The sequence below is a fragment of the Mercenaria mercenaria genome, chromosome 14, assembly GCF_021730395.1.
Source record: "Mercenaria mercenaria strain notata chromosome 14, MADL_Memer_1, whole genome shotgun sequence".
In the NCBI taxonomy this organism is placed as follows: domain Eukaryota; kingdom Metazoa; phylum Mollusca; class Bivalvia; order Venerida; family Veneridae; genus Mercenaria; species Mercenaria mercenaria.
Window position 1 is genome coordinate 5,124,238 of NC_069374.1, and position 102,170 is coordinate 5,226,407.

A 102,170-nucleotide genomic window follows, 5' to 3' on the forward strand; every position below is an offset into this window, starting at 1 on the left:
AAAAGTTTCGTAAGTTTCAAAGCTGTCGGTTTTTGCAAAATTTTATTCTTTTATTATTGGAATTATCAAGGGAAATTTTTGTTTGCGAAAATTCCCAGGTTTTTATAGTCAACCCCCCGGTTTTTCTCCGCACTTTGAACGTCGGGTTATGTTTCATGTGCAATTTTTAAGAGATGAATGATAAAGAAATGTGTAGAAATAGTTTAACTACTTATTTTGATATCAAATTAACAGCAAAACACCGTCAAAATATTTGTCCGGCAACTGGTTTACCTGATGGGGAAAATAACTTCTTTTAGTGACCCCATTTGAGGCCCCATGAAACCCATATTTTATGTCACAACGCGATGCTGATTACAACATCGGATGCGGAAGGTGCTGAAGTTTGAGCAGTGTGGGCTTCATTTATGTCAAATATTTTTTTAGGGAATAATGGAGATGAAATATGAAAATGTGTCCGAAAAATGTTTCCCAACCAGTAAGCTATAAATAGGCCAAGTTTCATTTCAATATCTACTCAAACTAAAGTTATTGAACAGAAACCAAATCTTGAAGCTGCCCAACCATCCATTCACCCAATGACATCAACAATTTAACAACCAGGTTTTCGACTTTGAAAATCCTGGTTACAAACTCACGTTCTAATGTTCATAATATGACCAAACTTCAATTTTAAAGAAAGATCATTTTAAGCCAAATGCCTTTAACAACAAATTCTATACTATCAAAGAAAAGTATATGAAAAGTAATTTTAAGCTTTATTGACTACCAAAGAATAAGCATGTGAAGATATAATACCCATACCTGGTATTCTAATGAACCCTTAAACAGAAAAAAAATGATACATGTTATGTTGTTCACAAGAATGTATAACACCTGTACCTTTACCAAGAATTTTAACATGAGGGTCATAGCAACCCTAAGTCGCTCATCTGAAATTGATTATTTGACTTTGAATGAATACATGACACTGGGGTGAACTAAAAACAAATTAAACAAGAGGGCCATGATGGCCCTATATCGCTCACCTGTTATCATTGCACTTGAGGACAAGAAGGTCCTCAGAAAAAATATCTAAGTCCAAAGGACAGGAACAACAAAGTAAGAAATTTAACCAAACAGAAAAACAAAATTCTTACAAGGTATAGATATGTCAAAATACACCTAAAAATTGGAAGTACCATCCATGTTGTACCACAGAAAAGTGGTCTCGGGTTTTCCCCTACAGCCAAAAATAAAAAAGTTACTAAAAATAAGCTATTTATAGTAACGTAAAAGGGAAGTAATAAAAAAGAAAATTATTGTAAGTGAACAAAAGAAGGATCTGCCAAATAAATCTGTTGACATAAATGAAATTTCAGATCAGTATCTTCATTAGTTATGGAGATATACCCATTTTAATTTGAAATAAAGGGAGGTAATTTGACATAAAATCAGTCCATAGTTATCTACCCTGATTGGCTCAGTCCAACTAATGACAATAATGAAATTTCAAATAAGTCCTATAAGTACTTACTGATATAAATCCATTTTGACTACAATCAGGGGAGGTAATCAGATATAAAATAACTCTGGAAACTACGACTGGACCTGATTTGTCATGGAATCCAAGATTTATTGTTGTTGAAGATATTTTGGAAGTTTGTATCAAATAAAACCATAAATGAAGATCTCTATATGGCTGCAAAAGCCAAAATAGCCAATTTTGGACCTTTAAGGGGCCATAACTCTGGAACCCATGATGGAATCTGGCCAGTTTAAGAAAGAAACCAAGATCTTGTGGTGATACAAGTTGTGTGCAAGTTTGGTTAAAATCAAATCATAAATAAAGTCGCTATTGTGCAGACAAGGTCAAAATAGCTAATTTTGGTCCTTTCAGGGGCCATAATTCTGGAACCCATTAGGGGATCTGGCCGGTTCAACAAAGGAACTGAGATCTTATGGCAACACAAGTTTTGTGCAAGTTTGATTAAATTTAAATCATAAATGAAGCTGCTATTGTGCAGAAAAGGTCAAAATAGCTAATTCTGGCCCTTTCAGGGGCCATAACTCTGGAACCCATAATGGAATCTAGCCAGTTCAAGAAAGGAACCAAGATCTTATAGCGATACAAGTTGTGTGCAAGTTTGGTTAAAATAAAATCATAAATGAAGCTGCTATTGTGCAGACAAGGTCAAAATAGCTAATTCTGGCCCTTTCAGGGGCCATAACTCTGGAACCCATAATAAGATCTGGCCAGTTCAAGAAAGGAACCAAGATCTTATGGTGATACAAGTTGTGTGCCAGTTTGGTAAAAATCAAATCATAAATAAAGCTGCTATTGTGCAGACAAGGTCAAAATAGCTGATTTTGGCCCTTTCAGGGGCCATAACTCTGGAACCCATTATGGGATCTGGCCAGTTCAAGAAAGGAACCGAGATCTTATGGTGATACAAGTTGTGTGCAAGTTTGGTTAAAATAAAATCATAAATGAAACCACTATCGTGCAGACAAGAAATTGTTGACGGACGGACTGACGACAGACGACGGACGAAGGGTGATCACAAAAGCTCACCTTGTCACTATGTGACAGGCGAGCTAAAAAAAAAAAAAGACATTGTCACAGAATGTGTGAATCACATTTTTGTTAAAATTTCACAAAATTTCCCATCATTATACTTCTGGTATTTCGTCTAATAGAATTTCCCTTCATGGCTTTACAGGTATTTTGTCAAAGTTTCACAAAATTTCACTTAATAATATTTCCAGTACTTTCAGGATGTTTATACAATGTTTATTCCAATGAATTCAGGCAGACACAGGAAGTTTTACTGTTTTGATTTCCACGTGTAGCTCTTCTGTCCTCTCTTACTATATGCTTTACTTCTTGATCCCTGTAATGTAACACATATATTATACAAAAATAGGAGAATAAAGTACATGTTACATAAAAATATGTTTACAGTAACACCTGCATACACTTATGTGAACAAAACTAAAATTAAAACTCTATTATCTCCGACTCACTTATCTAAAAAATTACGGCTGTCTTGAAGACATTTTCAAGTCCTGTCCTGAAAACACCTGCACAAAATATCATTTTAAATTGAATTTTGGGTATCTCGAAATAAAACGGACAATGTTTGTGGATGCCGTCCGCCTGCCAAGGGCGTTCCCATGTGTCCCATCTTTCAGACAGATGTATAAAAATATTTGTACAAACGAGCTGTCTCCATAGGATGACACATGCCCCCTATGGCACTTTGAATGAATAGTTATGGCCGATGTTAGAGTTTAGGACCTTTGACCTACGGACCTGGGTCTTGCGCGTGACCCGTCGTCTTACTGTGGTACACATTCATGCCCAATAGTTTTAAAACCCATGCATGAAAGACAAAGATATGGACCGGACACGCCCATCAATGCACTATCATGAAGTATGACCTTTAACGTCTAAGTGTGACCTTGACCTTTGAGCTACGGACCTGGGTCTTGCGCGCGACACATCGTCTTACTGTGGTACACATTCATGCCAAGTTATTTGAAAATCCATCCATGGATGACAAAGATATGGACCGGACACGAATGCACTATCATGAAAATGACCTTTAACGTCTAAGTGTGACCTTGACCTTTGAGCTACTGACCTGGGTCTTGCGCGCGACACGTCGTCTTACTGTGGTACACATTCATGCCAAGTTATTTGAAAATCCATCCATGGATGACAAAGATATGGACCGGACACAAATGCACTATCATGAAAAATGACCTTTAACGTCTAAGTGTGACCTTGACCTTTGAGCTACGGACTGGGTCTTGCGCACAACATGTCGTCTTACTGTGGAACACATTCATGCCAAGTTATTTGAAAATCCATCCATCGATGACAAAGATATGGACCGGACACGAAAATTGCGGACAGACTGACAGACCGACAGACTGACAGACGGTTCAAAAACTATATGCCTCCCTTTGGGGGCATAAAAATACCAGTAGGTGCAACAAAGATATGTATATGAAATGTAAACGATGTCAATTTCCTGCAAGTTAATACAATAAGGTGCTTGCTATAGGTCAAGGAAGTTTTGAATACAACTTCTTTGGCACTTTCGAGACTTGAATCCATATATGTAAACCAACATTTCTTATGTTATATACTGCTGCCACATGTACTAGTACACACTTGCTCTCCACTTGAATCAGGAGGAAGCAGAATTAAAGCTAAATCTTGTGACTGCACAAGTGTTATTCCACTTAAAGAACTTCAGGTTATCACATAAAGATAGCAAGATGGGTAGAGAGAGTAGACAAAATCTGACCTTATTTTTGCCTTTCCTCATCTGTAACTGTGGGTCATAGAAATCTGAATCCTTCGATGTATTACCTGAAAATGGAGTAAATATATAATAAACAATCCAAGTTTCATGGAAATATCTCAAGTATATAACTTCTATATGCCTTGTTACTTCCCAGTTTCTGATACAGTCTGAAAAAGTATCCCGCAACAAAATTTCAAAATCTAAATGTTTGCTTCAGTTTAACAGAACTGATTTTGATAGCAAAACTGAATGTTCTTAGTGAACACGATATATTTGCCATGGATTAATAGGTATTCTAACATGACCAGCAAATAACCTACATACATGTAGAGCATAATCCATCTGGGGTTATTCTGCAAACCACTCACGTGCAATGACGTCATCCGATCCAGGTGTGTAGCACGGTCGTAAAAAGTAGTTACCATTTTTTCTAACACTTTTGATATTAATATGTCATGTTAGAATCAAAATAATAAGTTCCCAAGTGTGATTTATCGTAGAATAACCTGAGTTTTTCGTTCTTATGCAAAACAATATATTATTCAGGCCTATGGCCTTCGTGATACATTCTTACGCATAAGAACTCAAAACTCGGGTTATTCTACGATAAACCACGTTTGAGAACTTATTATTTCTTATATAACAGTCAGTTTCATTTAACCTTTACCACATGACAAGATGATAGTAAACAATCACTGTATAAATAACATACAGTCAGTGCTCTATATACAGCATACCTTATAAACGACCTATAAATAGAAACATTTGTGTATTTTATAAAGAAAGAAATGCTACACAAATCCAATGTTTAACAGTTAAGATAAAACATACCTTGCAGTAATTTTTTAGCACCTTCAGAATAATCATATGGTTTAAATTCCTCACTTCTCTCTTTATCATCTTTCATTTCTTCATCAGCTATTTCAACAGTTTCTTCACTTTGCTTTGTACCAACGTTAGTATCAATTTCTTTTTTATCACTATTTTTATTTTCAGCTACGACAGTTTCACTCTGACTTTGTTTTTTCTTATCCTTCTTCATTTTCTTTTTCAATTTCCTCTGTTCAATTCTTTCTCTAATTTTTTCAGTCAAGTTTAATGGTTGTTCATCACCAGGATTTTGTCCAAGTGCAGTATCGTTGGACCGCTCTAACATTCGGAGATGAGTTAAATGTTTTTGTACGCTGTCAATGATATCTATATCTTGTGTCTTCTCCTTCTTTTTCTTTTTTGATGGAACCTAAAACAGAACCTCACTATACTGACAAGGATATAGAACCTAAAACAGAACCTCACTATACTGACAAGGATATAGAACCTAAAACAGAACCTCACTGTACTAACAAGTATATAGAACCTAAAACAGAACCTCACTATACTGACAAGGATATAGAATGTATATTATAATTATTAAGTAATTCAGTTTTCAGTACTTGTATAACTTGTTTGAGATATATGCTAAAGTTTTCGACTCCAACCTCCCCCCGCCATCCAAAATACAAGAAGAACAAAGAAATGTTAACCCATGTGTTGATCCACACTTGTATCATGAGAGCCTTTGAAGTAATGACATTTTCTTAACAAGAGCACCGCCTTGTGGGTGCAGACACTCATCTGATTTTCTTGTCTCTGTATAACAGAAATATTGTCCTACCCATGTGTTTTTATATTTTCAATGTCCAGAAGGGGCCATAATTCTTGCAAAAAGCAGGATGGAGTTATGTTTCTTGCTGTACAGAGTCAGCTTTTGATGGTGTACAAGTGTTGCAAGTTAACCAAGAAATCTGATTTTCTAAGTTCAAAAGGAGTGGGTCGTAATTCTTGCAAAAAGCAATGTAAAAAATTATGGTACTTGCTGTGCAGAGTCAGCTATTGATGGTGAAGAAGTGTTGCAAGTTTTAATCCAATAGCTTTGATTTTTGAGGAGACAAGATAACCTAAACATAAAACTTAACCAGGCAATGCCAATGCCAACACCGGCGCCAACACAATCAAGTAATGACATTTATTTATCACTCATCATTTTTTTAATCAAAAAATCAGATGAACTAACAAGAGTGGCAGACTCACAAAATACGCCTGTCATCAAACTTGGCCTAAATCAAGGAACATAATCCAAGAGTGCCTGGGGCGAGTTAGCTGGTTATCGAACTTGGCCTGAGATACTATGCCCTTAAACATTGTCAGCAAGTTTGGTGAAGATCGGATGAAAACTGTTCGACTTAGAGAGCGGACAAGGCTAAATTCGCAAATTTTGAGTAATTCAAGGGCTATAATCCAAAAGTGCTTGGGGTGATTTGGCTGGTTATCGAACTTGGCTGAGATATTATGCCCGAAAAAAACGTTAGCTGATGGAAACTGTTCGACTTAGAGAACGGACAAGGCTAAATTTGCATTTTTTCCTAGTAATTCAAGGACCATAATCCAAGTGTGCAGGGGTGATTTTGCTGGTTATCAAACTTGGCCGATATATTATGCCTACAAACATTGTCACCAAGTTTGGTGAAGATCGGATGAAAACTATTTGAGTTAGAGGGCGGACAAGGCTAAATTTGCAGATTTCGAGTAATTCAAGGGACATAACTCAAGAGTGCATGGTGCGATTTTGCTGGTTATCAAACTTGGCCTAGATATTATGCCCACAAACATTGTCATCAAGCCTGGTGATGATTGGATGAAAACTGTTCTACTTAGAGAGCTTTTGGACGCCGCTGCCACAGGTGTTCACATAATACGCCCCGCTCTTTCAAAGACAAGCGTATAGAAATGATGGAAAACCCTCATTAATCATATAAATTCATATATTCTATGGTGTAAAAAGGTTAATTCAGAAGTCCACATGAAATCACTTTTACAGGTAAAATAAATGGGAATATTTCTTGTTACTTAAGACTGATACAACTAAGAAATCAATACAAATCAGTTTCCCATGAATAAAGTTATAAATAATTTCATTGTAAAAATTCAAAATAAGCAGTCAGCAAATTCACCTGAAATCTCAGCGGAATTTCAAGATCTTGTGGCAATGCTTTTTTATCATCTTCAGTTTTCTCAGGAACTTCATCAGCATTGTCGGTAAACCTAATATGTTGATTCACAGATCCACTGTTTCCTTGTAAATCTGTACGTGATCTCTTGCTTGGTGGGGCTGAAAAATTACATCAGTTTAGGACTGAATGGACACATGACACAATACAAACCGTCATTCCTAGGCATACCAGAAGGACCCAACTCACAACCCCTGGTTCTAAGTCCAGCACCTTACCATTGGACCAGAAGGATCTTACAACCTCTGCTCCTCATAATTTTTATTGCATCACAACTATCTGTTAAAGATTTGGTAAACATGTGATATTACAAAGAAACTTTCCATACATATTTATAATTCTTGCAAGTGTAAAAATGCTCTGCTGAAGTTCAGCAGTACTGTAAACTGATTTCATTCGGTGGGCATAAAATATTGTGCTTTTCTTTGCATGAATTAGCAGTTCCATGAAATCTACAAAAAAAATTAGTCCCTAAATAAGAACATATTACTTGCACAAAGCACAGATTCATTATAAAGAAGAGCTGCTTGTAAAGCGCATATGCCCCTCCCCGCTTGCTCCCCTAAAATGTCCCATTTTCAGTCCCAAATCACTATGACCTTGACCTACTAACTCACAAAACAATCGGGGGTCATATACTTCACAATCTTGTTAGAGATTCACTAGACAATGATACATACCAAATATCAAAGGCCTTGGCCTTGAACTTTCAGAAAAAGAAAATGTTTAGATTTTCCTCCTATATAAGTCTATGTTAAACTATGGACCCCCAGGGCAGGGCCTCTTTTTACCCCAGGGGCATAATTTGAAAAACTTTGATAGAGTAACACTAGGCAATGCTACATACCAAATATATAAAGCCTCTGCCTTGCAGTTACAGGTAAGAAGACTTTTAAAAAGTTCTAACCTATATAAGTCTATGTAAAACTTGGGACCCCCCAAGCAGGGCCTCTTTTCACTCCAGGGTAATAATTTGAACAATCTTGGTAGAGGACCACAAGGCAATGTTACATACCAAATATCAAAGGTCTAGATCTTGTGGTTTCAGGCAAGAAGATTTTTACTACATAAGTCTATGTAAAACTTAGGACCCCCGGGGCAGGGCCTCTTTTTACTCCATGGGCATAATTTGAACAATCTTCATATAGGACCATTAGATGATGTCACATGCCAAATATCAAGGATCTACACCTTGCGGTTTTGGACAAGAAGATTTTTAAAGTTCTTCCTTTCCAATGAGTTCTCAATGGAATTAAATTCTTTGAATAATTTTGAAAGGGGACCACCCAAGGATCATTCCTGTGAAGTTTGGTGTAATTCTGCCAAGTGGTTTTCAAGATTTTTTTTTTTTGGAAAATGTTGACAGACGCACAACTGTTGACGGACAACACACGTCGGACATTGAGCGGTCACAAAAGATCACCTTGAGCCTTTTTGCTCAGGTGAGCTGAAAACAATAGGGGTCATATACTTCATAATCCAATCATTCTACCAAGTTTGAGTATTTTGTATTAAGACCTTCTCAATTTAATTGGAGGAAACCGCCTGCTCTACTGGCAGATGGACCGACCAACGTGACCGACAGGTGCAAAGCAATGTATATGCTTTCTTAAAAGGGGGGGGGGGGGCATAACAAAATTACAGGAAATTAAATCTCTGTATAAAATTTTTCAACACTAAATATATAATGTGGCAGTAGTTACCTGCTACAGACGGACTGTTTGCACTGTCACCTTCACTTGGCTTCCTCTTTACTGATGATGGTAACAGTTTCCATGGTGGACTCATCTATAGAAGGTAAATATAGTTAACTATAGGATACATGTTTGATGATTCTATTGTGTAAATAATACATACACTTTGATCCTAAATATACAGCATGGTTTTGATTCCAGCTCTAATACACCACACAGTTGTTTTGTAGTTTTATATGTACTCTTCAGCAAATAAGATCTTTGATGAGGCACTGGGTCTAAACTTCTTTATTCATTGTGTTTCATTCTTGTTTCAATGAAGTTACATTGATTTACATTCAAACAGAAAAATAATGAAATGTGTTTTGTTTTTCTTCATATACTATTTTAAATGTTACCAAGGTAATCTTGACCAAAATGAGAACAACTGAACCGTTTTAATTCGTAACATACACATATTATAGCTTTGCTGTAAAATATCTCATTATGATACATGTTAGACGTATGGAAATAAATATTCTCACAATCTTTCTAATAGTATATAATGTTCACTGAAGGAAATGTAATTATTTTGGAAAGGTGTCTGCTTCAGATACTTAAAAAGTCCCTAACTTAATAAAGGGCCGACTTGGCTATAAATTAGTTTCCAGAGTCTTGTGGTTTTTCCTGACATTAATGCCCATTTTATCAAAATATTTATCGCATTTCAATGATCAGCCATTACCAGGTACACACTAAGGCAATAATGCTGGACATGGTTGCTCAATGACCATCTGGGTTCCTCTCAGAGAATATGTTCATGCTCCAGTGTTTAATTGCACTTGTGATAGAGAAAAAATATTCATTCAAATGTTATGTGCAATGATATATATTATATAGCAGTAATTTGATAATTTACAGTTCAATCACTGTGAATCATTTGTAGTACAATCACTGGGTCTGGGAACTAAAACCCACATTACTTAGTACTTGAGTTTCTGTTTTTCTGAAATATATCTTTCATCGTTTTCATCATTGGGGTTAGTTTTTTATGAAATACGAACTAAGATCTATTGTATTTCAAAGTAATTAAATGTGATATTAGTAATTTATTTACATAAATATGAGACAATTATGGATTTACAGTCAATTTGTCCCCTAGTCAACTCGTCCCCTATTTGGTCATTTCGTCCCATCGGTGATTTCAAGTTGGTCATTTCGACACCCTTTTGAGGTGACAGTTCATTACTATGTATGTGCATGAATGTGATGAAAGAAATTTATTTAAATAAATATAAGACAAGTAGGGACAGTGTTGGTCAACGGATCACGGGGTCAACAGTTCAATCCCCGGGCAGGGCGTATGGTTTCCGTGACGATTTGATAAAAGGCATTGTGTCTGAAGTCATTCGTCCTCCACCTCTGATAATTCATGTCGAGAAGTTGGCAGTTACTTGCGGAGAGCAGGTTTGTACCGGTACAGAATCCAGGATCACTTGTTAGGTTAACTGCCCGCCGTTACATGATTGAAATACTGTTGAAAAATGGCATTAGACCCAAAACAAACAAATAACAAACACAACTAGAAAATGCTTTTGTAAAAAAGCGCATATCTCCCCCAATGCAAAGTCCTATAGGCAAGAAGTCAATAGGGGTCAGGAGCGAAAGTCAAAGAGACACTGATGGTTGGCTGCAATAGGGATTATCTACTTGGCATGTCCAGTCATCCCGCTAAATTTCAACACTCTTGGCCTAGTGGTTCTCAAGTCACTGTTCAGGCTTCTGTGACCTTGACCTTTGATCAAGTGACCTCAAAATAAATACGGGTCATCTACTCTGCATGTCCAATCATCCTATTAAGTTTCAACATTGTAGGTCAAGTGGTTCTCAAGTTATTTCCAAAAAATGATTTTACATGAACAGGCCACTGTGACCTTGACCTTTAATAGACTGACCCCAAAATCAACAGGGGTCATCTACTCTGCATGTTCAATCATCCTATGAAGTTTCAACACTCTGGGTCAAGTGGTTCTCAAGTTATTGATCGGAACTGGTTATCAATGTTCAGGCCCCTGTGACCTTGACCTTTAACAGAGTGACCCCAAAAACAATAGGGGTCATTTACTCTGCATGAACAATCATCCTATGAAGTTTCAACATTCTGGGTTGAGAGGTTTTCAAGTTATTGATTGGAAATGGTTTTCCATGTTCAGGCCCCTGTGGCCTTGACCTTTAACAGAGTGACCCTAAAATCGTTAGGGGTCATCTACTCTGCATGACCAATCATCCTATGAAGTTTCATCATTCTGGGTCAAGTGGTTCTCAAGTTACTGACCAGAAATGGTTTTCAATGTTCAGGCCCCTGTGACCTTGACCTTTCACAGAGTGACCCCAAAATCGTTAGGGGTCATCTACTCTGCATGACCAATCATCCTATTAAGTTTCAACATTTTTGGTCAAGTGGTTCTCAAGTTAATGACCGGAAATGGTTTTCAATGGTCAGGCCCCTGTGACCTTGACCTTCAATGGAGTGACCCCAAAATCGATAGGGGTCTTCTACTTTGCATGTACAATCATCCTATGAAGTTTCAACATTCTGGGTCATGTGGTTCTCTAGTTATTGATTGGAAATGGTTTTCCATGTTCAGGCCCCTGTGACCTTGACCTTTGATGGAGTGACCCCAAAATCAATAGGGGTCATCTACTCTTTATGACCAATCATCCTATGAAGTTTCAACAGTCTGGGTCAAGTGGTTCTCTAGCTATCGATCGGAAATGATTTTCAATGTTCAGGCCCCTGTGACCTTGACCTTTGACAGAGTGACCCCCAAAATCAATAGGGGTCATCTACTCTTCATGACCAATCATCCTATGAAGTTTCAACATTCTGGGTCAAGTGGTTCTCTAGTTATTGATCGGAAATGGTTTTCAATGTTCAGGCCCCCGTGACCTTGACCTTTGACGGAGTGACCCCAAAATCAATAGAGGTCATTTACTCTTCATGGCCAATCATCCTATGAAGTTTCAACATTCTGGGTCAAGTGGTTCTCTAGTTATTGATCGGAAATGGTTTTCAATGTTCAGGCCCCTGTGACCTTGACCTTTGACAGAGTGACCCCAAAAACAATAGGGGTCGTCTACTCTAGCAGCCCTACAACCCTATGAAGTTTGAAGGTTCTAGGTCAAATGGTTCTCCAGTTATTGCTCGGAAATGAAGTGTGACGTACGGATGGACGGACAGACGACGGACGGACAGGGCAAAAACAATATGTCTCCTGGGGGAGACATAATTATGAATGTGATAATAGTCAGGGCTTTCCCCTATAAATCTACGCCCCCCCCCCCCCCCCCCCCCCCCCCCCGGGGTAAAAAGAGGTACTTCCAAACTGTCTTTATTCCAGATTCCAAAATGAGTGTTACCTTTTTTTCTTGCTCTTTTAAAATAGTTTTGATAAAGTTTATGTATATTTTGGTTACCAAAGGAACAGTTATGCTGTTTAACAATTACTGAAATGCTTTATGCCATCTATTAATATTTGACACAAAAATATTTTTTATAGATTTTGAAATTTGAAAATATTCCCACAAGAGCATTATCTTAATTCCACTGGTTTTGGTGGTATTTCCAAAATGATGAAGAAAAGGCCAGATAGTAATTTATTTACATAAATATAAATATCTGCGCATATGATAAGAATAATATACAATAAATTTACATTATATGTAACAATAAATGTATTTACAATAAATTACATATCAAATATTCCCAATGATATGGATTTACTTCATGGAAAGATGATATCAATATGCATGTATAATGCATAATAATATACTCTAAAAATATAATAAGCCTAATCAATTTGGGCAAGTGGCTGGATAACGACATGGAAATAGTAATAAACCTACACTATTGTAGTTTATTTTGTGTTATAAGTAGTTGCATTACTTCATGTTTCTTTAGTGTGACACAAATACTGTAATGTCATAATAATGTTAGTGCTGAATAGTTTAATTTGTGTATTTTTATCTTTTTTTGTGAATATTTTTATAGATTCAGAGTTCAACTTTTGTTTCCTCTCAGAAATATTTATACAGCATACATGCTTGGTGTTAAATTTTAACATGTAACAACACACACCTGATTCTGAAACTGACCGAATTAATTGCTCTCTTGCAATTCATGCTGGGCGTAATGGCCATTAAATTTCCATGTTATAGCTGTAAGCAGATAACTGTTAAAAGTTGCCTGGAGAACCAAGTCGGCCCTTTAAGCACTGCAATTATTAAAAGTAAGGTTAAAATACTGAGAAAGTACTATTGTTGGCTGTTTGAATGTGACTGATTTTTAATAATTTTACTGGAAAAACATGTTCTAATAATAACATTCAAAAACCTCCTTGGCTTTTTGCCAAGATGAAGACCTTCATTGAAATAGTTAGGTATAACACCAAGGCAGCTTACCATCACATTTTGCACTTTATCACCCAGTGGTTTTGCTGGTCTCAAAATGGTGGACCCTTTCTTTATATCATCTGGTAAATACTGAATGGAAAGAAAACAATTTCAACAATCATTTATGCATATATATATGTGGACAGAACAACTTGCAACAATTACATATAGTCAACAACATGTAGTTGTAACAGGCATGTTTAACAGGAAATGCAGGTCAAACTAGAAGATGCTTTTGTAAAAAAGCACACGTTTCCCCCAATACATAGTCATATAGGCAAGAAGTCAATAGGGGACAGGAGCGAAAGTCAAAGAGACACTGATGGTTGGCTGCAATAGGGATCATCTACTTGGCATGTCCAGTCATCCCACTAAGTTTCAACATTCTAGGCCTAGTGGTTCTCAAGTTACTGTTCATGCTCCTGTGACCTTGACCTTTGACCAAGTGACCCCAAAATCAATAGAAGTCATCTACTCTGCATATCCAATCATCCTATTAAGTTTCAACATTCTGGGTCAAGTGGTTCTCAAGTTATTGATTGGAAAGAGTTTTCTATGTTCAGCCCACTGTGACCTTGACCTTTGATGGAGTGACCCCAAAAACAATAAGGGCCATGCATCTACTCTGTAAGTCCTTTCACCCTATGAAGTTTGAAGGTTCTAGATCAAAGTGTTCTCAAGTTATTGACCAGAAATGGATTACCATTTTATGTCTGCTGTCACCTTGACCTTTAATAGACTGATCCAAAATCAAAAGGGGTCATCTACTCTGTATGTCCAATCATCCTATGAAGTTTCAACATTTTGGGTCAAGTGGTTCTCAAGTTACTGTCTGGGAATGATTTTACATGACCAGGCCCCTGTGACCTTAACCTTTAACAGAGTGACCCAAAAATCAAAGTGGGTCACCTACTCTGCATGAACAATCATCCTATGAAGTTTCAACATTCTAGTTCAAGTGGTTCTCAAGTTATTGATTGGAAATGGTTTTCAATGTTCAGGCAACTGTGACCTTGATCTTTAACAGAGTGACCCCAAAATCAAAAGGGGTCAACTAGTGTGCATGTCCAATCATCCTATGAAGTTTCAACATTCTGGGTCAAGTGGTTCTCAAGTTACTGACCAGGAACGGTTTTCCATGTTCAGGCCCCTGTGACCTTGACCTTTCACAGAGTGACCCCAAAATCAATAATGGTCATCTACTCTGCATGACCAATCATCCTATGAAGTTTCAACATTCTGGGTCAAGTGGTTCTCAAGTTACTGACCAGAAACGGTTATCCGTGTTCAGGCCCTTGTGACCTTTACCTTAAATAGAGTGACCCAAAAATCAAAAGGGGCCATCTACTTTGCATGACCAATCATCCTCAATCATCCTATGAAGTTTCAACGTTCTGGGTCAAGCGGTTCTCAAGTAATTGATCAGGAATGGTTTTCAATGTTCAGCCCTCTGTGACCTTGACCTTTGACGGAGTGACCCCAAAACAATATGGGTTGTCTACTCCTGCAACCCTACCACCCTATGAAGTTTGAAGGTTCTAGGTCAAATGGTTCTCCAGTTATTGATCGGAAATGAAGTGTGAAGTACGGACAGACAGATGGACGGACAGGGCAAAAACAATATGTCTCCCCAAGAGCGGGGGAGGCATAACATGATCATTAGTTCAGCTTGTAGTGTTGTAGAAGTAATTGAACAGGTCCTTTTTCATTTTCCAGAAATTCTTTGACACTTACTATGTATGTAAACAGGTCCAATCTAAGATATGTATGTCACACTACAAGGTCCATTTGTTTTGGTTTGTCACAAAGACATAAAGTTATATTGCAAATGGCAGGTGAAGGTGCTCTTCTGGGCATTATTTCAGACACAGACATGAGCCTGTGTAGAACTACAAGCATACCTCAAGCCAGACATAACTGTCTTCCTCTCATAAAAGAAATCTTTGTCAAAAACTGGGTTTGAACCAACAGCAGTGAATGCCAAGTGACCCAGATACCGGTGAGGTTAACCACTTACCTTCTGAGGCCCCTATTGTGTTCATAGATATGACACCGTGATTTTCAAATTAACAATAAAAGAATACTGTAAGTGTACTTATATTAGCACAGCTAAATTTTAGCGCAAACGTCTTAAATTGAGAAGTTTCGACTTATTAGCGCGTACTTGTATTAGCGCAGTATCACCAGCGCTAAAATAGCCAATTGGTGGCTGAATGGTATTCGTAATGAAATCGACCAGGCAAATAAACATAAACATGCATAGCTCTACAGTATGACATAAAATCTACATTCGTTTAGATCAGTGTTAATCTGTATACATGTACTGTAAATTTGTACATGTATACAGTGCAGAATGGTGATAATTGTTTGTTTTCAAATTTACACTTGGTTTTCAAAGCAGTATAATGTTATGGTGACACTCGTAATTAGCGTGACCGGACACACTGGCGATCTACCTCGAAGGTGTTATATAACATGTTTACGGACAATGGCGAAGATAAAAAAATGCAACTTAATTTACAAAAATACATGACTTCTGTACTAATGTTCAAACAGGTTTAATTATTCTATTCAAAACTTTCTGCAGAATAATAGTTAGGAATGCAGTTATTGTCATATTTACACAACAAAAATATATTTCTCTGTGTTTTGTTGCATTGTAATTATGGTATTTTCAATACTATAAATATCAGTTTCTTAAAGAAAAGCCTTTCATTTCAGTCTAACATTAGCACTAGACATGAATTAGCACATGTCTGATCCCTCTAATTACGCGAAAATTAGTACACCGCTAATATTAACACTTACAGTAAATCTTAAGCAATTTACCATTAAATCCTTCCGCCTCAATTACAAAGTTTCTATAAAACAATTTTGACTTGGTAATAGTATGACTGTATTAACCAACTTTTCATTGTTAAGAAAATGTCTTAGAACAAAGCTTTTGATGACTGAAAAACAAAATCTAAGAGTTACCTGAGCATAAGGGCTGATTAAGTTTGCTTTTATTTCTGAAACTGTTTTCTGGACAGCTGACAATGTTGTTTCATTCTTTGGCTGAAATAGCAAGAAAAAAGTTGCATGTTTAAAAAGAACTGCCTCCATGTGTGCACTAACCTTTGGCCTGCTGGTGAGAAGTGATTCTGCCTTTGCGACCAGTGTAGACCAAGATCAGCCTGCACATCCGTGCAGTCTGACCACGGTTTGCACTGTTTGCCATTCAGTCAGTATCTTTTGGAAAGCACCACTTTTAACAGTTAATGGTAATATCCAAATTGAAAGATGGACAATTTCATTATAGAAATTTAGCAGGGTAAGGGTTAAAATGCTAGGGGAAAAAAAGTACTAGATCTAGAGTTGGAAGTATCATAATACTGCACGTTTTGTTTCTGCACTCAAACTGTTGCTGGATCTATATAAAACTTCAAGAATATCATAGTATAAAAACCACACAACTTCAAAAATAAATTTTCAAAATCATCATCGCTTAAATTACAACACAGAGATTTTCCTACGAAAATTACACAATAATTTTTGCCCATAAAAATAAAAAGATTCAATTTTGAAAAAAAAAAAACAAAAAAAAAAAAACAACAGAACTGTGACCATTGAACACAGATCCCCACACATAATGTGCTATCTTTTGAATAGCAAAGTTATTAGTAAAGACCATCTTCACATGAAGTATGATCAACTAAAAGTTTAAAGCAAATTGTTCTCCATGACGATTTGATAAAAGACATTGTGTCTGAAATCATCCGTCCTCCACCTCTGATAATTCATGTGGGGAAGTTGGCAGTTACTTGCAGAGAATAGGTTTGTACTGGCACAGAATCCAGGAACACTGGTTAGGTTAACTGTCCACCATTACATGACTGAAATACTGTTGAAAAATGGCGTTAAACCCAAAACAAACAAACAGATAAGGTTTTGCATCTGAGCAACCTTGAATCCATTCCTTCAAAAAGTGTATGAGGAGTTGAACACACAAGATTTTTCCTCTATATTCTATACAGCAAATCTAAGGAAGTTCTTACTTCCACCCTGAGGAACCTGTAGATTGGTGTGTATCTTCTATCTAGATCTTAAAGCACAAATATTGAACATATCCACAAAAAAACATGATTTAGTGGATCAAACAGTTGGTATTTTTCAAAATTTTCTTATGAGATTTATATACTGACTAAAAGATATAGAATTTACAATTCCAACTGTCTGTAATCTATAAAAAAATTGCAGGAAACTCGTGCAATTACACTTTTTTCACTTCTTTTTTTTCTAAATTACTGACAAAGTCTTTTATTTATATCTGGAAATGTGTTCCATTCAATAGTATACTAATAAGAACCAAAATGTCCATTGTATCTTTCTTCCCTTTAGTCATCATTCTCTAGAAATTCAGTTTTCATTCCAGTTCACCATAAAAGTTTAAACAAGAACTCATAGAACATGAAATACCCCCCCTTGATGCATTCAGTAATTGCACAAGGAACAGACATTATTTGGTCACTGTGCACAAAAGTTCTACTGTTATTAGTCAAAGTGACCTTGACCTTTGTCCTATTGACCTCAAAATCAATAGGGGTCATCTGCTGGTCATGATAAACCTCCCTATTAAGTTTCGTGACCCTAGGCCCAAGCATTCTCAAGTTATCGTCCGGACACATCTTAACTGTTCCAGGTCGCTGTGCCCTTGACCTTTGACCTACTGATCTCAAAACCAATAGGGGTCATCTGCTGGTCATGACCAACCTCCCTATTAACTTTCGTGATCCTAGGCCCAAGCGTTCTTGAGTTATCATCCGGAAACCGTTAAACTATTCCAGGTCACTGTGACCTTAACCTTTGACCTACTGATCTCAAAATAAATAGGGGTCATCTGCTGGTCATGACCAACCTCCCTATCAACTTTCATGATCCTAGGCCCTAGCGTTCTTGAGTTATCATCCAGAAACTGTTTAACTGTTCTGGGTCACTTGACCTTGACCTTTGACCTACTACCCTCAAAATCTATAGGGGTCATCTGCTGGTCATGACCAACCAACTTTCTTGATCCTAGGCCGAAGTGTTCTTGAGTTATCATCTGGAAACCATTTAACTGTTCTGAGTCACTGTGACCTTGACCTTTAACCTACTGACCTCAAAATCAATAGGGATCATCTGCTGGTTAATACCAACCACCCTATCAACTTTCATGACCCTAAGCCTAAAGGCTCTTGAGTTATCATCCAGAAATGGATTGATTATACCGACCGACCGACAGACATCTGCAAAACAATATACCCCTCCTTCTTTAAAGGGGGGCACAATGAAAAGCTTACCTTTGTATTAAATACAGATAACAAAGGTTGTGACTTCACTACAATCATACTGTCTGGTGTACTTGAGAACAGACTGGACTTTGTCGCAACAAGTGTGGAGTCTGAAAATATAAAATAAGCTAACACTGTTGGGAGACTAGTTACAACAGCACTAACTAAATGCTAAAGTCTTACACCAACTTTCCAACTACAACGACTGAGAAAGTTTCAAGGGGTCCATAAAAGGTATCAAAAACAATCGGCAAATTGGAAGGACAACTAAATTTAACAAGTTTTCATATAAAAAATTTGGTAAATAGTTTGTTCATTAACTTTAAACTGCCCAACAACAGTGATCATATCTTTTTCTTTATATGTGCACATGTTCAAAGCAAAAACATGCAATTTACATTGTGACATTTTAGTACACAAGGATACAGGTACCAGGAGATTTAAGTTACCTACCAGTATAGAATTAGTTTACATGAATGAATTTAATGTGTACAAATGCACAAGCATATAGTTGTTAAGGAGATTTAAGTAAACAAGATGCAGTTACCAAGGAGATATATGTTCACAAGATATTAGTACACAAGATGCTGCTGCCAAGAAGTATTACATGGAAGTACACAAGATGCAGCTGTCAAGGAGATTTAAGTACACAAGATGCAGCTGCCTAGGAGATTTAAGTACACAAGATGCAGTGCCTAGGAGATTTAAGTTCACAAGATGGAGCTGCCTAGGAGATTTAAGTACCGGTACACAAGATACAGCTTCCTATGAGATTCAAGTACACAAGATGCAGCTGCCTAGGAGATTTGATTTAAGTATATAAGATGCTGTTAGCAAGGAGATATATGTACAAAAGATACAGTTACCCATAAGATATATGTACACAACAAACAGTTGCCAAGGAGATATTAGTACACAAGATGCAGCTGTCAAGGAAATTTAAGTACACAAGATGCAGTTACCAAGGTGAGTTAAGTACAAAGGACCCAGTTTCCCAGGAGACGGACACAAATATTTAGTAACAATGGTTTAAGTTAATTAACAAATTAGCGATAACTTGAAAGATTGAAGTATACAAGCATGATGTTACTTAGGAGATTTAAACACACAAACATGCATTAGCTTAACAAAGATTTAGCACACAAACATCTAATCACCTTGGAAATTTAAGAATACAAAGATGCAGTTTCCATGTAAAGATTAAGATAAAAACGTGCAATTAACAAGGAGTATTCAGTTATCTAAGATATTTTAGAACAGCTGCATTTTTAAAAAGTAAAATTCATGTGTATGACCAAAGAGGTCAGTTTTTGAGGTTTTAAGTTTGTAGGTGAAGATCATATAAAGGTCAAGGTAATCTATACATTAGTAAGTTTGCAGCTCTTGCCAAAAGGTGTGTTGAGTGCCAGTATGAACTATACTGGGTCATTTATGTGGGTTGTAGGACCAAAAATGTTGTTTATTAAGTTTCTAAATTTGAAGGTGAAGGTTATGAGGGTCAAGGTCATATATTATATTGCGGTCAGTTTTTGTTGGCTATAAGGAATGTTGAGTGTGAGAATGAACTAAATCAGGTTATCAATGTGGGCTGTAGGCAAAATAGTAAAATCTTGTATGGATGGACAATCTTACAGTACAGTAGTTATGTGGCTATTCATTTGTTCCTTCTGTTGGTTTTTAGACACGTCAAAGAATTTTTGCTGCATAAAAGAACCAGAATGAGTAGAATTACAAAACTATCCAACTATCCTACTGTATGTGCGGACAAACAGACAAGATAGTTCAATTGCTATATGCCCAGGTGCAAAACAAAAACATGAAGTTACCTAAGAGATATACAGTCAAACTCGCTTTATACGAACTCATCCGGACCTAAGAAATATGTTCGTATCAAAAGAAATTCGTATTAATGAATGTATGACCAGATAATTTGTCCGAGCAATTTGAGCAGTATCACCGGTATCATCGGTGAATAGATTCCAATATTATGATACATGAAAATAGTTAATAGTTTTTCAGATAACATTGAAATTACTCAAGAAAAGTCATACTTAAACATATAAAACTGTATTAATTTAAATTTTAATGTGCGGTCGAGATCAAGAGTGCCAAATTATATCCACCACCAACATTGAAGCTTGTACTATATAATAAGCATTCTAAGAGGTACAAAAGTTTGTATATTTTGTAAGACACAGCCTACCTGTATCGACACTAAGCGTTCTAAGAGGTATAAAAGTTTATATATTTTGTAAGACACAGCCTACCTGTATCGACACTAGAACGTCAATAATGTGTTTAAAATTATTTACACCTCTTTAAATCTTGACCTGTTAATTGATTAAATTATTTTATATGACATGATACACAAAAGACCGAGTGTTTGTCTGTGAATAAGTGTGAACTACTTCACTGTCTAATTACCACGCGACACATGCTTGACCATATTATTATTTTCAACACATTTTATAACGGCCCCGACTTCTAAAATTAATTCATATCAAAAGATGGAAAGCATAATATTTAAGCTTACTGGGACTTCCAAAATGTGTTCGTTTCTTCCGATTATTCGTATTAAGCGAGTTCGCTATTACCGAAATAATTTTACAAAGAAAATAGAAGGACTTGGCCGGGGAATTCGGACTTTATTTGTTTAATCCGAAAATTCGTATCAAGCGAGTTCGTATTAAGTGGACTCGACTGTACATGTATGCGCATAAACAGCTTAGATATTAAAAACCACAAAGTTACCTAGGAGATACATCAACACTTACATGCAGTTACCTAGACAATTTTAGAACACAAATATATATGCAGTTACCAAATAGAACACAAACATGCAGTTACCTAAGAAACTTAAGAACACAAAGTTACCTTCACAAACATGCAATTACCTAAGAGATTTAAGAACACAAAGTTACCTTGGACATTTAAAACACAAACATGCAGTTACCTGAGAGATTTAAGAACACATACGTACAGTTACCTAACATATCCAAGTACTGAACACAAATATGCAGTTACAAAGGAGATTTAAGAACACAAAGCTATCTACTAGATTTAAGAATACAAAATTATCTAGAAGATCTGAGAACACAAACCACAGTTACCTAGGAGATTTAAGAACACAAAGTTATCTAGAAGATTTAAGAATACAAATATGTAATTACCTAGGAAACAGGTTTGTGTATCTGTTTCCATGACTTGGTCTTGATGTGACAGGTCATGAGGACAGTGTAACAAGCTGTCAACGTTATATTTGGGGTGCTGATGATGTGTTGGTCTTCTTTCATGTTTGACCAACTCAACCTGAAATACAAGTATACATGTTTTTGTTTGATATGATAGAGCTATTGTGACATCAGTCATGGAGCCTAACTAGACTTTCTGGTTTCTCTACCAGTACTGACTTGTTCTCCACTGGTAATTGACAACTTCATCTCAGACATGAGAGGTTGAGAATGAATGAGATCAGACATACTGCCTTACACTTTAAAACTGTCACCAAGAAAAAAGGACCTAACTGTTAATTCAAAATTTTGTTATACTCTGCTCACTGCATTTTTGAGAGATATTGATGAGAAAGTACCTGCACTAATTTCATGTATTTTCATTGTGTAACCTTTCCTTTTTTCACTGCATAAGAACATATGTTTCTGAATATTCACAAGTCTTCTGGAAATGTTTATCATGTTCTACAACAGTAATCTTGGTAATTTCCTTATTTCAATCTTCAATAAAAATTCACCATGATCCAAGTTTTCTGGTATGAATAATATCAAACTTGTCTTGCTACTGCCACCAGTGAAATATTCATTTTCTTAGAAAGTTAATATTTGTCGAAATTCCCACCTTGTGTAATGGTGCTTCGCGAGCCTTCTTGATAATGGCATGTATTTCATTGAGGTACTGTCTCACTAGAGGTGGTATAGGGTTACAGCATGCCAACACACCTTGTTTCTCCCTTGGAAGAATGTCACATATCTGTAGCATCATGTGATTTGGTAACACATACCTGGAGTAAACATAAAAACGTCACATATCTTCAACATCATGTGATTTGGTAGAATATACCTGGAATAATCTTAAATGCAAGTACTTTTTACTCCTTTTATTTACCTATTTTAATGATCCACAGAATGGTAACCTATGCTAGCTTGGGTATTTCTCACATCATTTTTATTTTGTTAGCCTGATTTGCATTTTTTTATAATATCAAAGCCAGACTTTTTTTCTTTAACATGACACTGGATTATATTCATGGCAGTTTTGAATTCATGAGACACACTTGTCACAAATATATTAGCTGAAATAACTATAGATTGCTTTTCATGAGAAACAAATGTCTCTGACAAAGACTTGGTAAAATGCCACAAATTAAGGGCAATAAGAAATGTGAAAGTCACTGAACCATAACATTCCAATAATATACACAACTAGTATTGATCACTCCTGTGCAGTTTGGTGGAATTCAAACCAGTGGTATAGGAAAAGTAGCATAGAAATTTAGCCAATCGGTATAGGGCAAGTAGAGTAAACACTATAAATTATGATAAATCAAGGGTCATAACTCTGCTGATAATCAATGAACTGGAACATACCAATGATATGCATAACTAGTCTAAGTACTGACAACTCCTGTAAGGTTCAGAGGAAAACTGACAACTGTATAAGAGAAGTAGATATAACATCACATAATTTAACAAATAAAGGGCTATTACTGCTGTAAATCAACGAAACAGAATATTCCCAAAACATGCACAACTAAGCAACCCAAGGATAAACAAGGTTTGGTGGAAATCTGCCCAATTTGAAAAGAGAAGCAGCCAAAACATAATGAAATTTGAAAAACCAAGGGCCATAACTCCACTGACAATCAACAAACAGGGGCATGCCTAAAATATGCACGACTAGTCTTGGCAATAATCACTTCTGTGAGGTTTGGTGTAAAATCAGCCTGGTGGTGTTGGAGGATTTGTGTAGACAAACTTTGTAACATACCGACAGATTGAACACACTTAATCAACATGTTTCCCTAACCACAGGTTGGAGACATAAGTAAAAACTGAGTGTAACACATACAATCATTGTCATCTAAAATTGTTCCTTCAGAAATTTAACAAAATGTTTGTGGTGCAAGATTATTTACCTTTAACGGGAGACCATTAAATAACAAACTGTATATTTATAATTATTCTTTACAGAAATGCATTTTACCCATAGCTTTCATCTTCTAGCCGGGCTGTTTCATCCCTCCAGGCAAACATTTCACTGAGAGCCAACAATTGCTGCGAGTTAAACACTTTCTTATTCTTAACGTACAGATCCTTATAGCCTTCTGAGGTACACTGCGGCTTGCGGTATACCTAATAAATCATAATATAATCATCGCATGTCATTCACATACAGTTCCATATAGCCTTTGCAGGTACACTAAAGCTTGTGGTATGCCATTAATTATCATACCAAAATATAATATTATCCTGGAGATAAATGTTTGCACTGAATCCGGAAATGTTATCTAAAATTCATTTTAAATTAATGCCTGTTCATTACTACACATGTAGTAGAGATAAAAGACTAATATCCAGGATTAATCTGAAATGTGAAAAATAAGACAAAGTTTCACTGTTTTTAATAAGCTGGTGAAAGGAGACAGTGTTACCTTAAGGCAAACTTGCGTACTCCTATGTAGTACAGACATCAGAAGGTTCTTCGACTCGTTCCCTCTCTCAAGTAACTCATTCTTCATTTTATCATAGATGTGTAACAAATAATGTGTGTCCTCTCTAGCATACTTTTTGAGCTCATCTGGTAAAGGCCTGAAATCAAGAAATAACAAGAGCTGTCCGTAAGACAGCCAAGCTCGACTATTCGAAATATTGTCCCAGAAGCAGGAAAATATTACCCAAAAAGGTTAAATATCAGAAGAGTTTTAAGTTCAAAAGGGGGAATAATTTGACCAAAATGCATATCAGTTATGGGACTTGCTGCTATCAACTAGTTTTATAACCCCGAAGGCACATGTGAAGTTTCAATTCAATATCTGCATTAGTTTTGGAGATAGAAACTTGCATGTAAAACTTTAACCAGAATTTTCAAAGTCTAAATGGGGGCATAATTTGCCCAAAATACATGCCAGAGTTATGGGACTTGATCCAGTGAGGTTAGTAATTGATCTAGTAAAAGAAAAAATAAGTTTCAAATCTATATGCCTTTTAGTAATAGCTGTATGTACTTGCACGCAAAGCTTTAACCAGAATTTGCTAAGTCCAAAAGGGGACATAAGTTGGCCAAAATGAAGGTCAGAGTTATGGGACTTGCTGCTATCAACTAGTTTTATAACCCCGAAGACACATGTGAAGTTTCAAATCAATATCTGCATTAGTTTTGGAGATAGTAACTTGCATGTAAAACTTTAACCAAAATTTTCTAAGTCTAAAAGGGGGCATAATTTGCTCAAAAAACATGTCAGAGTTATGGGACTTGACCCAATGAGGTTGGTAATTGATCTAGAAAAAGAAAAAATAAGTTTCAAATTTATATGCCTTTTAGAAATAGCTGTATGTACTTGCACGCAAAACTTTAACCAGAATTTTCTAAGTCCAAAAGGGGGCATAATTTGGCAAAAATGAAGGTCAGAGTTATGGGACTTGCTGCTATCAACTAGATTTATAACCCCGAAGACACATGTGAAGTTTCAAATCAATATCTGCATTAGTTTTGGAGATAGTAACTTGCACGTAAAACTTTAACCAAAATTTTCTAAGTCTAAAAGGGGCATAATTTGCTAAAAATACATGTCAGAGTTATGGGTCTTGACCCAGTGAGGTTGGTAATTGATCTAGAAAAAGAAAAAATAAGTTTCAAATCTATATGCCTTTTAGAAATAGCTGTATGTACTTGCACGCAAAACTTTAACCAGAATTTTCTAAGTCCAAAAGGGGGCATAATTTGGCCAAAATGAAAGTCAGAGTTATGGGACTTGCTGCTATCAACTAGTTTTATAACCCCGAAGACACATGTGAAGTTTCAAATCAATATCTGCATTAGTTTTGGAGATAGTAACTTGCATGTAAAACTTTAACCAAAATTTTCTAAGTCCAAAAGGGGGCATAATTTGCTCAAAATACATGTCAGAGTTATGGGACTTGACCCAGAGAGGTTGGTAATTGACCTAGAAAAAGAAAAAATAAGTTTCAAAGCTATATGCCTTTAATTGATGGCTGTATGTACTTGCATGCAAAAACTTAACCAAGGTGTGACGCCGACGCCGACGCCGACGCCGACGCCAGGGTGAGTAGAATAGCTAGACTATTCTTCGAATAGTCGAGCTAAAAACAAATACTGCTTTCTCTATTAAAATCTGGTAGCCTCTGTTTCTCATACAAAATATTACTTGCAAACGTAAATGTATATGAAAGAAAATACATTTTTTTAATACCGTATAATTATAACTATTGCAAAAATCATGTTCACAAAATTAATGTAAACCATGTTGCAAGAGTTTTTCACTTAGGCTGCTGGCTAGTCATAAATTGTATACTGACCACTTACCTAAATAATCACAGCTTCTCTATGTGTGAAAAATGAACTGAACTTGAAAATAAAGATACAGTATGAAAAGATATTTCTCTTGTCAGGGACTTCTCAATTCTGGGAGTTTAAGTACAGTTTCTATGTGGAGTTAGTACAGTTTCTATGTGGAGTTAGTACAGTTCTATAAAACCATTTCAGACTGAACATTTCTACAGCTGAAAGCTTTTTTAGAAAGCAGAAATGTATTTTAGAAGAGCTATTTCTATACAATACATATTTTCCTAAGATAATGCAGGTAACTGGGTGTGTAGTAGTATGCTGTAATGTTGACCTTCGACCTAATTACCCCAAAACACTATGGACAAACTACTGACCACAGGCAATCACATGCTATAAAAGTTTATTATCATTGTCCAAAGTGGATGTCTTTAAGGACTATATCCTAGTTTTTTTTTCTGGTCTTGAGGTCACTGTGATCTTGACCCACAGCTTTGTGAACCATAGGGGTCATCTTACATAACTATGCAATGAAGTCTGATGACCCTTGACCCAGGCATTCTTCAGTTATTGATAAGAAATTCTTTAAAGTCACTGTGACCTTGACCTTCAACATAATGGCATCTTAAACAATACAAGTCATTTTCTGAAAACAGGCAGTCACATGCCAAAGCATTTTCAAATTATTGATTGGAAACAATTTCAAATCTCAAGGTTGCTATGACCTTGACATTTGACCTACTGACACCTTACACTTTAGGGATCATCTGAAGATTGGACATTTGTAGTCTAAAGCCTTCTCAAGCTGTAGAACTGAACCCGAGTTGTCCACCAACTGGCATGAGCCAAACAGCATACCACATCTGCTCCGAAGAGTGATGGTGGTGGGGCTGAGAGAATGCACACTGTAAGTCTGTTCCTCTTTTCTATTAATGTAATGGACTGAAATTATCTGAGTAAAAATGCGTCTGAATTCACATCAGAACTACATGTAGATCTGCTTTTGAGAAAAGCTCATGTCGCCTACAATTGCCTAATTATCTGTATAAGTCTGTCTTTATATACCTTATACTCACAGAAAATATACCTTTGATAGTGTTGGGGTAAGCTGCCTATTGGAAAAGTGTTGGAGTAAGCGGCCCATCGGTAATTCAAGGACGATAATTCATAAGTGCCTAAGCCGATTTGGCTAGTTATCAAATTTGGCAGAGGACTTATTGGCAAACACATTTTATTCAAGTTTGGTGAAGATCAGATGAGAAATGTTTGACTAAGAGTGCGAACAAGATTTGTGACAGACGGACAGACACACAGACAGAAGAAAATAATTATGTCTCCCACCACACAGTGGTGTGGGAGAAATAATGAGCCAACATAACAATACAAAGCTGAACCTTTTTCTAAACAGTGTTGAACATATTAAATATATAATGCATGTACCTTATCCTCCAGTCAGCCAGCTGATACTGTTTATCTGCTGTAACATTACAGTAATGATGTAGAAGATGGGCCAGAGAAAATCGTCCTAAATTCATAACTCTTGCAGCTTGACCTGTATCAAACATGTTCACAATGTAAACACCTAGATCTCTCTGCAACCATTCAACATCCATGTCAGCTCCATGAAATACCTGTAGTAATAAACAGTATTGAACAGTTCACAATGGTAGCTCCTAGATCTATATATAATATATAAGCTCCATGCAACATCTACAGCAATAAATTGAATCAAACATGTTCGCATCTCTATGTCACTTCATGGAAACATACATGTCTAGTAATGAACAGTGTAGAACATATTCATTACATAAACATCTAGATCTCTCTATAACCACTACATGTATAACACACCTGCAGTAAGGATCAGTGAACACTTCATTGAGACACTAAAGTTATCCCTCCAGTCCAGGGTGTCCATGAGATAATTACAATTGTATAATATGCTACCTTGACTTCGTAAGCTAGGATCAGTGAACACTCATTTAGACACTGGAAGTCACTTCTCTAGTCTAACTTTTAAAGGTATATACGAGATAAATAGACGATTTTGCAGAAAAGCACGGCTCCCCAAAAGCATAGTACATTTGTAATATAGGCAAGAAGGCAATAGGAGAGTTAATAGCAAAAGTCAGAGACACTGATGGTTGGCTTTATATTGACTGATCATCTACTCTGCATGTCCAATCATCCTATGAAGTTTAAACATTCTGTGTCAAGTGGCTCTCAAGTTATTGATTGGAAACTGTTTTTCATATTCTGGCCTGTGCTTGATGTTTGATTGAGTGACCCCAAAAACAATAAGGGTCATCTATACCATACGTCCATCACCCTATGAAATTTGAAGGTTCCAGGTCAAATGGTTCTCCAGTTCTTGATCAGAAATGAAGTGAGACAGACAGACAGGACAGGGCAAAAACGATATGCCTCCTCCAGTGGGGGATCCCATAATTACACATCCACTAATATGTTACCTTGACTATGCGAGGATCAGTGAACACTTCATTGAGACACTGTAAATCACCCCTCAGGTCCAGGGTGTCAATGAGATAATCATGTACACGTGTAGATATCTGCATCAAACATGTTATTCCCTGGAATGTTCTGTAACTGTGATGCTGAAATATACACAAACATAATGTATGCCCGATGAAACACTGCTTTTAATCAAAGTTGTACAATCATAAGCAAATCAAACTTGACAAATTGTAAGTGAAAAATTATGAGCTGCACCATGCAAAAACCAACTTAGTGCATTTGTGACCAGCATGGTCCCTTAATACAACACAAACACAACTGAAAACGTGGTCTTTAAATGCAAGTGGTTTATTAAATAGACTTTGTTTCTCGAACATGTTCACTGTTCAGCCTGTATTAATTACCTCCAGATCTACAGCTATCTCTGTTTGTTTCTTCAGTTCTTCTATCAGATCAGGAAGCTGCTCCACTTTACTGATGTATGTACATGGCGTCTCCTCAAGCCCCTGTGGCTCTGTAATAGTAGCTACTTTCAACTGTTCAGCTGTGTATGTTAGCTGGTCTAATTCAAACTGATATGGATGAGGATACCTTTTCAAAGAATTAAAACAAACTGGTTAAACATACTGTATATTCCCTTTTTAACACCCCACCCCCTGCCAGCTCCTTACTTTCAGAAATAATTTTAGTGAATTTAAGTCATAAAGTAATACCAGAACTATGGTATACAACTGTCAAAATAACTTTACCATAATTAAGATTTATTTCTTTATTTATTAAAAAAAAAAAAAAATTCTTACCCCCATAACCCCACCCCCTTACAAAGTGTAAGGCCCCTGGGGGCATTTTTAAGTGAATATGGCAGTATTCATTGGTAGTTTTTATTGCATTATCAACATCTGGACAATTTTGCAGCGGAAGATTTCCATTTTCAGCGTGGTAGTGAGCATTAAAGCATAAATTGGACTCCTGACCTGTAAGTCATAGGTGTGATACACATGGCTTTTGATTACCGGTATACAGAGCATTATGACTGCCTGTGTAAGAAAGGGTTTTCCCAAACTAAAAGGACAACATGGAATGGAAAACCAAGCTCTGTCGTGGTTTTTTATCCCTGCTGTCCAGAGGATTGGGAAAATACCTGCCTTATACAGGCAGACAGGTCTGATCACGTTTCTTGCCTACAGTAAATATTACTGCAACATTTTCAAAGGTACTGTAAATTAAAAATTGTTCATACACTACTATATTATATTATGACATCAGATGTCAGTATGCACACATGTAACAGATTTCCCACTCGGATAACCTGTCCTACACCAGGTAGGCAAGAAAAGTCTTGATAGGATTACCTGCTTGTTTCTCCCAATGAAGTAGGACTTGAAAATCAATATAAAAAATCTTCCTGGTGTTCTTCCCAACTTGGATAAAATAATTTAGTTTATCATAAGTCTGATGTCACAGGAGTGTAATAAAGCCATTAAATTACAATGATAATACACTAGTGTAATAAAGCTTTGACTTGACGTCATTTACAGTACTGGAGACGTTGGTCAAACTGACTTGTTTATATAGTAAAAGAAAGTTTTGTTGACGTTTTGACAGGAAAGGCTAACATGGGATAAAAAGAATTTGTGACTTTCCACACTGAATTTATTAAACTTGTTGAATAGAATTTATAAAATGGACGGCAGAGCCTCGCATTTTATAATTTCATTCAACTTGTTTAATAAATTCAACATGAAAAGACACTCATGTAATATCCTCTATATAAAACATACTACTGGTGTTGAAGTACCTACTTGAAATCCGGTTTCTCAGCCATCTCAGGTGTAACCCCTTCAGATAACCTTAAACTCTCTGAAACATACAAAATGTTACGTAACTATAGTTAACTTTTAAACTGAAACTTAAAATGAGCCGTGCCATGAGAAAACCAACATAGTGGGTTTGCGACCAGCATGGATCCAGACCAGCCTGCGCATCCGCGCAGTCTGGTCAGGCTCCATGCTGTTCGCTTTTAAAGCCTATTGAAATTGGAGAAACTGTTAGCGAACAGCATGGATCCTGACCAGACTGCGCGGATGCGCAGGCTGGTCTGGATCCTTGCTGGTCGCAAACCCACTATGTTGGTTTTCCCATGGCATGGCTCAAATAGTCATTTTACAGCATGTGAAATGAACATGTGCCTCTTTCAGTAAGCTGAGCTACATCTGAACGAAAAATTTTAATCAATAAAAAAACTGGCAAATATTAATAATGCACTGATTTATCTAGTGAATCAAATGAAGTATTATAGGATATGGGTTATAGTTCCTGCACTGGAATCTCAGAGAGTAGCAACATCTGACTATACTAATAGTAAGCATGCATAGCTAAGTAATAATGAATGGAAAATACTTGACAAAGTTCAGAGTTTTCAGTCCTTCATATTTTCTGAGTTCTTCAATAGCACTGTGTCCTTCAAATTTTAGTTATTTTTAATTCTGTGTTGATATATCATTGTCCGTAATGACATTTATATAATGTTTGACAATAACAGCACATCATGGCCCCTTCGAATTTTAAAGCTGGTTGTATATCTATATGTCTGAACCAGTGATTACAATACTTAATATTGTTTGAGCAGTGCACACTTTCTGCAGCAAACATGACTGGCCATAATAAATTGTGTCTGAACAGTGCCCTCTATCCATAAAAAATATGTCTGGCAATACTAAATTGTGTTTCTTCAACAAAGGTTGTAATTTTGGTGAGGTTTCTTTATCAATATTTTTTCCTAATGTAAAATGTGTGATCTTGACCTCTGATCAAGGGGTCTAAAGTTTGAATGAGGCATGTCTTCTTATGGTAAATGTTTGAATATCATGAATACATAAAAAAGTTCTGAAGGGGAATTGTTATATTTTCCTTTAAGTAAGGTAATATTTTCCCTTGGAATTTAAAGAAAATATTCTGTAATATGCCAAGTGAATAATTTAAAAGAAGTCTGCGTTTATATATTTTCAACCAGAAGACCCACATGTTGCTTCAAATTTGTAACTCACACAGCAGTTATAGATTGATAATAAAGTCACACTAACTGTGTTTACTTATCAGATGCCAAATTCATAAGCACATACCTAAGCATTAGTTTTTGCAAACTGGTACTGTGCAATTTGTCATGAAAATCAAATGATAAGAATTTTCATCTTTATTTGGTTTATTGTCTTATTACGAAGAATGACCATGCTGCGTTCTTTTTAATATCAAATAGGCTAAAGATAAATATAAAACATAAATTGAATGGAATGATGGATTCATAGCAAACCTATTATCCCTTAATGTGGTGGTCAACCAGTAGTATTTAATAATTAGGCTGTGAACAGATTGAATGTTTTACCTTCCAAAGATTTGAGAGCATTTGGCTTGTGTTTGATGATAGGAATGAAAGGTAAAGCCCTGTTGTCTACTTTGTCCTTGAACTTCATCTGGGGTCTCTGGATATTTCTTGCTGATAAAAGTTTAAAACTGGGAGTAGATGATGCCCCAGGACTCTGAAAATATACAGTTATAGTCAATACCCTAATATTTGTGTATCTATTCATACAGCCTGAGCCTATCAGTCAATTTTTACAAATTTTCATGTTTAAAGAAGTTAATCAAAACCATGGCTATTACATTTTTTATCACATCATTTCAAACTCCTTAACAGTTTGAGAATCCTAATGACTGGGTATAGACAATGGCTAATTTTGGAATTCTTCTACACTGTCTTAACCTTTACCCTGGAAAATTCTAAAATGAACTGGTCCATTATTCAATTTGGACAGTACAATTTATTATTCAAAGGGGTGTTCACTGAAAATTTACTGACTGGATCGTGGACAGTGCAGACCATGATCAGCCTGCATGGAAGTGCAGGCTGGCCTTAGTCTGCACTGGTCGCAAAGGCAGAATAATTATCATTTTATACACCCTTAATATGTTTTCTTATGTAACTTAACAAGCTGTGCAATTCCTTACTGTGTCAGGTACTATTTCGGACATCGTAGAATTACCTAAATTTCGCAAGTTGGCTGGATGACTTGTTCACAAGTTTTGTGACGCTCTAAATTACAGCAAAAGGGCCAGAAGATTTGAAGATTTTAACAGAGTTTATCTTTTTTTACTTTAAAATTGTTACTCTCTTGACCCGTGAAATTTTTCTACTTTACATTGTTTATCAGGTAAAAATGTTAAAGGTACTTTAATATCCCTATTCCAAGCACATAACATTGAATTCATAACCTACTGACATTATCACACCTGATGTTCTCCTCTGCATACCTTTTTATTCCAGCTAGCAGATGTCTGTTGTTTTGGTGTTGCAGTGGCAATGACTAATGAACTGTCATCTTTCTTAATGCCCGAGGCCTCATCCAACCAGGTGCCCTGTGACAAATATTAACAGTCTTCAAAGTGTGAAATAAAGCATCACTTATAGCATAATCTGACCTTACTTTTATTCTATACATGTTTTTTAAGAGCATCAACTAAAATATCATCTACATATATTAACCCTTAAATGTGTTCAACTTGCTCGCCTATTTAGCTCAATAGGGTGAGCACAGGTCTACTGATAGCAGGGTCGTGAGTTAGACCCCCTAGCGGGACTCATGTTCTCTGTGACAATTTGATAGAAGACATTGTGTCTGAAATCATTCGTCCTCCATCTCTGATTCATGTGGGGAAGATGGCAGTTACTTGCAGAGAACAGGTTTATACTGACACAGAATCCAGGAACACCGGTAGGTTAACATAACTGAAATACTGCTGAAAAACGGCGTTAAACCCAAAACAAGGAGCTGCGTTCAATAAACGATTGATGCCCCCAGTGGCATCCTTGTCGATACAAAGCAGCCTAAGTCCAAAACGAGGTCAAGTTCAAGGTCAAGGTCAAACTGAGGTCAGGTGATGTCTGAAGATGAGGAATGGTCACAGGATACATCTGCATTAGTATCAAGTCATTCTAGTCAGGGGTATTGATGATAGACGAAACGTGTCCAATTTGGTTAATCTCGTACGGACGGACGGACGAACGGACGGACAGGACAATCACTATATGCCTCCCGCATCAGTAGATGCCGGGGGCATAAAAATAAACTTGCCTGAACTACTTTTATGAGCTTACTTAAAATTTGTTTCCTGCTACACTTTCCTTTGTATCCAAGACAATCATCAGAAGTGATCATTCAAGAACTAGTCAAAATTCAGTCACTGTCAGTTTTACTGTTTATTCATAACAATGCTTAAAAATTTGTGGTTACCACACTTATCAGTTTGACTTGCCTTGCCCATGTTTACTTTCACTGGCAAGTGGGCATATCTAATTTTAATACTATAATACCATATACCGGCAATGTCAAGCTACATGTATTATAGAAACATTTCCAACTCTTCCTTTAGCATAAACTGGCAACCAAACATGGTATGTAAAATTACCTTTTAAAATTATTTAAAAACACTTTGTGCTACAGAGGAATAAACAAAATTTCAAATCTGACTGACCACACGTTCAAGTATCTGGTCATTGGCGTCCATCAGCAGGTCCATTTTGTCCTCTATATCCGCCGCCCCACTAGCAGACCCCAGGCTGACCTTTACATTCTGATGCTTTAAAATATTCTGTATCCTGAAAGCAAAGAATTAGTAGACTAATTTTTTATTGTTTCTGTAATTATATATGTGTGATTAGCTTTTAAATTTTCTATGTTACATTTTACATTTAAACTGTCATTTGTTGTTATAATTTTATATTTAATTATTAGGACATGGATGATGTATAAATCATACACATTCTGTGATCAATCAGTGCTTCAAGGTCCCCTTTTCCACCATTTGACTGCATTTTTTCTTTAAATAGTATTTATTTTTTTTAAAGTTTTTAATTTTTTGATTGTTTCTGTAATTATATATGTGTGATTAGCTTTTAAATTAATGTTATTTTACTATTTATACAATTATAAGTAGATCTATTGTTAATTCTCGCTTATACTTCACATGTATACTTCAAAATTTGTCATGTAGATATGTTGGGTTTATTTTTTCTCTACTTCATATTGAAGAAATATGTTTTCAATATGATCCGTATCTATATGTACATTAATACAACTATATTTGCGCTTTTTGTCATGCTGACGTTCTCGTACAAACGGACGTGATGTTGTTTGTATTGTACGTTATTATTTCTGACGAATACATAAAGGTTGAAACTAGTAAAGAGTAAAGAATGTGTTGTCTCTGTAATTTTAAATCCTTTAGACTAAGTCATTAAAATACTGCCCGACATATTGTTCTTTATAATTAAGCAACTTTCTGCTATCTTCTCACACGTATTTATTTAAGTGTTCTTTTCTGTTGTAAGAACTCATCAGTAAGTCTGACAACATTAATGTGACAACAGATTTCATGCAGTTTTTCAACAGTATTTAAGTGGCAAAATGGAGGTAGGTATTAAAACTGAGATGTTTCATAGTTACTATGGATGTAACAGGAACATCTCTGTATGTAACAGATGAGTGACCCATCTTATTAACTGTTTGGTTAAGTGTTATGGTAGAACATTAATTCTGTCCTTGATAAGGCAGAAAGTCAAGGATTTACTAATCAAATGATCTTTAGTCTGAAACTATCCATACAGCTGAAACTGAACATACTGCAGGTTTGGTAATAGTAGGACAAAAAGTTAGATAAAGGTAAAAAAATTTCCCAAATGTTAGAAAGTAACTTGAGTAAGAGTGGGACTGCAAACTGAGTGAACTTAACAAAATCAGTCTGCTTACCAGAGACCGACCATTTCATTAAGTGCATTTACTACAAACAACCAAAGCTTCTGTTTACAAAGGTTAAACACACAGAACTTTAATTAGTAGTATTTTTATCTTAACTTGATTTTGGGAAATGTTTGCATTAACTTAAATCCTTTCATGTTTTTTTGATATTGCTTTAAAAGTTGAGGAGTCATAACTTCAAATAACCAACTTCTGCAGCCAAATTTTGAAAAATCTAACTGAATACTTTGGCTTACGTGGTTTTATTTTCACTTGTGCAATATGTTCCACACTTACTGTACTATTATAAATCTGGGGTACGCTAATAAGGCCTACAAATAACTGTCTCAAAAATATATCAAAATATGCCTCTTAATCACTGCTCCCATTTGTCAAGTATTTGCAACAACTCACATGTGCAGTATTCTTTTGCCTTCTATGTTCATCACATCCTGGAATCCCTGGTAACTAGAATAGAAATCAAAGTCATCCCCCTCTGCCGGCATCTCGTTTGAACACTTGGTTGCCTGTAGGACGGACTTCAGTGTTTGCTGAAAATGTTAAGCAAAAAACTTTATGTTATACAAGGGAACAAAACAAAAATATATCAAATGAAGGTTATGAATGTGAAATGTCTGTTTATATCGATACGAAACAAACAAGAGCTGTCCATAAGACAGCCAAGCTCGACTATTCGAAATATTGTCACAGAAGCTGGAAATTATTACCCAAAATGTTAAATATCAAAAGAGTTTTAAGTTCAAAAGGGGACATATCAGAGTTATGGGACTTGATGCTATCAACTAGTTTTATAACCCCGAAGAAACATGTTAAGTTTCAATTCAATATCTGCATTAGTTTTGGGGATAGTAACTTGCATGTAAAACTTTAACCAGAATTTTCTAAGTCCAAAAGGGGGCATAATTTGCTCAAAATACATGTTAAGAGTTATGGAACTTGACCCAGTGAGGTAGGTAATTGATCTAGAAAAAGAATAAATAAGTTCCAAATCTATATGCCTTTTAGTAATAGCTGTATGTACTTGCACGCAAAACTTTAACCAGAATTTTCTAAGTCCAAAAGGGGGCATAATTTGGCCAAAATACATGCCAGAGTTATGGGACTTGACCCAGTGAGGTAGGTAATTGATCTAGAAAAAGAAAAAATAAGTTTCAAATCTATATGCCTTTAGTAATAGCTGTATGTACTTGCACGCAAAACTTTAACCAGAATTTTCTAAGTCCAAAAGGGGGCATAATTTGGCCAAAATACATGCCAGAGTTATGGGACTTGACCCAGTGAGGTAGGTAATTGATCTAGAAAAAGAAAAAATAAGTTTCAAATCTATATGCCTTTTAGTAATAGCTGTATGTACTTGCACGCAAAACTTTAACCAGAATTTTCTAAGTCCAAAAGGGGGCATAATTTGGCCAAAATGAAGGTCAGAGTTATGGGACTTGGTGCTATCAACTAGTTTTATAACCCCGAAGACACATGTGAAGTTTCAATTCAATATCTGCATTAGTTTTGGAGATAGTAACTTGCATGTAAAACTTTAACCAGAATTTTCTAAGTCCAAAAGGGGGCATAATTTGCTCAAAATACATGTTAGAGTTATGGAACTTGACCCAGTGAGGTTGGTAATTGACCTAGAAAAAGAATAAATAAGTTTCAAAGCTATATGCCTTTAAATGATAGCTGTATGTACTTGCATGCAAAAACTTAACCAAGGTGTGACGCCGACGCCGACGCCGACGCCAGGGTGAGTAGAATAGCTAGACTATTCTTCGAATAGTCGAGCTAAAAATGTTACCAATTTTTGGGTGTGCCAGTTTGGTGCCAATCCCAATGTCAAACAGAGTGGTTCTCCCCCACCATAATTTCAAATATCTAATAAATTCATTATAATATACAAGAGCTGTTAGTGGACAGCGCGCTCGACTATTCTCAGTGCTTGATAGTATAAGCTATGAGTAAAACTTTAACATTACAATAAGCATATTCTAAGTCGAAAAGGGGCCATAATTCAGTCAAAATGCTTAATAGAATTGCCTCCTCCTTTTTACAGACTGGGGTCATGATGTGAAGCAAGTATGCAAAATATGAAAGCAATATCTCAATGGACTTTGAAAATCTTTGCGTTGGTACACAAAATTTAACATTATTCTAAGTCGAAAAGGGGCCATAATTCAGTCAAAATGCTTGATAGAGTTGCCTCCTCCTTTTTACAGACTGGGGTTATGATGGTAAACAAGTATCCAAAATATGAAAGCAATACCTCAATGGACTTCGAAAATATTTGGGCGGGTACGCAAACTTTAACATTTGTGTGACGCTCACGCTCACACTAACGCTCACGCCAACGCCGGGGCAAGTAGGATAGCTCCCCTATTCTTCGAATAGTCGAGCCAACAACTGTCTATAATTACAGACAGTATTTCCTAACCACACTGACAGATGTACATGAAGGAATGGAAGGAAGGTTATTATCAAATTATTTATAAATTATTAAAATTTATGTTATTTATTTATTTTGTTGGGTTTAACGTCGCACCGACACAATTATAGGTCATATGGCGACTTTCCAGCTTTTGATGGTGGAGGAAGACCCCAGGTGCCCCTCCGTGCATTATTTCATCACGAGCGAGCACCTGGGTAGAACCACAGACCTTCCGTAAGTCAGCTGGATGGCTTCCTCACATGCAGAATTCAACGCCCCGAGTGAGGCTCGAACCCACATCGATGAGGGGTAAGTGATCTGAAGTCAGCGACCTTAACCACTCGACCACGGAGGCCCCCATAAATTATTAAAAATATCTACATTTTGGAGAAAGCTACCTTAAAAGATGTGAATGTCAACAAGTCATACATGTAAGCTTATTTACGGGACATTTTCCTTGCTTCACTCCATCCTATTTTAAAAAACTGTCATTATATGATGTATGTAAGTTTGTTGAAAGAGTAAGTGAAATCAAATTTTTTTTGGAATTAATACAAGTATAAATTGCATTATAAAATCAGGAATTTTCAACATATTTATATTTCATTAGCATATGAATTTTATTTTTAGCAAATATAATTCGTATATAAAATACTTTATTAAATATTTATGAATACCAATGTGCAAGTATGATCAAATTGCTCATTGAAAACTAAGTGGCTCAGTAAGTGCTGTGTTGTCTTTAGCAGCCACCAGGTTCCATCTTGAAGTCCTACTTTAACAAACATGACGGTAGTGTAAGTGTATCAAAACTCATACATGCCATAATTTTTCAGGACATTTCCGGGATTCTGAGTTAAAATTTCCGGGATTTTTGCTCTTTGCCCGGGACATACACCGTGACATTAGTATTCGTCTGTTTCATGCATAAATATCATAAAATTACATGAGTTTCCGGAAATAAACATTGTTCCCTCGCTTAGGAATAATTTGCTGCAAATGTCGTCTAGCTTTCTAAGGGAGGTAAATAGGGTAATTCACGTCTATAGTTCGGCACGTGAATTGGTTGCGTTCCCAAGGTGAACTGAATTAGGAGAATTGCTACATACGAAGAATTAACCTGGTCATCGTGATTTAGAATCCAGCTTATTTGGCATCATTTTAAAGCTTAAACGTTTATCTAATCATTAATAAAATGGAATCCTCAAAGGAATAAAATAAATCTTGTAGATAAAATCGATATAAAATATTTCGGGTTGGGTCAATTTTCATGGATCGGTTGGCAAAGGCATTCAATAGTCAAAAGTTTAATTTAGAATATGTGTGACAATCAATCTACATTTTAAAAGATTACAACCTTTTAAAATAATTATCGTTTAATTGACCGTTTTCAGCCATTTCTTCCAATCATGGCTACATGTAGCTTCACCGCCTACGTGCTAAAAACAACGAGATTTTCGGCTATTGTTCCTAATATTAAATTATCATAAAACTGTTACTGACTGCATAATTTTGTCAATTCATAATCAGGATCTTCAAAATAGCTGACTGTAAATTAATCTGGGTCATCAAAAGATCGCAGGGCGCGTTCAATATGAGTGTTGATCGGAGCTGGCTTAATCAAGATGCGTCCCGCTCGAGGGCATAAAACTGATTATCGGATAATTAGGAATAAACAATGTGACACCGGGGACTGTTTATTGTGTTTTATTAATGTAAAATTCAACTATTTATAGACTAAAAAAACTAGTTTTTGGGTGGGTAATTTTGTCTTTTTGTATTTTTAATTTTCCGGGACATTTCAACACTGTCCGGGACACCGGGACGAGTATGTGATTTCCGGGACAATCCCGGACAATCCGGGACGTATGACATGTATGCAAAACTTAAGAGCAACCCCACAAAGGCCCCTTTATTTCTCTTTCTACCTTTTTAAACATTTTATAATAATTATCAAAACAAGAGCTGTGCATAAGACAGCCAATGCTCGCTATTCAAACTGTTGTCCCAGAAGCTAAATATTAAAATATCTATAGAGTTTTAAGTTCAAAAGGGGACATAATTTTGCAAAAATACATGTCAGACTTATGAGACTTGATGCTATGACCAAGTTTTATAAACCTGAAAAAACGTGTGAAGTTTCAATTCAAAATTTGCATTAGTTCTTGAGATAGTAACTTGCATGCAAAACTTTATCCAGGATTTTCTAAGTAAAAAAAGGGGGCATAATTTGGCCAAAATGCACTTCAGAGTTATAGGACTTGATGTTTTCACATAGTTTTATCAATCAGAAGGCACATGTGATGTTTCAATTTAATATCTGCAGTAGTTTTGGAGATAGTAACTTGCATGTAAAACTTTAACCAGGATTTTTTAAGTCTAAAAGGGGGCATAATCTGCTCAAAATACATGTCAGAAGTATGGAACTTGACCCAGTTAGGTTGGTAATTGACCTAGAAAAAGAAAAACATAAGTTGCAAAGCTATATGCCTTTAAATGATAGCTGTACGTACTTGCATGCAAAACTTTAACCATGGCGTGATGCCGACGCCGACACCAGGGCGAGTAGAATAGCTAGACTATTCTTTGAACTAAAAAAAGCATAGCCTTTTTTGCTGTGCTTCTTTCATTTAGCAAATTGCTTTTCTGAGACTTAGACATAACAGTATACTGCTAACCTATCTATATTATCCGAATTTAAAATTATATCCGAATATATCTCACTACGTATATTAGAAATATGAGTTACTTCAACAAAATATTTTCATGTTTGCAAGAAGAACAGTAAATTAATTAAATGCACATTCATTTAACCTGTACAAACTGGTTGACATCGTCACAGTTTGGAAGAAACTGTGGTTTTTCCTCAGATCCGCATGCTTCCGTGTCAGACATGGTTCTTGTAATAAAAGCACATTGTGAGAGTGACACTGAATTGAGTTTGGCAACGAAAATGAAAACAATGTTTTCTATGTTACATTTTACATTTAAACTGTCATTTGTTGTTATAATTTTATATTTTATTATTAGGACATGGATGATGTATAAATCATACACATTCTGTGATAAATCAGTGGAAGCCATAACACTCAAATATGTGGGTAAGTGAAAGTGAAAGTAGCAGAGCTCTACTGTATCTCTAGAGGTAAAACGCCACTAATTCAAATCCTTTTCTTGTTTCTTGAGAGAACTGTGCATTCGTCAGCATAATGCAGAGTTTCCATCGCTCCGTCGCATTTTAAAAAAATCTTTGACTAGCATTACGTCTTTATGTCACCCTTGGTGGTAGGCGGAAATCTAATATTATCTATCAAAATAAGATATCATTGAACTGCTGAATCTTTTTCAGGTATCAGGTGAACATTCAGGTCAAACACAAAGTAGTTTCCAGCCCAAAAATGAAATGAACACAACACTACTGGCCCTGTATGTATTCATTCTTGCATGCCAGCTTCTGAACTTTAAATAGCATGTTTAGTAGAGATGTGTGTAAGGACCAGGCCAGTCCAAGAATAACCAATTTCCACATCTCTGTACCTGATCAGTGCAAGTTTACAGTGTGGAACAGTTAAAGCTACACAGGAGAAATGTAGTGCAAATACATATATAGTAGCCTTGACATTAGTCATCATCACTAATCTTCCTGCACTGTCTACTCCTGACCCAGGTCTCAGATATTGAAACTAATCCTGGACCCCCAGCCAAGCATGCTCCCAAATATCCTTGTGGAACATGTAATAAAGAGGTCAACATGGGCACAGAAGGGGGTCTTATGTGACTCAAGACCTGGTATCATACAGGCTGCCAAGGTATCTAGATGACTCAACCTATGAATGCCTTTCTGATTCCCGCTTTATTTGGCACTGCACCAGGTGTGGCAATACTAATTACTCATTGTCACTTTCAGCTACCTTAAATTCCCTAATTGAAAGCACTATCTGTTCACCCCTAGAATCTCTAACTAGAGTTGACGCCCCAGATATGAACATGAAATAATCATATACCTGACCAGATAAGGTTCACACCCAGTCCCAATTGCCACATCTACCCCAAATACAAAGCAAAAGGTCAAGTTTCCCAGACCTCCTAAACTTAAGCTTACAGAATGACTTACAAAAACAAAATCCCAGATCTACATCAGGTTTTTTATTTCACAGGTTAAACTGGACAGTAACTAGATGCACTAAAGTTTGTCATGATCTCCCATGGGTTACACCTGCCATCATTAGGCAAATTATTTTTTGTTGACCATAGATGCGATAGAAGAACTAGAAACCATAACTATTTGAAACCATATTCACAGACATACTATCATGCAAACTCCTTTTTTTCCCAGAAGTATACATTTGTGGAGCAGTCTCCCTGTGTCTTTGCAAGCTAGGCACAGCTTAGAAATATTTGCTGGGCAGCTGTCACAATTTTTTCAGTTCTAATTCAACTTCCTGCTTTTACTTTTAACCTGGCCTGTAAAATAGGTGTTTTACTCTATCTTTGTGATGCACATAATTTCTGTATTTTTACTATTTATAACAGCTATCCCTGACAACGCGCCTAGTCGTAATTGTTAACGATTGCGAAACAGTACAAAATAGACATAGACATGTAAAAACTGAAGGTCATATTTACGTATCTCTATAGAATATCACTTTTTCCTTTTTTCCTAACTCTGATTTTTCAAGAAAGTATTGTCTAACTAAAAACATAGTTCCTAGTGAAATGCCAGTCAGTGGTGGTCTGCTACCCTAAAAATGGCACATGTATATTTATGTTTGTCCTCACAATAAACCCATACTTTCAGTTTTGATCTGCAAAACTTGCCATCATTGGAGTATAAACATGTATTCTAGGAGTGAAAAAGTGTGAGTAAACTAGTTCTGCACAAACTTGCAAAAAAAATGGGAAAATAATAGGATCTATTGACTTCTTTTGACTGCAACACAAAAGCACTTTTTTCAATCGAATAACTGACTTTGTTATTAGAAAACCAATATAAGGGCTTTCTAGAAGTCTTATACTCAATATGAAAATGAAATAGCTAGGTATTTACTTAGAGGATACTGTTATTTGTTAAAGTGTTATGAAAATAAAACAAGTCAGAGATGATTTCAAAAGTCAAAATATATGATACACATTTACAAAAGCATTGTAGTTTGACTCTTGTACATGTTTCTTTGTTTAAATATACATGTGTATTGGCAAGTGGTAGGAAAGAAAGGCATCTATAATCATCAGTCCTGGGAAAATCACATCTGATAAAAACATCCATCTCAGTAAAAATCTATGAATGTCTGAGAAAGACATGCATTTTTTTTTATTTTCTTCTTGCAGTTTGCAAGTATGCCAATGCTGAATTCATGCCCTCGCCTCCTTTCATGTAAATTCAAATTAATTAATATTCTAAGTTTTGTCTAAGTCAGACACATTCAGTATATTGATTCTCATAGTTTATATAAACATAAAAATTACCACATTTTCTAATTAGTAGCACCCCAAGACCTTGTTTCAATTTTGAATATTTAATACCAGATAAATAGGAGTAAATTTATTTATTGCAGGTAAAGACATAAATATAGCATATGACAATATTAACAAGGAATTTCAAACAAAATACCAAGGTCATGTACTACCGGAAGAGGATCAACAATGGATCTTTATGAATGCTGGGGGCTGGATGGGCAGTATCAAAATTCTGCATGCTTCATTGACAGAGTATGTGCTCTTCTTCGGCACGGGTATTAATACGTCGGGAAATTCAGGTAAAAAACAACACTGTCAATTAATCTACCTTACTGCTTATAAAACCTAAAAAACATATAAGCTTTTGTCACTGGGTGACAGAAATGTGCAGTCAGTCCTGGGCAAGAACCAAGGATCCCTCCCTTACAAGGCAAATGCTGTACTGACTCAGCTAACCAGCTGCCTAACATATATTCTGCCCAAGCGTCATAATTAGTCTGTACCATGACATACACCTCCACAAATTGAAAATGTGTCCTCCTCTAATTCTGGGGGTACATAATATTGCAAGCATCATAAGACTGACCTGTCAAAATAAGCAAGCATGGTAGAGTCCAATGTTGGGCACCAAATGTTACAGGGTGAGAAAAGTGTACAGCCAGTCCAGGCCTTTGACCCAGAACCCCTCGCTTTCAGGGCATGTGCTCTACTGAATGAGCTGATCGGCTTCCTGACATATATTCTCCCCAAACATGACCAAGTTTTTACCATGACACTTTTATAATTGAAGCTGGAAAAGCCAAATTCATATGAGCCGCACCATGAGAAAACCAACATAGTGCGTTTGCGACCAGCATGGATCCAGACCATACTATTCGCTAACATTTTCTCTAATTGCAATAGGCAGATGCGCAGGCTGGTCTGGATCCATGCTGGTCGCAAATGTACTATGTTGGTTTTCTCATGGCGCGACTGATATGTAACTATTCTAATGTATATAGGATGCTTATGCAAGATTACGGCAGACTTCTATTTCAAGCAAATTACTGCACTCATAAATGCAAAACTATTTCAACCACCTACGGAGTTTTCACCTAGTATGATACGGATCCATTTACATAGTATTACTTTCACTGATAAGTCCATCATGCCAATGCGAACATTGAATTAATTTTGCCAATGAGTCTTAGAACTAGACCAGACAGGATGAGTTTTCAAACTTGTTCCTGAACATCTTCTCTATATATTTATTTTACATCTTGAGTTGACAAAGTAATGACCATTAATTTGTAAACACTTGTATAAAGCAGCCACTTGCCTTAAGCTGCCAGTTAGCTTACTTCCCTAGTAGACAGTTTGTTTTAATTTCAACTGTGTCATTTCATTGCCTAATACAGGGTTGACTGTGTAATCTGGCTTTATTATGAAAAGCCAGTACAAACACTTTATTTGCTTCAAATTCATAGAACAGGAAATTAGTACTTTTAGTTTGATTAACATTTTAGACAACAAGAACATTTTTAAATATTGTACAACGAAGACACAAAAACAGTATTAAAAGAATGCATTATCAGCTATGTTGATCTAAAGCTAAATCTTGAACAATCTTAGTACAAGAGTACAAGATAAATTTACTACATATCTGATAATCTGAGTTATTCCAGTATATGCCAAACATCCCTTAAAAGAATGACCTTGTTGTCAATATTTTGAAATGTATGCATTTAGTATTATGTTACCGTATTAATACAACTACTTGTATTATTTTATTTATGTAAATTACAGGTCGATACTGGGCTAATATATCAGACACTATACTGACAGGGTCATTCCGACAGTGGCAGGAGGGGGATCTACATTCCACTGTGTATAAACCAGGTAACTTAAGTCTCTATACTGACAGGGTCATTCAGACAGTGGCAGGAGGGTGATCTACATTCCACTGTGTACAAACCAGGTAACTCAAGTCTCTATAAGGACACGGTCATTCCGACAGTGGCTGGAGGTTGATCTACATTCCACTGTGTACAAACCAGGTAACTTAAGTCTCTATACTGACAGGGTCATTCAACCAACGGCAGGAGGGAGATCTACATTCCACTGTGTACAAACCAGGTAACTTAAGTCTCTATACTGACAGGGTCATTCCGACAGTGGCAGGAGGGTGATCTACATTCCACTGTGTATAAACCAGGTAACTCAAGTCTCTTTACTGACAGGGTCATTCCGACAGTGGCAGGAGGGGGATCTACATTCCACTGTGTATAAACCAGGTAACTTAAGTCTCTATACTGACAGGGTCATTCCGACAGTGGCTGGAGGGTGATCTACATTCCACTGTGTATAAACCAGGTAACTTAAGTCTCTACACTGACAAGGTCATTCAGACAGTGGCTGGAGGGTGATCTACCTTCCACTGTGTATAAACCAGGTTACATATTATGTCTCATTACTGACAGGGTCATTTCGAGGGGAGGATCTGCATTCCACTGTGTACAAACCAGGTAAAGTAATTCTCTATACTGACAGGGTCATTCTGACAATGGCTGGAGGGTGATCTACATTCCATTGTGTATAAACCAGGTAACTTGAATCTCTATAATGACATAGGTAGATAGATTTATTTCTATTTATTTTATACTGATGGGGTTATTCAGACAGTGGTAGGATAGGAGGCAGATCTGCATGCCACTGTGTACAGACTAGGTAATACAATTCTGTATACTGACAGGGTTGTCCAGTATGAATCAGGCAAGTTGTTTCAGAAAAGAAGATTTTCAACATTTCCCATATTGCCACGTAGAGGGAACTAGGCCCGGCCCCTGGTTGACATGTTTTTAGACAAATAAAGATGATTTAAAGAAATCTGGTTAAGGGTCTCCCCAAGAAAATTGTTGTGAAATTATTTTGAAATGGGGTCAGTGTTTTCTGAGAAGATTTTTAAAATGTTGCAACCAAAATTCTACTTTGGCAAACTAGATTTGAAGGAATCTGAAGAGGAACCTCTAAAGGAATATTCCTTTGCAGTTTGGAGGTTGGGAAGGAGATTTTCTTTTTATCTACAGTTGACAGGACAGTCATGAGCACTTTGATTTTGTATATTAGACAGTTTATCACTGCTGATTATCAAATTGTGAAGGTCAAACAATTTATCACTGCTGTTTATCTAATTTTGTAGGCAGACAGTTTATCGCTGCTGTTTTTCTTAGCATGTAGGTCAGACAGTTTATCACTGCTTGTTATCAAATTATTTAGGTCAGACGGTTTTTCTCTATTGTTTATCTGCTTTTGTAGGTCAGACAATCTATTACTATTTGTTTATCTTATTACGTAGATCAGACAGTTTATCATTTCTGTCATGTAGGTTAAAAAGTTTATCACTGCTGTTTATCTAATTATATGGGTCAGACAATTTACACTAACTTTTATTTTATATGAAGGTCAGACAATTTATCACTGATGTTTATCTTATTATGTTAGTCAGACAATTTATCACTGCTGTTTATCTAATTATGTAGGTCAGACAGTTTATCACTTCTGTTTATCTTATTATGTAGGTCAGACAGTTTATCACTGCTGTTTATCTAATTATGTAGGTCAGACAGTTTATCATTGCTTGTTATCAATTAATTTAGGTCAGACAGTCTATCACTATTGTTTATTTGTTTTGTAGGTCAGACAGTCTATCACTATTTGTTTATAATTATGTAGGTCAGACAGTTTATCATTGCTGTTTATCTTATTATGTAGGTTAAACAGTATATCACTGCTGTTTATCTAATTTCATAGGTCAGACAATTTATCACTGCCTTTTATTTTATATGAAGGTCAGACAATTTATCACTGCCTTTTATTTTATATGAAGGTCAGACAGTTTATCGCTGATGTTTATCTTATTATGTAAGTCAGACAATTTATCACTGCTGTTTATCTTACTATGTAGGACAGACAGTTTATCACTGATCTTTATCTTATTATGTAGGTCAGACAATTTATCACTGCTGTTTATCTAACTAGGTTAGACAGTTTATCACTGATGTTTATCTTATTATTGTAGGTAAGTCAGTTTATCACTGATGTTTATCTTACTGGTCTGTTATTATGTAGGTTGGACAGTATATCTTACTTATGTAGGTCAGACCATTTATCACTGCTGTTTATCTAACTAAGTAGGTTAGACAGTTTATCATTGATGTTTATCTTATTATGTAGGTCAGACAATTTATCACTGATGTTTATCATACTATGTAGGTCAGTCAGTTTATCTTACTGATCTGTCATTATGTAGGTCAGACAGTTTATCACTGATCTTTATCTTATTATGTAGTCAGACAATTTATCACTGCTGTTTATGTAACTACGTAGGTTAGACAATTTATCACTGATGTTTATCTTATTATGTAGGTCAGACAATTTATCACTGATGTTTATCTCATTATGTAGGTCAGACAGTTTATAACTGATGTTTATCTTATATAGGTCAGACAGTTTATCACTGATGTTTGTCTTATTATGTAGGTCAGACAGTTTATCACTGATGTTCATCTTTTTATGTAGGTCAGACAATTTATCACTGCTGTTTATCTAATTATGTAGGTCAGACAGTTTATCACTACTGGGGAGAGGCAGCTGCTGTGGAATGGACAAATGGAACATGGATGGTGGAATATGGACGAGGATTTATTCCCTCAACTCTTGGATTTGCCCTCGCTGATACTTTTTTCTCAACACAGGACTTTATTACCTTGTTTTATATCTTGAAAGTTTATGCAAAAGCTCTCTTACTGGAAGGAACTACATTCCTGTATGAGTTTAATCCAGCAGAGATTTTAGCGGATGGTGGTTCTGATACTTCTAGTTGATATTCATGACATTTTGTATTTGTTTGACTTAGATAATAAGCAAAATCTTAGTAGATAAAATTTACCTTTATGTGTTGCTGTCTACAATTGTGCAAATTGTGACCTCAATCATTATAACATATCTGTGATACTAAACTTTTGTCGCCTAAATATTGGTGTAAATAGCCTATGTAATGTTGTTTTTTATGCCCCCGAAGGGAGGCATATAGTTTTTGAACCATCTGTCAGTCTGTCAGTCTGTCGGTCTGTCAGTCTGTCGGTCTGTCAGTCTGTCCGCAATTTTCGTGTCCGGTCCATATCTTTGTCATCGATGGATGGATTTTCAAATAACTTAGCATGAATGTGTACCACAGTAAGACGACGTGTAGCGCGCAAAACCCAGGTCCGTAGCTCAAAGGTCAAGGTCACACTTAGACATTAAAGGATAGTGCATTGATGGGCGTGTCCGGTCCATATCTTTGTCATCGATGGATGGATTTTCAAATAACTTGGCATGAATGTGTACCACAGTAAGACGACGTGTCGCGCGCAAGACCCAGGTCCGTAGCTCAAAGGTCAAGGTCACAGACGTTAAATGATAGTGCATTGATGGGCGTGTCCGGACCATATCTTTGTCATCGATGGATGGATTTTCAAATAACTTGGCATGAATGTGTACCATAGTAAGACGACGTGTCGCGCGCAAGACCCAGGTCTGTAGCTCAAAGGTCAAGGTCACACTTAGACGTTAAAGGATAGTGCATTGATGGGCGTGTCCGGTCCATATCTTTGTCATCGATGGATGGATTTTCAAATAACTTGGCATGAATGTGTACCACAGTAAGACAACGTGTCACATGCAAGACCCAGGTCCGTAGCTCAAAGATCAAGGTCACACTTAGACATTAAAGGTCATTTTTCATGATAGTGCATTGATGGGCGTGTCAGGTCCATATCATTGTCATTCATGCATGGATTTTAAAATAACTACGCATGAATGTGTGACACAGTAAGACGACGTGTCGTGCGCAAGACCCAGCTCCATAGGTCAAAGGTCCTAAACTCTAACATCGGCCATAACTATTCACCTATTCATTCAAAGTGCCATCGGGGGCATGTGTCATCCTATGGAGACAGCTCTTGTTTATTGTTCTATTCTTTGTAATTGTATCAAAGTAACATTTTTGTACACATATAGAATATTTAACATACTATAACATATAGAATACTTAACATACTATAGCATATAGAATACTTAACATACTATAGCATTACGAAATTTTGAAATGCAGTTAAAACTGGATGTCTTGAACTCGCTTATCTCAATATTCTGGAAGACATTTTCAAGTCAGGTTCCGAAATATACAGGCACAAAATATCATTTTATGACAAATTTTAGTTATCTCAAACTGATAGGATCAATCGAGATATGCAGTTCCAAATGTGTATGTTTTTGTTACAAGAGCTTATTGTTACTTCTTACATTATTTCTTTTTCTATGATATAATATTTATTATCTTTTGAAAGCAGACAAAGTTTTAATAATGCTGGGACTGCCATAATTTAAAGTTAAAGGGACCCTCCAGATTGTTCGACAACACAAAAAAATATTATTTTTAGATATCTGGAAATAAATGCTATATTTGTTAAGAAGGCTTTAAAACTTAATTATTGACAAACTATTTGTTATGGAAACACATGAGAATTTGCTGTTTTTACTACTTTTTACGATGAAAATTTAGAAGCATTTGTAATGCTTTTACTCCAGGTAAACTGTCTAGATTATAAATATCTATATTATTGTTGTTGTAGTCCGGGGTTCGATTCCCAACTAGGTCCTCTGAAATTATTGTAATTTCTGTTACAGCAGCAGAAACATGTGAGCCGCACAATGAGAAAACCAACATAGTGGCGCATCCGCTCAGTCTGGTCAGGATCCATGCTGTTCGCTTTCAAAGCCTTTAGCAGTTAGAGAAACTGTTAGTGAACAGCATGGATCCTGACCAGACTGAGCGGATACGCCACTATGTTGGTTTTCTCATGGCGCGGCTCACATGTTTCTGCTGCTGTAACAGAAATTACAATAATTTCAGATTTTCCTATTGGAGAAAAATTAATTTAATCTATGTACTAAATTCAGAAAATTTCATCTTTTGAAAATTGACATTGTCAGATCTTTGGTGATTTTTGATACAAATGCAGCACTTGCAGTGTAAAATAAAACAAACAACTTCTAAATATATTGCAACATAATTTGTAATGTTAAATCTGCAAGTGGCCTACCTCTCATAAAATTTATAGTGAAAAATTACATTTTAGACAACGTTGTATGAACATAATGTAAATTTTGACTGAATTTCATTCTTTTATCTGATCTTACCTAGTAGTAAAACTGACAACATGATCATAGGTAGACTTTCAGTGAATAATACTGACATTTCTTATAGTCTGTTACATCAGTTACTGTATAAGATAAAACAGTAATTTCTTAACCACAACAAACTCAGTACACCATTAATTTCAACAAAATGACATATTGACCTATGTCAGTACGTATTACTTTCAGGCATATCAAACAGTCTACAGTTTGACCTCTGTCAGTATTACTTACTGGTAAATCAAACCGTCTACAGTTTGATCTCTGTCAGTATTACTTACAGGTAAATCAAACAATGTACAGTTTGACCTATGTCAGTATTACTTACAGGTAAATCAGACAATCTACAGTTTGACCTCTGTCAGTATTACTTTCAGGCAAATCAAAAAGTCTACAGTTTGACCTCTGTCAGTATTACTTTCAGGCAAATCAAAAAGTCTACAGTTTGACCTCTGTCAGTATTACTTACAGGTAAATCAAACCGTCTACAGTTTGATCTCTGTCAGTATTACTTACAGGTAAATCAAACAGTCTACAGTTTGACCTCTGTCAGTATTACTTACAGGTAAATCAAACAATCTTACATGGTGACCTCTGTCAGTATTACTTTCAGGTAAATTAAACAGTCTACAGTTTGACCTCTGTCAGTATTACTTACAGGTAAATCAAACAATCTACAGTTTGACCTCTGTCAGTATTACTTACATGTAAATTAAACAGTCTACAGTTTGACCTCTGTCAGTATTACTTACATGTAAATTAAACAGTCTACAGTTTGACCTCTGTCAGTATAACTTACAGGTAAATCAAACAATCTTACATGGTGACCTCAAAGGCAAATCAAGTAATTTTACATATTGGCCTATGTTAATATTATTCACAGGCAAATCTCTATGTATTGACCTCAGTATAAGTCTATAATTACCTTACCTGATAGGAAGTTCTGTATTGACCTCTATATAAGTCTATAATTACCTCACCTGATACGAAAGTCTGTATTGACCTCTATATAAGTCTATAATTACCTCACCTGATACAAAGTTCTGTATTGAACTCAGTATAAGTCTATAATTACCTCACCTGATACGAAAGTCTGTATTGGCCTCTATATAAGTCTATAATTACCTCACCTGATAAGAAGTTCTGTAATGACCTCAGTATAAGTCTATAATTACCTCACCTGATACGAAGTTTCTAACAAAGCTGCATGGTTGTCATCATTTGAAATTTCGGTATGAAAGAAAATTATGTGATCAGAGGAAACGCTTAGATTTTTAGAGCAAAATATCAAAAGCATATATCATATTAAATGTTTTATGTTAAATTTATTCTGTTTTACATTCAACAGTGTTTCGAAATGTGAAACAATGGTTCATTGTAGCTACATATAGTACAGGGTGACAGGGGTCTACGTTGCTGAGTGGTTAAAGTCACTGACTATAAATATCTTCCCTTCACCAATTTGGGTTCAAGCTTTGCCCAAAGACGTAGAATCCTTCATTAGAGGAAGCCATCCAGATGGCTTACAAAAGGTTATTAGTTCTACCCAGGTGTCTGCTCTAGATGAAATAATACATGGAGGGGCACCTGAGGTCTTCCTCCACCATCAAAAGCTGAGAAATCTCCATACAACCTATAATTGTGTTGGTGTGACCTTAAACCCAACAAAAAGTCTGATGCATTGTCCTTTCATACACAAATGCTTTTTTCAACAGAAACAATTTAGTAACAGTAAAATGCTCATAGTATGCCAGTTCCTAGGTTTCTACATCAAACTCATTTAATGCTTTTAAACCTCGGCTATAAGAAGTATATGGAGAGCTATCCTACTCATCTCGGCGTCGGAGTCTTTCCGAGTCGCCAGCTTGGGTCAAAGTGTTTTTACACTTTTTTTTTTAATCCCCCGCCGTGGCGGAGGGATTATAGGAATGGTCTGCGTCCGTCCTTCCGTCCGTAACAAAATCGTGGCCGGTCCATATCTCCTAAACCCCTTGAAGGATTTTCATGAAACTTGGGTCAAATGATCACCTCATCAAGACGATGTGCAGAACCCATGAGTCAGCCTTGTCGGTTCAAGTTCAAGGTCACAACTCAAGGTCAAAGGTTTGAGCCTGCCATTTTGTGTCCGCTCTATATCTCCTAAACCCCTTGAAGGAATTTTATAAAACCTGGGTCAAATGATCACCTCATCAAGACGATGTGCAGAACCCATGAGTCAGTCATGCCGGCTCAAGGTCAAGGTCACAACTTAGGGTCAAAGGTTTGAGCCTTCCATTTTGTGTCCGCTCTATATCTCCTAAACCCCTTGAAGGATTTTCATCAAACTTGGGTCAAACGATCACCTCATCAAGGCGATGTGCAGAACTTATGAGTCAGCCATGTCGGCTCAAGGTCAAGGTCACAACTAAAGGTCAAAGGTTTGAGCCTTCCATTTCGTGTCCGCTCTATATCTCCTAAACCCCTTGAAGGAATTTGATAAAACTTGGGTCAAATGATTACCTCATCAGAACGATGTGCAGAAATTATGAGTCAACCATGCCAGCTCAAGGTCAAGATCACAACTAAGGGTCGAAGGTTTGAGCCTTCCATTTGGTGTCCACTCTGTATCTCCTTAACCCCTTGAAGGATTTTCATCAAACTTGGGTCAAATGATCACCTCATCAAGAACTCATGAGTCAGCCATGTCAACTCAAGGTCAAGGTCACAACTGAAGGTCAAAGGTTTCAGCTCTGTATCTCCTAAACCCCTTGAAGGATTTTCATGAAACTTTGGTCAAATGATCACCTCATAAAGACGTTGTGCAGAATTCATGAGTCAGCCATGTCAGTTCAAGGTCAAGGTTACAGCTAAAATCAAAAGTTTTACCCTTTCACTATCCATAGCAGTGGCGGGGGATTTAGCTGTCATTCAGACTGCCTTGTTTCTCCTTATCTCTGTAATTACTGGATGGATTTGCTTTAAACTTAGAATAGTTATTGCTCATCATCACCCACATCATCTGTGTGACAGGAAAGGCCGTACCGGCGACAGTAACCATCAGAACAAATCAACACCCTTTACAATATTTACAAATTTATTTACATAAGATGATTATTAACAATGAATAGATATGAAAAGAAAAAAAAAAACTGATTAGAAGAAAGAAAAAAAAAGAAAGTTCAGTATCTCTAGATACAAAAGTTCTTATAGTCCATTCTAATCTGACGTGACACAGGTCTTTAATGTAATTGTGAACTTTAAGTAGCACAAACAAAACAGCTTCTAAATTCAAAATACAGTCCCTTTAAACCGTGAATACGTTGATTCCGTATTGGCTCCCTATGATGGTAGGTGATTGCATCCCTGAGCTGACTTCAGAGGATAACAAAAATCATCGTCTTTGCGGTTTACGGCACAACCATGGGACGAAAGCTCTGCGCTGGGAATATCACATCCAGGCGAGTGAAGACAAGTGAACCTCGGGCATTGTACTTCCGGGTTATGACATCACCAGGAAAATCGTCTGGCGGAAGAAGCTAAAATATATAACATATGGTAAGCACCATAGCAAAACAAATAAGTCAGGGCATAAAACTGCTCCTTTGGGTACACCATACCTCCGTAGGCTCCCATAAATAATACGTGCTACTTATACAAAACATATGTGCTACTAAGTTCAAACGTCACATGATTAAAATACGTCACTTATTACTTCCATTATTACAAAGACTACTTACTTAAAAGACTAAAGTTAAAGTATGAAATGATATGAAAAGTATATGAGGAAACATTATAGATACGGACATGATAAACTGCAGCCATTATTTACAACTACAAATTAACAAAATTCAATGTAAATCAAACGTTATATGATAGTTGGCATCCATATAATATCTAATGCCATACACTAAAACGGACATTGTATGTGTATGCAATAGACTGTCACACAATTTCATATTACAATAATATATTACAAACATGGCACTAGACTTGCCATATAGATTTATACATAACCATACAATGCAGTAATGGCGTTCCATAATTACGAAATGTTTGACATAAGTTTTTGAAACAAAGTACTTTATAAATATCATGTTACAAATTTCAGTACAAATCTTACATCTTACATAAATGAAACATTTTAGATTCCTCTTTCGAAATAATTTACAAAAGTCTGAAAAATTTAATAAATCATCCTGACATACCGAAACTAGCTAAAATCATATGCCGAAAAGTAAATGTTACAGAATTCTGTAGAATGAACAAAAATTTACCAAATAAAAATCGTAATGCAAAAATCATACAAAAATCTAACAAATAAATTTCTTACCTCGATCGAGCATAAATTTCTAGCAAGAAAATAATTCAGACATAGATTCGTCTATAATGTCGGAAGGTGGTGTGCGCAAGGCATATCTAGTCCAGTCTATTTAAAGGATAATGTCCCGCCAAATACTAAATTTCATGGGATTCACGGCTAAGCCGTGAGCTATGACTATTGTCATTTTCACGGGATTCACGATATAGCCGGGAAATCTAACTACTTTGGCGCAAATTTAAATTGACAATTTGAGGCCCATTATAGTGGTTTTGGGGATAAAAACATAAATTACTGAAGTTTATAAAATATCAACTTTCTTATTACTGAACAGAATTTAATGAAATTTACATGGAAATTTATGTTATGAAATACAGAAAAATATAAGAGGTATTTCATGCGTGAAATCTGACATTTACCTCAATAACTCAAAAATTTACAAAAAGATGATGCAATACCTGCATTTACACTACAGATAAAATAAGGCCCGCATGTCAATTTGTGACAATCTGGCACAAGGGCCATAACTCTCAAAGCAATATTTTATGAATTATCCTGACCATTTTTACTTAGAATTTCAGGTTTAAGTTTTGATGACTTTTCACTTTATCTCAATTATTTCTAAATGGATTTGATTCAAACTGAAAGTATTGCTCCACATAATCTCCCAAGGCTCATAACTCTGGTACCAATATTTAATGAATTATCCCCCACTTTTACTTAGAATTTTAGGTTGAAGTTTTGATGCACTTTCACTCTATCTCTGTTATTATTGAATGGATCTGATTCAAACTTAAAATAATTGTTTAGCATCATCACACACATCATATGACACAAGGTGCATAACTCTGGCACAATTTTTTCATGAATTATTTCCCCTTTTTACTTAAAATTTTAGGTTGCAGTTTTGATGCACTTTTACTACATCTCTGTTATTACTGAATGGATTTGATTCAAACTTAAAATAGTGGTTCAACATCATCACTCACATCATATGACACAAGAGCCATAACTCTTGCACCAATATTTCATGAATTACCTCCCCTATTCACTTAGAATTTTAGGTGAAAGTTTTGATACTCTATACTCTATATCAGTTATTACTTGATGGCTTTGATCCAAACTTAAAATAGTTCTTCCACTTTATCACCTACATCATATGACAAAAGGTGCATAACTCTGGTATCAATTTTTCATGAATTATGTCCCCTTTTAATTAGAATTTAAGGTTAATTTTGATGCAGTTTTACTATATCTTAATCATTACTTATACTAAATGGATTTGATTCCCACTTGAAGTAATTGTTCCACATCATCACCCACATCATGCGACACAAGGTGCATAACTCTTGCACCAATATTTTATGAATTATGCCCCCATTTTGCTTAGAATTATACTTATGTAGTGTTTTGATACACTTTATCTTTATCTCTTATTACCTAATATTTTTGACACAGACTCAAGCTATTGTACATTATCTTTACCCACCCTAGTGACAGCTCTAGCTTCCTAAGATGGGCCCAGTTTCACTATCATCCAGCATCGAAATAGTCAAGCTGTCTCCTGTGACAGCTTTAATTACATTTAGCTCTAGCAGTTTATTAGTACTTAGAATAAATGAAATCCATCTTAATTTTTATCATTATATTTTAGTAAGCATATGTATTCATGTTTTATCCATCATTTAGCATACTTTAACACGTTTAACATCATATATGTTGTTTGTGGTTGTATGTTAATTATTTTGAGTGTATTTGATTTACCCACAATGCAACTTTGATTCCAAATTGTGATTCAGTGAATCAGTAAAATGTTCTTTAGATTTGCATGTTTTGTTTCAAACAAAAATTTATACAGTTGCTACTGCATCCCCTATTACTTTCCTTAATAAATCTGTGCAAATCAGTGCAATGCACTTCTTGAAATTATTGTTCCATAGTGCACTTTGGACGAGTTTTGTCAAAGTTTTAGTCTAAGCCATGAAGCTTTTTAGCTTGATTCATTTCAAATCATCATCAAGATTGATTAGGTATCGTGTTTCCTTATCATTAAAAAGCTGTTGAAACAGAAATGGCAATCTGATATCAGTTTTGGGTAAATCAAGGGCACCCCTGCTGAAGCCATTAGCCTGAATGGTGGTGGTATATAAAATCCTATATAATATGGGTTGTTGTGTTGAAATACCTACCTCGGTGTGAGATACACATTTTATATTGAACACTTTATGAATATAAATACAAATTTGAATGAACAAATTTAAATTTAGATTTCTGTACTAAAAATGTATGTTTCAATTACAGGGTATTTTACACAGATTTTTTTATTATTATACCAGATTTATATAGCGCCCTTTTCATGATCAATTTCATGTTCAAAGGCTTTAATGCTTTAGTTTAAATGCAGCCACACAGGGTGCATAATTCATCCTCTACTAGTACAGACACAGAGCGATCTGACCAGAGGGACAGAGTGAGACAAAGCCCCCACGACAAGAGAGATCAGAAATCAGATACAGGCTTGTCCGGCTAACTTAGCCTAGCTCATTGCGAATAGACAGCCTGGTTCTTTAACGTGCCCAGTGTATAGCACTGATACACGCAAGCATTGCCTGGGTTCCTGACCAGTACACCTCTAGTTGGGTGGGAAACACTGAAAAGCGTTTCTGAAAATTCCCGAGTAGTTGCCGGGGATCGAACCCCCAACCTCAGGATTGGAAGGCGAGTGTGCAAACCACTGAGCTATCCGACCACCACTTTTTACCCATTCAAATGCTCTTAATTAGTATTTAGCTTGTAATGAGGATCTTCTATATACAAACAGTTTTTTCCCTATAAATGCTCTTAATTAGTAATTATACTGTATTCAGCTTGTAATGAGGATCTGCTATATACAAACAGTTTTTCCCTACAAAAACCCAAGAGGCAGAAGTTCTAAATAATACTTTTGTTTTTGTTTGTTTTAGGTTTAATGCCATTTTTCAATGGTATTTCAGTCATGTAACAAGGGGCAATTAACCTAACCAGTGTTCCTGGATTCTATACCAATACAAATCTGTTCTCCGCAAGTAACTGCCAACTTTCCTAAATGAATTATCAGAGATGGAGAACGAATGATTTCAGACACAATGTCTTTTATCCAATCGTCACAGAGAACATATGCCCCACCCAGGGATCGAACTTGCGACCCCACGACCCGTTGTCCAACGCTCTCCCTACTGAGTGGGCAGGCTTTCTAAATACAGTCGAATACCGTTACCTCGATATTCGAGGGACTGTTAAAATTGCATCGACGTATCCGAAGTTCGACGTAACGATATCGACTATCTTGGACTACTTTGTACTTGTGTCGGACGTCTATATTGTCATTATATCCAATGCTTTGTTTCAGAGGGTTTGAAAGGGGCAAGAAATAATATAAAACGTAAATGCGATTTTAATTTTATTGAAAAATAAATAATCTTAATTAAATACATACATACAACTTTTTTAATTTTTCAAAATATACATTTAAACATTAGCATTTTTATTCCTTCCCGAAACAAGTCTGAATGCAGCCGTAATATTCCTAGTTAAGTAGTCATTTTGTCTGTGCTTCGATAATTTGCCAGTTAAATACGCATATTGTTACTCAATCCTAAATGGCAGATTTTTACTCCATCAAACAAGAGAAGTTTCAGCCAAATTAGTTGTCATATTGGAAAACAGCTTTGCTGCTTGCACGTTATTTTATAAGACTAATTACTGAGAATTAAATGCAAACTCGCTAACATTTAAATTGGAACAAGAGCCATGTTACACATGGCTAATCCCCCCGCCGGGCATATAATAATTGAAGGCTAAAGTTCCTGGCAAGTTAGTGTCTGAAAGTATTAATTTTGGGGAAAGCTTTGAAGAACCGTTTAGTTGTGGTCCGCATCAGGGGTTTTAAAGTTAATCTTAAAAAAAAAAAAAAAAAAAAAATGCAAGTCCACACAAAAATCTTTATCAGGTAGAAATTGGTCAAAATACACCTCAAAGTTGGATATAGCATGCATGTTGTACTACAGAAAAGTGGTCTCGATTTTTCCCTACGACTAGTAATGAAAAAGTTACAATAAAAGCTATTTATAGTAACAACAAAGGGAAGTAATTCTAAAGAAGGGAACTGCGCATGACACTTTGTCTCATGATGGTGTATAATTAATTGTGCCAAGTTACATCAAAATCCCTCCATGCATGAAGAAGAAATGCTTCGGACAAAGTCATTCTTGTATCTGACCTTTGGCCTCTAAGTGTGACCTTGACCTTAGACTTAGTGACCTGGATCTTGCGCATGACACTCCGTCTCGTGGTGGTGAACATTTGTGCCAAGTTATATCAAAATCCCTCTATGCATGAAGAAGAAATGCTCCGGACAAGGTTTTCATTCTTGTATCCTTTGACCTCTAAGTGTGACCTTGACCTTAGACCTAGGGACCTGGTTCTTGCGCACGACACTCCGCCTCATGGTGGTAAACATTTGTGCCAAGATATATCAAAATCCCTCCATGCATGAAGAAGATATGCTCCGGACAAATTGTTTTAAGAAAATATGATAAAGGGGAAGAACTCAAAAAATAGGCAAGGTAGAGTTATTGTTCTTGCACACTGCACTTCCTCCTAATGTGTTCTATCAGTGTATGAAGTTTGAAGAAAATCCCTCCAGTACTTTTAGGGTTATGCTCCGGACAAAATGTTTTAAGAAAATATGATAAAGGGGAATAACTCAAAAAATAGGCAAGGTAGAGTTATTGTTCTTGCACACTGCACTTCCTCCCAATGTGTTCTATCAGTGTATGAAGTTTGAAGAAAATCCCTCCAGTACTTTTGGAGTTATGCTCCGGACAAATTTTTTTAAGAAAATATGATAAAGGGGAATAACTCAAAAAATAGGCAAGGTAGAGTTATTGTTCTTGCACATTGCACTTCCTCCCAATGTGTTCTATCAGTGTATGAAGTTTGAAGAAAATCCCTCCAGTACTTTTGGAGTTATGCTCCGGACAAAGATCGTTGCGGACGCACGCACGCACGCACGCACGCACGCACGGAGAGCATTTCTAATATCCCCTTCGCCTTTGGCGGGGGGATAAATAAAGACTAAACAACAACAAAAAACAACAAACCCCAAACTAGCCTGATTATAATTAATACATCGCCGGACAACAATAGGCTGATTTTCACACCTTACAAATAAAATGGATATTTTTTGACAAGCTGTGATATCGAATAAACCAGGTGTAAAACAGTACAGGTTAGTTGACGGGACTGAAAAATCTCATCGAGCTAAACAAAATATTGAGCTAATCATATCGAGGTAATGATAAATAATTACATTAAGTTAAATAGGGAAAAATCGGGACCGACTCAAACACATCGTGCTAACCGGAGTATCGAGCTAACCGGTATCAAGGTAACGATATTCAACTGTACTACTATCTGAAATACAATCCATTACAGTGTATTACTGAATAAACCAATTAACTTTCTAATTACTGTAAGCTTATGATAAATCACTGAAGCAACAGAAATATAAAATGAAAATGTAAACAAGAGGGTTATGATGACCCTGTGGCCTAAATTTAAGTGTGTTTACAAGCTTTTACAAGCTTTTCCTTTGATTTGACCTTTCAACCTAGTTTTTGACCCCACATGACCCAATTTTGATCTTGACCTAGAGATTATCAAGGTAAACATTCTATGCAAGTTTATGTCAAATCAATGCATAAATAAAACCTCTATATGGCTGAAAGAGCCAAAATAAAAAAATTGCACTTTTCAGGGGCAGTAACTCTAGTACCCACGGTAGAATCTAGCCAGTTTTTGAAAGAAAGTGAGATATTGTTGTGACTTAAGATGCAAGTGTGGTTAAAATCAAATGTAAAATGTCACTTCTATCTTGTTCATAAGGTAAAAATTACCAAATTTTGGCTCTTTCATAGATCAATCAGGGGCTGTAACTCTGGAACCTATGAGTGAATCTGACAAAAACACCATAGAATCCAACATCTATTGTTTTTAAGGATATTTTGCAAGATTGTATTAAATCAAATCATAAATGAAGTCTTTATATTGTTGCAAAGGCTAAAATAGCAAATTTTGGCGCTTTAAGTGGCCATAATTCTGGAACCCATGAAGGGATCTGGGCAGTTTTCGAAACGAACCGAGATATTTTGCCAATACAAGTTATGTGCAAGTTTGATTAAAATTGATTGCAAAATGTGGTCTCTATCATGTTCACAGTCCAAAATAGCAAATTTTGGCCCATTAAGGAGCCACAGCTCTGGAATCCATGATTGGAGATGGCCAGTTTTTGTTGGAACTGAGATATTATGCCAATAAAAGTTGTGTGCAAGTCTGATTAAAATTGATTGCAAAATGCGGTCTGTATGACGTGTTAACAAGAAACTACAAGATGCTTTTGTAGAAAAGCGCATGTCTCCCCTAATGCACAGTCGTATAGGAAAGACATCAATAAGGGACAGGGACAAAAGTCAACAAGAGCATCGCCTTGCGGGTGCTGATGCTCATCTGATTTTTTTGTATAACAGAAATGTTGTCCTACCCATGATTTTCTAAGTCTAAAAAGGGCCATCATTCTTGCAAAAAGCAGGATAAGAGTTATGTTTCTTGATGTACAGTGTCCGCTTATGATGGTGAAAAACTTTTGCAAGTTTTAAAACAATAGCTTTGATACTTTATGAGAAAAGCTGACTTAAACATAATACTCAACCAAGAAAACTGATTTTCTAAGTCCAAAAGGGGCAATAATTATTAGTCGCCTACTGGTTGAAAACCAGTTTCGGGGACTATAGGAATGCGCTTTTCCGTCATTCAGTCCGTCCCCAATTTCGTGTCCGGTCCATAACTCTGTCATCCATGAAGGGATTTTAATATTACTTGGCAAAAATGTTCCCCATGATGAGACGACATGTCATGGGCAAATCCCGGACCCCTAGCTCAAAGGTCAAGGTCACAATTGGAGGTCAAAGGTCAACAGGGCTTTTTTCCTGTCCGGTCCATAACTCTCCCATCCATGAAGGGATTTTAATATTACTTGGCAAAAATGTTCCCCATGATGAGACGACATGTCATGCGCAAATCCCGGACCTCTAGCTGAAAGGTCAAGGTCACAATTGGAGGTCAAAGGTCAACAAGGCTTTTTTCCTGTCAGGTCCATAACTCTCCCATCCATGAAGGGATTTTAATATTACTTGGCACAAATGTACCTCATAATAAGACCATGTGTCATGCACAACTTTCAGATCCCTAGCTCAAAGGTCAAGGTCACACTTAGCAGTCAAATGTTAACATAGCATGAACAGGGTCTGGTTAGTGTCCGGTCCATAACTCTGACATTCATTAAGGGATTTTAATATCACTTGGCAAAAATGTTTCCCATGATGAGACGACGTGTCATGCGCAAATCCCGGACCCCTAGCTCAAAGGTCAAGGTCAAAATTGGGGTCAAAGGTCAACAGAGTTTTTTTCCTGTCCCGTCCATAACTCTGCCATCCATGAAGGGATTTTAATATTACTTGGCACAAATGTTCCCCATGATGAGACAACATGTCACGCACAAAGCCCAGACCCTTAGCTCAAAGGTCAAGGTCACAATTGGAGGTCAAAGGTCAATAAGGTTTTTTTCCTGTCCGATCCAGAACTCTGTCATCCTTCAAGGGATTACAATATTACTTGGCATAAATGTTCCCCATGATGAGACGACATGTCAGGCGCAACACCCAGTACCCTAGCTTAAAGGTCAAGGTCACACTTTGAGATCAAAGGTAAAGAAGATTTTTTTCCTGTCCGGTCTATAACTTTGTCATGCAAAACAGGATTTAGATATCAGTTGGCACAAATATTCCCCTGGATGAGACAACATGTCAGGCGCAAAACCCAGGCCCAAGGTCTAATGTCAAGGTCACACTTAGAGACCAAAGGTCAGACACAAGAATGACTTTGTCTGGAGCATTTCTTCTTCATGCACGGAGGGATTGTGATGTAACTTGGCACAAATGTTCACCAACATAAGACGGATTGTCATGCGCAAGAACCAGGTCCCTAGGTCTAAGGTCAAGGTCATATTTAGAGGTCAAAGGTCAAATTCAAGAATGACTTTGTACGGAGCATTTCTTCTTAATGCATGGAGGGATTTTGATGTAACTTGGACCAAATGTTCACCACCATGAGGCACCCTTGGTTTTAGAATTACGTCCCTTTGTTTTACTATAAAAGATTTTATTGTAACTTTTTTATTACTGGCAGTAGAGAAAAATCAAGACCACTTTTCTGTGGTACAACATGCATGTTACATCCAATTTTTAGGTGTATTTTTGACCTATCTCTACCTGGTAAAGAGTTTCTTGTGGACTTATATAGATTTTTTTTTTTTTTTTTTTTTTTTTTTTTTAAAGATTAATTTCCCTTTGTTGTTACTATAAATAACTTGTATGATAACATTTTTAAAATCAGCCAAAACAATTCAATATGAAAACAACTGGGTGTTTATATGTGCACATTTTAATCCAAGTGTGTTGTTATAACATATTGTATATATAGTACAATATTGTTTATACATCATTGACAGATATCAGTTCATTATGTTATACTGCAGTAGAGAAAATTAGGTGCCTTCCAGTAGGGGGGACTTTGTATTGCATGGCAATACTTCATTCACTTGTTGCAAAAAGCAGGTTGGAGTTATGTTTCTTGCTGTACAGGGTCAGCTTATGATGGTGAACAAGTGTTGCAAGTTTCAAAGCAATAGCTTTGATAGTTTAAGAGAATAAGTTGACCTAAACATAAAACTTAACCAAGAAATCTGATATTTTCCAAGTCCAAAAGGGCTCATAAATCTTGCAAAATGCAGGATGGAGTTATGTTTCTTGCTGTACTGGGTCAGCTTATGATGGTGAACAAGTGTTGCAAGTTTTAAAGCAGTAGCTTTGAAAGTTAAAGAGAAAAAGTTGACCTAAACATAAAACTTAACCAAGAAATCTGATATTTTCTTAGTCCAAAAGGGGCCATAAATCTTGCAAAAACCAGGATGGAGTTATGTTTCTTGCTGTACAGGGTCAGCTTATGATGGTGAACAAGTGTTGCAAGTTTCAGAGCAATAGCTTTGATAGTTTAAGAGAGAAAAAGTTGACCTAAACATAAAACTTAACCAAGAAATCTGATATTTTCTTAGTCCAAAAGGGGCCATAAATCTTGCAAAAAGCAGGATGGAGTTATGTTTCTTGCTGTACAGGGTCAGCTTATGATGGTGAACAAGTGTTGCAAGTTTTAAAGCAGTAGCTTTGAAAGTTAAAGAGAAAAAGTTGACCTAAACATAAAACTTAACCAAGAAATCTGATATTTTCTTAGTCCAAAAGAGGCCATAAATCTTGCAAAAAGCAGGATGGAGTTATGTTTCTTGCTGTACAGGGTCAGCTTATGACGGTGAACAAGTGTTGCAAGTTTCAAAGCAATAGCTTTGATAGTTTAAGAGAAAAAGTTGACCTAAACATAAACCTTAACCAAGAAATCTGATATTTTCTAAGTCCAAAAGGGGCCATAAATCTTGCAAAAAGCAGGATGGAGTTATGTTTCTTGCTGTACAGGGTCAGCTTATGATGGTGAACAAGTGTTGCAAGTTTTAAAGCAATTGCTTTGATAGTTTAGGAGAAAAGCTGACCTAGACATAAAACTTAACCAAGAAATCTGATATTTTCTAAATACAAAAGAGGCCATAAATCTTGCAAAAAGCAGGATGGAGTTATGTTTCTTGCTGTACAGGGTCAGCTTATGATGGTGAACAAGTGTTCCAAGTTTCAAAGCAATAGCTTTGACAGTTTAGGAGAAAAGCTGACCTAAACATAAAACTTAACCAGGCAACGCCGAAACAGACACCAACGCCGATGCAGATCAAGTGATGACAATAACTCATCATTTTTTTTCAACAAATCAGATGAGCTAAAAAGACACTGATTGCTGGCTGTATTAGAGGTGATCTACTTGGCATGTCCAATCATCCCACTAAGTTTCAACATTCTAGGCCTAATGGTTCACAAGTTATGAATTGGAAACAGTTTTCCATGTTCAGGCCCCTATGATCTTGACCATTGATCAAGTGACCCCTACTCTGCATGTCCAATCATCCTATTAAGTTTCAACATTCCAGATCAAGTGGTTCTCAAGTTATTGATTGGAAAGAGTTTTCTATGTTCAGGCCCCTGTGACCTTGACCTTAGCTCAAGTGACCCAAACAAATGTTAAGTGTTATCTAAACTTTTAAGTCCTATCAATCTATGAAGTTTGAAGATTCTAGGTCAAATGGTTCTCAAGTTATTTACCGGAAATGGATTTCAGTGTTCTGTCCACTGCGACCTTGACCTTTAATAGAGTGACCCCAAAATCAATAGGTGTCATCTACTCTGCATGTCCAGTCATCCTATGAAGTTTCAACATTCTAGGTCAAGAGGTTCTCAAGTTATTGATCCGAAATTGTTTTTCATGTTCAGGCCCCTGTGACCTTGACCTTTAACAGAGTGATCCCAAAATCAATAGGGGTCATCTACTCTGCATGACCAATCATCCTACGAAGTTTCAACATTCTGAAGTTAAGTGTAGTTATTGATCCGAAACGGTTTTCCATGTTCAGGCCCCTGTGACCTTGACCGTGTCATCTACTCCATTTTAGGTCAAATGGTTCTCCAGTTATTGATCGGAAATGAAGTGTGACGGATGGACGGATAGACAGACGGGGCAAAAACAATATGTGGACAGAAGACCGACGGATGGACGATGGGTGATCACAAAAGCTCACTTTGTCACTATGTGTACTAACAAGCCAAGAAAGTGGGTTCTTCTTAAAAGAAATTATTTTCCAAGTAAATATATACATAGATGATATACTGTAACTCTTTTTGAGTATTTGTCTTTAAAGTTTCCTGTTTCCATCACATCCTAAAGCTGGAATACCTTCAGTTTTATAAAATACTTGCATCGATTTTTTTCTGTAAATAAATTCAAATCAAAACATGCAACCATGAAGTTTATTTGATATTTAATACACAACCAAATCGCAAACATTATACTGAAATGGAACTTTATAAACTTTGAATATGTAAAGTGGCACGAGAATAAAAAGAGCCACAGTAAAAACATCAAGTCTGCAATATATGTTTGTTTGAAGTACCGACTTCTTGAATGTCTCCAATTCGGAAATAATTAATGCAACACTGAAATTATAACGCATGTGAAAAACGTTCTTCATCCTTTTTTCTCTGAATTATTATTGTACGTAATTCTGTGCCGAGACATTGCTCATAGGAAAACAAATGTTCAGTCTCAAATGTGTGAAAAGAATGACGTCAGTAATGAAGTCCAACGATGAGAATACAATAAATTCAATACACAACAAACAGTTTTTAGCATTACAACAACCTGCACTGTCCTGAATATTCATTGTGCAGTTATATGTTTGTTTACATCCATGAACATAATTAATTAAGTGACATATTAAACAGCACCTATTGAATTCCTAAATGTTTTATTTATTTGACCGCTGTTGTTGCTATTTTGACATTCATCTTAATGGTGGTTTGTATAGTAGGAGTCCTTTACTTCATCCTCTAGAAACTGTCCTTGAGAACAATACTGAAGGCCACTTTTTCCTGAAAAGACAAAATAAAATAGTGTTTAAATGAGTGAATGTTAAACTGACTACATGAACCAGTGATTATTTTTCCATAAGTCCATTATAGATTATGTCCATATAGACTGCCATGTCCTTCATTTCAAATGTTGCATTATGTCTTTAATTCATGTGAATACATTGATGTCCTCTCAAAAAGCCAGTAGGTACTTCCTTCTGTTGTTTATGAATTCCTAAAATGCATGATCTGTGCATGAAGATACAATGCATGTCAACTTCTGTCTGGTGTCATAGGTTATCCTCAAGTGATCTAATCAATGTAAGACTAGTATAACTCACAGCCTTACAATGATTTATTAAAATTCTCCTTTTAATCAAATGATGATAACCTGTGATGAATCATACAATATCCTGTTATATGTATCCAGCTGTATGGTTTATCCTGCAGTTTAGAGAAATAAATTCTATAAGTATCAGTAGTTGTCAACATCTCCCTCTATGTTCAATAAAAATGATCCAAGAAGGAAACATCCTATCCCCTCGCAATACTTACCTGCACATGACACTTCTAGAATCTGTCACCTCAGCAAAATACCTTGGCGTAGATATCTCAAAATAATGATCTCTTGTGGGACGCCAACATATTTCTGGCTACCATAACTTAACTGATGCTGTGTTTATTTTCTGATGGTTGCGTCCATTAAGTTATGGCGAAACCCCATTTGGTTAACTAACCAGTATCAAACCGCAACATCTCGCAGTCTCTCGTGAGAAACTGATGATGTCATGCAACAGTTCAGAGCACGTGGTTATTTTTGAAAATCCAGATCAAAATTTTTACCTATTTATGAAATGAACTTAATGATAAACATAACCATTTTCGATAAAATTCATAAAATATACTTAGAAGATTTAAGTTCTCAGAAAAGGTCAGTGTAAAGAATTATTCTATATCGCCTATTGGTTTTCAAAACGGAGAATACCCTGATCATGTGACAACTGCAATGGCGGACAAAATATTGCAGACAGGGAGGGGTACCAATTTGAAACTTGTGTTCAAATTACGTTGCATGGATTATTTTATGCCAGATCAAAAGAAAAATGAATTAGAAATATTTTAAAGTAAAAGATAAGTCCATTGCATTTCATTTGATGAAATTAAAGCGTGACAGACTTCTGGCACGATTCCTGGTTAGGTTTTAGTACGGGTTTCGTTTCAGCTCAGAGATCCATAACAGCATATAAACATCTCTGAGCTGAAATTTTTTAGCTAACACCAACATAAATTGCTCAACCAAAAGGCAAATCAAACTGAAATTTGGTTTCCTCTGCAGGAATATAAAGGTCAGCTCCAAACATCTCAAGTCCACGATGGCATTTCAGACCCTCGTCAGACCACAGCTGGAATACATGTATAGCTCCGAAGAACCCCAGCATTAACAACATTTGGACAAGTATTGCATCACCTGGTTCCCATGCTGATGAATTCAATTCAAACTTCATATAAGTGAGATTCTAAAATATTTAAAACATTGCATAGATTTCAAGTTCAATACAATTTACCACTTATCAACAAATTGTACTGAAAGCCTTCCCATGCTGAATAACTCATCTTCTGAGTGCAAAGTTCTTTAGCATTTCACTACATTATTTTCAATTTAAAAAAATAAAATGGAAACACTGACGATTATCAAATTTAAAATATTCAATAAAATAGAAGTACGTTATTGCCACAACAGTCTGAACAGGAGGCTGCCATTTTAAAGTCATGTGACTGAAAGTAGTCCAATATGGTGACTTGTTCAGGTCTATTGTGTAGCATAAAGGCCGAGGTAATCAGATTGTAGAAACTTGGGCAGGATGTTTGTCTGCATGAAATTTGTTTTATCAAATGAATCATGCAAACTGTTTTAAATGTTATATTTTATCAAAATCTAAGTAAAGAAAATAATATTTAAACATTTTTACTCGTACCTTAAAAGAGGCCTACAGTATATATATAAGTATCCAATATACATGAAAAATCATGCAGGTATCTGTATACATGAAACCAGCATCAGCCAGTTGAGTGAGACTGTTTTAAGAGACTCCCTGTCATATGTGACCTTTCTTGCTGCTTCCCAAAGTCGGTCTCTTAAAACAGTGTCGACTGTATCGTATGAATTTTTATTTGGGTCATGTGGGGTCAAAAACTAGGTCACCAGGTCAAATCAAAGAATAAGCTTGTTTACCCAAACCAAAATGAATGCTTGCTGCAAGCTTGCGGCAAGCTTGCAGCAAGCTTGTGACAAGCTTGTAAAGGCTGATCATGACTATTGCAAGCTTGCAGAAAGCTTACGCAAGCTTGCGTGTATTTACATACAGAATTCTGCAAGCTTGCGATAGCTTTGCAAGCTTGCGCAAGCTTTTTTAGTTGCAAGCTTGCGCAAGCTTTTTCTGTTAACGCTGGACTTAGAAAATTTCATGCCAGTTGTAAGGTGGGAAGCAGTAAAAAGTTCTAAGTCAAAAACATGGAAAAAATTTATAAAAATCATTATTTGATGATGATTGATTTTTATTCTAACATATTGGTATTCAAATTAAATGTCATGAAACAAAGAATCTAAATATCAGGTAAACATTTACTTTTTCTATATATGTCTATATAAGGGCATGTCGCACTAAATACCAAAACTATGAATTTGTCTGTAGTATGCATAATATAATTAGTCCAATAAAATATGACAAAAAAAGATCTTTAACACTTTTTTATACATGTCTGAATCGATCATACAGAGAAAACTGTACAAGTATACATGTAAGTCTTATGGAATAATATATGATATACAGGTGATATTCTCTTAACTTTTACTCAGTAGCAAAGCTGCCATTTTCAGAGGATGGGGCTAGTCATGTATAATCTGACAATTTTTTTTCTTCAAATTTTTCTGTCCAGAAAGAGGAAATCAGTTGAAAAAGGAAAAATCACATCCTTGAAATTGTAAACTAATATTAAAATTTATTGAAATATCATGCTTTTTTTCTCCTAGAAAACAACAGCAGCAACAGTAATTGCATGAAATAGTACAATTCTTTTCACCAATCCATTAATAGTTACCTGGCAAAGGGATTCCTAGATAAGTGATAAATCATTTGGGTCTATTAATCTACTGCAGTGTATGTATATTGCTTGTCTCACTACAGGAGATTAATTCATGCAGACTGATAAGATCTGGCATGGGTTATATTTAGAAACTCATAACAAGAGATCAACCAATGAAAATAAAGTCAGTGAACTACTTCTGGGGGCTGTACATGTACCACAAAAAGTAATCCATAGCTTTTTCTGTTTTATATCAGAGTAATTAATCTTCAAAATTTATGAGTATGTGATTGAATGGAATAAAATCTTCCTCTAGTACAAAAATATTTTAACATCATAGATGTATCATTAATTACCTTCATTAGCTGACTGTAAATGGCACATTTGCCCAAGGATATCAAAATTTCAAATCTACACAGGAAGTTCTTTGACAGAGAGCAGAATAGAGTAAATATTTGGGAGAGTGTTTCCCTAAATATTTTACTATATGCAGCTTATTTCATCTTGGAAGTTAACAATAATTAACAGAATGCACCAGGTGAGTTCATAAGATTTATTTATTTTCAAACAGTAGTCTATAATTATTACATTTAACAATGTCAAAACTAGAACAATGGATTCTAACAGGAAGCAGGTGGTTTAGTTTTCACTGTGTAATGCAACAAATGATTTTTACTTCATGTCATTTTGTACCACTGCAACTATTATGCAGCTGCAATTTCTAATTTATCATGCTTTTAATTTATTAGAAGGAAAATTGGATATTCTGTTTAAATGAAAATATCAAATGGAACAAAAAAAAAATAAGGCCAGTAGAGTTATCTCCACAGGTGGCACTGCTGAGTAAACAATGCTATCAGTCTGCTGACTACAATATTACACAGTATATTCAGGGAGTATTTGGTTTAAATCAATGTTTTTAACCTGTTATTATATGAAAATTATTTAACAGAAAGAAATGTTTATGGATAATTTTGTTTTTATTACAGAACAATTATATCGAAAATTTAGCAAAAACACACATATTAAGCAGCTTTTTGTTATTTATAGGTACTTTTATACTTCTTCTTTTGTTAATTCTGATATCTTTAACTACATTTATCACTTAGTCTAATTCTTTTCAATTAATATGATTTTCAAATTTTCAAAAAAAAAAAGTAGCATCTTTAATAATGGGAATTGCATGTCTAGTCCAAGACTATTATATCTTTTTAGAATTTTTATTTTTAGAATTGTGAATATAGCCAGTCTATATCTAAGGTCCAATATCAATTGATAATATTAAAATCTGTAAATTAGACTGGCATTTGTCACAATAACATACATTTTAAAAAATCACATTTTTTTTTATTTTGTGACAAGTTCTTTATTATCAGTCCTGCGGCTAGTCTAGTATAGTCCACCTACTTATGATAGTCTTAAATTTGTCTAATATTTACCCATTTCAACACAATAAACTGGAATGTACAAGTAAATAAAATTTCCATGTTCAAGGTTAAATGTAAAGATTTAGGGTTTCCCTTTAGAGGAGTCTTACAGAATATTGACATATATATTTGTAATGTTCAGGGAGATTATTTGAGTCTATCATACTTATGGAAAATATATCAAACTTTCCATGACATTGAATAAAAGGCTAATACATATACACATCATTTTTATTACAAACTTTGCAAAGGCATATTTTATTTACTTTCAAGTAACTTTTTTTTTTATTGCGAGGTGCAGTGAATAATGCATATATTATTCATAATTTGTAATTTTAAATGTGTGGCAAAATTTAAAAATTGTTTTACATTTATATATAATCTTATGCAAAATTTGTTTTTTAATGAGCAGTTATTTATACTTGTATAACACCTTTTACATATTGTTACATACTAAATTACATAATATATAAATAACTTCTCCAACTACTATGAAGCAAAAAAAAAAGTATAAACAGTACTGTCAACTGATGAATGCATTAGAGACATTTTCATCAATGTACAGTTTCAGTTTTAGATCATTGACATATACCCAATATTAAACTAAAAAAAATTATGGACATCTAAGTGTTGAATTAAATATATTTTTCAGGTATAGCATCATATGTGTATATAAAGTATCAGCACACATGAATGAATTGAGACATGTTTAGTGACCCTATGTATTGTGTTCAAAGGCTCCATCCAACCGTTCAAAGACACGTAAGTATACTGGCATTATAGCAGGTTTTATAATTATCCCCCTTGTATCAAGTCCAGACCAATATTATTATATATAATGGTTAAAAAGTACCAAATTAAGTAATCACTTGGCAGTCAACACAACTTGGGATGTCAGTGCAGGTGAACTGGTAGAAATCAAACTTGTTACTACTTATACAATAAGAGCAATGCATAAGTCCAACCTATTAATCACTAACCCAAAACATTGAAAATATCTGTCTGCCTTCATTGGAACCTTATTCTACCAACATTTGAAATCAAACTGAGAAATAAAGCTTCGTGAAAATGCAACAAGTAATGTTGTTACTTGCTTAAATCCGCAGTGTTGCCTATATCATACTGATTCATAGAGATGGACTACTTTAAATACCATGTAAGATATTAATTCTATTTTGAAACTATGAACTATGGACAATACTAATGAAGAAACTGCTTTAATGGTTTAATATCTATTGATACATTATTTCAACAGGTCATAGCAGTGGAGCAAATGGTGGCAAATGATGGCCTTGTGGTGGTTAGTGAAAAACTGGCAATCTACATTGGTGGTGGCAAACATTGACAGAAAATTTCTGGACCAGCAGTGACATTAAGTTGAAAATAATGACATATTTTACACTGTATTGAAGATGTAATTGCGAAAATTATTTAATAAAAAACGTTATGGCTATCAGTGGAAAACATCGATATACTATAATAAGAGTGGAACTGACATTTTAACACTATTGTTTGAACTATTATATATCACCTAGTTCAAAATTCATAAGCATTTTTGTTATACTATAGACTTGAAAAACATAGTTATTTAAAGACCTAAATAATATCGTTATTGTTCTAAATTAGTTAAAATGCTGACTAATTTAAGAACAATCAAAATAAAAGGTTGATTTACATTTGTTGTTTCATTTTTATTGAGGTACCTTACATTTAGGTTTGTGATCACTTTTCTGTCTGTCCATAAATCTGTATCAGTCAAAATGATAGTCAGTTCTTAGATTTTGTATTTTTTTTTGTAAATTAAGGGTATATTTTTACTTGTCTTTTATTGTGTTTTAATTTTCTTTTAATGCTCTTTCATATGCAGACCTAACTGCAGGAAAAAAAAATAGGAACTTTCAATTTCTGCAAGCTTGCGCAAGCTTACGGCAAGCTTGCAAATTGAAATCAAATACAAGGGCCTGCAAGCTTGCGCAAGCTTGCAACAAGGTTCCAATTCTAAGCTTGCAGCAAGGTTCATGAACATAAGCTTGCGCAAGCTTGCAAATGAAATGAACTGCAAGCTTGCGCAAGCTTGCTGCGAGGTTCCAATTCTGAGCTTGCGGCAAGCTTCATCTGCAAGCTTGCAGCAAGCTTGCCGCAAGCTAAAAAATAAGCTTGCGATTTTGGTTTGGGTACACCCTAGGGGGCACATTTTTTATTCTATCTTAATAAAATTTGGTCAAAATGTTTGTTATTATAAAGTCTTGGACAGTTTTAAATCTGGGTCACGTTGGTTCAAAAACTAGGTCACTAGGTTAAATCAGGAAGGTCTAATACGGGGAGTAGACACTCCGTATAAATCAATACATTTATCTGTATTATGCTGTCGTCCATACCTGTAAATATCGACCAGTCGGTAGCGATCGATATTTTGTTTTCGCCACTATCGATTAGCGTGTAATTAGCATATTACCTCATGTTATCATGGAGCTATAACACTTTTTGTTCAAAGGGTTTACCAGTCACATGTTAAGTGGCGATAATTAGATGATCAGAGATTGATCTAAAGGGATTCTGAAGGAAAAACAGCATGCGACTGCGTGATATGCTTAATTATTATGAATTAACTCTAGCTCACTTACCCGAAGAAATATTTTACCACGTAAATTCAAACCTTTATCAAAGGACCGATTTTTGTTGGATTTGAATAAATAAAATGAAAAAAAAAAACAAAAACAAGAGCTGTCTCCATAGGATGACACATGCCCCCGATGGCACTTTGAATGAATAGTTATGGCCGATGTTAGAGTTTAGGACCTTTGACCTACGGAGCTGGGTCTTGCGCGCGACACGTCGTCTTACTGTGTCACACATTCATGCGTAGTTATTTTAAAATCCATGCATGAATGACAAAGATATGGACCGGACACGCCCATCAATGCACTATCATGAAAAATGACCTTTAACGTCTGTGACCTTGACCTTTGAGCTACAGACCTGGGTCTTGCGCGCGACACATCGTCTTACTGTGGTACACATTCATGCCAAGTTATTTGAAAATCCATCCATGGATGACAAAGATATGGACCGGACACGCCCATCAATGCACTATCCTTTAACGTCTAAGTGTGACCTTGACCTTTGAGCTACGGACCTGGGTCTTGCGCGCGACACGTCGTCTTACTGTGGTACACATTCATGCCAAGTTATTTGAAAATCTATCCATCGATGACAAAGATATGGACCGGACACGCCCATCAATGCACTATCCTTTAATGTCTAAGTGTGACCTTGACCTTTGAACTACGGACCTGGGTCTTGCGCGCGACACGTCGTCTTACTGTGGTACACATTCATGCCAAGTTATTTGAAAATCCATCGATCGATGACAAAGATATGGACTGGACACGCCCATCAATGCACTATCCTTTAATGTCTAAGTGTGATCTTGACCTTTGAGCTACGGACCTGGGTCTTGTGCGTGATACGTCGTCTTACTGTGGTACACATTCATGCCAAGTTATTTGAAAATCCATCCATCGATGACAAAGATATGGACCGGACACGAAAATTGCGGACAGACTGACAGACCGACGGTTCAAAAACTATATGCCTCCCTTCGGGGGCATAAAAAACAGAAAGCTGACACTTTTCTTAATCTTGTAGAGCCATAATTAAAATTATTGTTTATAATGTCAGATTTCTACATACAGAAACAAACATTGAGTGACTTCTTGAACGCAGAAAATGTTTCAAACGAAATTGTTGTTTAAGGTTTATGCCATTTCTAAAGAAATAAAAATAAACAATCACTGAAAACTGTGTTCCACCTAGTTATGTGAAATTTTAACACTCGCACGCTATTACAAATGCATCAAAACAAACATGTGTAACAGTTCCTTGAAAATGGTGAGTTTTTAAAAGCGCTCGACTGTCTGGAAGTGGGCCTATTTAAACAGTTCTTTTTTTCGGAATTCAATGCTTATATCAGTATACTGACACTTGTTTTGTAGAGTAATATAAGTAATATACACGCTATCATTACAAAAACAACGAAACAAGTGTCAGTATACTAAAATAAACATTGAATTCCGAAAAAAAGATTTCCTAAATGGGACCCACTTCCAGGCAGTCAAACGCCTTCAAAAACTCACCATTTTCAAAGAACTGTTACACATGTTAGTTTTGATTCATTTGCAATCGCATGCGAGTGTTGAAATTTTACATAATTAAGTGGAACACAGTTTTCAGCAATTGTTTATTTTTATTTCTTTACAAATGGCATTCATTTTCAAAGGGGGACAACTTTTTCAGAATATTTTCAGTACGGGACAGTACGGCAGAACATGTAATGGTTAAGTAAAATATTGGTAACGAAGTTATTCCTTTATAAAATATTTCTGTGTTTTGGTGATATACTCCTAAACCTTAAACTCCAAAAATTAGTTTAATTAATTTAATCTTAAAACTGATGTGTGAAAAATACAATGTATATAAATCAAAATGACAATGAATTTTTTTAAAAAAGGCCGGCAATGAAGTTACATTTAGTATTCCGAACTTTTAGATAAAACTGCAGAAAATCATTTAGGTTTAACACGCATTTAAATGGTGAAGAACAAAGCAATATCATAAACAAATATTTTCAGGCAACAGTTTACAGTTCCATTAAAATATGTCCTAATTTTATTGTTCTAAATACTCTGAATCAACAAGGCAAATATCATGTAAACTAGAATGTGTCTGTAGGACACAGGGTGTGCCCCCCCCCCCCCACTGGTACATTTGTCACAAATAAGGAGCAATAATTCAAATGTTTGCAGTCTTAATGGAGTATAGCCTCAACAAACATTTTATAAAAAGGATTCATCATTCTAGGCCCTATACTTTTTGAGCTATGAGCATCACAAACAAAAAATCCACTATTTTGGCTACTTCAAGGGCCATAACTCTGTAATAAGAGCTAAGATTCTCAAGAAGAATGCCAAGTGTGCAAGGTCACATCACGATAAAGACTCCAGCAAGGTTTCATGAATTTACATCATGAATCTATATCAAATACTTTTTGAGCTAGGCATGTCACAAGATGAAAATGTGCATTTTTGACTATTTTAGGGGCCATAACTCTGAAAATAGGGGGCGGAGCCCGACAAAAAATAGGAGGTGCGCAAGTTCATATCATGATTAAGACTCATGCAAGGTTTCATGAATCTATATCAAATACTTTTTGGGCTAGGCATGTCACAAGGTAAAAATGTGTATTTTTGACTATTTCAGGGGCCATAACTCTGAAAACAGGGGGCGGAGCCAGACGAAAAATAGGAGGTGTGCAAGTTCATATCATGATAAAGACTCGTGCAAGGTTTCATCAATTTATATCAAATACTTTTCGAGCTAGGCGCGTCACGAACTTCGGACGGACGCACGGACAAGACCAAATCTATATGCCCCCACCACTCATGGGGGGGCACAAAAACGACATCTTTCTGTCTGGGTAAGACAAGCCTTGATTTAGCCATTTTCACAGGGCGAAAAGTAACATTATTGTAGCAAAAAAGTGGCCTCTAGAGTGTATACAAACTTTTCTTATGATTTAACCTGGAACAACTGATACGGGGACTGGAATGCGGCATTTATCTTATCTTAATATGCTGTCGTCCAATCGAAGCGTATGCCGTAGGTTATTCTGCTATTACTCACACACTTACGCCTTACAGTTTAACACGTCTTTTCAGTGAAAATCTGGGAGAGCATTTCGAGGGCTGAGCACAACGTCTTGATGAGGTGATCATTTGACCAAAGTTTCATGAAAATCCTTCAAGGGGTTTAGGAGATACAGAGCTGAAACCTTTGACCTTCAGTTGTGACCTTGACCTTGAGTTGACATGGCTGACTCATGAGTTCTTGATGAGGTGATCATTTGACAAAAGTTTGATGAAAATCCTTCAAGGGGTTCAGGAGATACAGAGTGGACACCAAATGGAAGGCTCAAACCTTCGACCCTTAGTTGTGACCTTGACCTTGAGCTGGCATGGTTGACTCATAATTTCTGCACATCATCTTGATGAGGTAATCATTTGACCCAGGTTTTATAAAATTGCTTCAAGGGGTTTAGGAGATATAGAGTGGACACGAAATGGAAGGCTCAAACCTTTGACCTTCAGTTGTGACCTTGACCTTGAGCTGACATGGCTGACTCATAAGTTCTGCACATCACCTTGATGAGGTGATCGTTTGACCCAAGTTTGATGAAAATCCTTCAAGGGGTTTAGGAGATATAGAGCGGACACAAAATGGAAGGTTCAAACCTTTGACCCTAAGTTGTGACCTTGACCTTGAGCCGGCATGACTGACTCATGGGTTCTGCACATCGTCTTGATGAGGTGATCATTTGACCCAAGTTTTATAAAATTCCTTCAAGGGGTTTAAGAGATATAGAGCGGACACAAAATGGAAGGCTCAAACCTTTGACCTTAAGTTGTGACCTTGACCTTGAGCCGGCATGGCTGACTCATGGGTTCTGCACATCGTCTTGATGAGGTGATCATTTGAATCAAGTTTTATAAAATTCCTTCAAGGGGTTTAGGAGATATAGAGCGGACACAAAATGGCAGGCTCAAACCTTTGACCTTGAGTTGTGACCTTGACCTTGAACCAACAAGGCTGACTCATGGGTTCTGCACATCGTCTTGATGAGGTGATCATTTGACCCAAGTTTCATGAAAATCCTTCAAGGGGTTTAGGAGATATGGACCGGACACGAATTTGTTACGGACGGAAGGACGGACGCAGACCATTCCTATAATCTTGCCGCCATGGCGGGGGATTAAAAAAATCCCCCAAAAAAGTATTGTAAGTCCACATAAAAATCCTTACCAGGTAGAGATAGGTCAAAATACACCTCAAAATTGGATGTAACATGCATGTTGTACTACAGAAAAGTCATCTCGATTTTTCCCTATGACTAGTAATGAAAAAGTTACAATACAAGCTATTTAAAGTAACAACAAAGGGAAGTAATTCTAAAGAAGGGACCTGCGCATGACACTCCGTCTCATGATGGTGTACAATTGTGCCAAATTACATAAAAATCCCTCCATGCATGAAGAAGAAATGCTCCGGACAAAGTTTTCATTCTCGTATCCTTTGACCTCTTAAGTGTGACCTTGACCTTAGACCTAGGGACCTGGTTCTTGTGCATGACATTCCATCTCATGACAGTGAACAATTGTGCCAAGTTTTATTAAAATCCCTCCATGCATGAAGAAGATATGCTCCGGACAGTCATTCTTGAATTTGACCTTTGATCTCTAAGTGTGACCTTGACCTTAGGACCTGGTTCTTGCGCATGACACTCCAGCTCATGATGATGAACAACTGCACCAGTTTCATCAAAATCCCTCCATGCATGAAGAAGATATGCTCCAGACAGTCATTCTTGAATTTGATCTTTGACCTCTAAGTGTGACCTTGACCTTAGACCTAGGGACCTGGTTCTTCCTCATGACACTCCGATTCGTGGTGGTGAACAACTGTGCCAAGTTTCATAAAAATCCCTCCATGCATGAAGAAGATATGCTCCGGACAAAGTCTGTGGACGCCGACCGCCCACCCACGTCCCGTTTTTCAAACGGGCGTATAAAAAGGAAATACAAAGACTTTATTTGCAGCACTCTTTCTTAAAGTAGGGTATGTATGCACAGTGTGGGAAATTAACGCCCATAAGCTGAAGTGATGTCATGACGTTTCAGTGAGGCACAATAATAAAGTTCCATTTTAGTTTTATCGTTTATAGCGTAACGGTATGTTCTTTTTGTAAAATAGAAATAAACTTTATGTAAAAGGGACGGAGAGAAGCTTTAAAGGTATCTTATATTTCTTAGTTCACATAAACAATACCATATATTATCAATGCATAAAGCGCTAGTTGTCATTAACAGCACGAGAGCCGGCATGGGAAAAATCAACGGAAATGCCTGTCCGGTGTGCAAGAAATATTTTTCCATATTGACGTTCCAGTTTCATATCTGGAGCGTATGGTCAATTAACCACGACATTTTCAGTTCAAGAACAAACTTTATATCATTGATATAATGAATAATACACGTGTAGTAATTATAACAAGAGTGCCAGAATGTCACAATATATGCCCGTCACAGTAAATTTCTTTACACTAGCACCTGTATTTGCAAAATGGAATTTTAATTTTGTGGTAGTAATTATTGTAATTCTTTTGTTTTTCTTTATCCACATAAAAACTCCTTACCAGGTAGAGATACCTTAAAATACACCTAAAATTTGAAAGTAACATCTATGTTGTACCACAGAAAAATGGTCTTGGTTTTTCCCTACGGTCAATTATAAACAAGAGGATCATAATGGTCCTGAATTGCTCACCTGTCCCCACATGAACAGAGTATGGACACAGACCACCTGCATGGCTCTAAAAACCACATGTTTTGTTTCCCATTTTAACATTTACAGTGTAACCTGTGAATAAAGACCACCTCCCAATAAAGACCATATTTTGGCTTTCCCAAGGGTGTTCTTTATACAGGTTTGACTGTACTACCCTTTATGGCCCTAACCTAATTAGTTCATGTCTTATAATGAAAATAGTGATATCTAACCATGCAGTGATGTATAACATCTCTTTGGATAACTGCTTTATTCGGTTTTAAATAAAATTAAAAGTCCTATGGAACTTGGAGCCTTTTCTGTATTTAAAATTATGTCATAATACTCGATTCCTTATACCCTTTACTTTGATTTAGTTGTGTATAAAGTAAGTTATTGTTAATTAATGGGCATATATCACAACAATTCTATGTGTATTTGTTTCTTTTAGAATATCTACTACATATTAAATCAGATTTGAGAACTAAATGCATATTTGGCATTATGAATAAAAAAAATTTTAATGTGTCAAAAGTTCTGTGTTGCTGTGGGGTGACTTCTTGTAGTGTAAGGAAACACACTTCTGTAAGAATTCTAGGTTCAAATCCTAGCAGGAGGCCCTGGCACATAGAAAAACACACTGGCCATAGCTTCCATAGAAGCGATGGTTTCAACGCTGCGGTGGTGGAGGAATCATTGCAGAAACAGTGAATGAATATGGCCGGGAGAATGTATTTTGCTGTCATCTGTAAGTTTCCTAGTTTCTTGCATACCAGTCGAGGATTTCCTGTATTTTCACCGGCGCTTGAAAACTCCACCAGGGGTGTAAGATGACTCTTGTGATGTATTATTGTGAACTACATATATATATTATGTAGAAGATTTATGAAGTAATTAATAGTTTATTTCATAAAACGGAATAAAAATCCAATACCTTTATAGTTCCTCTTTGTTCCTTATAGTATAATATTTTCTTAAAAAAAAACGTTAGTGTATCAAAAATAAATAATGTTACACTGAAAGTGATAAAACAAAACTGGAACTAACACTGCTGTAAGTAAATAGTTCTGACAAGAGTGCCAGAATGTCACAATATACGCCCGTCACAGCAAATTTCTTTACACTAGCACCTGTATTTGCAAATGGAATTTTAATTTTGCAGTTGTTTACAATGTTTTTTTTTTAGAAATTATCGTAATTGTTTTATTTTTCTAAGTCCACAAAAAACAAATTACCAGGTAGGGATACCTTAAAATACACCCAAAATTTGAAAGTAACATCAATGTTGTACCACAGAAAGTGGTCTTGGTTTTTCCCTACGGTCATTTATAAACAAGAGTTCCAAAATGTCACAATATACGCCCGTCATAGCAAATTTCTTTACTCTAGCACCTGTGTTTGCAAATGGAATTTTAATTTTGTGGTTGTTTAGTAATCATTGTAAGTCTTTTGTTTTTCTAAGTCCACAAAAAAACTCCTTACCAGGTACAGATACCTTAAAATACACCTAAAATTGGAAAGTAACATCTATGTTGTACCACAGAAAAGTGGTTTTGGTTTTTCCCTACGGTCAATTATAAACAAGAGGACCATGATGGTCCTGAATCGCTCACCTGTCCTCACATGAACAGAGTATGACGTCGTTTTTTCTATTATTTGACACAGAGACCTAGTTTTTGAGCTCATGTGACCTAGTTCTGAACTTGACCTAGATATCATCAAGATAAAAATTCTGACCAATTTTTATGAAGATCCATTGAAAAATATGGCCTCTAGAAAGGTCAAAAGGTTTTGCTATTATTTTACATAATGACCTAGTTTTTAAAGGCATGTGACCCAGTTTTCTTACTTTACCTAGATATCATCAAGGTGAACATTCTCACCAATTTTCATGAAGATCTCATGAAAAATAAGGCCTCCAGAGAGGTCACAAGGTTTTTCTATTTTTAGACCTACTGACCTAGTTTTTGACCGCATGTGATCCAGTTTCAAATATGACCTAGATATCGTCAAGGTAAACATTCTCACCAATTTTCATGAAGATCCATTGAAAAATATGGCCTCTAGAGAGGTCAAAAGGTTTTTCTATGTTTAGACCTAGTGACCTAGTTTTTGACCACAGTTGACCCGGTTTCAAACTTCACCTAGATATCATCAAGATGAACATTTAGACCAATTTTCATGCAGATCCCATGAAAAATATGGCCTCTAGAGTGGTCATAAGGTTTTTCTATTATTTGACCTACTGACCTAGTTTTTGACCGCATGTGACCCAGTTTCAAACTTGACCTAGGTATTATCAAGATGAAGATTCTGACCAATTTTCATGCAGATCCCATGAAAAATATGACCTCTAGAGAGGTCACAAGGTTTTTCTATTATTTGACCTACTGACCTAGTTTTGGACCGCATGTGACCCAGTTTCAAACTTGACCTAGATATCATCAAGATGAACATTTAGACCAATTTTCATGCAGATCCCATGAAAAATATGGCCTCTAGAGTGGTCATAAGGTTTTTCTATTATTTGACCTACTGACCTAGTTTTTGACCGCATGTGACCCAGTTTCAAACTTGACCTAGGTATTATCAAGATGAACATTCTGACCAATTTTCATGGAGATCCCATGAAAAATATCACCTCTAGAGAGGTCACAAGGATTTTCTATTATTTGACCTACTGACCTAGTTTTTGACCGCAGTTGACCCAGTTTCGAACATGACCTAGATATCATCAAGATAAACATGCTGATCAATTTTCATGCAGATCCCATGAAAAATACAGCCTCTACAGAGGTCAAAAGGTTTTCTATTATTTGACCTACTGACCTAGTTTTGGACCGGACATGACCCAGTTTCGAATTTGACCTAGATATCATCAAGATGAACATTCTGACCAATTTTCATGGAGATCCCATGAAAAATATGACCTCTAGAGAGGTCACAAGGATTTTCTACTATTTGACCTACTGACCTAGTTTTTGACCGCAGTTGACCCAGTTTCGAACTTGACCTAGATATCACCAAGATAAACATTCTCACTAAGTTTCATGAAGATCCCATGAAAAATATGACCTCTAGAGAGGTCACAAGGTTTTTCTATTATTTGCCCTACTGACCTAGTTTTGGACCGCATGTGACCCAGTTTCAAATTTGACCTAGATATCATCAAGGTGAACATTCTCACCAATTTTCATGAAGATCCATTGAAAAATATGGCCTCTAGAGAGGTCACAAGGTTTTTCTATTTTTAGACATACTGACCTAGTTTTTGACCGCACATAAGCCAGTATCAAACTTGTCCTAGATATCATCAAGGTGAACATTCTGACCAACTTTCATACAGATCCCATGAAAAATGTGACCTCTAGAGTGGTCAGAAGCAAAAGTTTACGCACAGACGACGGATGCTGCGCGATCACAAAAGCTCACCTTGTCACTATGTGACAGGTGAGCTAAAAAGTTACGATATAAGTTATTTATAGTAACAACTAAGGGAAGTTAATCTTAAAAAAAAAAAAAAATCCCCACCCCAAAAAAAATTTAAGTCCACACAAAAATCTTTACCAGGTAGAGATTGGTCAAAATACACCTCAAAATTGGATGTAGCATGCATGTTGTACTGCAGAAAAGTGGTCTCAATTTTTCCCTACGACTAGTAATGAAAAAGTTACAATATTAGCTATTTATAGTAACAACAAAGGGAAGTAATTCTGAAGAAGGGAACTGCACATGACACTTCGTCTCATGATGGTGCATAATTGTGCCAAGTTACATCAAAATCCCTCCATGCATGAAAAAGAAATGCTTCAGACAAAGTCATTCTTGTATCTGACCTTTGGCCTCTAAGTGTGACCTTGACCTTAGACCTAGGGACCTGGTTCTTGCGCATGACACTCCGTCTCGTGGTGGTGAACATTTGTGCCAAGTTATCTCAAAATCCCTTTATGCATGAAGAAGAAATGCTCCGGACAAAGTTTTAATTCTTGTATTCTTTGACCTCTAAGTGTGACCTTGACCTTAGACCTAGGACCTGGTTCTTGCGCATGACACTCCGTCTCATGATGATGAACAATTGTGCCAACTTTCATCAAAATCCCTCCATGCATGAAGAAGATATGCTCCGGACAAAGTCATTCTTGAACTTGACCTTTGACCTCTAAGCGTGACCTTGACCTTAGACCTAGGGACCTGGTTCTTGTGCATGACATTCTGTCTCATGATGGTGAACAACTGTGCCAAGTTTCATCAAAATCCCTCCATGCATGTAGAAGATATGCTCTGGACAAAGTCTGTGGACACTGCCCGCCCGCCAGGGCGTTCCCATAATACGTCCCATTTTTCAAACGGGCGTATAAGAAGTTACAATGTAAGTTATTTATAGTAACAATCTTTAAAGAAAAAAAGAAAAAAACTCCTTACCAGGTAGAGATACCTTAAAATACACCAAAAATTGGAAAGTAACATCTATGTTGTACCACAGAAAAGTGGTCTTGGTTTTTCCTTACGGTCAATTATAATAAAGTTACAATACAAGTTATTTATAGTAACAACTAATGGAAGTTAATCTTAAAAAAAAACAAGGGTGCCAGAATGTCACAATATACGCCCGTCACAGCAAATTTCTTTACACTAGCACCTGTATTTGCAAATGGAATTTTAATTTTCTAGTTGTTTACAATGTTTGTTTTTTTAGAAATTATTGTAATTCTTTTATTTTTCTAAGTCCACAAAAAAAATCCTTACCAGGTTATAGATACTTAAAATACACCAAAATTTGAAAGTAAATCATGTTGTACCACAGAAAAGTGGTCTTGGTTTTTCCCTACGGTCAATTATAAAAAAGTTACAATGTAAGTTATTTATAGTAACAACTAAGGGAAGTTAATCTTTAAAGGGGAGAAAAAAAAAATCAAAAAAAAAAAATCAAAAAAAAAAATTACAAGCCACACAAAAAATCCTTACCAGGTAGAGATAGCTCAAAATACACCTCGGAACTGGATGTTAACATGCATTGTTGTACCTACAGAAAAGTGGTCTCGATTTTTCCTACGCTTGTAATGAAAAAGTTACAATATAAGCTATTTATTGTTAACAGCAAAGGGAAGTAATTCAAAAGAAGGGACCGTGCATGACACTCCCGTCTCTGTTTGGTGTACAAGTGTGCCAAGTTACATCAAAATCCCTCCATGGCATGGAAGTAGAAATGCTCCGGAGAAAGTCATTCTTGTATTTGCTTTGGCTCTAAGTGGGGACCCTTGACCTTAGACCTAGGGACCTGGTTCTTGCGCATGACCACTCTGTCTCATGATGGGAACATTTGTGCCAAGTTGTATCCAAAACCCCTAAATGATGTAGAAGAATGCCCGGACAAAGTTTTCATTTCTTGTATCCTTGACCTCCAAGTGTAAACTTGACCTTACCCTAGGGACCTGGTTCTTGGCAAGACACTCCGTCTCATGATGGTGACAATTGTGCCAAGCTACATCAAAGTTCCTTTCATGCATGAAGAAGATATGCTCGGACAAAGTTTTCATTCTTGTTCCTTTGACCTTAAGTGTGACCTTGACCTTAGCCCTAGGGACCTGGTTTCTTGCGCATGACACCCCTCTCATTATGGTGAACAACTGTGCCAAGCTACATCAAAATCCTTCCATGCATGAAGAGATATGCTCCGACAAAGTCATTCTTGAATTTTCCTTTTGTATCCTTTGGCCTCTAAGGTGACCTTGACCTTAGACTAGGGATCTGGTTTTTGCGCATGACACTTCGTCTCATGATGATGAAAAATTGTGCCAACTTTCATCAAAACCCCTCCATGCTGAAGAAGATATGCTCCGGACAAAGTTCATTCTTGAATTTGACCTTTGCCCTCTAAGTGTGACCTTGACCTTAGACCTAGGGACCTGTTCTTGCGCATGACACTCCGTTCATGATGGTGAACAACTGTGCCAAGTTTCATCAAAATCCCTCCATGCATGTAGAAGATATGCTCCAGACAAGTCTTGTGACGCCGCCCCCCCCGCCCGCCTCCCCCGGCGTTCCCATATAGTCCCGTTTTCAACCGGCGTATAAAAAAAAAGAGGACCATGATGGTCCTATCCTCACCTTTCCCACAGCCCAGTTTTGAGTATGACGTCCTTTTTTCTATTATTGACATTAGTGACCCAGTTTTTTGAGCTCATGTGACCCCGTTTTGAACCTGACTAGATATATCAAGATAAAAATTTGACCAATTTTATGAAGATCCATTGAAAAATATGGTCTCTAGAGAGGTCCAAAGGGTTTTTCTATTAATTGACCTATTGACCTAGTTTTTCAAGGTACGTGACCTGTTTTGAACTTTACCTAGATATCAAGGTGAACATTATCACTATTTTCATGAGATCTCTTGGAAAAATATGGCCTCTAGGAGGTCACAAGGTTTTTTATTTTTATACCTACTGGCCTAGTTTTGACCGCACGTGACCCAGTTTGAAATAACCTAGATATCATCAAGCTGAACATTCAGATCAATTTTTATGAAGATCCATTGAAAAATATGCCTCTAGAGAGGTCAAAAGATTTTAATAATTTTAGACCTACTGACCCACTTTTGACCGCAGTTGACCCAGTTTCAACCTGACTAGATATCATCAAGATGACATTCAGACCAAACTTTCATACAGATCCCATGAAAGGGTATGGCCTCTAGAGAGGTCACAAGGTTTTTTTATTATTTGACTACTGACCTAGTTTTTTTGGCACGTGACCCAGTTCAAACTTGACCTAGATATCTCAAGGTGAACATTTGAACAATTTCATGAAGATCCATTCAAGGGTATGGCCTCTAGAGAGGTCACAAGGTTTTTCTATTTCAAGACCTACTGACTAGTTTTTGATCGCAGTTGACCCAGTTTCAAACTTGACCTATATATCATTTAAGATGAACATTCGACCACTTTATACAGATCCATGAAAAATATGGCCTCTAGAGAGGTCACACGTTTTTTTTATTTGACCTACTGACCTTTCTTTTTGATGGCACGTGACCCCCTTTCGAACTTGATTAGATATCATCAAGATGAACATTCTGACCAATTTTTTGGAGATCCATTACAGTATGGCCTCTAGAGAGGTCACAAGGTTTTTCTATTTTAGACCTATGACCTAGTTTTTGACCCCACATGCCCTGTTTCGAACTTGACCTAGATATCATCAAGATGAACATTCAGACCAACTTTCATATAGATCCATGAAAAATATTTGGCCCTTTAGAGAGGTCACAAGGTTTTTCTATTATTTTACCTACTGACCTAGTTTTTGACGGCACGTGACCACTTTCGAACTTGACCCCAGATGTCATCAAGATGAACATTCAGACAACTTTCATACAGATCCCCTGAAAAATATGGCCTTTAGAGAGGTCACAAGGTTTTTCTATTATTTGACCCACTGACTGTTTTTGATGGGACGTGACCCCCTTTCCCAAAATTGACCTAGATATCATCAAGGTTAACATTCTGACCAATTTTCATGAAGATCTCATGTTTTATATGGCCTCTAGAGAGGTCACAAGGCTTTTCTATTTTTTGACCTACTGACCTAGTTTTTGGGCCACCCCGTGACCAGTTTCGAACTTGACCTAGATATCATCAAGATGAACATTCAGACCAACTTTCATACAGATCCATGAAAAATATGGCCTTTGAGAGGTCACAAGGTTTTTTTATTATTTTGACTACTGACCTAGTTTTTGAGGGCACGTGACCCACTTTCGAACTTGACCTAGATATCATCAAGATGAACATTCAGACCAACTTTCATGAAGATCTTGTGAAAGATATGGCCTCTAGAGAGGTCACAAGGTTTTTCTATTTTTAGACCTACTGACCTAGTTTTTGACGGCACGTGACCCAGTTTCGAACTTGACCTAGATATCATCAAGTTGAACATTCTGACCAACTTTCATAAAGATCCCATGAAAAATGTGACCTCTAGAGTGGTCACAAGCAAAAGTTTACGGACTGACGCACGCACGCATGCACGGACGGACGACGGACACCGCGCGATCACAAAAGCTCACCTTGTCACTTTGTGACAGGTGAGCTAAAAAAAAAAATCAAAAAAAAAAAAAAAAAATTGTAAGTCCACACAAAAATCTTTACTGGGTAGAGATTGTTCAAAATACACCTCAAAATTGGATGTAGCATGCATGTTGTACTACAGAAAAGTGGTCTCCATTTTTCCCTACTACTAGTAATGAAGAAGTTACAATATAAGCTATTTATAGTAACAACAAAGTGAAGTAATTCTAAAGAAAGGAACTGCGCATGACACTTCCTCTCATGATGGTGTATAATTGTGCCAAGTTACATCAAAATCCCTCCATGCATGAAGAAGAAATGCTTCGGACAAAGTCATTCTTGTATCTGACCTTTGGCCTCTTAGTGTGACCTTGACCTTAGACCTAGGGACCTGGTTCTTGCGCATGAGACCGTCTCGTGGTGGTGAACATTTGTGCCAAGTTATATCAAAGTCCCTCTATGCATGAAGAAGAAATGCTCCGGACAAGGTTTTCATTCTTGTATCCTTTGACCTCTGTGACCTTGACCTTAGACCTAGGGACCTGGTTCTTGCGCAAGACACTCCGCGTCATGGTGGTGAACATTTGTGACAAGTTATATCAAAATCCCTCTATGCATGAAGAAGAAATGCTCCGGACAAGGTTTTCATTCTTGTATCTTTTGACCTCTAAGTGTGACCTTGACCTTAGACCTAGGGACCTGGTTCTTGTGCATGACACTCTGCCTCATCGTGGTGAACATTTGTGACAAGTTATATCAAAATCCCTCTATGCATGAAGAAGAAATGCTCCAGACAAAGTTTTCATTCTTGTATCCTTTGGCCTCTAAGTGTGACCTTGACCTTAAACCTAGGGACCTGGTTCTTGCGCAAGACAGTCCGTCTCATGATGATGAACAATTGTGCCAACTTTCATCAAAATCCCTCAATGCATGAAGAAGATACGCTCCGGACAAAGTCATTCTTGAATTTGACCTTTGACCTCTAAGTGTGACCTTAGGGACCTGGTTCTTGCGCACGACACTCCATCTCATGATGGTGAACAACTGTGCCAAGTTTCATCAAAATCCCTCCATGCATGTAGAAGATATGCTTCGGACAAAGTCGTGGACGCTGCCCGCCCGCCAGGGGCGTTCCATAATAACGTCGCATTTTTCAAACGGGCGTATAAAAAATTGCAAGTCCATACAAAAATCCTTCCAGGTAGAGATAGCTCAAAATACACCTCAGAATTGGATGTAACATGCATGTTGTACTACAGAAAAGTGGTCTCCGATTTTTCCTACCGACTAGTAATGAAAAAGTTACAATATAAGCTATTTATAGTAACAACAAGGAAAGTAATTCAAAAGTAGGGACCTGCGCATTGACACTACCGTCTCATGATGGTGTACAATTGTGCCAAGTTACATCAAAATCCCTCATGCATGAAGAAGAAATGCTCCGGACAAGTCATTCTTGTATTTGAACTTGGACTAAGTGTGACCTTGACCTTAGACCTAGGGACCTGGTTCTTGCGCATGACACTCCGTCTCATGCTTGTGAACATTTGTGCCAAGCTACATCAAAGTCCTTTCATGCATGAAGAAGATATGCTCCGGACAAAGTTTTCATTCTTGTATCCTTTGACCTCAAGTGTGACCTTGACCTTAGACCAAGGACCTGGTTCTTGTGCATGACACCCCCTCTCATAATGGTGAACAATTGTGCCAAGCTACATCAAAATCCTTCCATGCATGAAGAAGATATGCTCCGGACAAAGTCATTCTTGAATTTTTCATTCTTGTATCCTTTGACCTCTAAGTGTGACCTTGACCTTAGACCTAGGGACCTGGTTCTTGCGCATGACACTCCGTCTCATGATGATGAACAATTGTGCCAACTTTCATCAAAATCCCTCCATGCATGAAGAAGATATGCTCCGGACAAAGTCATTCTTGAATTTGACCTTTGTCCTCTAAGTGTGACCTTGGACTTAGACCTAGGGACCTGGTTCTTGCGTGAACAACTGTGCCAAGTTTCATCAAAATCCCTCAATGCATGTAGAAGATACGCTCCGGACAAAGTCATTCTTGAATTTGACCTTTGACCTCTAAGTGTGACCTTAGGGACCTGGTTCTTGCGCACGACACTCCATCTCATGATGGTGAACAACTGTGCCAAGTTTCATCAAAATCCCTCCATGCATGTAGAAGATATGCTTCGGACAAAGTCTGTGGACGCTGCCCGCCCGCCAGGGGCGTTCCCATAATACGTCGCATTTTTCAAACGGGCGTATAAAAAATTGCAAGTCCATACAAAAATCCTTACCAGGTAGAGATAGCTCAAAATACACCTCAGAATTGGATGTAACATGCATGTTGTACTACAGAAAAGTGGTCTCGATTTTTCCCTACGACTAGTAATGAAAAAGTTACAATATAAGCTATTTATAGTAACAACAAAGGAAAGTAATTCAAAAGTAGGGACCTGCGCATGACACTCCGTCTCATGATGGTGTACAATTGTGCCAAGTTACATCAAAATCCCTCCATGCATGAAGAAGAAATGCTCCGGACAAAGTCATTCTTGTATTTGACCTTTGGACTAAGTGTGACCTTGACCTTAGACCTAGGGACCTGGTTCTTGCGCATGACACTCCGTCTCATGCTTGTGAACATTTGTGCCAAGCTACATCAAAGTCCTTTCATGCATGAAGAAGATATGCTCCGGACAAAGTTTTCATTCTTGTATCCTTTGACCTCAAGTGTGACCTTGACCTTAGACCAAGGAACTGGTTCTTGTGCATGACACCCCCTCTCATGATGGTGAACAATTGTGCCAAGCTACATCAAAATCCTTCCATGCATGAAGAAGATATGCTCCGGACAAAGTCATTCTTGAATTTTTCATTCTTGTATCCTTTGACCTCTAAGTGTGACCTTGACCTTAGACCTAGGGACCTGGTTCTTGCGCACGACACTCCGTCTCATGATGATGAACAATTGTGCCAACTTTCATCAAAATCCCTCCATGCATGAAGAAGATATGCTCCGGACAAAGTCATTCTTGAATTTGACCTTTGACCTCTAAGTGTGACCTTGACCTTAGACCTAGGGACCTGCTTCTTGCATGAACAACTGTGCCAAGTTTCATCAAAATCCCTCAATGCATGTAGAAGATATGCTCCGGACAAAGTCTGTGGACGCCGCCCACCCGCCCGCCAGGGGCGTTCCCATAATACGTCCCGTTTTTCAAACGGGCGTATAAAAAGAGAGTCATGCGTTAGATCTTATTTCTACAATTATTTCTTGAATATGGTATGCAGGCTAAAGGTAAATGTCCATAACTTAAATAAACTGCACTTTTCCCCAGGATTTGACTCGGTTATGATCACTGCATGCATCACTCTCACACCAGATAGCCATACTAACTCAACATGCAGAAATAGTTTACTAGTATGTTATTACATGACTACTTATATAAATTACTGTGGTTTGTACAGTATGACCGGTCTTAATATATTTCAACACATTCTTACTGGGTTAATGTGTAAAAAAGTTAAATAATATATTGTGCAGAATAACAGATAAGTTTTCAGGGTGAGTTTGAATATGACACCATAATTTTAGTTTGTACTGGGTACTGCCTAAATTAAACTGATTATTAAACAAGAGGGTCATGATGACCCTGGATTGCTCACCTGAGTAATATGAGCTACATGTTTCAAAGATCAAACTGATGATAAAATATTAAGAAAGTCAGTAGGTCACATTCATGGTCAATGAAATTCAGTTTTACGACTGGTGTGCAAAACTGTGTATGTCATCAAAATTTCAAGGCTGTATCTTAAAAAACCAGAAAGTAGGTCAGCAGGTCAAGGTCACAGTCAAATGACATCATATTACTTGGGGTCATCAGGTAATTATTATTAAACAGTCTTGGAAATAGGATAAAATGATTTTTTAAGTTTTTTCTTCCTTTATAACTCACATAGTAACTAAATGACCCCAGGGCGGGGCCTCTTAACCCCAGGGGCACAATATGAACAATTTTGGTAGAGAACTACTAGACAATGCATCATACCAAATATCAAAAGCCTAGGTCATATGGTTTTAGACAAGAAGATTTTTAAAGCTTTTTCCTATATAAGTCTATACAGTCCTGTTCAATAAGGTTGTTACTTCCCTTGCGCGAGTTGTCGTTATTGATAAAAACTACTTCCGGTGAGCAAAAAAAAAAAAAAAAAAATCAGAAAATGGCGATGATCAATGGAATCGATGAACCGTGTAACTTTGGCAAACAATCAGTGCGTGAATTGAGGGTTTATTTAAGAGATAGAGGTGCACATGAGTCAAGAAATAAGCCGGAATTAATAAAACGTGCTAAAGGACTTGTTAAATAAGGCTCGAGGCCACCTTGTGAAATGCAAACAGAGGATGATCAGCGCTACAATCAACGACAATCAAAAAAATTTTGTACTCCTCTTGGTGAGAAAATACCGAAGCCCAAGACTTTAAAAGGTGTGTGTGGCAACAATTTGTCTCGTTTACCATTTTTCAGAATGAGGGATTTGTATAATTACCTGAAAAGTTTGACTCTGAAAACATGAATGCTATAAGGCAGTTGAAAGCGAAAGTATTCTACGAAGATGGTCTGATATACATACAGTCAATATCACAAAATCACAGATAATTCTTTCCACTACTATGTCAAAGCAAATGTTATGCCATCGCTGCCAAATGATTCAAAGAAGAAAACATATTTAAGCAGCTTCCTCATCCTAAAATGGAACTTTCCTACATACGATCAAGAACAGCTATTCCGCCTCTTAAATAGTTGAAATATTTCACCGAACAAAATATGACATATTATTTTCTATATATTTTTTACAACTAGCTAGCTTTTTTCGTGAATTTGAGAGAATTCTTGAAATAATGTTTAACTTTTTAAAAACAAAACCCAACAACTGTCAGATGGGAGTAATTTCAATATCATTGAGATGGCATTAAATGACTGAAGGGAATTAGCTCATGATCAGTATATAAGCCAGTGTTATTTCTAGAGCTCAAAAAGGGCAGGGTGCTGCCAAAAAGGGAAAGGGTGCTGTTTTTAACAGGAAAGTTACCGTAGTTGTGTTTCTTGATGTTTATAGTTATGTATTCATTACATTTATGATTACTGTATACTTACCAAAGAATAAAGTGTTAAAAGGTATCTTTCAAAATGAAAATTTTCGACAGGCCAGCCTCACAGGAAGACGCAGCAAACAGACAAAAATGACAATGCAAATGAAACAGCATGTTGCAACTCCAATGAACTCTCAAATGGCACCATCAATGAACATCCAAGCTGCCCCACAAATGAAAAATCAAATGACACAACCTATACTACCGCCAATGCATCCATGGAATCAACTCATCAGCCACATGTGGGGAATTCCTTCACCTCCATGGATGGAACTCAGTCATCAAATGTGCTAGAAAATAAAAATCAGACCAACAGAACTCCATTCACAAAGCAAGGAATTAACATCTTCCATCTCAATATTCACTATCTCAGTCCAAAATTTGATGACGTCAAACATTTACTACACCAGTATGATAAAACAGACATATTATGTTTGTGTGAAACATTTTTGAATGGTCATTTTGATGACAGTGAATTTCAGTTGAACAACTATAACCTTTTTCGTAGGGATAGGCAGTCACATGGCGGTGGTATTTTGATATATGTTCGATGTAACATACATTGTGTACAAAGGCAAGACCTTTATTGTGACAATATAGAAGCTATCTGGTTAGAGGTACGATGCTATAAGCAAAAACCATTCATTTTAGGCTACGTATACAGGCCTCCTTCTGCTAGTAATGCATGGAATATTGAATTTGAAGAAATCCTTGAACGTTTATATTCAGAAAACAAAGAAGTAATACTAACTGGAGATTTTAATTACAATATGATAAATACAGAAACATCAAATCAAGTTTGGAACAATATTATAAATGCTTTTAATATGTCACAAATGGTTGGAGAGCCCAACCAGAGTGACTGCAAGTACCTCCACCATTACTGACCATATATATACAAATATGCCTTGTAATATTGTTGATATTCAAATACCTCGTCTGTCAATAAGCCACCACTACCCTCTATGTTTCACACGTAACATAGCATCGAACAAAGAACATAAACATACACACAATATTATCACATACAGAGATGTCAAACACTTTGATGAAGAACATTTATACAAACCTAAAAGCCAACCTTGGTCAATAATTGATATATTTGAAGACACAAATGATGCCATGGATACCTTTACTGTAATGTTCACACAAGCACTAAATGAACATGCACCACAGAAACGAAAACGTGTCAAACACAAAAACTTGCCAGACTGGTTCAATGATGATATCACACAGGCCATACAAAAAAGAGATCATGCTAAAAGATCAACTGACATAAATGAATACAAGCACTGGCGCAACAAAGCTAAATTACTTATATCAAAAGCAAAGAAAGAATTCTATTCAAACACCATCAATAATAACCATAAAAATCCACGGCAGTTATGGCGAAGTCTCAAAGACCTTTCTGGCAAAACAACAAAACACCAAACAAACATGATCAATGACAACTCTGGCAACCCTATCCATGATGCACTCACTACAGCAGAAGCATTCAATCTTTTTTCACCACAGTCCTTTAAATCTGCTCCAGATAATGCTCCAAAATGTCTTCCAACGACAAAACAATCCTGAACAACTTTGTCAAATCGAAATAACCAGTTCAACCCCAGAATTCACCATCCACTTCTAACAAATGAATTCATACCAAACAACTTAAAAACCTTGAAATTAAAAAAAGCCACTGGCCTAGACGGTATTGGAGCCAAGTACTTGAAAATTGGAACTGAAGTAATAGCACAACCACTTACACAAATATTCAATAAAAGCATATCTTCATGTACCTTTCCCTCACTTTTCAAACAAGAGGGTCATTGACCCTAAAGTGCTCACCTGTGTACAACTCTTCAAATGTGTTTGTATAGGTACAGAGTTAGGTTTCTTCTATATTAGCCTATATTATATACATGTCACACACACTTTTGAACCTAGGGCAATAATTTGAACAGTTATGGTAGACATTACAAATCTGATATCACACACCAAATATCAAGGGTCAGGCTATTATTGATTCAGAGAAGAAAAGTGCCCATGTCCCCTGGTAGCCATGTTTTTTGACGAATCAGAATAATTTGAACAATCTTGATACAGGGTCTCACAAGGACCATTTGTGTAAAATTATTTTAACATTGGGCAAGCAGTTTTATACAAAAAAGATTTTTAAAGTTTCCACTATATACATATAGGGAAGAGTGACCACGCCCTCTGGCGGCCATGTTTTTTGACGAATCAAAATAATTTGAACAATCTTGGTAGGTCACATTTGGACCATTTGTGTAAAATTATTTTAAAATCGGGCCGGCAGTTTCACACAAGAAGATTTTTGAAGTTTCCACTATATACATATAGGGAAAAGTGACCACGCCCTCTAGCGGCCATGCTTTTTGGCGAATCAAAATAATCTAAATAATCTTGGTAGAGGGTCACATAAGGACCATTTGTGTAAAATTATTCTAATTATTCATGCAAGCAGTTTCATACAAGAAGATTTTTAAAGTTTCCTGTATATACATATAGGGAAAAGTGACCACGCCCTCTAGCGGCCATGTTTTTTGACAAATTGGTATCATTTGAACAATCTTATTAGAGGATGACATAAGGACCATTTGTGTGAAATTATTTCAAAATGGGACCATTGGTTTAGGAGGAGATGTCATTTGAAGTTTTTTCTATTTTTAGCTCTGGCAGCCCCTATGTGCAACCAAGCAAAACTGTTTTAATAATTTTTGGGAGAGGACCACCCAAGGAACATCATGGCCAAGTTTCATCCCAAAACCATCAGTGGTTTCGGAGGGGAAAGTCGTTTTAAACACAAATGTTGACAACGGACGACCTGACGCACGCATGCATGGACGACGTACACAGTGGGGATTACAATACCTCAACATGAGCACTTGTGCTCAGGTGAGCTAAGAATACAAATAGTGTGCTAAATCATATACTTCTAATGAAACATCAGTTAGCTCCCTTCATTGTCCTCAAAAAGATGCATGTTACTTTAAAAAACGTCTGGTTATATCACTCATACATGAATGTTACACATTGTTGTCTATGGCCCAGTTCAGTTTGTGCGAAAGCACATTAATCCCATGCGAAAATGGAACAGGAAATCCTGAGATTATCCCAGGAAGTCCAAGGACTATCCTGGGAAAATGTCCTGAAAATACCTCAAGAATTCCTGGGATAGTCCTGGGACTTTTCACGCCGGTAAATGAGAATGGGACAGTCCCAGGATTTTCCTATGAACAGGAAAAAAACAGGAAACAAGAATTCAAAGAAACCTGTGCTGTCCTGCTATCCTGAAAATCCCAGGAATGTCCTCAGATTTCCTGATGGCAGGAAATAAAAGTACATATTGTCCTGTTCTCAGGAAATCCCAGGAATGTCTTGAGAATTCTTTAAGGTATTAGATCACTAATAGTAATGTTTACAAAATGGCCTTTGCTTGGTATATTCTGAAAGGTAACCGGTGTTTTGCACAATTTTGCAATTTTTAAACAACTTTTACCGTACTGATTTTTATAAGTTTTGTATAACTTATCGTATCTCCTCAAGCTCAAGTAGAGACAAATTTCAAAGTGATAGCCTCTATCCAAAACGTTTGCAGAGAACTCATTTTACCAATAATTGTAATAAAAGAAACATCAAACTATTGGTAAACAATTATAAAACACAAAATAACAAGAGCTGTCTCCATAGGATGACACATGCCCCCGATGGCACTTTGAATGAATAGTTATGGCCGATGTTAGAGTTTAGGACCTTTGACCTATGGACCTGGGTCTTGCGCGCGACACGTCGTCTTACTGTGGTACACATTCATGCCCAATAATTTTAAAATCCATGCATGAATGACAAAGATATGGACCGGACATGCCCATCAATGCACTATCATGAAATATGATCTTTAACGTCTAAGTGTGACCTTGATCTTTGAGCTACGGACCTGGGTCTTGCGCGTGACACGTCGTCTTACTGTGGTACACATTCATGCCAAGTTATTTGAAAATCCATTCATGGATGACAAAGATATGGACCGGACACGAATGCACTATCATGAAAAATGACCTTGAACGTCTAAGTGTGACCTTGACCTTTGAGCTACGGACCTGGGTCTTGCGCATGACACGTCGTCTTACTGTGGTACACATTCATGCCAAGTTATTTGAAAATCCATCCATGGATGACAAAGATATGGACCAGACTCGAATGCACTATCATGAAAAATGACCTTTAACGTCTAAGTGTGACCTTGACCTTTGAGCTATGGACCTGGGTCTTGAATGCGACACGTCGTCTTACTGTGGTACACATTCATGCCAAGTTATTTGAAAATCCATCCATCGATGACAAAGGTATGGACCGGACACGAAAATTGCGGACAGACTGACAGACCGACAGACGGTTCAAAAACTATATGCCTCCCTTTGGGGGCATAAAAATGTCAATATCATTTTTTCTATGGTGCCTCAAGTAAACGGATTTAATGAGACAGAATTCATATTTCAACATTGAAAAAATAAGGTCGAATGCTGTGTTTCTGCTTTGAATTTTGCTTACTCCATTTAAAAACAAGAGGACCATGATGGTCCTGAATCGCTCACCTCTTCCCACATGACCCAGTTTTGAGTATGAAGTCGTTTTTTTCTATTATTTGACATAGTGACCTAGTTTTTGAGCTCATGTGACCCAGTTTTGAACCTGACCTAGATATTATCAAGATAAAAATTCTGACCAATTTTCATGAAGATCCATTGAAAAATATGGTCTCTAGAGAGGTCACAAGGTTTTTCTATTATCTGACCTATTGACCTAGTTTTCGAAGTTATGTGACCCTGTTCTGAACTTTATCTAGATATCATCAAGATGAACACTCTCAGTTATTTTCATGAAGATCTCATGAAAAATATGGCCTCTAGAGAGGTCTCAAGGTTTTTCTAATTTTATACCTACTGGCCTAGTTTTTGACCGCACGTGACCCAGTTTCGAAACTGACCTAGATATCATCAAGTTGAACATTCTGATCAATTTTCATGAAGATCCATTGAAAAATATGGCCTCTAGAGAGGTCAAAAGATTTTAATAATTTTAGACCTACTGACCTAGTTTTTGACCGCAGTTGACCCAGTTTCAAACTTGACCTAGATATCATCAAGATGAACATTCAGACCAACTTTCATACAGATCCCATGAAAAGTATGGCCTCTAGAGAGGTCACAAGGTTTTTTTTATTATTTGACCTACTGACCTACTTTTTGAAGGCACGTGACCCAGTTTCAAACTTGACCTAGATATTATCAAGGTGAACATTCTGACCAATTTTTATGGAGATCCATTCACAAGTATGGCCTCTAGAGAGGTCACAAGGTTTTTCTATTTTTAGACCTACTGACCTAGTTTTTGACCGCACATGACCCTGTTTCCAACCTGACCTAGATATCATCAAGATTAACATTCAGACCAATTTTCATACAGATCCCATGAAAAATATGGCCTTTAGAGAGGTCACAAGGTTTTTCTATTATTTGATCTACTGACCTAGTTTTTGAAGGCACGTGACCCACTTTCGAACTTGACCTACATATCATCAAGATGAACATTCAGACCAACTTTCATACAGATCCCATGAAAAATATGGCCTCTAGAGAGGTCACAAGGTTTTTCTATTATTTGACCTACTGACCTAGTTTTTGATGGCACGTAACCCACTTTCAAACTTAACCTAGATATCATCAAGATGAACATTCTGACCAATTTTCATGAAGATCTCATGAAATATATGGCCTCTAGAGAGGTCACAATGTTTTTCTATTATTTGACCTACTGACCTAGTTTTTGATGGCAAGTGACCCAGTTTAGAACTTGATCTAGATATCATCAAGGGGAACGTTCTGACCAATTTTCATGAAGATCTTGTGAAATATATGGCCTCTAGAGAGGTCACAAGGTTTTTCTATTTTTAGACCTACTGACCTAGTTTTTGATGGCACGTGACCCAGTTTCGAACTTGACCTAGATATCATCAAGGTGAACGTTCTGACCAATTTTCATGAAGATCTTAAGAAATATATGGCCTCTAGAGAGGTCACAAGGTTTTTCTATTTTTAGACCTACTGACCTAGTTTTTGACGGCACGTGACCCAGTTTCGAACTTGACCTAGATATCATCAAGTTGAACATTTTGACCAATTTTCATGAAGATCTTGTGAAATATATGGCCTCTAGAGAGGTCACAAGGTTTTTCTATTTTTAGACCTACTGACCTAGTTTTTGAGGGCACGTGACCCAGTTTCGAACCTGACCTAGATATCATCAAGATGAACATTCTGACCAATTTTCATAAAGATCCCTTGAAAAATGTGACCTCTAGAGTGGTCACAAGCAAAAGTTTACGGACGCACGCACGCACGCACGGACGGACGGACGGACGACGGACACCGCGCGATCACAAAAGCTCACCTTGTCACTTTGTGACAGGTGAGCTAAAAAGCTAAAGTTGTATCTATATTTAACAAGAGTGCAAGAATGTCACAATATACGCCCGTCACAGCAAATTTCTTTACTCTAGCACCTGTATTTGCAAATGGAATTTTAATTTTGTGGTTGTTTAGTAATAACTAAGTGTTTTGTTTTTCTAAGTCCACAAAAAAACTCCTTACCAGGTGGTCTTGGTTTTTCCCTACGGTCAATTATAAAAAAGTTACAATATAAGTTATTTATAGTAACAACTAAGGGAAGTTAATTTTAAAAAAAAAAAAAAAAAAAAAAAAAAAAAATAAAAAAAAAAAAATTGTAAGTCCTCACAAAAATCTTTACCAGGTAGAGACTGGTCAAAATACACCTCAAAATTGGATGTAGCATGCATGTTGTACTACAGAAAGTGGTCTCGATTTTTCCCTACGACTAGTAATGAAAAAGTTACAATATAAGCTATTTATAGTAACAACAAAGGGAAGTAATTCGAAAGAAGGGAACTGCGCATGACACTTCGTCTCATGATGGTGTATAATTGTGTCAAGTTACATCAAAATCCCTCCATGCATGAAGAAGAAATGCTTCGGACAAAGTCATTCTTGTATCTGACCTTTGGCCTCTAAGTGTGACCTTGACCTTAGACCTAGGGACCTGGTTCTTGCGCATGACACTACGTCTCGTGGTGGTGAACATTTGTGCCAAGTTATATCAAAATCCCTCTATGCATGAAGAAGAAATGCTCCGGACAAGGTTTTCATTCTTGTATCCTTTGACCTCTAAGTGTGACCTTGACCTTAGACCTAGGGACCTGGTTCTTGCGCATGACACTCCGCCTCATGGTGGTGAACATTTGTGCCAAGTTATATCAAAATCCCTCTATGCATGAAGAAGAAATGCTCCGGACAAAGTTTTCATTCTTGTATCCTTTGACCTCTAAGTGTGACCTTGACCTTAGACCTAGGGACCTGGTTCTTGCGCATGACACTCCGTCTCATGATGATGAACAATTGTGCCAACTTTCATCAAAATCCCTCTATGCATGAAGAAGATATGGTCCGGACAAAGTCATTCTTGAATTTGACCTTTGACCTCTAAGTGTGACCTTGACCTTAGACCTAGGGACCTGGTTCTTGCGCATGACACTCCGTCTCATGATGGTGAACAACTGTGCCAAGTTTCATCAAAATCCCTTCATGCATGTAGAAGATATGCTCCGGACAAGGTCTGTGGACGCCGCCCGCCCGCCCGCCCGCCCGCCCGCCCGCCCGCCAGGGGCGTTCCCATAATACGTCCCGTTTTTCAAACTGGCGTATAAAAAGGGCACCAAATCAGACATCAATAACTATCGTCCGGTCTCCATCTTACCAATTCTGTCAAAAATTCTAGAACAAGAAACGCGGCAATGCCACGAAACCAGGTTTTCAACACTTTTCATAAGAATAAACAAGAGTGCCAGAATGTCACAATATACGCCCGTCAAAGCAAATTTCTTTACTGTAGCGCCTGTATTTGCAGATGTAATTTTAATTTTGTGGTTGTTTAGTAATCATTGTAATTCTTTTGTTTTTCTAAGTCCACAAAAAAACTCCTTACCAGGTAGAGATACCTTAAAATACACCTAAAATTAGAAAGTAACAACTATGTTGTACCACAGAAAAGTGGTCTTGGTTTTTCCCTACGGTCAATTATAAAAAAGTTACAATATAAGTTATTTATAGTAACAACTAAGGGAAGTTAATCTTAAAAAAATACAAAAAAAAAAAAAAAACTAGAATGTGTCTGTAGGACACAGGGTGTGCCCCCCACTGGTACATTTGTCACAAATAAGGGGCAATAATTCAAATGTTTGTAGTCTCAGTTTGAGGGTATAGCCTCAACAAACATTCTAGAAAAGGATTCATTATTCTAGGCCATATACTTTTTGAGCTATGTGCATCACAAACAAAGAATCCACTATTCTGGCTATTTCAAGGGCTATAACTCTGTAATAAGAGCTAAGATTCTTAAGAAGAATGCCAAGTGTGCAAGGTCACATCACGATAAAGACTCCATAAAGGTTTTCTGAATTTACATCAAATACTTTTTGAGCTAGGCACATAATTAGGTGAAAAAGTGCATTTTTTTGCTATTTCAGGGGCCATAACTTTAAAAATAGGGGGTGGAGCCAGCCAAAAAATTAGAGGTGTGCAAGTTTATATCATGATTTAGACTTATGCAAGTTTTCTACCATTTATATTAAATATTTTTTGAGCTAGGTGCGTCACAAAGTGAAAATGTACATTTTTGACTATTTCAGGGGCCATAACTCTAAAAATAGGGGGCGGACCCAAATGAAAAATAGGAGGTGTGCAAATTCATATCATGATTAAGACTCATGCAAGGTTTCATGAATTTATATCAAATACGTTTTGAGCTAGACATGTCACAAGGTGAAAATGTGCATTTTTGACTATTTCAGGGGCCATAACTCTAAAAATAGGGGGCGGAGTCAGATAAAAAATAGGAGGTGCACAAGTTCATATCATGATTAAGACTCATGCAAGGTTTCATGAATCTATATCAATTACTTTTTGAGCTAGGCATGTCACAAGGTGAAAATGTGCATTTTTGACTATTTCAGGGGCCATAACTCTGAAAATAGGGGCGGAGCCAGACGAAAAATAGGAGGTGCCCAAGTTCATATCATGATTAAGACTCATGCAAGGTTTCATGAATCTATATCAAATACTTTTTGAGCTAGGCATGTCACAAGGTGAAAATGTGCATTTTTGACTATTTCAGGGGCCATAACTCTGAAAATAGGGGACTGAGCCAGATGAAAAATAGGAGGTGCGCAAGTTCATATCATGATTAAGACTCATGCAAGGTTTCATGAATCTATATCAAATACTTTTTGAGCTAGGCGTGTCACAAGGTAAAAATGT

At 36.6% G+C, this 102,170-nt stretch overlaps 2 protein-coding genes and 1 long non-coding RNA gene across 3 annotated transcripts; 2 read left to right on the forward strand and 1 right to left on the reverse strand.

Moving 5' to 3' along the window:
* Nucleotides 1–745: 745 nt before the first annotated feature.
* Nucleotides 746–40,990, reverse strand: LOC123526216 (exosome component 10-like). The gene is made up of 21 exons (XM_053522865.1): nucleotides 40,839–40,990; nucleotides 35,999–36,135; nucleotides 34,323–34,446; nucleotides 33,102–33,206; nucleotides 32,176–32,329; nucleotides 30,596–30,653; nucleotides 29,198–29,384; nucleotides 28,790–28,933; nucleotides 27,759–27,949; nucleotides 24,448–24,604; nucleotides 24,000–24,148; nucleotides 22,635–22,797; nucleotides 21,953–22,091; nucleotides 18,792–18,892; nucleotides 16,447–16,527; nucleotides 13,480–13,560; nucleotides 9,049–9,133; nucleotides 7,289–7,446; nucleotides 5,130–5,538; nucleotides 4,299–4,363; nucleotides 746–2,873 (listed from the first exon to the last, which is right to left on the reverse strand). The coding sequence occupies exons 1-21, from the start codon at nucleotides 40,917–40,919 to the stop codon at nucleotides 2,808–2,810; spliced, it is 2,835 nt and encodes a 944-aa protein (XP_053378840.1). The 5' UTR covers nucleotides 40,920–40,990; the 3' UTR covers nucleotides 746–2,807.
* A 315-nt stretch (nucleotides 40,991–41,305) lies between these two features.
* LOC123530742 (sigma non-opioid intracellular receptor 1-like) lies at nucleotides 41,306–50,122 on the forward strand. Its single transcript, XM_053522867.1, has 4 exons — nucleotides 41,306–41,450; nucleotides 43,580–43,780; nucleotides 45,267–45,359; nucleotides 48,078–50,122. Exons 2-4 carry the CDS (start codon nucleotides 43,678–43,680, stop codon nucleotides 48,341–48,343), a joined length of 462 nt encoding a protein of 153 aa, XP_053378842.1. The 5' UTR covers nucleotides 41,306–41,450; nucleotides 43,580–43,677; the 3' UTR covers nucleotides 48,344–50,122.
* Nucleotides 50,123–69,575: 19,453 nt separating this feature from the next.
* Nucleotides 69,576–72,837, forward strand: LOC123547441 (uncharacterized). Its single transcript, XR_008366953.1, has 3 exons — nucleotides 69,576–70,272; nucleotides 71,814–71,923; nucleotides 72,417–72,837. It is a non-coding gene; the product is annotated as an uncharacterized LOC123547441 (long non-coding RNA).
* Nucleotides 72,838–102,170: the final 29,333 nt, after the last annotated feature.

Excerpts from the sequence above, each read along its gene's own strand:
- LOC123526216 (XM_053522865.1), bottom strand. The coding sequence starts at position 40,919 with ATGTCTGACACGGAAGCATGCGGATCTGAGGAAAAACCACAGTTTCTT. Across the intron at positions 32,330-33,101 it reads CTGCTAGCTGGAATAAAAAG|AGTCCTGGGGCATCATCTAC; the intron begins GTATGCAGAGGA and ends GTATATTTTCAG. Across the intron at positions 24,605-27,758 it reads CTGGCTGACTGGAGGATAAG|GCCTTTACCAGATGAGCTCA; the intron begins GTACATGCATTA and ends TCTTGATTTCAG.
- LOC123530742 (XM_053522867.1), top strand. The coding sequence starts at position 43,678 with ATGAATGCTGGGGGCTGGATGGGCAGTATCAAAATTCTGCATGCTTCA. Across the intron at positions 43,781-45,266 it reads TAATACGTCGGGAAATTCAG|GTCGATACTGGGCTAATATA; the intron begins GTAAAAAACAAC and ends TGTAAATTACAG. Across the intron at positions 45,360-48,077 it reads TTCCACTGTGTATAAACCAG|GTCAGACAGTTTATCACTAC; the intron begins GTAACTTAAGTC and ends CTAATTATGTAG.